Source organism: Oryzias latipes, chromosome 14, assembly GCF_002234675.1.
Source record: "Oryzias latipes chromosome 14, ASM223467v1".
In the NCBI taxonomy this organism is placed as follows: Eukaryota; Metazoa; Chordata; class Actinopteri; order Beloniformes; family Adrianichthyidae; genus Oryzias; species Oryzias latipes.
Genome location: NC_019872.2, coordinates 24,659,405 through 24,780,621, shown reverse-complemented (window position 1 = coordinate 24,780,621; position 121,217 = coordinate 24,659,405). Strand labels below are relative to the sequence as shown.

The 121,217-nt window shown below is 38.5% G+C and overlaps 9 protein-coding genes across 10 annotated transcripts; 4 read left to right on the top strand and 5 right to left on the bottom strand.

Annotated features, from left to right (window-relative positions):
* The first annotated feature begins 11,284 nt into the window (after window positions 1-11,284).
* On the top strand, window positions 11,285-19,291 carry smg8 (SMG8, nonsense mediated mRNA decay factor). Its single transcript, XM_004076823.3, has 5 exons — window positions 11,285-11,959; window positions 13,602-14,502; window positions 14,748-14,893; window positions 16,460-17,338; window positions 18,359-19,291. Exons 1-5 carry the CDS (start codon window positions 11,333-11,335, stop codon window positions 18,569-18,571), a joined length of 2,766 nt encoding a protein of 921 aa, XP_004076871.1. The 5' UTR covers window positions 11,285-11,332; the 3' UTR covers window positions 18,572-19,291.
* Window positions 19,292-22,197: 2,906 nt separating this feature from the next.
* Window positions 22,198-29,056, top strand: kcnj15 (potassium voltage-gated channel subfamily J member 15). The gene is made up of 2 exons (XM_011483904.3): window positions 22,198-22,391; window positions 26,930-29,056. Exon 2 carries the CDS (start codon window positions 26,977-26,979, stop codon window positions 28,024-28,026), a length of 1,050 nt encoding a protein of 349 aa, XP_011482206.1. The 5' UTR covers window positions 22,198-22,391; window positions 26,930-26,976; the 3' UTR covers window positions 28,027-29,056.
* A 1,407-nt stretch (window positions 29,057-30,463) lies between these two features.
* vps26c (VPS26 endosomal protein sorting factor C) lies at window positions 30,464-35,920 on the top strand. Its single transcript, XM_004076775.4, has 8 exons — window positions 30,464-30,660; window positions 31,539-31,682; window positions 32,436-32,585; window positions 33,275-33,355; window positions 33,526-33,600; window positions 33,688-33,838; window positions 33,910-34,062; window positions 35,314-35,920. The coding sequence occupies exons 1-8, from the start codon at window positions 30,604-30,606 to the stop codon at window positions 35,394-35,396; spliced, it is 894 nt and encodes a 297-aa protein (XP_004076823.1). The 5' UTR covers window positions 30,464-30,603; the 3' UTR covers window positions 35,397-35,920.
* On the bottom strand, window positions 35,903-66,100 carry ttc3 (tetratricopeptide repeat domain 3). Its single transcript, XM_011483903.3, has 46 exons — window positions 65,966-66,100; window positions 63,538-63,611; window positions 62,649-62,682; window positions 61,519-61,675; window positions 61,354-61,435; window positions 61,168-61,221; window positions 59,590-59,722; window positions 59,410-59,495; window positions 58,376-58,470; window positions 56,469-56,531; window positions 55,340-55,394; window positions 53,754-53,916; window positions 53,504-53,528; window positions 53,317-53,401; window positions 52,697-52,727; window positions 52,214-52,274; window positions 51,933-51,993; window positions 51,694-51,846; window positions 50,750-50,830; window positions 49,539-49,648; window positions 49,317-49,443; window positions 47,735-47,857; window positions 47,556-47,657; window positions 47,382-47,474; window positions 47,238-47,302; window positions 46,689-46,825; window positions 45,689-46,000; window positions 45,321-45,596; window positions 45,209-45,246; window positions 44,925-44,978; window positions 44,781-44,848; window positions 44,546-44,701; window positions 43,795-44,365; window positions 43,638-43,706; window positions 42,801-42,947; window positions 42,591-42,730; window positions 42,433-42,501; window positions 42,254-42,350; window positions 42,009-42,112; window positions 41,685-41,769; window positions 39,588-39,692; window positions 38,686-38,897; window positions 38,500-38,614; window positions 37,851-37,976; window positions 37,655-37,747; window positions 35,903-36,352 (listed from the first exon to the last, which is right to left on the bottom strand). Exons 2-46 carry the CDS (start codon window positions 63,598-63,600, stop codon window positions 36,242-36,244), a joined length of 5,187 nt encoding a protein of 1,728 aa, XP_011482205.1. The 5' UTR covers window positions 63,601-63,611; window positions 65,966-66,100; the 3' UTR covers window positions 35,903-36,241.
* A 579-nt stretch (window positions 66,101-66,679) lies between these two features.
* On the bottom strand, window positions 66,680-70,061 carry LOC105355684. The gene is made up of 3 exons (XM_011483901.3): window positions 69,174-70,061; window positions 68,787-69,089; window positions 66,680-67,849 (listed from the first exon to the last, which is right to left on the bottom strand). The coding sequence occupies exons 1-3, from the start codon at window positions 69,483-69,485 to the stop codon at window positions 67,244-67,246; spliced, it is 1,221 nt and encodes a 406-aa protein (XP_011482203.1). The 5' UTR covers window positions 69,486-70,061; the 3' UTR covers window positions 66,680-67,243.
* A 1,349-nt stretch (window positions 70,062-71,410) lies between these two features.
* Window positions 71,411-75,138, bottom strand: LOC101160296 (tubulin alpha-1C chain-like). Its single transcript, XM_023962176.1, has 4 exons — window positions 75,017-75,138; window positions 74,140-74,362; window positions 73,903-74,051; window positions 71,411-73,561 (listed from the first exon to the last, which is right to left on the bottom strand). The coding sequence occupies exons 1-4, from the start codon at window positions 75,017-75,019 to the stop codon at window positions 72,587-72,589; spliced, it is 1,350 nt and encodes a 449-aa protein (XP_023817944.1). The 5' UTR covers window positions 75,020-75,138; the 3' UTR covers window positions 71,411-72,586.
* A 2,302-nt stretch (window positions 75,139-77,440) lies between these two features.
* On the bottom strand, window positions 77,441-80,208 carry LOC101168810 (tubulin alpha chain). The gene is made up of 4 exons (XM_020709116.2): window positions 80,052-80,208; window positions 78,918-79,140; window positions 78,684-78,832; window positions 77,441-78,603 (listed from the first exon to the last, which is right to left on the bottom strand). Exons 1-4 carry the CDS (start codon window positions 80,052-80,054, stop codon window positions 77,623-77,625), a joined length of 1,356 nt encoding a protein of 451 aa, XP_020564775.1. The 5' UTR covers window positions 80,055-80,208; the 3' UTR covers window positions 77,441-77,622.
* A 1,902-nt stretch (window positions 80,209-82,110) lies between these two features.
* LOC101168567 (rab5 GDP/GTP exchange factor) lies at window positions 82,111-93,855 on the top strand. 2 transcript variants are annotated; one of them, XM_023962658.1, is made up of 9 exons: window positions 82,111-82,373; window positions 85,786-85,977; window positions 86,179-86,360; window positions 87,992-88,158; window positions 88,287-88,368; window positions 88,484-88,616; window positions 88,996-89,087; window positions 89,617-89,873; window positions 91,376-91,771. In XM_023962658.1, exons 2-9 carry the CDS (start codon window positions 85,799-85,801, stop codon window positions 91,769-91,771), a joined length of 1,488 nt encoding a protein of 495 aa, XP_023818426.1. In that variant the 5' UTR covers window positions 82,111-82,373; window positions 85,786-85,798. The 2 variants fall into 2 exon arrangements, with proteins under 2 accessions (XP_023818426.1, XP_023818427.1); XM_023962659.1 differs by lacking the exon at window positions 82,111-82,373 and having other exon boundaries at window positions 85,799-85,977; window positions 91,376-93,855.
* Window positions 93,856-95,563: 1,708 nt separating this feature from the next.
* kcnj6 (potassium voltage-gated channel subfamily J member 6) lies at window positions 95,564-120,478 on the bottom strand. The gene is made up of 3 exons (XM_004076772.4): window positions 120,297-120,478; window positions 106,238-107,158; window positions 95,564-96,682 (listed from the first exon to the last, which is right to left on the bottom strand). Exons 2-3 carry the CDS (start codon window positions 107,133-107,135, stop codon window positions 96,330-96,332), a joined length of 1,251 nt encoding a protein of 416 aa, XP_004076820.1. The 5' UTR covers window positions 107,136-107,158; window positions 120,297-120,478; the 3' UTR covers window positions 95,564-96,329.
* Window positions 120,479-121,217: the final 739 nt, after the last annotated feature.

The window sequence follows — 121,217 nt, the reverse complement described above, 5'->3', positions numbered from 1 at the left end:
TGGTCATATGTCTTTGCTAAATTCAAAATCTTTTTAGACATTGGACTGCAATAATGGACTGATCAGTTTTTGCTGCCGTCACGTGTTTTTCCGCTGTGATGCTCTTGGTCAAGTAAATAAACCTACCGTACCTCAACTGAAATGGTATTTTGCAATATGGATATAATCGATTTATTTTATTTTGAAACAATTTTGCAATGATATCAGTGTATTCAATTTGATTTGATTAACAGTTTGTCTCTGAAAGATCTACTGTAATAATTAAGTAGTAATTAAAATGTCAAAGGTGGGCTGCATGGTGTAGTGGTCAGTGCTCTTGCCTCACAGCAAAAAGGCTCTGGTTCAAATCTCAGCTGGGGACCTTCCTGTGTTTGCATGTTCTCCCCGTTCATGCGTGGGTTTTCTCCAGGCACTTTGGCTTCCTCCCACAGTCCAAAAACATGATTCATAGGTTAATCAGAGACTCTAAAGTGTGCCTAGGTGTGCATGTGTGAGTGAGTGATTGTACCGTCAAATCCTGAGTGAAAACCTCTTTTCCTCCTTTAGTCAGGACGCTCAAAACGGGTCAAGGATGGGTCTTCAAACAGCATAATGACCCAAAACATACAGCCAAGAAAGTTGCCAAGCAATAGCCATGAAATCTGAATGATTTAGAAAACATTTGCAAAGATGAGTGGACAAAATATTCCTCCTGATATGCAGAAACCTATCATCAACTACAAGAAACGTCTGACCTCTGTGCTTTTGCCACAAAGTACTAAGTCTTCCCGAGAAATACTTATTTTCCTCCATAAAATGCAAACTTCTTTAAAGTCAATTTCTTAAATTCCTTTGGGATTTTCTATCTCTCACTGGTCAAATGAACCAACCGGTAGGATGACACACTGACAATTTCATTTCATGTGAGCAAACCTAATCAACAAGGGATCAAATACTTGTTTCCTCCACTGGAATTCACTGTCTTATAAATTGTTTTGTGTTGGGGTGCAGAACTCAACTTTCAGGAAACATACATGAAGAAGTTTCATTAGTGGGTTGTTTCAGATGCCTTACTTACCCACTTCGTCCTGTTCAGGGTTACCTCATAGGAGAAAGCTTGGGTCTATTTAAGACCTCATACTGCAACATAGGAAGCAGCTCCTCAGGTCATCAAAGGTCAACCGAGACAAACTGCATGCACACTCACCAACTAGATATACACTCATGCATGCTTCCAAGCTGAGTGGACTTCAATTCCCATCAGAACAGCCTCATGCAGGGTTGAATTCACCTTGCCACAAGGCAAAAAAGCTCAGTTTGTAGTAAGGATGAAAAAAAAGAGTCAGTTACACCCAGCTTCAGGAAAAACTGGAGATTTTCATGGGACCTTGCTGGGCAAATTATGTAAAGAGCACTGGAAAATTCAAATCCTCACTGAACTGCCTGTTGTCTGCATGAGAAGCCCTCAACTCCTCCCCCCCCCCACAGGATAACAAGCAAACTGTAGTGGGTTCTCACAGGCACTTCCCCAAAATCAAAGGTTTAACACAACTGTCAAAAACAAAAGGTTCAAATCTATTAACGGCATTAGAGTTGGCTTTTTTTAGCCACAAGTGCGCCCTCATATAGGATGTAAGAGCCTTTGTGTGATTAGAAAAAAGCCAATGTAAAGTGCCTTTTCAGATTTAGAACATAGATAAGGTCAGTAGATATTACACAATTTGGACCATTTGTTATTTTCAAAAGCAAGTAGCACTCAGACAGCTCTCTCAACGGTGACTAGAAATTATCTCTGCACAAACAGGAAATTGTATTTTTAAAAGTGCATTTCCTCGCACTTGCAATGTTGGCTTCAAAACGATCACAAATGATTTTATCAATATGAATCAAATAACCTACGTTGTCTTAGAGAGGCAAATTACATAAGTCATGACAAACAGATTTTAGAGCCACTGCCTTTTGCAGGCAGATAGCTGGAAGATAACAGATGGAATGGTGTGTTATATCAGTCAGCACCCAAAAAAAGTGGGAACTTGCATGCATACATGCTTTAATGAATATATTTACATTTAACGAGGCATGTTGTCTTTAAAAAGCAGCAGTTGTTAATGTAAAACCTAATGTTTGAGTGTTTGGGAAGGAGTGTAATATTGAATTTTAAAAAACTTAAATGGAAACACAGTAAAAAAAAACATTTTTAAACATGTTAGTTGATGCAAAGAATAATTTGTAGCATTAGGTTTGCAAGATGTAAATAAGAGGGAAGTTGTTTTAGAAAATGCTTTCTACCATCGGTTTTATCTGCATGGAATTTGGAAGGATTATCTCCCTTTATTATGAAATGAATTTCAGCAATTAGATGGAACGAAATGCAGGTGTAGTTTGAAAAGTTTTGCAAAAGTCTGTAAGCGTTAGGTCTATCCTTTTGGCTTCTTTCTAATAGCTTAGTAGCACAACACAAGCGGATGTGTCGGACATAATTAATAAAAATGTACTTCAAGCTGCCTCCGTTGCTTCCTGTGCTCACTGTTGCAGTCTGCTTGCCCATTGTAGCGGTTTCCACCGGTGCTACACTATCACAGAAGGCCTTGGTTTCAGGAGAAAATTGACACCTCAAAACAAAGCAAGGGAACTATTTTATTTCATATTTACATGTGATGAACAGGGCTGCACAGTGGAACAGTGGTTAGCACAATCACCTTATGGCGAGACGGCCCTGGTTCAAATTCTGCCGGGTTCTTTCTGTGTGGAGTTTGCATGCTCTCATCGTGCATGTGTGGGGTTTCTCTGGGTTTCCTCCCACGCAGTCCAAACACATGCGTATAGATTGGTGATTCTAAGTTGCCCCTATAGGTGTGCATGTTCTTGTGACAGACTGGAGACCTGCTTATGAAATCATTCAGATTTCATGACTTGGCTCCAGCAGCTCTGTGATTAAGCAGGTTTTAAAAAAAGAAAATAATGGATGGACACATGTTAAACATGCACCAACAATTGCAGGTGGCTCTACAGCTTCCTCCCACAGTCCAAAATCATGCTGCATAGTTAATAGGTAACTTTTTAAGTAAGATGAATGTCAGAGAGTCTGGTTTTCTCTTTTTGTGTAGCCCTGTCATGGAACTCATGAACCATCCACCATTTCACCTGACAACGTAGCCTCCAGCAACCCCAGAACCTGAATGGGAAATAAGCAGGTTTAGAAAATGCATTGATGGGCGTGTAGACAGCTATATATGAAACAAGCGTTCAGGTCGGTTAATGCAATTAAGGGATGATTAATGTGGATTTTTGTAACTTTCTTCCCCCCATGATTTGTTTATTAATTATTGTATTTGCAATCAGGTACAAAATTTGAAAAAATAAATATTAATGGTGATAATAAATCACTATATGACACAGATCATAGACAAAGTAAAAAGGTTATACCAAATAAATGAATAAATACACAATACAGTATAAACCAACAGAACAAAACCCTCCACGAAGGTAAAAGGAGCACAACAATTAAGGATTTATTTTTTATATCAGGGAATAAAAAAGCACAAGCAGCTATTCTTGTTTTGTTTTTCAACCAAGGTACAATTTTCTTTTGGACTTTATTGTTTCTTCTGTAACATTGAGCAATATGTTAAAACATTAAGGATGAAAATATTATTAAAACACAAAAATTGTGCCAATTAGTTGCCATGCAAAAATTTTAAGGTGTTTTACTTCCTACCTGTAAGTGCACCCATTTTAGGAAGATTATTTGAAGCTCACTTGAAGGGAAAACAAACATCATCTAGGATTTGTTTTTTTAAGTTTCACAACAATGGAAACCATTTTCACAGTAATTCCCTTTGAATCAAAAAGCTCTTTTAAATGAGAAATATTGCTGCCACTATAACTGCTTTGGTCATTAAGGTCAATATGGGATATTACTGTCCTTCACACAGATCTGATCACAGTTTTTCTTGTCAGTTTGTAACTAACAGACAATAGTCTCTCGTAAAGGTGTTTTTACTATGTTCGAATTTTTCTGTAATGTCAACATAAAAATGAAGCTTTTTTTTTTAAAGCTAATATATATTAGGAGAACCACAAAGGCTATTGCAACAAAAAACACTGGACTTTTCAAAAAAAGAATACAGGTTTGTGTGTTCAAATATGGGTCATTGTTGTCACATGTTTTTTTTTTAACTATTATTTCAATTCAACGTGCAAAACGTTATTTTTGTTCCTTAAGTTTTGACTCTACAGTAAAGATATTTTCAGGTCAGTCACCAAAGTTTTTTAAAGTTTTGTTTACATCCGTTGATTTTATTTTATTTTTTAATTTTTCTTTTAGAAAAAAAAAAAAACTTCAAGATTGATTATTTTTCAATATTTAACTAGTTTAATTTTGACAGCAGCACATCTAAATTCCTTTTAAGTAAAATATCCCCTGTGTTAAATGAAACACAACATTTCTATCATTATGACTTTAGTGTGCCTTCCTCCTTTTTCTCCTGTTACTGTTGAGTATAAACATTATTGGTGTAGAATCCAATTTTTTTTAATCTATACATGCAAATGTAATTCTGTACATTAAAAACCTTACCTCTGAACAGAAATTAGACACTGTTGTCCAGCAGAAGAGAAAAATATGTGCTCATTGTAATAAGAAATCACTCTGATGGTAGATTGTAAAAGTAGATTTTGATCCATTTTAGCATAATTTTTCATACTTATCTGACATGTTAAAACATAAACATGTTGATTACAAAAAACATAACTAAAACAATTTAACTAAAGCTACAAAGACATTTTTATTTAGAATATTAGCATTTTTCTTCAAAGCTGAAGAGCCACAATGGAGGGGCAATTTTTCAGAAGCATTTTTCAGAGTATTATTTAATCAGTCCTCAATCAGATTAATCTCTACAATTCATTTTAAGGAAAGGCCGCACCCCAGTGCGCGGTGTATTACTGATGGTAATCCCTTATGGTGGGAGGGTTTATCCTGTCCATTAAAAGGTCAGCGAGGAGCTTCCCCACTTATTGCGCTTTCACAGCAGATTGGTCTGTTTTAAATTATATGATGAGGCAGATTTCAAAAGGCACAAATCCGCGAAAAAGCAACTAATATCTCCTTATTAAATGAATCACCAGAGTCCCTGGTTCTCTTTGAGGCTGGCTGCTTGAGCTCCAGCAGCAGATTTGATATCAATTTATTCATGTTATACCGCAGGGGCATGTCATTTTACACTCCCAGGGGAATTTCTCTGTTACAACTCTGAAATGACTAATTGTGTTTGAGACGTTAAGAGTTTGAGGAGTGGAAGCACTTGTGAGGGTGGGTGCTTGTCCCCTTCAGTACTGCTTATCTTCTAATTGCTTCCATCTGGTAGTCAATACTGTGCTTTATGGCATTGCACAAATGACACCCCCCCACCCACCCACCCACCCCCCATGCTGAGAGACAGGGAATACCCCAATGCTGTAAGTTTTCCCTGCGCTGATGTGGTTTCTGGCGGTTTCACTCCAGACAAGTAACAGATAACGAGTAAAAATTCAGAATTACAATCTCTGATTTTTAGCTAGCAGAAAAACATAAAAGTACAGCATCACCACGGTAACAGGAGAGAAGAAAGGCGGCCAGCTAAAAGCTGAACATTGAAGTGTCTGGACATGGAAAAGCAGCTGCAGACTCATCCCTTAATGGTCAAATAAATCAAAGGCATTACAGCAGTCAAAAGATAGAAAGTGTTTGTCAGCAGGTAACTGCAGGGAAGTTGCTCTGGCCCTGCTGCACTTAGTCAAACATGATTAGCTAGTAATGACTCCTTACAGAAAGAGGAAGAGCAGGAGAGACATTCTTCAGGAAGGAAGAAAGCCCTGCAGGGTGGGAGGCTCTGTGGAGGGTTACCATCAAGCCCAACCTGCTGGGAAACAACAGGACTTTGCTTCCAGATGGAAATGACAGAAGTAAATATGTGAACCTATATTATGTGACATTAGAAACAAAAGAAAGAAGAAGCGGCTACAGACACGACCACTAAACGGGCAAGGTCAAAACTCAAAGTCAGAGTTTCACTTCTACCGCATTTTACTTTTAGATCACTTTGTTTAAACTGAAAACCAAAACTCTCTGGAGAAACTTTACTCAATGTCACAACAGAAAAAGTTTCCTCGTTCAAACAAACAAAACATTCCTCACAATTTCTGATTGTTTTTTTATTCTACATTTTTGTGTATGAATGCAGTCGTGTAGGTTCAGAAAAGTGGACTACCCCACAAATGCACCAGTCAGGAAATTCAACGTTTTTAGACTTTTAATGTAGCTAAAGGAGCTTATGAGAAAATCATCAAAATCACACAGGTGGTATGGCAGAGATTTTTATACCCTGTATTTTATCCGGGCTGGGGACCAACAGAATCAGATCTAGACTTTGGGCCACTTGTAGCTACATAGCAAGGCAGTAGCGTGAAGGGTCTTGCCCAAGCACCCACACTAGATGAGGCTCATTGTGCCCCCTAGGAAACCCTGATTTCCCATGTCAAGTCCTGCACTAAACCAACTGAGCCATCCAGCCAATATATAGACTACATTGATACATTAAACCTAATAAAGATATATACTCATAAACTGATTGATATGGATAGATGGATAGACGGACAAACAGACATGACATATTTAAGACCATCAGAACCCTGACTCAGCACCCCAATGGTGGACCTTCCTGTGTGGAGTTTGCATGTTCTCCCCGTGTATGCGTGGGTTTTCTCCGGGGACTCCGGCTTCCTCCCACCATCCAAAAACATGCTTCATAGGTTTATTGGTTACTCCAAATTTAGGACGCTCCCAAATTAAGAACTCGACATTAGACTAGGGGCTAATTTTGGTGAAAAACAATGGATAAACAGAAAAAGTTGTTCTTAATAACTTTAATAATCCAAGTGTCATTTGTACAGTTAACCCCAGATGTTTTCCCTGAGGTTGCTACCCAGGTATTCTACTCGTCTAGTTATTGTATCATTTGACAGACTTATTTCTTCAAACATTTTCTTTTGCTCTGGACAAACAATGTCAGCTACTTTCAGCAAACATTCTTTTCACAAACTCCCCATCACGTAACCGTTGTGTTATCCTAGGCACTTTAACATTGGGAGTTGGGTCATCTAGACCCACTAGACAGTGCTTTGAACGTTTTTTCTTCAATAATTTGTGAACCTCACTGGTGTCCATTACTACATGAAATCTTTCCACCTTTATCCACCTTTGTCATGGTAGGGAGAACACGTCAATGTAAGGGTGGGGTCATCTAAGACAGCACAAGGGTTAAGGGTTTGCTACGGCAGGCCATTTCACAACGCAGCTAGCTTCTGTCACAGCTTGACTTGATTTAGCCATTTTTGTAAACATCTCGTGCGCAGCAAAGACTCGTTGTAGTTGTTGGTGCTTTACTGTTACGACGGTAAATTGAGACAGAATTTATAAATTAGGATTAAATGTTTGTTTTGAATTCCATAAATTCATGAAAATGCTCTTCTTTAAAAGTATTTCACATTTTTTAGAAGATAAGCTGTTTTTCTATATTTGAATGTACTTACAGAAGAAACTAAGTGCTCTTCAGACATGGATTACAACATGAAATGCTGTTCTGAAGGTCTCCTGTCCATGCTTTGGGTCCAGACACACACACCCCTTTAACAGACGGCATTGTGAAGCACTTCACTGATAATAATCCCCTGGGTGAATGGAGTTTATCCAGTCCATTACAGGGTTGAATGAGGAGCTTAGCCTTTTATGGTGTATCATGGAGTTAAACACTCGACCCTGCCTGTAAATAAAAGTATAAACCAGGCGAGTCAAAAAGGAAAAATGCCTGAAAAATATAAAAACCATTCTAACTGAACAATATAGTTTAATTCATAACCACATTCTTTTGTCAAATATGGCACAGTTACGAGCTTGATGACAGATAAAAATGAAAAAAAAAAAGTTTTTTAATAAAACTGAGTAAATTCTACTTAATTGTTACTGGTTCACTTTGGCGAGGTTTTAGAAAATAAAAAGGTTTGTAACACACCAATAGAGACCACTTACATTTATAATGGAACTGGCAACTTTATAAAAACAACAGATAGGAAAATACAGCATTAGCAGCCCGTTTTAGCTCCTCTCCCTCAGGACAATGGAACATGACAAGGAGAGGGAGAGTGGGCGTCAAGCATTTAAAAAGGGAAAAACCTACAAGAAGGAAGAAGAACTAAAAGATGGGCTACTAACCCCTCACTGAGCACAAATGGGAAAGAAAGAATCTCTCTCAAACAACATAAAAAACATTATGTCTTTATCATGCTTTGTGACCGGAACCACATTTACTTTGATTTCGGTCCAATGATATTTTCTCACATCTCTGCAGTTTATCTAGCATGGCTATCTGCTTCATTCTTCTTTCCCCTTTAGGTCCATTTAGCTGCAGAAAGCCACTCCCAAGATATTCTTTTGGAACATCAATGTTCAAAATTATTTACTTATTTGATTATTGGCCAGTGTTAGACTATACATTTATTGGTACAGTTAAGGTCCTGGTAAGACTGAATCTGATCAACAGCTGGAAAACCATAGTGGAAAACATAGAATGTTTAGAAATGTTTATTCATTAATTTCACACCAATTAAAGTAAAAATAAACATAAAATAAAAGGATTTCTTAACTCTACCTCCAGAGATTTTATACAGTTAACCTATTTTGTTTTACAGAAGAAAATGTATCAAATGAATAAAATTAAATTCAGTTTAATAAGTTTTATTTGTAAAGTACCTTTCATGTTAGGAAACAGCTCAAAGTGCTGTACGTAGCATAAAAACAAACAGAAAAACAGAAACACCATTTTCCACACATGCAATAGAATAATAAGACAAACCCCTCATAATATTGTACACTTAAAAAAAGGAGAAATGATCATATATATATTAATAAAAAGTGAAGATATTAGGGAAGTCACTTTATGATCAAATATAAAATAACACAAAAAACTGTCAAGTGTCTGTTAAATGCTAAAACTGTTGTTATTGTAAACGACAGCCACAACAACAAAACTACTACTACTACTATTACTACTGCTACTACTACAACTAATAATAATAATAAGAAGAAGAAGAAGAAGAACAATGATAATCCATCCATCCATCTTCCTCCGCTTATCCGGTACCGGGTCGCAGGGGCAGCAGGTCTAAGCAGAGGTGCCCAAACTTCCCTCCCCCCACCAACACTAAAAACAACTCATTGAATTAAATTACAAAATGTAACCTTAATCTATATTTTGGAATGATATACATATTATAAGCATGTTTGGTAAAAGCATTATATTGCATAAACATAAGATTTTCTTTATTATTACGACAAAACATATATAATAAACCTAATATTAGTTTGGGCAAAACATGATAAAGAGAAAAAGGTCAGGGGGGTATTCCAGAAAGCATGTTTAAACTACCCTGACTTTAGCCCTGAACTCTGGCTGAAATCAACCTGAACTTGCTTACTCTGGGTTTGTCGGTTCCAAAAGAGCGTAATTACGCTCGACATGTTAACCCTGGGTTAATGCGCGTGCACGGCAAGTAAAGACATTCTCAATGGATCGGCGAATTCCAGAGTCACCATGGAAACGCGTGGAGAAAAAAAGAGAGCGCTATACTCTAGGGAGACGGAGTCGGAGATTTTAATGACGGCGTATGAAGATTATACACCCATCAAAATAATTACATGGCTGCATCAGCAAATAAAACAGTTTCTAGCCTGGAGAAAAAGATTGGACAAAGTAAACGCATGAGTTTCCATCTCGTTCAATTGGTAACAAGTAACTGAGTTAAATTTATATAACCTAATTTCTTTCGTCTATCCAATTCAATAATTGTTTTTACAACTCAAATTTACATATTTATCTAACTAAATGTCATATTACTCCAATTCAATTGAATGTTTTTCCATATTAATTTAATTCTTGAACTCTCATATGTCTGAGTTTGAGGTTGCAGATATTCTCATTTTTATAACAATAAAATCAATGAAACAAAATGGATTTGCAACATGAAACATGATTTCAAAAATTATGACACTGACTTTACCTTCAAGTCCTGTGTCGTCAAGTTGAACTGGTGGTTTGAATTAACCTCATCATCCTCTCCCTCCCTCTCACTCATGGTGCAGAAAGAATTAAACATAGTAGGACAAAATAAGTTGGCAAAACAAAGTAAAACAGCTAAACAACAAAACACATTTGGTCAAAAACCCACACTTAAACCGTAATCCTTCCTGACAGGCAAAGGGAATGGTATCCCACAATTCCTTGCGCTGCCAATCTGACAAAAGGCACCAAAGTTACACCTATTTAATTGATTTAATTTGAATGAAATTAAAATAAATGTCTGATAACGACGTGTTATTTTTAAGTTGACTGAACTCAAAAAAATTATTTATCTTAACTGAAGCAACTAATTACGTGGTCGTATCACCGTATATCACCCTTTCACGGCGGAAAAAGTATTATCTGAGCTTCTTCATTCACTAAATCATCTTCAAATGGACACGCCAGGCTGCTTCACCTTTCTGAGAACAAACTAACCTTCAACTAAACCTGCACCAGGTTATGTTAAGAGCATAAGTTGCTATGGAAACTAAGCAGACCCTGAAACATACCTCAGTTTTTGGAACCGAAAGCTGAGGTTATCCGCTTCCTTAGCCTCAAACTTACCCTGGTAACTCACATAACCGGCTTTCTGGAATACTCCCCTGGAAACCAATCTCCTAAATATTTTGAATGAGACTGACCTTTATAGAAAATTTAAGAACACATGTTCAGAAGTGATTAGAAACAATTAGACTATTTAAAGTTTTTGAACTTATCACATCTAATTAAAAGACCCCTACTTTTTTTTTTTTCATTGTATTTCAGTGTTTTATATTGCATTGGTTGTTCTGTTATAAGATGTTGTTAAACTATTTCAAATGTCTTTACATGTATGTACACTATATGAGATTTATTGTGCTTTACTTTGAAAATTGTACTGGAACATGTTAATAATAATAATAATAATAATAATAATAATAATAATAATAATTAACTTTGTTTATGATCTCAATTTACTAACTTTATTTATTACTTTACTATTAACTGACTGTAATACAAAAAATTATTTTGCAAAGTTTTTAAAAAAATTACCAGCAGGAAGTTTTATCTTTGAACAAAGAAAAAAGGAGCGTAGGTGAGAATAATCACAGGCGGAACCGAAGAAAACGTTTGTTTTCAACCGGACGTTTGTTAAGGAAAGAACCGGAAGTGGAGCAGAAAGTTGGTACATTAGTGTTTTCGGTCCCCCGCGGTTGATGATGAAGGAGTCCGGGATGTCTGTGCCGGTCTCAGTGGGGACTCTGCTGCAGGCTGACCTCCAGGAGGACCCCGCTTACCGGGACGACGGCCTGTGTGTGGTCGGTGTTTTTGGGAAGAGCAACATGCAAAGCGGGCCGCTGAAAGAGTCTTTGCTCAACACGCTGGCGGACAAAAACATCTTCCCGATGTTCGGCGAAGCGGAGGATGGCGGCTCGGCGGACAGCCTCATCCAGGCGTTTTACGACCAGGAGAACCGGGTCCTGTACCTGCATCTCTCCTCCGTGTGCGACAGCCGCCAGCTGCTCCGGGCCTGTCGGTCTGTGGGCGCCGACACCAGCCACTCCGACGCCCACGACTTCTGGAAAGGCCTGGAACGACAGCACTGCCTGCATCTGCTGTACTTGTTCTCCGTGTGCCACATCCTTCTAATGGTTCATCCCAACCAGACCTTCGACGTGACCTACGACCGGCTCTTCAGGGCCATGGACGCGCTGCGGCAGAAGGTGCTGCCGCTGATCCGGGCAGCCATCAAAGACTGCCCGGTGTCCAAGGAGTGGAAGCTGAACTGCAGGCCCTGCCCCCCGCGCCTGCTCTTTGTCTTCCAGATGAACGGAACCCTAAAGGTCCTCTTCTAAACGTCCTTTAACAGTAATAATAAAGAGAAATCGATCACTTTTGGGTTTAGACCAGGGTGTAAAATTAAATTTAATATCGGTTGATTATAGGATGCATAGACTTATCTGTTCTTTTTTTAAGAAAATAAAAGCATTTTTTTTTTTTTTTTGCATCAGTCTTTCTCTTTAGGGGTGTACGTTTGGCTTTTAACTGTAGTATTAAACTGTAATATTCTTCAATTTCTTAAAATGATGCCCTTGTTTTTAATAATAAGGGAGATGTGCAGAGTCTTGGCAACCTATATAGAGGAATAAAGTTGATGAGTTGTGTGAAAGAGTAGTTGAAGCTGGACTAAGAGCAGAAGGGAACATTTGTGAGCAGCTGTATGGATTAATGCCAATGCCTAAACTGTTGTATTATATGAGGAAGTCTGGAGTGAGGTGGGGTGGAATTAAATCAGGGATCAGCTCTGATCCTGTTTGCAGTGGTGATGGGCAGGCTTACTGATGAGGTTGGACTACGATGTTTGCAGATGATATTGTGATTTGTAGCCAGAGCAGGGAACAGGTGGAGGGGAAGCTAGAGAGGTGGAGGTTTGCCCTGGAAAGGAGACGAACGAAGGTTCGCTACAGCAAGACGGAGTACATGTGTGTGAATGAGAGGGACCCAAGTGGAAGAGCGATTTTTACAGGGAGAAGAGATAAAGAAGGTGGAGGATTTTAAGTATCTAGGGTCAACAGTCCAGAGTAATGGAGAGTGTGGAATAGAAGTGAACAAGCGAGTGCTGGCGGGTTGGAATGAGAGGAGAAAAGGGTCAGAGTTTCTGCTCAAATGGGGTTCAAAACAAACCGGCTATGCTGTTCAGCCAAGAGACAGTGGCACTGAGGAAAAGGCAGGAAGCAGAGCTGAGATGAAGATGCTGAGAGTGACCAGGATAGATAGGATCAAGAATGAGTACATCAGACGGACGGCTCATGTTAGAGGCTCACAATACAAAACAATTAAATATATTTTTTAGGGGGGTAAAAAGTACTTTTTGGAAACTTTTTATACATCTATTGCAAAAAAAAAGATAAATGTGGAAAAAAAATTGGAGACCCCTAAAGCCTGGGATTTACAGACTTTAAAAACTAAGACATAATTTTATTAAGGTTAATACATTTATTCAGATAGACAAATTATGACTACAAGGAACATTTTACTTATTTCAATTAGTATAAAATTATTTTAAAAAACACACTGATGAAATTATAGTTGATAATGGAGGACATATATGGAAAAGATTAAGCTCAAAATTGCAATTCTCAGCTTTTCTTTATTCAGTTGTTGTGACTCGGGGCCAGGCGGAAAATTTTGCTCTTTGTAAAAGAACATATTTGCGGCGTAGAAAAAAAAAGAGAGAGGGGAAGAGGGAGTGGGGTTGCTGTGCGCCAGCAGTTACGCAAACAAGTAAAAGGTGAATTTCTAACAAACCATTGCTGCTCTGCAGAAACTATGTCCTAGAAAACGGCACAGGTTTTTGATTTGGGCTGAAAATGGCATCATTTTCATTTAGAGACCACTTTGAAAATAGATCAAAAGATGATTGGAGTGACTTTAAAGTGACTAGTATTGTTTTAAAACGTTTTTTTTTATCTAATTCATTTACAGATCTCCAACAGCCCAGAGTCTGGAGGAAACCCTGACAAACCCAAGAAGCACTCTCCTCGGCGGCGCCTGCAGCACGCTCTGGAGGACCAGATCTATCGCATCTTCCGGAAAAGCAGAGTCCTGACCAACCAGAGCAGCAACTGTCTGTTCACTGTTCCCGCCAACCAGGCGTTTGTGTATGTGATTCCCACAGCAGACGAGGATCCGGTGAGCACCTTGCTCACCCAGCTGCGGTCTAACTGCATCTTAACTGACCAGGAACCCAGCGTGACCATATCTGGACCGAGGAAGTACCAACAGATGCGGCGCTCGGCTCGGCAGCTCGGCGGCGGTGGAGACGCTGGCGGTCTGTCGGTTGTCAGTCAGCTGGTGGACTGCAGCCTGAAGGAGTTCCTGTGGCAGCACGTAGAGCTGGTGCAGACCAAGAAAGGATTTGACGACAGCGTGGGTCGAAACCCACAGCCCTCGCACTTTGAGCTGCCAAACTACACCAAATGGGCCAGTGTGGCGTCCAAACTCCATCACGTCTTGATCAGCAACACGGACGAAGAAATGGCCGAACTGGCTGCTAAAGTGCAAAGCCAGTTGAAGGTTCTGGATGGGTTTCTCGACGCTGACTCAAAATTCTCTGAGAACCGGTGTCAGAAAGCTCTGCCGCTGGCTCACAGTGCGTACCAGTCCAACCTCCCCCATAACTACACCACAACAGTGCACAAAAACCAGCTGACGCAGGCCCTGCGGGTGTACAGCCAGCATGCGCGGGGCGTGGCCTTCCAGCGCTACGCTCTGCAGCTTCACGAAGACTGCTACAAGTTCTGGAGCAACGGCCACCAGCTGTGTGAGGAGAGGAGCCTGACGGACCAACACTGCGTTCACAAGTTCCACCTGCTGCCTCAACCAGGTGACGACCTCATGATGACCGCTTTTCCCTTCATCCGTTTTGTTATTGTCCTGGTTTTGCTTTAAACGCCAGAATTCAGTTTCATTCATGACAGTTTCGTTCAAACTGATATTTATGTAAAAGGAAATATATATATTTTTGTGTTTGAAAGTAAGTTTAAAGCTGAATCCTGATCCCAGAGTCTTCAGTCTTGATTTAACTCATAACTAAGACCTTAGTTGAAGATTTCATTCTTCTCTCTGCAGACGAGAAGCCAGACGTGGATCACAACCCTCCCATCCTGAACCACAACAGCAGGGGGCGCTCCACCTCCAGCTGTAACTGCGGCCGGAAGCAGGCTCCTCGAGAAGATCCCTTCGACGTTCAGGCCGCCAATTACGACTTCTACCAGGTTCGCTTTGGGATGCCTGTCAGATGATGACGATACTTTAAAAGGAAAGATAAGACTAAATAAAAATAAAATTAAGAAATACAATAAAAACCCGATAAGGAGTGAATTCTCACCCCCATGCTCTAGACCAAGTTTACTACCACACCCACTCTCAATAATAGTCCCGTTCCCTCTCTAAAAAGTATACATTCATTTTAAGATACACATATACAAACATATAACTACACGTATATAGATAGATACACACAAAGAAACATACAAAATAAAACTTAGTTTTGCGCCGTTTATTTTTGTCACTTTTGATCCCCTCAACTTTAAAATATAATTTTTTTAAGGGAAAATAGTTTTGCTCTTTTAGAACTTGAGTTGGATAGATTTGTACGAGGTCAAATCAGGATCACCTTAAAGTAAATGAAAAAACTGATTGTAAATTTGAAAAGTAGACATTGTAAATTAAGACAAAAGTCTAAATTGGAGGGGGGGGTGGTAAATTCGAAGAAACTGTCCTGAAAATTTGAATAAAAAAACTATAAACTTAACATTGTTACCAAATGAAACATAATTCTTTTGGTAGCAGCTGCTGTTTTCTATTTTTTTTTAGTTTGTTTTTCTTTGTTTTCATCTCTCACTTTACATTTTCAAATCAGACTTTTTGTTTTTGGGGTTGATCCTAATGCGTCTCTCTTCCTCTGCGGTGCCAAACATTGGTAGAGCATTATCACAACATCAGAGGCAGGCGGCGGAAATGATGTCACCATAACGCCTAATGTTCTGGTAGCCAATGGTCTCAACGCCCCGCCCCCGTGTAGAATTAGGACCAACTTCCAACACAAAAAGTCTGAATAGAAACCGTGGATGAAATGGGAGAGATGAAAAAACAAAAATGTGAAAATACAAAACACAAGTTGGCACAATTAAAGTTTTTGTTTGTTTAGTAACAGTTTTATGTTTACAGATTTTTAATCCCAGTTTAAAGTGTCACTTCAAATTTAAAATAATTTTTTCTTCTTCTTCAAATTTTTATTTTTTTCAAGTTTACAATGTACTCTTTCATGGTTAAAGTGTTAAATGTCTCAATTTTTGTAAACTTAAAATCCTTTTTTTCATTCTCTATAAGCTGATTTGGCCCTTGAATGAGACGAGGCGTAACCCTCAGTCCGTTCCAGCTCTAAAAACCAGCAAATGCAGCTGTTTTCTGAGCGACAGTGGCTCAGGTGGTTGAGCGGGTCGTCCAATGATCGAAGGGTTGGCGGTTCGATCCCCGCTCCCACCAGCCAAAATGTCGTTGTGTCCTTGGGCTAGACACTTCACCCTCCTTGCCTCCAGTGTGGCTCCACTGGTGTGTGCATGTGTATGAATGATCCCGGTGATGGTCAGAGGGGCTGTAGGCGCGAACTGGCAGCCACGCCTCTGTCAGTCTGCCGCAGGGCAGCTGTGGCTACATCAGTAGCTACCATCACCAAGTATGAATGAGGAGTGAATGAATAATGGACATGATGTAAGCGCTTTAAGTGTCTTGAAAAGCGCAGATAAATCCAATCCATTATTATTATTATTTTTGTCCAGATGCTGGAGGAGAAATGCTGCGGGAAGCTGGAGAGGATTGACTTTCCGGTCTTCCAGCCCAGCACTCCCGATCCGGCGCCCGCCAGCAACCAGGCCCAGCAGGCCTCCTGTGAGGGGTCTGGTGATGCGGATCGGCCAAAGGAGCCCAGCTCAGCGCAGAGCCACACCCCCGGAGACGCCAGCCTCAGCCTGGCTTTAAGTCTGGGTCGGTCCACGGACAGCCTGGAGCCCTACGGGGACGGAGATGGCCCCGAAAAGCAGGGCCAGCCGAAGAGGCCGAGCCTCATTGATCGCCAGCCTTCAACTGTGGAGTACCTCCCTGGCATGATGCACTCTGGCTGCCCGAAGGGTCTCCTCCCCAAGTTCTCCAGCTGGTCGCTAGTCAAGCTGGGCCCGGCCAAGTCGTACAACTGCCACACGGGTCTGGAGCAGCCCGGCTTCCTCCCCGGCTCCTCCTTCCTCCTGCCGTGGGATTTGGTGATCCGATCTCGATCAGACGAGGATGCGGGACTCTCTGAGCCTTTGGACGGGGGCGCCTCCTCGTGGCCAGCTCCTAACAAAAGCCTCATTGGGAAACGGGGGAGCACTGGAGGCCTTGGCAGGAGCCGCAGGAGGGACGACATGGCCCGGGTCTTTGTGGGATTCGAGTACGAGGACAGCAGGGGGCGCCGCTTCATCAGCTGCGGACCTGATAAAATAGTGAAGGTGATGGGGCCGGGGGGCGCCAAAGATCCCGCCACACGGGTTTTGAACACAGACATGCCGTTGTACATCCCCTCCCCCTCCCAGGGGCGAGGCCTGAAGCCGCACTTTGCTCAGCTGACTCGCCTTTTTGTCGTCGTGCCGGACGCGCCGCTGGAGGTCACTCTGAACCCCCAGGTAAGAGGTCCCGCCCCCAAAGAGCATCAGATCGCATGTTCAACAAAATGTAAAACTGTATTTACTGTTAGTTCACTGTTTCATTAAAAAACACATTAAAAAATGTATAAATAGATAAATGGACCTAATTTCAATCATGTCAATAAAAACTAGAAATAACAACTAATTTAACCTTTAAAACCTATGGTGACAATCAGAACTAGGCCTGCACAATAAATTGAAAATTATTCGTTATCACGATATCAAGCTGCGCAATACGCATATCGCAAAAGTCGGCGAAGATTGTGATAAATGGAAACCTTAAATGCGCTAAAACTATCTTAAGGCAGCTTGAACTATTTAACGAACCAAATAAATCTCTTTGTGCATTTGACCAATCGGGTGGAGCCATTTACATGATTGACCAATCAGATGGAGCCTTTTTATGTTCGCTAGATGAGGGTCATTGGTAGTGTCATTTAAGTTATCTGGACTCTAAATTAAATCTAACTGTTGCAGGGAAATGAAAATAGTGTATTTAGTTGTTTTGCTATTTGTTCATGTATCGCAAGTTATATCGTCATCGCAATATTGATCACTAACATCGAAAAATTGCGAGTTTTCCTCAACGTGCAGCTCTAATCAGAACTGTGTTCCTTCGTCCTTTTGGTCTGCGGAATATTCCACAGCATTTTATTTTAAGAAAAACTGAGTCTTTTAAAATATGGGTTATTTATGGGTTAAAACTATTAAAAGGTGCATTTGTCATTAAAATCAAGAATTAACAATTAAAAGTAAAGTTTTAGAATTGATTTTTAAAAGGCAACATTATAATAAATATACCCATTACAGAACGATGTGGTGGGTTTCTGGGGAATTTTTCAAACACATCAGAGATTTATTTTCAGATTGTGCTGAACACTGGAAAAAACAAACAAAAAAAAGCAAACTTTTGATCTGTTTTTTAAATGTGAACTGATTCCAGAGTTGGGAACTAAAGTGAGAAACTGAAACCTTCTCCAAATCTTTGCTGCTCTCCAGGTGCAGCCCGGTCCTCCTCCCTGTCCCGTCTTCCATCCAGAGCAAACGGACATCGTGTTGCCGCCCGACGGCCTCTGGGTGCTGCGCTTCCCGTTTTCCTATGTGACGGACTGCGGCCCCTGCTTCCCCCCCAAAGAAAACCAGCCGCTCAGCAACTACAAGGTGCTGCGGGGCATCCTGAGGGCCGCCACATCTAATCCTGCCCCACAGTGAACTCTCCGGGATGTGAACTGCAGCAAATGGGCTTAACGGTTACAGATCCTCAGGAGGAAGAAGATCTGCAGTTCAGCCGAGCAGCAAAGCTGCCGTCAGCAGACTTTTAACCTCAGATGATCTTCTCTAAGGTTGTGAAAGTCCATTTTTTCCCCGAACAGAGCAGACTTGAATTGTTGAAAACTGCTGTTGGTCATCTGGAGGTGACAGGAATGTTCCACATTTTCTGTTTGAAAAAACACGTCAAAGCTTCTCTTTTTCTTGTCAGGTGGCTCATCCAAAGCTGCTGAGATATTAAAAGTATTGTTTCATTGTTTTTTTTTTTACTGTTTATAGATTAGTAACATATTTTTTAATTTCAGCTTTCACTCATATTTAAGGTGGATTTTGACCCACATTTACATTGTTGACCAACAAGATTTGGTCTGATTGCTCATGTTAGTCAAGTGAACCGTCAGCCTGACGTTTTTGGAGCTGTTGGCTCAGAGTAAGTTCACTCCTGTGCATCTCAGATGGATAAATGCTTCATCCTAGGTTTCTGATAGGACTTTAATGCGGGTTAAACACATTTTGTACTCTCAAAAACCCATGCAACATCAAACACATGCTTGTTTGATTAGGATAACTCCTTTTTAAGTTCTGTCTGAACCCAATCTGAGTCTGTGTGTACAAATAAGTCATCTACTTTGGGTTTGCTAAATAAAAAATATTAAATCCACATCTACTAGTCTTTATAATGCTCATCATCTATTTTATTTAGGCTAATGGCAGCTCGGGAAAGGGTTTTTTGAATCATTCTCCACAAGAGGGCGCATTTACATCAACGTCAGTGTTTTGTTTTAGACAAATTTAATAAAGAGCTAAGTTTATGTAAATAAAATGTGAAGTATTACAATTCTGCTCTTTTTTTAAAAGCTCATTAAATTTAAAAAAATTCTTAAAACTTTCCTTAATCCAAATTAAAAACACTCCATAAAACAGCTTTTTATTAAAAAAAAAATTCTTTAACCTCTCCTATTGTATGGATTTATTTGCAATAAATGAGGTATACCACCACACTGTATAATTTTTAAATTAAATATGGGCAAAGTTAAGCCTAGACATGTTAGACATCATTGTAATTGCATGTTCAAGCACCAGAGGCTGTTGGGGTGTTTTTTTATTTATTTCTCACTGAAGTGGATTCAGCACAGATTCCTCATCAGTATGCTGTGACTGTAACCCTTGTGCTATCCTAGGCACTTTACCATTGGGAGTTGGGTCATCTAGACCCACTAGACAGTGTTTTGAACCTTTTTTCTTCAATGATTTGTGATCTTCACTGGTGTCCATGGATTACATGAAATCTTTCCACCTTTATCCACCTTTGTCATGGTAGGGAGAACACGTCAATGTGAGATAGCACAGGGGCTTAAATCAGAATATGGATTCATTCTATTTATATTTTTAATTTGTAACACATTAAACTTTTAAATGTTTTAATGGTTGTTTTTGAAGAACAAAAATGATCTGAGATGAACTGTGTTGCAGGAGCCTCAGCTTGCATGAAAATGAAGAGGCCACATGCAAGGTACAATAAGAAAAATTAATACAATTATAAATTACAAAACTAATATTTTATGTATCTTAGCTCTTTTTCTCTGTTGCCAAATATGTGGAGACGTCAAAAACTCAGTCTTGATGCCTCAAGTGCATTTGTTGTCTTAGCTCAGTGCTTTTCAATTATTTTTTGCCAGGCACCCCCTAGGAAAAAGAAAATGTTTCGCGTCCCCCCCCCCCCCCACACACACACACACACTCACTGCGGAGACAATGTATCAGGTTAGTATCTATAAAAATTGTGTAAGTATCCCTAAAATTGTATCTTTTAACAATAAAAAAAGCAATATAAATCCACTTTCAACAAATATTACATTTATTTTGCCACACAGAAACCGTTCTAGTCTAAAACAGAAGAACAGCTTAACATAAAAAAATATGTTAGTCCTGATTTAAACTAAAACATTTTGACCAACTGAAACATTTGATGCTGAGAAAAATAATACAATCAATAAATAATCTTAAATGTGAATTGGTCTGAAACATTAACACAGCAGCACCAATAGATTTAACGTTTTTAGTTTGATGAAATAGATCAAAACTTGCTGATTTTTTTTTTCTAAATGATGGATTGTTTATTTATGATCTCATAAAGTGCAGCTGTTTTCCTGCATTACCTGCTGTCTTTCTGTCAAATACTGACACCAAGTAAACCACAGGCAGACAAAGAATACATTTTGCAGCTCTCATCTGCATTGTGTTTACATGGAGAAACATTTGGTGTTTCTGTGAATTTAGCAGAACTTCAAGTAATGAGGTAATAAACTTGTGATTTCACAGCTTCTTTAAGCCCACGGACGCACGGACCTCCTCTTAAGGAATGCGGACGCAAAGAGTTTGGTTAATGACAAAGCTAATGAGAATGACTCAAGGTCAATAGAACCTTAAAGAGACATTTCACACATGTTTAACAGCTACTGCTTCCTCGCTGCTTCACTTAAAGTTGTAGATTTCAATTCCAATGAAAGGAAAACATTTCCTTCAGAGTTTTAATTATACTTTTTAAAAACTCGGACACGTCCTCCGGGTGAGTTCCGTTTTTTTTGGCACGTTTACAGACTAAAGTTTGCTGTGATGCTTCAATCTGTCCTTGACCTGCAGAAGCCCTTATAAATAAAACCTTGTTTGGACCTTATTTTGTGAAAAACTTGCTTTACTGACACATTTTTGTATTCAACTAAACAAAATGTTTATTTTTAGTTGTGTACTGTATTAATATTTAAAAAAAAACATTTAGAAATTAAATGTTTATTAACGCAAATGATGATTTTTTTTTTGGGCTGCTCTAATTTCATAAATGTATTTTTGCAACCCATGTGGCTTTAAATCAGTGCAAATGTTTGTCAGGTTTTTCAGCTTTTATTCCTCGTCTAACCCAAGAAGAACCGTGAACATGATGCACTGAAAGAACAAAGACATTCTGAGGTCAAAGGTGGAAGAAATGGAAAAAATGTCAAACTCTAAAACGTTTATTTTAATCCTTCAAATTAAAGAGAATGCACTTTAATTCAGAAATTAGGTGGTAGTAGCATGGTTGGGGTCCATTTTCATGTCTGATTATCCCAAGTTTGATACGTCATTATATGAATGTATAACATTATGATTGTAATGTTTTTGTGTATTATTCCTCTTTGATTGCTTGAAATAAACCCTTTCAAATTCAAATCAAAAGAATCAAAAACTTTGCTGCCAACAGACTGCTGCCTTTTCAACACAAACCCACATAATTTGACCAAATATCAATGTTTGTAATTTATTGAATACAAACACGAAAAAGTGTAAAAATATAGCAAGTCTCTCACAGTTGCACAAATTCCAAAAGCCCATGGTTTGTCCTTATTTCGTGAGACAACTTCTTATTTGTAGTGACAGCAGTTCCGCTTCATAATTCCACTTCAGCGTGTCTCTCAGGCAGTACATCTGGGTTTATGTGTAAAGCAACAACAACCGTGAAGGGGAGAAACAAAATAGTCCTGGTTAAGGTGGGTGGGATAAAAAAAAACAGAGAGTTTTACAGCTCAGCCTTGCTTCTCCGCTCTGTTCATCGAGCGCTGCAGAGGAGTGCCAAAGTTCAGAGCTCACAGCTGAGCTTGAACAAAAGGAGAAAGAAGACACTGAACTATTTTTCTTCTAGTGTAGTTTCACTTCACGTCATTTTTGATACTTAAAGCAAGTCAAATCGAACATTTAAGACCTTTTAAGGAAGGAACTGCAATTATATGTGAGTATAAAAAAATAATTATCTTGAACGGTTAAAGCAAGAATTCACGACCTCCTTCAATGGGTGACAACAAAGTTAACGTTCAACATTCTCAATATTCTGCAACAACAGGATATTTATTTATCATTCTTCTTATAGTGTAGGAATGTTTATTTAAATATCTACAAACCTTTTTCACTTTATTTTTTTAGCTTCAGAGTGACTTTTTTTTAACAAAATGGTTACGTTTTTATCCGATTCCCTACAAAAACATTAGTTTAGCAAAATGTATGATGTCATAGACATGAAAACGGATTAAAATGCTGCACAAATCCACATCTGTCTTTAAGATGTTACTTTTTTTTACATTGAAAAGTCTCATAATGAACTTTCCTCAGAGGCAGCACAACTGAAAGTATTTCTGTGGATAAATTAAACTATCTAGATCTAAAAGTAAATGAAGCTTTACATATTTTTACTGCTTATAAAACCCAGTTTCCATTGTGACAAGAAGATTATGGTGTATGTTTCCTCCACCACCGTAACCAAAGTTTTTTTTTTATTTTAGTCAGAAATTTATTCCCTTCTTTGTAAAGAACAAATTTGGAGAAAAAAGGTCTACATCTGTTTATTAAACATTAGTTAATATATGTCGTAGTGTCATTTTATTGATGTGATTATTCTTTGTTTTTTTATGAAAGCTTCTAGAAATATTTAGAGTAGAGACTCTTCATGATTTAGCATATTAAACTGAATGAGATTCATATCTGTATAGCCATAAGAAAATGAAGTTTAAACTGAAATGAGTACAAATTATTTTATGTTTTATTTCTTTAAAACAATTATGCTTTTTAATTTTATAGTTGGCTTTTTTTAAATCAAAATTGGTGGATTATAGCTTTTTTGACATGCTGAACAATACCTGCACAAAGGAAGTTAAAGACGTTTGTAGCAACAAAATAGGCTATTTAAGTGTACTACAAGAATACGTAGTCTATACTTAAAATAAGGCAGTTTAGTTTAGTTCATCAAATATACAAGAAAGTATAGCAAGTGTACCGTACGTGTAGTGTAAGAAGTAAACTTACTAAGTACTTCTTCACACTAAATTATAACATTTTAAGTTTACAATTTGTAAAGACTGTATAAAAAGTAAACTTCAAGTATACCACCTTACTTTTAGTATTGACTAAGTATACTTGTAGTACACTTAAATAGACTTCTTTTTGCTAAGCCCTTTACATGAAGTTGATTTAATCACGTATATATGAGTATAAGTATAGCAAGTACACAGTAGATATATACATAGAGAAAGTATACTAATTAATAGTTTAGACTAAATTGTAACATTTTATGTTTACAATATAAAGATCAATTATACTTCCACGCTTTAAGTATAGAGTAAGTATACTTGGAGTACACCTAAACCAGGGGTCTGCAACCTGAGGCTCCGGAGCCACATGTGGCTCTTCTAACTCTCTATTGTGGCTCTCCAATGAAAGAAAAGTAAAAAGGTTCTAATTTTAAAAAGTAAATGTGAACTAAAAAGTATTAGTAACATTATTAAAAAGTAAAGAAAACTGACTCAAATTCTATTGAAATCATTCACAAACGGTTGAAGAGCAGTAGCGGTGCGTATCACTCCACCAGCTTCCCAACTATGGGAGCTATAATTTTCCAACAATCAGTTCTTCACAGTTTTACCAAAGTAATACCAAAATACTTTGACAGATTTTTGTGCTCTGTGTACCACAGAAAATGAATTTAAGGTTAATAAACAATCAGAATTGATTCGCATGGTTAGAGACAGCAGTGGAATTTCTAACGAGGTTGTTCAATAGGATTTTAGAGAGTGAGAAGATGCCTGAGGAATGGAGGAGAAGCGTTTTGGTCCCGATCTTTAAGAACAAGGGTGACACGCAGAACTGCAGCAACTATAGAGGAATAAAGTTGATGAGCCACACAATGAAGCTGTGGGAAAGAGTAGTGGAAGCCAGGCTTAGGAAGAAGGTGGAGATCTGTGAGCAGCAGTATGGTTTCATGCCCCGTAAGAGCACCACTGATGCCATTTTTGCTTTGAGAATGTTGATGGAAAAGTACAGAGAAGGTCAGAAGGAGCTGCATTGTGTGTTCGTAGATTTAGAGAAGGCGTATGACAGGGTGCCGAGGGAGGAGCTGTGGTACTGTATGAGGTCGTCTGGAGTGGCAGAGAAGTATGTCAGAGTAGTTCAGGACATGTATGAGAGAAGTATGACGGTGGTGAGATGTGCTGTAGGTCAGACAGAGGAGTTCAAGGTGGAGGTGGGACTACACCAAGGATCAGCTTTGAGTCCTTTTTTGTTTGCTATGCTGATGGACAGGCTGACAGACGAGGTAAGACAGGAATCTCCCTGGACAATGATGTTTGCGGATGACATTGTAATTTGCAGTGAGAGTAGAGAGCAGGTGGAGGAACAGCTAGAGAGGTGGAGGTTTGCTCTGGAAAGAAGAGGCATGAAGGTCAGTCGTAGTAAGACAGAATACATGTGTCTGAACGAGAGGGATCAAGGTAGAAGCGTTAGGTTACAGGGGGCTGAGGTGAAGAAGGTGCAGGAGTTTAAGTACTTGGGGTCAACAGTTCAGTGTGATGGGGAGTGTGGAAAAGAGGTGAAGAGGCGAGTGCAGGCAGGTTGGAGCGGTTGGAGGAAAGTGTCAGGAGTGTTGTGTGACAGAAGAGTGCCAGCAAGACTCAAAGGAAAGGTGTACAAGACAGTGGTGAGACCAGCTCTGCTCTATGGGTTAGAGACGGTAGCAGTGAGACAGAGACAAGAGGCTGAGATGGAGGTAGCGGAGATGAAGATGTTGAGGTTCTCCTTAGGAGTGACCAGGTTAGACAGGATAAGGAACGAGTACATCAGAGGGACGGCTCATGTTGCCTGTGTTAGCGACAAAGTCAGAGAAGCCAGACTGAGATGGTTTGGACATGTTCAGAGGAGGGATAGTGGATATATTGGTAGAAGGATGTTGGAGATGGAGCTGCCTGGCAGGAGGGCGAGAGGACGGCCAAAGAGGAGATACATGGATGTCTTAACAGAGGACATGAAGTTGGCTAATGTTAGGGTAGAAGATGTCCATGATAGAGTGAGGTGGAAAAGGATGATTCGCTGTGGCGACCCCTGATGGGAAAAGCCGAAAGAGAAAGAAGAAACAATCAGAATTGATACTTAAGACGCACTACTAATTTTCTATTTTTCAACAAATTTAAATATTTTTAGTGAGACATATGATTTAAAAAAATGTTTATCTCGGATTTAACTTAAGTTTAGTCAGATTTAGCAATTTCTGGCTGAGATGCACCACAAATAAACTGGTTTGTTATTTTTAATATTGCTGCTGACAGCTGCATTGAGAGGATCCTATGTGGCACAAGGTGTCTTTTATTTTGAAAGGGAGTCATGTGAACCTATGTTAAAAGTTATAAACTATTTTAATAATTTGAAAAAAGTTTATTTTCTTAGTTTTATTTATGCCCAAAACAATAATTAATGTATATGTATGTTAACAATAACATAGTGTGTTATTTTGTTTATGGGTGAAGTCAGATTTTCTGGCTCTTACTGAGTTGTGAACAGTGAGAAATTGACCAGAATGGCTCTTTGAGGGTTGAAGGTTGCAGACTCCTGACCTAAACAGTACACTTAGTACACTTGAAGTTTATTTTGTCAAGTATACTTGAGTATAAGTATAGCAAGTATGCTGTAGACCATGTTCTGCATGTTTAGTGTAGGAACTAAATTTTCTGAACACTTCTTCAGACTAAATTAGAACATTTTAAGTTTACAGTATATATAGAGTATATAATAGGTAAACTTCAAGTATACTTCCTCACTTTTGGTATAGAGTATAGAGTATATTTGAAGTACACTTAAGGCGAATACTTGTTGCCAAGGGTTAGCTTTGGTTACTTAATCTTAGACTTTAATAGAAAGAAATTTGACTGCACATATTTTTAAGTTAGAAACTTGAATTTAAAGGTTTTGTCATATTTTACTTGGTTTTCATGCAATAAAAATCTCGCCACAATTAACTGTTGGTTTTAGTAGCTCATATGAGCTTTAACCCTGCAGAACACAGAGCTGACCTCTATTCTGAGACCCTGACTGAGGATGATTTCTTGCAAGTTCTCATTTGTGCGATCAGGTTTTTTCCAATCTTTAAGAGATCCAGTAATGTTTGGATACATTATAGTTTCACGCTAAACTTCAAAAGTGTTTTTAATCATTGCATCTACAGTAATTTGATTTGATATGACAGTACATCGTCACAGTGTGAGCACAACACGTACCCCACCACAATGCAGTTAATGATTGACCCTGCAGTTGTTAATTAAAAACCTTTTGTTCCTTTAGCTTCACATGTTTGCCAAAAATAGGGACAATAAAAAGTGCAAAGTTGTCTTCAAGGTCAGCATTAACGACTTTGTTGATTACTTTTTCCTTGGTAGAACTCCAAGAGTGTTATGTCAGGAGTGTTAATCTGTCTCCGGTGTTAATCTCACCCTCTCTGTGTTTTTCTGGCAGCTCTTCAGTCTTCACTGAGAACATTAATTAGCATTGCTTGAATCAGGATGGCCGCTAAAAGATCAAAAGTCCACAGAAGAATTGTGTCTAAGGATGGCCACAACAATGTCAAGATTGACAACGTGGAGAGCATGGTCCAGATGTACCTCCATGACATCTGGACTACAGTGGTGGACATGAAGTGGCGCTACAAGCTGACTCTGTTTGCCTCCACCTTCGTCATGACCTGGTTTATCTTTGGGGTCTTCTATTTCTTCATTGGCATGGGGAACGGAGACCTCGACGTTGTGCCGAACTCCAACCACACACCATGTGTGATGAATGTGGAGACTCTCACTGGAGCCTTCCTGTTCTCCCTGGAGACGCAGACCACCATTGGCTACGGCTTTCGTCACATTTCCGAGGAGTGTCCTCTGGCTATCTTCACTCTCGTGGCCCAGCTGGTCATCACCGGCTTAGCTGAGATCTTTGTCACGGGAGCCTTTCTGGCCAAACTTGCTCGACCCAAAAAGCGAGCGGAAACCATCAAGTTCAGCTACAATGCTGTGATCTGCAGACGTCAAGACAAGCTGTGTCTGATGGTTAGAGTGGCTAACATGAGGAGGAGTCTGCTGATCCAGTGCCAGCTCACGGGAAAGCTATTCCAGTCCAACACCACGGAGGAAGGCGAGAAGACTCAGATCCACCAGAGATCTGTTGATTTCTACATGGACTCCAGTGGGGAGTGTCCCTTCCTAATCCTGCCGCTCAGCTTCTACCACATTCTGGATGAAAACAGCCCACTGGCAGGACTGACGGCCGAAAACCTGCACACACGAGACTTTGAGCTCCTGGTTACCCTCAACGGCACCATGGAGTCAACGGCGGCCACCTGTCAGAGCCGTACCTCCTACGTGCCCCAGGAAATCCTGTGGGGCTACGAGTTCAGGCCGGTGCTGTTCAGCACCACCAGCAGCCGCTATGTGGCAGATTTCAACTTTTTTGATAAAGTTCAAGTGAGCGACGATCCTTCCTTCCTCGGCAACAAGAAGGAGAAGATAAAACTGGAACAGAACTATAAGAGGGAATATGATCACCGTCTTGATTTATTGTATTAGTGGGACAGAGGAACAAACCTGTAGAGCAAACAGAGTTGCTAAAGTTTTGTTTTATTCAAAGTAGAAAATACATTTTCCTTTAAAAATACTTTGTTATAATTCAGATTTTCCAAGAAACTTACAGAAAATCTCACCCTATTTATCCATATTTCAAATTTTTTTATAATTAATAATATTAAGATAGAACTTATTTTAACTGAGATCCTATTAAAAATGCCTAGAGAAGTTTGTATTGATGATTTATTCATCTTTACCAATAATTATACTAATATTGACCAAAAGATTGGAGGGTGGCAAGTGGATGGGGGCTTTTTCTGCAGCTCCACCCATCCTTTTTCTGAACCGTTGAATCCCTTTCAGTAGGATGCTAGAGCCTATCCCAGCTTCTGATGGGCAAATACAGGGTAGATCCTGCAAATGTTCAATCAAATGAATGGATGTTCCTAAAAACTTGTACTAATAATCTGTTTTTCTGTAGAAAGATCTATGTTTATCTTCCATTATAAGTGTAAGAATCAGTGGGGAAGCTCCCAATGTGTCTCCAGTCAGAGAATCTCACTCTTAAGTGTACTTTTTATAATGTATTTGTTTGTTTGTACTGTTTTTGTTTTTTGTTTTAACCCTTTGCAAAAAGTAGTCTATAAAAGTGTACTACAAGTATTCTTAGCCTATGCTTAAAAGTGAGGCAGTGTACTTGAAGTTTACTGTTGATATACTATTGCAAACACAAAAGAAGAATTAAAGAATTATTTAGTTAGTATACATCCTACACTACACACACATGGTCTATACTGTACTTTTTATATTTCAGCCCTAGTATACAAAATAAAAAAACTTTAAGTGCACTACTTTTTGCTAAGGGCTTAAAAATGGTCATTTTCAGCTATAGTTGCTTTGGAAATTTATTTAATGTCTAAAAAAGGCTACTTTGCTTGATCTAGTTGCTCAGGGGAAGTCAAATATGGTCATGATGGGGTATCTTGAAAGGTTTTCTTCTGTCTGTGAAATAAAGAGTATTGTTACCGTCTCATTGTTGCGTGTTTTTGTTGTTGTTTTTTGCCACATTTTTTCTTAAGCACACCTGAGATCACGGAAAGGTAATTTTAAGTCCACAACAAGTTTTTTATTCGGAAAATCAAGAGTCTCTTTCCCCTCAAACCTTTTCTTTTTCTCTGTGCTATGAAGACATTCTGTGTTTTATATTAACAGATGTAAAGTTGCTGCATGGTGGCTACAAAGACTCCAAATTTTGAATGACAAAATACCCAAGAAGCATAAATTGATTGTTTTATCAACTTAAAATGAGTTTAAAATCAGCAATGTCGTTTTGGTCGTCTCTAGGGTCACGTTAGAAGTTTTATTTGCTTGATATTAATACAAAATATTGCTCCACTGAAGACATATAGATAAAGGCTAAGATTTTAACATGAGGGCCTTTGACTGATGACGACAGAATCATCATTGACTCATGAATTCAAATGTTTCATATTTTTCCTGGAAAGGAATGTTTCCTCTGGGATTGTTTGATATAAGTCCAGTTCTTTGATACATTCGGATGTGTCATGAAAGAGTAAATTATAGTAATTAGGATGATTTAGAGTTTCCTCATTTAGTCACAAATGTGCTCTGAGAGTTATTTTATGCTTTAATTTACCTTAAATAGCTTAAAGTGTGGGTGTGTTTTTAAGCTTCAAGCTAAATCAATGTATTCTTCATAAAAGAAATCAAATAAAAGGGGAAACACGAAACTCCTATTCCTAATTTTGCTGGATAAATTCTGAGACTTGATCTGAATGGTGATTATGGGGTTTACACCACTGTAAAGAGGAAGCTGGAGCTTTTTGAAGGACATAACTGGTTTAGCTTGCAGTTCTACTGTCTCAATTGTCATTCACTCTCCACTTTTGTTGTGGCAACATTGTGGAGCAGCCTTTGAGCTCAAACCAGCTGGGGGAACTTGTGTGTGGTTCAAACAATGTGCAAGCACAAAAAAGCCCTCAAAAAATAAACCGTTGATTGGCATTCTTTCAAACCATGATTTAATGTGAGTGAATTTTAATTTGATTTAAGGTCCTACTTTCATACTCTATGCTAAAGGCCAGCTATGAATAGGTCAATGACCAGTCAAGATTGGCAGAAATGTTAGGGCCAAATTTTTTCCAATTCAATCTCCCTCAAATTCCACAGCACGCTTCAAAAAAATGTATGAACTGGGCTTTCTTTTAAATACAGTTTATTACAATATGTTTAAGAATAATTTTTCAAATCACTGAGTCAAAATCCCAGCTAATAAAAAAATATGTTACAATATGATTTTTAAAGTAAATGTAATTAAAATTAATAAAAAATGCAAAAAACATAATTTCAGTTGACTCAAAGTTGAACGCTTTTGTTTTGGAGGATTTAGTTCTTCTTCCCGTCACAGCGGAAGTTAGCGTCTTATTTTGTAGTATGTTACCGGAAGTCAACTCGAATTATCCCAGTGGTAAATGTGTACAATTCTAAGCTGCTAGCGTTTGTTTTGTCAAGTGGAAGAAACGTGGAATCTCGGTAAATGTTTGTCTAATCTGCTGAGACATGAGCGTCTCTTTGGATATTAAACTAAAAAGAGCCAACAAGGTGTATCATGAAGGGGTAAGTCCCTAGTTAACTCTTTTTCGTCTTTTGGACTTTATGGACTACAGCTACTTGTTTTTGGCAATAATGTCACATTTGCGTCGCTTTTGACTTTTAGCTAAACATTGTAGAGTATTTTTTGTTTATTTATTTAAAAGCACGCAAGTTAGCTAGCTTTGTGGCTGTCACGTGACCAACGTCAAACTCGTGAGGTGTTACAAAGATTCTGATCCCCCTCAGATTTGGTTCTGCTAATTTAGAAGATATATATTTATATATATATTTGATTTACTTTCTCTCTATTGAATACTTCCACTCTTACACTAACGTAAACCCCGTTTGTTTGACTTTTGAGGCTCATTTATGGAGCAGCAGATCAGAGTTTGGCTTTATATAAACACAAAACCTCTGAGTTCATTCCCCTAATGCTACATTTGAATTACAAGACTGTTTAATTATGTTATGAGGTCAACCATAAGACTATCCAAAAACAAAACTACATGGGATTAAATAAAGGACAGAAATGGTTTCATAAAGTATTGGTATATTATTGTTACGTAATCTCACCATAAATAAAATATTACATTGTTTTGAATTTTTTCAATGATTTCTTCTTAAATGGGAAACTTAAAAAAATACCCTTTTCCTAATAAGATTTATGTAGTTATTTGTGATTTAGTTACTAACAAACATCCACTAAAATTATATGAAAGAATTTGAATTTATGTTGGACTTAACATTTCCCTTCAGGATGCTAAAGTGCCAAGCAGCAAAAAAAATCTAAAATCCCACCAAAATATAATAATTTTGTAAACTAAATAAAGCAACCATAGTGGTATTTGTTCCCTCTCACGAGTCACCTGAGAAATAAGGTGAAGACGGTGCTTTTGGTGCAGGAAACGGTGGCTGGAGTCGTCATGCTGTCGTGTAAGGAGGCCATGCAGCACCACGGCATCTCTCTGACCATGGAGGGCATCGTCAACCTGCAGCTGAGCTCCAAGAGCGTGGGCGTCTTTGAGGCCTTCTACAACTCTGTCAAGGTGAGCACTGATGGGTGGTGGATGATGCTGGAGCCCTATTTTAGTTCTCACATTTATTGGAAGAGTTGCTATGGTTACATCTGGTGGAGAGCTTTGGGTGGATCTGTTTGATTTTCAGTCCCAAATGTGCACAATGAACTTTACAAAAGCAACACTCAAAGACAGAATCTGATTTTTTTTTCATTTATTATATTGAAAACTAAAAAGATGATAAACTATGGGATGATGTTTTTGTTGAGTTTTAACGTGTTTGGTTTTGCAGCACACCTCCTTTGTGTTAAACTACACAAACCTTATTTTTCTAGTTCAACCTGAAATGGACTCTTTTGTTGTTTAAATATATTAATGTGAATTACTGAGTTATACATGCATAATGCTCAACGTTTGACTTTGGCAAACTTTTTTAAACACAGTGGGTTAAAAATAATAAAAATTAGATTTCTCTGTAACCCTTGTGCTGGATCAAATATGGGCTCACCCAGCATTGGAGTGTTTTAACCCAACAGGGTTGGGATATCAGTTTGACTCAACTGAGTAAGTCAAATATTTAACTAAAACTTAACTTACTCTGCCTTTGGGTTACCAGCATTTAGTTTTGTTTTTTGTTTTCTGACTATTTGGGACATTAAGTGATAGTTTCACACACATTTCCTGCTCTGCCGCTTAATCAGACTTGTATTTTTTTTTTCTTAAAGACCACATTATAAATATTGGCTCCAGTGCTCGTAGTAACTATGCTGTAATGTTCTGCAGCCCATCCAGCTGATCAGCAGCAACATCGAGGTTGCCAAGGCTGGAAAAGTCCCCGGAGGTAAAACTGAGATCCCCTTTGAGTTCCCTTTGCTCACAAAAGGCAACAAAGTTCTGTATGAGACCTACCATGGCGTCTTTGTCAACATCCAGGTCAGTGTGAATCTATTTTTTTTAACCTTTTTGTCAGAAACACAGTGAATTGAGAGCATGGAGACCCATCATTGTCAGAAAACCTGACTTAGAGTAGAGATATGGAGCTGAAGCTGCAGTGAAGAAGCAGCTGTGATGGTTTGAAACTGAATTTGGTTATCAGGTTAAAAGAAAGAGTTTGGTGCTAAAACCTATTTTTGTGTTTCATATGAGGCTTTGAAAATATTAAAAATTGAGTTTTTTTTATTAAAGACCCACTCCGATGAAAATTGTGTTTTTGGTGTTTCATGTTGGAGGACATATAGAAAGAAAAATGTGCATTTCTGAGTATTTCTTTTTTCAAATTGTTGTGAATCAGAAGCAGATAAAAAAGAAAAAACGCATTTATAAAGTAGAAAATTCGCAGAGTTTGCATCTATTTGCATCTGACTACATCCAGGATGTCATCGTTTTCCTCGTCTGGCATCTGGATCTAAGCTGTACAGCTGGATTGCTCTGATTACTGCCGCTCCCTAGAAACTATGTTCTAACAAACGATACGTTTTTTTTGCTTTTGGCTAAAAACGACAGAATCATAATTTAAAGAGCGCTTTTACAATAGTTGAAATGATCTGAGTGGGTTTTAAAAAACAAAAACAAATCAGACATAACGTTGCCTTCATGTTTTCCGTGCTGCGTTTCTCCTGCAGTATTCTCTGCGCTGTGATCTGAAGCGCTCCCTGTTGGCCAAAGATCTGAGCAGGACCTGCGAGTTCATCGTTCACTCTCAGGTGAGGAAGCAGTCACTTTCAATGATGTTTCAGTCTGTCTGGCATTTTAGATTTGGGGTAAAACTGTGTTTTTTTTAACTTAAAATTGAACTTTTTGCTTTGCTTTCCACAAATGTTGCTGCTCATCTTTAAGCTGAAGCTCTAACAAACTGTTGATCTTTGATTTTTAGCCTCAAAAATCTAAAGTTGTTCCCACTCCGGTCAACTTCACCATCACTCCTGACACCCTGCAGAACACGCGTGAAGTCCGAAAAGCCTCAGCATTCATTTTAACACCGTCTTTTATCTTGAAACACGTCTTTAGAGGATGAATGTGTGCTTTTTCTCTTCAGAAAAGCTCTCTACCAAAGTTTCTCATCAGAGGCCATTTGGACGCCACCAACTGTGTGATCAGCCAACCGCTGACTGGAGAGGTGGTGGTGGAGAACTCTGAGGTCCCCATCAAGAGTATCGAGCTGCAGCTCGTCCGGGTGGAGACCTGCGGTGAGCTGGAGTTCAGCCGAGGATGAAGCTGGCGCCTGTGGAAAAGTGGCCTCATGATCTGCTGTCTTCAGGCTGTGCTGAAGGTTACGCCAGAGACGCCACAGAGATCCAGAACATCCAGATAGCGGAAGGTGACGTCTGTCACGGCCTCTCCATCCCCATCTACATGGTTTTTCCCAGACTGTTCACCTGCCCCACCCTGGAGACCACCAACTTTAAAGTGGGTCAGTAAAAAACACTTGACTTCAGGATGAATACATTACAACACAACGTTCTTATATTTAAACATGAATTTTTGCAGTTTCCTCCTCGCCATCTCCTTCGTCTAACGTGTGGTTTTAAGTGACGCTGCAGCCAAAAGCGTTGGGATTTCTAACAACTTTATTTAAACTGACGATTTCTGCACAAAGACTCAAATGGACGATGAGAAATGTGAAAACGGAGCCGACGACCGTTCTTTAGCTTTATGTCAAAACGTTTTACCACGACATGCATCATTTAGGAGATACTTGTGGGTATACTTTCAACAGTAAACATCAAATAAAAACAGAATGAACAAAGTAAAATTATTTGATTTGTTCTGTTTTATTTAGAGGGACTCACCGCTTTGACAGCTAAACAGTTAAAATATCTGTGAAGTAAGCAGCAGCTTTGTAGGTTTCTATTCATAGATATTTTTCAAGTTTTATATTTTCCTTTTTTAAGTTAAGACACTGCTGTCTGCTATAGAAACCTAATTGAATGAAAAAAAAAAAACTTCACACAGAAGTTCTGCTGCTGTACTGCCCCCCTGTGGCCTGATTGAGTTATTGCAGTCTGGGTTTCAATGTGTTTTGAATGAAATGCTGATTTGTAATAGTCAGAACAGAAGCCTGGGCTGTGGTCTGCCCATATGGTTATTTTTAGATTAATCTTTTTTTTATTTTTATTATTCCCCTGTGATACATGGTGTTCTACAAATTCGGTGACGTGTTTAGGTGCAGAAAGTTATTCTGCATTAATGCAGTGTTGGAAGATTTTGTTGTTCTAACGTTGAAGTGTGTTTTCCAAGTCAGACAGACGTTCATCTGATCATTCTAACGCCACATGAACGCCATTTCTCTAAGTTTGGGTTTTTCATTGAGGGACATTGATCCATCTGTGCAATTGACACTAAAATGAAGTAAAGTTGGTTTAAAAATAAAATTCCAAAATTTTCTTTTTTTCAATTAAAATTAAAGCGCGTTTTCATCAGGATTCCATGTTATTTCTTTTTCTTATCTAAACACTCCACATCTGTCCGGCCCTTCTGAAAATGTTAGAACCCTTTGTAGCTGAGTGAGAAACGTTTGTCCATCCCTGGTCTAGAGGAAAGGAAGGTTGCTGCAAAGAGAATATGACTAGAATTTGTATAATAAATCAAATTAAAAAAAAGCAAATTTTCCTTGAATCCAAGTTCATCATTCTCAATCTGGATTCTTCTGTTTGTCTTCCAGAGTTTGAAATCAACATCGTCATCGTGCTTCATGACGATCATCTGATCACAGAGAACTTCCCCCTGAAGCTTTGTCGAGTCTGAACAGCTCCGCTCCCGTTTCCATGGAGACCTGGATTCAGCAGGAAGCTCCTCTTTGCCTTTTTTTTGTCATTCCACTTTGCGACCTCACAAGAGCAACACTGTGACATGTCTGCACTTCCAATGTTTGAAATACTTCCCTCTTTTTTTTGTAAACAGTTGAAGAAACTGAAGTTTAAACTCATTTTCTTAACCTGCTGGTTTCTGATATAAAGCTAATTTTAAGGCATAAAATCAGCTGCAGTTTTGTAATCTTTGACTCAACTCCCTGATAAGAGATCCAAACTTTAAAATATTTTATCCAGTGTAAATTATTCCACAAAATGGTTTAAATTAGGATTTACTCTTTTCTGCTGCAAGAAGTCATCTAAAGGAAAACAAATCTCTTTCTTAAAATGTGATTCATTTATGAAAAATATAAATATGCCCAAATATCAACAATTTATAACAACAGTCTTTCCTCTGTGTGAAGCTGTCATTTTTGTATAAAGAAAAACAATAAAAGGACATTTAGTCAGAAATCTGAATCTTTAATGACCGTTCTTCCAGCAAAGTCACAACATTTACACGATTCATACTCCATTCACCTAACTTGTTTCTGTTTTAGCAAAATAAAAAAGCAGAAAGTAAAACAAATAAAACAAAATCTAATGTTATCCAATAAAATTTTTTTTCCAGCAGAAGCTGCACTAAAATCACAATGTTTTACAAATTTGGGTTAAGATTTTTAACAGTCATAACATAAATGAAGCTCAACTCTTAATTTGTGCCCTTTGGGGCATCTGCAAACAAACCAACATGTCCATGATTTAAAAAAGAAGAGAAGGAAATGAAGAAAGTGAAGACTTTTATGAGGCGAGGTGTCTTCTGCCGGGCAGCTTGGGGAAGTCATCGGTCAGCAGAGCGTGGGTCCTGCAGGTGGGACACGTCCTCTGCTCCTTCAGCCAAGACTTGATGCACTGAAGCAACAGAACGCAGCATTAAACCGCAAACATACGGGGTTAGACGACGGAGAAGATGAAGCTCATGGAAAGACAACAATGTGTGTGAGCTCCGGCTCCCAGCAGAGACAGAACAACCAGGCACTGATGGACAGTTTCCATGCTTTACATACAGGGGTGTGCAGCTGAAGCTTAACCCTTTGATGCTTTGTGATGCTTTCAACCACTTTGGTTCCAAAATTACTATAATATAGCATCTACATGAAAGCAAAACCATTTTTTTTTCATAGCTGGAAATAAATTCAGGCATCAAGGGGTAAAAAAAACAAAACAACTATTGCTATGAGCCAGTAAAAAAAAACAAAGACAGTTGGGTATTTTAATCATTTTTTTGTTGTTACTTTATCTTTAACTTATATTTTTGTTTCATTAATCTCCAACTATTAACCCTTTTAAAAAAAAATCTTTTTTCTTTACACCTAATCAGTGGAGTGGCGCGCCTGCTGCTCTTTTTTGGACCATCTTTCTCTATTGACACAGTCTACAGGGGGGGGTCCTTTACACAACAAATGGCTGCCAGAACGGAGATGCCCGTTATGTTTTTTTCTCTGAGCTGGGATCCCTGAAGTTCTATTCAGATCTATTTGAGTTTAATTACTGAGCTTGAGCACTTTGAATCGATGTCTCTTGACCCGACATGTGCCTGTAGCGTATTTTTGACTCAATTTATCAGGAGAAATTTAGTGTTCAAGACAAAGAAAAGCCGTTTTCACAACCGACACGTTAAATGTGAAACAAAACGTATTCATATTTTATTTATGTGCACAAACTATTGTAAATGCAGACGTTTCATTTTGACAGTTATCTTATGCTACGGACACACCAGGGCATGTGACGCACGTTTTTGAACGCGCTTTTAGCGTACGGTGTTCACACTGGAGGAAGAGGTTTGGTCCGAAATGTCAAAGCCGTACAAATCTCGAGTATTTTTCCTTCACAGCTCCACGCCGATATATGAAAGACTTCGTGTCAAACCTCATTTATTCATTTCTCCTCCAGGACAAATTCTCAAACAGTTGAGACTTGCGTGAATGAAAACCGAATCTGAGTTCCTGACTGGTAAAAAGTTGAACTGGTTTAACATTTAACGTGTGTTCAATGGCCGTGCAGTTTGAGCGCAGAGCCCTAAAACGGACCCAAAGGCCAAAACGCTGGTCTACACAGACTTTTCATTGGAGGTGGTTGCTTGAACGCAGGGTTCCAAGGCCGGTGTGAACGTAGCTCAACACCACATAGACGCTGCTGAGAACCTCAGCTCACCTCTGTGTGGAAGCTGTGTCTGCACTCCAGCACCGCCGTTTCATCCGGGTTCATGTCCTCGTGGCAGATGATGCACGGATCCTCGACGTTCAGCTGGAGGCAAAAAGGGAGAACTTCTAGATCTGTGTCTGAATTTCCACAACAGACTTCAAGGCAGTGTTTAAAGTTTGTCGAACAGTTGAGCTGCAGGACTTACTGCTTTAGAACCGGGAGGTCTCTGCGAGCTGACCGGCTGCCAGACCGTGGAGTTGGCCAGCAAAGGGGGCGTGTGAGCCGGACTTCCACGACCAACAGCATTCGCCTTGGCAGCGCTGAGCTTTTCCTGAAGGAGGAAACAACCACGGTGTGACGGACGCAACCACTCAGGAGGACCACAGCCTCCAAAAAATACACTGATGAAAATCGTGGTTTTCACGTGTTCTTGTAGCATTCATCTGATGATGGAGGACATCTAGTAAAAGAATGAAGCTTAAAATTGCATTTCTGAGTATTATTTATTCAAATTGTGAACCAGGTGCAAAAAATTGCATATTTTCTTTTAATGTAGACGAAACACTGGGCTCCCTTCTTTGAGCCCTCAGTGATGGGAAGGGGGGGCGGGATTGCACCACGTCTGAACTCAGGAGCAAATTTTTCAAAAGATGACAGGAATGGGTCTTCAAGGACCAAAGACAAAAGATGAATATTTATTTGGATAAGATCCAAAAAAACGTCTTTGCTGTGTAACAGAAAAATCCTTCTGATCTTTATTTCTATTTAAAAGAAGATAAAAACTGAAACAGAAGGATTGGTAGAGATAAAGTGGTGAGGGATAAGGATTGTTTTTTCTGCTCAAACGTGCTTACCTGGTGGTCCAGGATCAGCTGGGTCACCCCACTAACCATGTCCTGCAGAGACATATTGCTCAACATCCCACCTCTGGTTGTTCGCAGCTCCTGGATGAACCTCACCAAGTCCAGCCTGAAGCAAGACGAGAAACGTGAGCCCCTTCACCACGACGCGGCCCCCGTCCCCCTCCCCGCGTCACCCACCTGGAGTAGTCTGGGAACATGGAGGTCAGGCTGTCCATGGCTTTCTCAAACACGGTGGTGTGTGGAGGATCACACTTCCTGTTGGGGAGTTTTTTCTTCGACAGGGGGGCTGCGGCCTCAGACGCAGCAGTGGAGTTCTGGGTGGAGGTGGGCGTGCCGCGGGAGGGTGGAGCCGACGCCTGAGGGACAAATTCTCTGGCTGCTGCAGAGAGCTGCCGCCATCACACAAACGGGTCAGATTAGAGAATATGTAGGATAATCGCTTAACGTCATCTGCTGGCTCTTTACGTCCCACATCCACCCCCAAACAAACCCGTCTCCTTACAGACTCCCATAGTTCCACTCCGATCACCTTTTGATGCATTATAAAAGCGTTCCCAGCGGTCTTTTAATTATGATGACGCCTTTTTTTTTAGCCCAAAATTGAAAACGTAGTTTCTGCAGAGCGGCAGTAGTTCATTAAAAATTCCCTTCTGCTTTGGTGGCAGAACTGTTGGTGCGAAAAAACCCCAGGCCCCCTTCCCATCATCCATCTGTTTACATGCTATCCCACATAAAGACATAAAGCTGTGATTTTTTGTGAAGAATCAACAAGTGGGACACAATCATGAAGTGGAACGAAAATTGTTTTAATATTTCAAACTTGTTTAACTAATAAAAAACTGAAATATTTGTCTGCAAGTGGATGCATTGGACTGGAGCGACAAATAAGCTCCTTTTTAAACTGCATTTTTTTTTTACCTGCTTCTGATTAACAACGATTTGAATGAAGAGAAAGGATATTGGAATTTTCAGAAAAATGCCACAAGAATGTGTTAAAAACACCCAAAACAGGATTTTCATTGCAGTTGGTCTTTATTGAAAACTAGTGTGGAACATAGTCTAGATCACATGACACTCACTAGATTTGCTGATGGACCTGTAGCTTCGCTCTGGTTGCTGATGTTGTTCTGCAGCTTCTCGGCTCTTCTGCTCTTCTGCTGATCCATCAGCTCCCGGAACAGTTTCTGAGGAAGTAAACGAGAGCAAAACAATAACCGTCATCATTCTGTGGGTCTGAACAAATAATTTACTATTTGGGTTCAAACGTTGACCCTAGAAGAAATTTGGTTTGTTTTGAAAATGATTCAATTTGAAATAACAGATGTTCTTTAGGATCAACAGGAATGTTGCAGATCTTTGATCAAGTTTCTGACATGAAAAACGCATTCACATGGATCTCTTGCAGATCCTGACGGTGTTGAAGGCACTTCGACAATCTTACAACATAATAGTTCCAGAGCGTTGTGAAAGTATTCGGCCCCCTTGAACATTTTAACCTTTGGCCACATTTCAGGCTGCACACATGAAGATATATAACAAATTTTTGGTGAAGAATTTACAAGTGAGACACCGTCCTGAAGCGGAACGAAATTTATTGGATATTTCAAACTTGTTAAACAAAAAAAAAGGGAAACTTTGACGTGCAAAATTATTAATTTTTAAACTTTGTAGCTCCACCTTATGCTGTGGTTACAGCTGTAAGTCTCTTGGGGTTTGCTCATTTAGAGACTGACATTTTTGCCCATTCCTCCTTCAAAAGAGCTGGAGCTCAGTGAGGTTGGATGGAGAGCGTTTGTGAACAGCAGTTTTCAGTTCTTTCCACAGATTCTTGATTGGATTCTGGTCTGGACTTTGATTTGGCCGTTTGTTTTTGAACCATTCCATTGTAGTTTTTGCTTCATGCTTTGGATCATTGTCTTGCTGGAAGACAAATCTCCGTCCCAGTCTCAGTTCATTTGCAGACTCCATCAGGTTGTCTTCCAGAATGGTTCTGTATTTGGCTCCATCCATCTTCCCATCAATTCTAACCATCCTCCCGGTCCCTGCTGAAGAAAAGCAGGCCCAAAACATGATGCTGCCACCACCATGGTTGACAGTGGGGATGCTGTGTTCAGGGTGATGAGCTGTGTTGCTTTTACACCAAACATAACGTTTTGAATTGTTGCCAAAAAGTTTGATTTTGGTTTCATCGGACCACAGCACCTTCTTCCACATGTTTAGTGTGTCCCAGGTGGGTTGTGGCAAACTTTAAACAACACCTTTTATGGATATCTTTAAGAATTGGTTTCTTCTTGCCTCTCTTCCATAAAGGCCAGATTTGTGCAGTATAGGACTGATTGTTGTCCTATGGACCGACTCTCCCACCTCAGCTGTAGATCTCTGCAGTTCATTCAGAGTCATCATGGACCTCTTGGCTGCATCTCTCTCACGGCCTTGTTTGAGCTGAAAGTTTAGATGGACGGCCGGGTCTTTGTAGATTTGCAGTGGTCTGATACTCCTTCCATTTCAATATTATCGCTTGCACAGTGCTGCTTGGAAATCCAGCTTTAAACTTCTCCACAACAGTACCTCCTGGTGTTTTCCTTGTTCTTCATGATGCTCTCTGCGCTTTAACAGAGCAGGGGCATTTATACGGAGACTTGGTTCCATCCAGGTGGATTCTATTCATCATTAGTCATTTAGGTCAACGTTGGGTCATTCAGAGTTTGCTGCACTGAAAGTAAAGGGGCTGAATAACTTTGCACGTTGAATATTTCAGTTTTTATTTGGTAAACAAGTTTGAAATATCCAATCAAGTTTGTTCCGCTTCGTGATTGTGTCCCACTTGTTGTTGATTTTTCACAAAAAAAATTACAGTTTTATATCTTTATGTCTGAAGCCTAAAATGTGGCAAAAGGTTTGAAAGTTCAAGAGGGCCGAATACTTTTGCAAGGCACTGTATTTTACAAAACCACAGAGAACCGCAGCACAGGCATGAAACTCTGGAGCCGCACGTTGCCGTAGAGGATGTGCAATGTGTAGCTGGGTATTCATCGTGTAGCTGGGATTCATTGTGTAACTGGGAGTCAACGCTCTTGAAAACTCTCAATGTTTTTGGAATCTTAGCTTCAAACCACCTCACTTCACAAAGACGTGAAACCAGCGACGCTGTAAACAAAAAGAAGCGGTTTCTGTACCTCGGCAGCAGAAATCTTCTTCTCCACCTCTATGATGTTCACTTTGCAGTCCTCCCTGATGACCTCCAGACCTTTGTTTGGGAATCTGTAAGGAGGAACGCATTTATTCAAGACTGGATAACCTCATTTTAGCACCTATGCTAAATAGAGAAGTCTTTAAAATGTTTTTTTGTTTTTTTTAGCAGGATTTGGTTCCAAAACTTAACCTTCAGCATAAACTGACACGCTGCTGTTGCTGCCTTTTTGTTTCGATTCATTTTTACTTTATGTCTGTCATAGTTGGAGTTTTCTTCAAACCAGAGCTTAGATCCTCGCTCCTCTCACCTGTGAATGACCTCGTCTAGCTTAGACAGCAGAGTCTTGTTGTCCGCCAGCTCTCTGTGGAGTCCGTTCAGCTTCTGGTCTCTGCTGCTTTCAAGCAAAAACAGCTGGAGGAGCACAACAAGGACATTAAAAACAAAAACATGTTCTTGTCCTGTAAACCATTTCCAACGCTTTTTAAACGTCTTTTTAATCGTGAGGATCGGGTCAGAACACCAACATGAAGACGAGGAAGATGATGAAGTCACCTGAGCTGTGTGAGACCTCCGAGTGGCTGAGGTGAGCAGGGTTTGGTACCGCTTGATCTCATCTTCCAGACTCGTCTTCTTTGCTGCGGACTGATTGCTGAAGAAACAAGTTAAGACGTTATTAAAAAAAAAAAAAATCTGTAAAGATTTAAGGAAAAGACCTTTTGATCACACCTCACCTCAAATCCAGGAATTCCCTCAGTTTGGTGTCATAAGTTTTTTTGTTCTCCTCAACCCGCTTGGTAAATCTGAAGGTACAGTTAGAAACAGTCGTCCATCAGTCTCCATTCAAAGTGAGCCCATAAACAGACGCTTTTCCTGAACGTCTCCATCTTACCTGACTTGTTCCTCCAGCAGCTGCTCTTTCTCGACCTTCAGAGCCTTCAGAGTCTCCTGGTTGGCCTTCTTCTCGTTCTGATCTTTCTTCAAATCCTCCTCCAGCTTCTGCTGGAACATTGCCAGCTCTTTGTGGGTCACCTGAACAGCAGCAGACGACTTTTAATGAATGCTTTCAGAGTCTCAGGTGGACATAAACCGGAGGACTCACCTGAATATTGGTCGTAATTTTCTTAATTTCCTGCTCACATGAAATAATGTCTTCCTGGTTTATTGGTTTGACTTTAAGAGTATTCGTTAAATCCAAGATCTGCTGCTGTAGTTGAGCGTTGTGTTTCTCCGTTTTATTGATGTCGCCCTGAAATTAGGTCAAAAGACAAACGATTTAGGACAATAAAATGCATTAAACTTAAAAATAAATCTTAATCAATTATTGAAGATGGTGAAAATGATTGATTTCTAATTAAATTAATTCACTTGCTCCAAAAAGTCATGATTTGTTATGTTTATTTTTTTGATAGTGTTGTTTTTACTCATAAACATGATTTATCTCATGAAAATAATCTGAATATATTTTAGATAACTGATCTGTTTGTGGTATGTTATTATACAAAATAGTCATATCTACTTTACATAATTATGAAGTAATTCATCATTGTCATGTGATTTATTGATCCTTAAGCATACGTAATGACCTGAAACTGTGTTGGTACGGCACTGATATCAGATGAAAAGTTATGAACCAGATAATGATAAATCATAATAAAATGGTTAAGGAAGAACAGGGGTGGGATTAAACAAGTTTGCTTCCTTCCACTCCCTTCCAAGCAATCTTTGATTTAATATCTAATTATCCTAAGTTTGATATGTCTCTGAATGAATGTATGAGTGCTTATTGTATTGTTTTTGTGCTTAAAATAACCCATTTAAAATAAAAAATCAAATCAAGGTTTAAACTGAATTTTGGGGCAAGTGAATCATGGCGTCCTGTTATGTGGAGGGGGAGGTGTGTGTGTGTGTGTGGGCGGGCGGGGGGGGGTCCACTCACCGGGCTGGTCTCGAAGCGCTCATGAAGCTCCGTGTTCACAGCGACACTGCTCGTGGGCTCCTGCAGCGTCTGGGGGGGGGGGAGCAGGCAAACAGATCACGTGTTAAAAGAGCAGAATTTCAATGAAACTTGCAGAGAAATGAAATCGCCGCTTCACCTGCACTGCCGCATGTTTCTGAGGAACTTTTTCTAAGGAACTTTCACTCTCCACAGGAGGAACTCCGGCCGGCGCCGACTTCGTTTCAAAAGCAGAATAATCGAAGGTGTCGAGGTCGAGCTCCTCATAACCGTTAGGCTGAAAGTGAGGAAGCATCTCAAAGTCTCCCTCCCTCCAGTGGGGGAGAAAGTCCGATCCCGAGGACTGGGGGGGAAACGCGTACGGGTTCTGAAGGTAGGGGTTCTGTAAGGTATAATTATCCAGGTGGAAACCATTTCCCGTGATGTCGTCCAAATCAAAGTTTGAAAAGTTCAGGTCAGAATCGGCGATGTCGTCCAGGTCGTCCAGGCTGGCCGCCTGTCCGGCCTCCTGCAGCGAGACCGAGTGCTTGGCCAGGCCCACGCACCGGCCCACCTTCACGAAGCGAAGGGACTCCAAGAGGAACGCCTCAAAGCCGCCCGCCTCTTCGATCCTCTGCCTCGCCACGGCAGGGAAGTGCTCCAGCTCTCCCACCAGCAGAGGGTCGTCTGCCATGAGGGGGCCGTGCTCCTCCAAGATCTGAGCAAAATAACTGAAACAGGAGACATATTTTAGTCGCTAACGGGAAATCCCACAGGAGTGCCAATCAATGAACAGATATTTTAGAAAGGAAAAAAAAAAAAAAAAAAGAGTTCTGAAAATCCAGAATTCCGGACCAAAACACTCAAATAAATCACTGCGCTGAATCCACACGTCTGCCGTCGTCACTCACTCAAACATGCTTTCCTGTGCCGGGTCCGGATTGTTGTCCAAAGCCCATTTACAGCGACCCGCGCGGTTGGTGCTGTTGTACTGCTCCTCAAACTCAGCCACCTGCTCCCTGAGGTGGCTGGGGACGCTGAAGGAGTCAGCAGGGTGGAGGAATGATCTGTTTCCAGAGAAATCCACCGTTTCATCTGAGGTTACAGTCATGATCTGTGAGGTGGTTGAAGGATGAAGAAACTTACAAAGAGTCGTCATCAAAAAAGACTTGGTCCGGCTCTACCCCATTCATTGCAGAAAAAACTTTTAGGCCCTGGAAAGGAAGCAAAGTGGAAGTGACTCAAAGCAATGAGGGGTCATGTCCTCACGACACCAATCCAGCTTCTAACCTTTGGCTCTTTCTTCTTTTTTCGACCTCGATTTTTAGCCCTGACAGGAGAATTCTGAAATAAAAACACCTGACGTGAATAAAAATCTAAATATTGTCGTTTCATTGGGTTCTAAAAAGCAAAACATGCAACTTTTTAAGCGTTACATTATAAATATGGGCGTCTTTCGGAAAGATCCAGATCACGAAGAAAACATTTTTCCATCCTATTGATACAAAACCTAAAATAATTTATGTAAAAAAAAAGAAGCTTAATTTAAAAGGCCAAAATAAAAAAATACTTACATTTTCATCTGACTTTTTAAAGACCGAGCAATGTCCATCTGAAAAGCAGTCATTTCACAAAGTCAGCATGGGCCTTGGAGTTCATCAGTAGCAGTTCTTTTTAAATACGTACCCATCATATCAAAATATTCATCCAGGATAGCGTGGAAGGGGTCATAGTCCTCTCTAAACTCCTCCAGAGTCCAGATAAAGAGCCTGGCGACATCCGGCGGGGCCTGCTTTAAGTAATCAGTCACACTTAAGTCGATGCTCGAGAAAAGCTCCAGCTGAGCGCCAAGTTTTTCTATAATTATATTCTGCAAAGGTTCAAATTTGAGAAGAGGAGACAAGTCCAGCTGCTCCAGCTGCCCTGAATAACGTTCAATGAAAGTCCTGGAAGCGTTCAGACCTAAAAACAGAACCTATGGTCAGACTTCAAGAGGATTTTTTTAGGGGAAAAACGCACACAAAACAACATTGTCAGTGCTGACGACGGCTCACCTGCTTCATTTAGCCGACATGCCCAACCGCTGAGTTTTGGATTTATATCCACGCAATTACTAAGTTGTTGAATAAAGATTCGGGCCCAAACCCGGTGTTTCCTCTCCAGCAGGAGCTCAACAGCTTGACCTAAAGTCCCCTCTTCACAGTTTAAAAGACTCAAAGCGATTTGGTTTCCCCTGAGAAAGTCCCGCTCCAGCCAGGGTTTCAGGCAGTAGATCAGAGCAGAAATCCGGACGTTTTTCTCGTTCTCCAGAAGAACCTTGTTCTGACTGATCTGTAGGAGAATCCGATCTCTGTACAAAACCCAAGCTAGAACCCAGACAGAAACATGGCAAACGGTGGTCAGATCAGCAACAGTTTGAGAAACAGAAGAGAAGAGTTAATTTTATTTTTTAAAGCTTTAAAGACCCACTCCGATGAAAATCCTGTTTTTGGTGTTTTTAACAAGTTCATGTGGCAATTTTCTGATGATGGAGGACATTAAGGGAGAAAATTAAGGTCAAAATTGCATTTCTGAGTATTTTTCTATTCATATTGTTATGAGTTAAAGGGCAGACAAAAAAAGGAGTTTGATGAAGAGCTTATTTGTGATGTAGCCACTGGAAGGGCCACAAGCTAAAGGGTCACAAGGGTCCCGGGAAGGTCGGGGTTGCTTTGCACAACGGTTTCTAATGAACTCATGCCGCTCTGCAGAAAATACGTCCAAGAAAATGACACAGGCTTTTGGATTTTCCATTAAAATGGCATTATCATGATTAAAAGACCCCTCGAAACGCTTCAAAAATAGATCAAAAGATGATCGGAGTGGGACTTTAAAAAGCAAAATGGATACCTTATAAATCAAAATAAACTTGCAAATGGTGAACAATTGACTCCAGAGAGATTTCACTGAGATTCACTAAATAATTTACTAAATAATTCCTCACACTCAGGTACAAGAAAAAAAATAAAGACAGAAAATGTTGCAAACTTTACAAGTCAGACATGTAAGTGGTACCTTTCTGCAAACTCTGGGTCTCAGAAACTTCTTCTTGTTGCAAAATCTCGTTGCCAATGGGCTGATTATCCTGAAACGATCTTCTAAGCTGCTTCCTCTTTAGTTTACGATCTTCTTTTGATTTTAATTTCTTTGGGCTTAAAACAGGGAAAGAGAGAGAGAAAAAAAAGATTCAATTTTTTTACTCAGGGAAATAAAATCATGTTGAAAAGCAGACGTAATAAAATAATGTTTTAGGGAAGAAGTGGAAAACTAAAACCATTCAGGTCACACTGGGGTTGCATCATTTCCTCTTTTGTGTGTTGTATTTTTATAAATAAAGTTTGGTTGAAAAGGTCCCGCCTACAAAAACAAACACTTCTGATGTCAAAAATAACCCCAAACCAACATATTGGCAGAAAGAAGGTTTAGATAATAGGATTACATTATATAAAATCAAGCTAAACTGAATGTAAATTTAAGAGGAAAAATCCTGAAACGTATCTATTTTATAAGTATTTTCCCAAAAGTCTGGGGAAAAAAACTGCATATGTGTAGTTAGGGCCGCACCTTGTACATTTCTGATTCACTTTAGGCTTCTTCGACTTCTGCGGTTTGACAATTGTAGCTTCAAACTGAAAGGGATATTAAAAATCACTTTAAATCCAGCAATTTAATCTAATGGTCACTTGAGATGAAGAGATTCTTCCTCACCTTACATTTCACCAGGCCCGTCGGACCAAAGATTTTGATACAAACGATTTGACCCATGCAATCCGGTGTCAAACAGGCATCATGCAAAATATCCTGATGTGTGAAAAAAACATTTTTTTTTAAAAGTTGGCTGGAAAAACACACAAACAACTGAAGGTGTGAAACTAAACCCACCTTTTCGTTCTTGTCAGAAAAAACGGATGTCTTCACAGTCTTCCAACAAGTGATGTGGAATTCAACGCTGCACTTTTGACAGCAGCATAACCGAATAAAGCCCTGCACGAAACGAGTCCCCGTGTTATCGAATGTAACTGCACTTAAGAAGCAAAAGGTCGCTGCTCGCTGACATTCACCTTAAAATCTGGATCTGTGAAGTAGATTTCTGCTTTCAGAGGGAACAAGCACTTGTCGAGGCGGCAAATGGCGTCAGGCGCAGGAGGATATTTACACAAATCTATAGCGCTCTCCAGAATTTCCTGGGGGGGAAAAAACAACAACAGAACCAGTCAGTCAGTTGAGGAAAATGTATGTATTCATTTTTACATTTTTGGAGAACAATTTTATTTTATTAGAATCAAACAATTTTGTTATTTACTCAAAAATGATTGAAAGAGATTTTGAAGACCTTAAGAAATGTGTCAAATGTAATAGTGTTAAAATAAATAGACAAAATGATGAACTATAGAGCAAAACTGTTTAAAATAAGAATTTCATGGGAAATAAGAAAGTGAACATGTATACACTCAATGGCAATATATCATACTATAGTCCAATAAGCCAATTAGATAACAATAAGTTTCTGATAGTGCTTTCCTACTCTACTATCAAACAAAAACGGGAAATTATGAGGTTGGTTGGTTCATTTGGTTCATTAAAGACAATTGAAGTTTAAGGGTTTACATCCTGAACAGCTGAATGAAGGAGTGCTGTCATGCATCTGCCCAAAAAAATAAATTTGATTTTTTCCCCCCAAACACCCATATAATCATTTCATACAATTTTCCACAGCTCTATTTTTTTTAAATTAAATTATCATTAGAAATGTGTTGCTTCAAAATGTGCTTTAAAAGGATAGCGCTTTTTTTTTTAGTATCGCCAAAATAAAAGCACAAAATCACACATCAAGTTAGACATTTTAATATATAAAATAAATAAACTAATTTGGGTCATTTTTGATCATTTGTTTAACAGTCAACTGGCATAGTGCATACATTAAAATAAAGATAACAAAAAAGCAAGTACTCAGTATATTAATAAAATATCTTTAAGGAAATAATTTACAGGAAATTCTTTGACAAATATTTTCTTGAGGACAAACGATGCTCGAGCGCAAACACGTGTAGGAAGAATCTTTGTGCTGCTCTTTAAGTTACAGCGTCGGTTATGTCTTTCCCCCGCAAGGTTAAGCTGGCGGAAAGGATGAAGCCAAATAAAGCATCAACAACTTGGCACTGAAGCAGTTTTGATTCAGGTTTTACTCAAAGTCTCAGCCGATCATGAAGTTTCTGGCATCTGCGCACACACGTCACAGTGCGTAGGATGTGTGTTTACAAGACGACTGAACAAATCGCACGCATTTCCTCGCCTATCCGACAACATACTAGCAGGTCTTCCAGAGGATTCTGGTTTAAAATCCAAAATAATTCCATAATTCAATAATTTCCATAGTTGAGTTGGTTCCAGTGTTTTGGAATTTAGTCGGGTGATATTGCCGAAACGTTAGCCCTTTGGCAGCATCTAATTGCTGCATCAGAGTTTTGACCGATGTACTAAAGTATCCAGAAAGTACAGAGAACAAGAGGATACGGCATACCATTAATTTGTAATATTACTACTTAATTATTGTCTGATCTTACAGAACATTTTCTGAACTCCAAAAAACTACCTAAAGAAGAGGAAACTTTTAGAAAACTTTGCCGTTAGATCTGCTCTTACCTTGAACTGTTCTGGCTCGGTTTCTCTGACGACTTCTTTTGTTAAAGGCCAGGTGAGTTTACCTGGAGTTATTTGATTCTTCACCATCTGCAAAGAATCTAGAAACTGCTGCAGTGCCACAGCAAACCTGTTCCAGAAAGAGAAACACGTTATATCAAAGCAAAAACAAAAATAAACTCACTCAAGAACTTAATAAAAATAAAAAAAGAGAAGTATTTGTACCTGTTTTCCCTCAGATATACCCTGCCGGTGGCGTAGAAAACCAAACTCTGAAACACCCAAACTTCATACTCTTTGATTTTCTCCAGGAGTTTCTCTGCTTGTCCCAGTTCCTGCATTCGACAGGATCAACGGTGAATTAAACAGCTTTCAAATTTACCTTCATTTTTTTAAAAACAGAAGAAGTCGTCGTCTTCGGCAAAACATTTTACGTGTTTTTTTGTTTGTTTTTTTACCCTTTCTACTTTTTAAAAACTACACCCCTCCAAAAAATAGAGCTAAAAACACAAATGAATAAATGCGTAAAAAAGGCAGTTTGCTTTTCTTAACCTAACAAGGGAGGAAAATCTAAAGTATTCCAAAGCCAACCTAAGAAGGTTTATAGCTGTTTGATTTACATAAGAATTTAGTTTAAAAAAAACACAGACTGAATAGAAAAGAAAAAACCTCAAACAATTTGACTAATTACATTATTTAGACCAATAAAAAAAAATTCAAATTTATTTTAAAATGCCTTAATATCAAAAAGTCCAAAGAAGATGACAAAATTTAAAAAGTGAATTTATAAAAATGATATGCTTCTATGTATAGAAATACGTCGCTCGTCTTCTTTTGTTTTGTTTTTTGAACCAATTCTAAAAACATTTTAAATTTTTTGCTGGTCTCAAATTGGTCTTCAATTTCTGAAACTAAATATCTGAAAACTTTAGTTTTTATCTCTGCAGGAATCATTTTGTTTGCATCTGTGGTTTCATAAATTTAGATCATTTTATCAAAGTTCAACAGCAGTGAATCTCAGAAGAACCAAGTTCTTCAGAACTGCCAGAACTTTAGTGAACCGACCGGTTCATTTAATCACAGTCTGTTCCCTTTATGCTCATTTCTTCTGTGTTAGATTGAGAAACTCGTCTGAAAAATGAAGCAGCACTATGAAAACCTGGAGTTTCTCATATAAAGCGTTACAAATAAAAATTTTAGAATCACACCAAGCCTTATTATTTTTTATTTATGACTATTTTTGTTGAAGTTGGCATAAAAAGCTGCATTTAGCTGATGAGCACAGGAGAAGAAAGCTTAAAGAAAACTAACGCTTCAGGCAACAAAAACTTAAAACTCCAGAGGTTTTCATCTGGAAGGTTTGTGTGCCGTAAATATTCTTCACAAGAGCTGTGAAGAATTTCTCCACCTCGTCGTCTGACATGAACACCAGTTACCTCAATCTGTCCAATTTCTGTCAGAGCCAAAGCATGACCGAAAAGTAACAGCAAGACATCCAGAGTAGAAAGTCCCAGCTCCTGGAAGAAAAAAAATGAAGGAACCTTAACAATTTCATTCAAAAACTCTCCTTTTAACCTTTAATGTGTTTCAAATATTATTCTTGTCAAAATCCCACAATTCTCAGCTTTTAGCAGATCAAAGGACTGAGAAAGAGTTTCTTGTAAACCCAAATATTGACTGAAAGGTAAAATATAAAAAACGTTTAGCTTTGTTTTTACCTAAAATCCCACTTCAACTATATTTGTATCTATTGTAAAATCTTCCCCAGTGGCCTTTTAATTATAAGGATGCAATTTCTAGCCAAAATCAAAAAGCATTTTCAAACGGCGGGTTTTTCTCTGCTCTTGAACCATCACAATTTAAACAAAAACAGAGAAGCGCAGTTTAATCTTAATTCTCTTTATATATGTCGTCCATTGTGAGGAAAATGCTACAAGAACATGTTAAAAAGTGGATCTTTAACCATTTAAATGTACAAACAAGAAGCTTCTTGTAGACATAAGGGTTCTTGTCCAGTTTGTCCTCTTTGTTCTACGCTCACACAAACGTGTCACCACAAAGCATTCCTCAGATGGTGTGACTGGGCGTGACAAGAACATTTTTACTTTTCACAGACGTGCAGAGCTGCTGTGTCTATTGTAAAGCTTTGTTTATGGAAAGCTGCGATCTCGTGAGCAACGGTTCTCCCTAACAAAAGGCAGAATGGAACAGAGGAGAGACTGGAAACAGCTGGAGGTTAAAAAGGCCTGATGCCACAAAAAAATGTTTTTATGTGGCCAAACATGGACCTCTCTTCTGCAAGAAGTGAGGACAAACTACTCTCAGAATCTGCCTGTAAAAGGCTGAGAATATTGGAGTTTGACGGCCAGAGCTGGGTTACCTCAGGTGTTATCGTCTCCACCAGCGTCAGAGCTTTGCTGAAGGCCTGCTCTGCATTGCGACTGCGGAGGTCGTACAGCGCCGTGTGCCCGTCTTCCACCAACGATTTCAACTCTTTACACGCGTCTTTGCCTCTGCTGGACATATCTGGGTTCTGGGCAGAGCGCACAATCAGAGGATATGTTGGTAAACGTTTTTCAAGACGAAACATTTAGGGTGTTCAGGTAATCCAGTCCTCACCTTATCCTTTGAAGATCTGCTAGGCTCCTTTTTTGCAGAAACATTTGATTCTGTCGCCGCACTGGAAGAAGAAAGTTAGTCAAATTTCCTTTTTTTCCCCCAAATAGAAATCCAGTCCAGCATTTTGTGAATTTATAGTAAAAATAACTCAAACATAGAGATAAAGATAAAAACAACAAATATTTAGGTCAACAAGTAATTGGTGTCTGAAGAATATTTCTCAAAACAACTTAAAAATAAGCCATGATTTATTTTGAAAGAGTTGGAATAAAATCTATTACCTTTGTGAAACCTTAGAGTCTTTAATGTTGCTCTCTGATTCTGCAGATTTTTCATTTTTTACTGAAAAAAAACATTTTTTTTAAACATCTTAGAACATTTTTCATAGAAAAGAAAACAGAATAAACTTCTACAACAACACAAATAAGTAACTTTAAATTCCACCTTAATGAACAATTAAAAATTCACCAAGACTGACTTAAAAACAATGAACAACTTTAAGCTCTTGGAAATAAATAAATACATTTGAAAAACTAGGAACCCAAGACTCTGCCTTGAAAAAAAAACTAAAATAATACAAATAAAAACATTTATCAAAACCTTTACATGTAAGATAATGAAACTCTCCACAAAAATAATGACTGTTTTAAAGTTTAAAGTTTCTTTAAGTTTTAAGTTTTATTTAATGATGAAACATCTTTAGGTATGAACTTCAGAGGCTCTACAAGCTGACTAAAAAACAACCAAAGTTCAGTCACACCCACCTGTTTTCCTGTCCATTTTTACCTCTGTGACCTGAAAACACACAAAGTTACTTTTAACATTTTAAAATTCCACTTAAAACATCATGCAGGATTAAACAATACTTTAAATAAAAAGGTTTTTTATAAATAAAACAGTAAGTTTCCTTTCAAATGACACAAATTTGATCACAACATACATTTTACAAAGCTGTAATAAGTAAAAAGGTTAGATTATGTTAAGAAAAATTCTTCTTGTGGGGAAAAAAAACTAACTCAGTGAAATTACTGTCAAACACTTGTTTTCTGTGATTAAGAATAAAACATTTTTACTTCTTATGTTCAAACAAAAAAAGCCATGAAGATAATGAAAAGTAATTTCCAGGTTAAAAACACAAATAATCTTGTTTAGACCACCTTTTAAGTCCACTAAACACAAATTGAGAAAAAAAGCAGCTGTTTTTTTAATTGAAATGATCATTTATTCAGCAGATTTTCAAGCATATTTCCTTTTTTCCTCCATTCTAAATTAAATGTGTAGTAATTGTAGATATTCACAGTTTACAAACATATAAATCAAGTAGATTCTGAATAAAAACTTGAACAGACGTGAGTGGTGAATGGAGAGGCAGGTCCTCACTCACCTTTGCAGCCTTGTTTGTTGCTAAACCAGCTTTACTGGCGGTTTTGGGAGTTTGCGACTGTTTGGCCATGACGCCTCCTTTAAAACTAAACAAGGATAAACGTAAAACAAATGTTAAAGAAGATTTCGGTCAGAAAGAGCGGATTCTCTTTCTATAAACCACCGGAGACAAACACACACACACTTACCCTGGAGTTTTCTTTGGTTGAGAACCTGAAAGCAAAATAGAAGCTGAGTTTCGCTTTTATTATACAGGAAATGAAAGGCAATTCTATGCGTTTCCTGCATGACGTATCCTGTACTTTCAATCATTGGCCACATCATAACAATAAACTGATAAGATTGAGTAATCAGTAAAAAAAACGAATCTCTCTGAACTTGAATATTTTGGATTATCTTTGTCACTTCAAACTGAACAAAATAAAAAGTTTAAAATACCTTTGCGCTGCTGAAATTCAGCTGTGAATTTACAGCACTGCTGGTTCAGATCTTTGAGTCCATCTGGGTCGCCCTTACAAAGTAGTTTGGCTGAAGAGTTTGCTTGAAGAGCTAACTGGTACTCCCCGAGGTAAAATAAAGCCTCGCAAAATCGATAATGACCCTACAAGAAAAAAAAAAAAATGATGAATCTTTCTTTACTCCCCAATATTTACAGTCAGTGCAGTACTTTTACTCCTGCTCATATAGAAATACTATAGTGAGCTAAACCTCTACAATTTTTAAAGTAAAAAGGCAACATGTTTATTTCAAGCCTTCAACCTGGAACCGATGAGGTTTGAGTTTATTGTTTTCTTTAAAAGAAAAGAAAAAAACTTAAGAAAACAACCATTTTTTAAAAACTTTTTCCTACAAATCACAGGAACAGAACTTCCTCTAAACTCACAAAGTTACTATTAACCCTAGAACCCTTTGGCTATATCGGGTAATTTTTACCTGATATAATATACCCAACAAAAATAGATCAAAACATGACAACTCATAATAAATTAGATTGATTTTTTTCTTTCCAACGGTGGTATGTGTAACAAAATGAAAAAGAAACATAGGAAGAACCTAAAAACATGCTCAAAAATTACTGAAAAATTAGGAATTTAAGGAACAAAAAAATTCCTAAAAAGATGATAAAATGATACTTTAAACTTTGGTCCACCCATTCCTGGGACAAGTGAAACTTCCCTGGTGACGGCACAGACTCCTTGACACATTCAAATTCGTGTAAATGGTTTTGCTGGGGTGAAAAATCGCCCGGCGATAGAGCTCAAGGCGATAGAGTTTAACATGTTAGCAGGTGCTTAAACTATCACAGTATATGTGGATTTGATTACGAGGAGTGATCAGAACGTAACCTGTGTGTCGAGTTTAAAGCATGTTAAGATTTGGCTCCTAAAGCCCGCTGAGCTTCAGCAGAGCCTCAGCAAACTATGACCTCCCCCTCATTGTCACAGTCAATTTGGCTATGATGCGGTTTGTAAACAAGTAAGATAGAAAGTAATCATCGTCTTCCAAATGGAGAAATCCCTCTTGGGAATCAGAAATCTGTAAAACACTTTCCCTATTCTTTCACTTCACGTGGTTAGCACGCCTTTGTCGTCCAGTTGATTTAGAAAGGAAACAGATACGAGTAGAAATGAGTGAATCAGTCAACTCAGTGCGTGCCTGAGGGCATTTCATAATGGTGAGACAGTATATCTATCATTTCTTTTTCGTAAACCCTTTTTTACTACGTCTTCATACATTTCCTATACTCAGAAAGTAGAGTACCCATAATCCATCACTGCTGTTTATTTTTAACTGAGGAAGAAGACATTATGATTTTAAAGAACCAAACACTATTTAAAAAAATCTGTCACTTTTTATGAAGCACATAAATCAGAATGGCAACAGTTTAGAAAATAATGGACTTCTACAGTAGCATGCTGGATTTTCTAGATCGGTATAACCCACAAAGCCGTGTAGCTTTTCATGCTGCCAGTCGACACAGAACCCTTAGTTTCAAACTTGCAAACGCGGACTTTTCGTTTTACCTTTGCCCAGCGAGGTTCAATAAGAATGGCTCGTTTTCCATCACAAACTGCTTTTCTGCAACAAAACAAAACAAAACAAAAAAATTCCAATATGTTGGAGATAAATCAATTTAATGTACCAGCAACACTTTAGGAAACCCGTCAGTAAAAATACTCAACTGCCTGTCATTCCAGTCATTTGTGAAAACTTTACCGCATGTTTATGAAACTTTAAAATAGAAGAACATCTTCTACAAAGGAATCACATTGGTTAAGATGAAGTGTAAGACACAATCTGATAAAAATGGTGTTTTCAACACGTTCTTGTAGCATTTTTCTGACTATGGAGGACATATATGAAGACATTTAAGCTTAAAACAGCATTTCTAAGTATTTCTTTGTTCAAATCATTGTGAATCAGGAGCAGATAAAAAAATGCAGTTTAAAAAAAATCATGACGTAGAAAATATGCTGGACAAGGCACAAGCTCCCTGCTCCATTCTAAAGCATCCACTTGGAGACAAATAGATCATGTTTGTTTTTTCCTTGCCTAAGCTGGAATCTGGACTAAAACTATACGACTGGAGCTACCCAGTCGCTCCAATATTTCTCGCCATTTTTGTTGCACTGGTAATGTTGGGTTAGGGATGTAAGCTAATTGGGAAAGCACATGAACTGGTAGCTCTTATTTATGGGTGACGGGAAGCAGGGGCAGGGTTGTTCCGACCCAATCAACCACAACTCAGAGCCACACTTCTATGGAACTCCTTCCGCTCTGCAGAAACTATGTCCAAGAAAACAACAAAACAACACCACTGAGATCAAAAGAGGATGGGATTGGGTCTTTAAATTTCTGCTTCTTTTAATTTTCCCATATTTATGTGGATCAACACACTTCCTCTAAGAGGTTAAAAGTGTTTCACAATACTACCTAATGGCAGTTAAGCTCAACCATGATGCATTTATTTCCAACATGCAGGAAAATCCAAACGTGAAGAAGAACAAACTTCCTGAGTCGCTTCACTGCCTTGAAGTCATCAATTTATTTGATTGAAATGACCACAAAACACAGAAAAACCCTTAGAGACCCCCACAGTCAAAAATCCTGCGACAAAACCATCTTTGGTTTTCTTTCCGAGAAAATACTCACAGGTACTTCTGACAGCGAATGTAGCACAGGGCTCTGTTTCCATAAAGGATGTGGTTGTCAGGGCTGGAGAGAAAATGAAACTGTTAAGTACACATTCAGTGCTACATCCAAACAAAAGAAACTTACATTTTAAATCAATATTTCACAGTAAAAAACGGTTCTGTAAAGACTTTTGACTAGAGTGTCTGACGCGAACAGCTTTTATTTCAAGGAGCGAAAAATAAGGACGTTCTTTAAATGTCTTTATTCTTTGCTGTTATATTTTGTTTACAGCTAAAAAGGAAAGTCTACAACTACAACTCCCTCCTTAAACTTCAAGTTTATCCACGTGCAAAAGGACTTTGAAATGTTTAAAAGCTCAATTTACCAACTGAAAGTAGTTTGGGCAGATTCAGAGACAGCCTGAATAATTAAACTCTTTATGATCCGTTTTATATTTTGATGTAAACATTGAATGAAAAACATGACTGGTTCTTCTGAACGTGGCCTCTCTTGCCTCCTCCTTCACAGATTTTTGGCGGTGCTTCTCCTCACTCATATGAGCCACATTTGGCTTAAGAAAGGATTCAGTTGAGGAAAGCTCGTCTTCTTCTCCACTGACCTCGCTAAACTTAGCTTTGAGGTCAGAGCTGCAACACACATCACTGAGCTCTTTTTGAAGGAGAAGGTAAAGGGGTCTGGGATGGCGAGGAATCCTATAAAAAAATAAAATACAATAAAAGGCGAAATCTGTTGGGCTGCTTGCTACAAGCGTGGAATGAATGTAGCTTTCAATTCAGAGAATTCTTTAACTTTGAACGTTTATTTTGACAGTTGGCTTCTTGTGTTGCTCTGGCTGTGGCTTGCCGGATTGGCAAGTTGCTAATACTGGAGATGTTCTCGCTGTGTAATCTGTTACATTATCAAATGCCACTACTGCCTTGGTGGTAAATAGGGGGTCAGCCTTCATCCACCAGATCAGTCAGGGAACAGCCGGCAGGAGCTGAGCGGGAACACGTGACACCGAGTTTAAAATCACCGCGTTGGCTGTCTGTGCAATTCAGAATTTCTTTTTAAAGTTCTTTTATTTATTTATAAATGTTTTTATGGTCTTAGGCCTCCATATTTATCTGATATGATTTTAAAGTATGAGTACTCGCGGACCCCGATGTCCTCCAATATCCCTTTGACTGTTCCAAAAGTGGGAACTAAAATATACGGCAAGGCCTCATTCAGTTATTATGGACATCGCCTGTGGAACAGCCTCCCAGAGAGCCTCAGGGCCGCACAGACTGTTCATGTCGTTAAAGGAAGGCTCAAGACCCACCTTTTTAATCTAGCTTTAAGCAGAAATTTAGGAATTTACGTGATATTCTATTTATATATGTTCTCTTTTTACTAATTTGATATTTATATACTTTTTTTAATTCACATTTACCACTTTAAATGTGTCTTTAAAAGGTTTATTTATGTAATTACTGGATTATTTTTCCATTGTAATTTTTATTTGTGACTCCAGTGTTTTACTCAGAGGGATCCTCCACATCATTGCTGACCCTTCTCAATAAACGGGGTCGCTGCAGTGGGATCTCCCGGGTCGGGCTCCTTGTTTAGATTGGGGGGGGGGGGGTGTCCCGTGGTAGTGTATTCTGTGAACTTGAATGGGGAGGGAGGGGGGGTCACTTGATGTCCCCAAAATATTGTTTCCCCACATCACTACAAAGCCAGATTTCTACATTGCATCACTTCATCATTTTTCTTCCCATGATGTGTGTGTGTGGGGGGGGGGGGGGGGGGGCATTATGCAGGTTTTAAACAATACATTTGTTTGTCCTGTCCTTTTGCTATTTTTTTATGTAAAGCACTATGAGTAGCATGAATTGTAGAAGTGCTATAGAAAATAAAGCTTGAATTGAAACATTACTTACTAAAGTGTGATGGCTTTGGAGTAGAACTCAAGTGCATCTTCATAGTTATGTTTCTGAAAGTTCTCGTTTCCTTTCTTCTTCATTTCCTCACATCTCTGAAACAAAAACACAAGAAAAATTTGTTACAATTTCTTTTTTTCTCCTAGAAGAACAGAGCTGGATAACCAATAACCATTTTTTAATTTCAAGTATAATCATCTAAACTCACTTTGATGAAAATCGTGTTTTTAACATTTTTTGTAGCATTTTTCTGACGGAGGACATAAAATTAGGAAATTTAAGCTTAAAAAGCATTTCTAAGCATTTCTTCATTCAAATAGTAGAGAATCAGGAACAGAATAAAAATGCTGCTTAACAAAGATCTTATTAGTGGCATAGAAAATACGCTGGGCAGTCATGGGTGAGAGGAAGGGGAGCCAGTTGCTCTGCGCCAGCGGTCCCACCACCAATTCAGAGGCAAATTGTAATGATTTACTGACGCTCTGCAGAAACTATGTCCCAGAAAACGACACGATTTTGACTAAAACAGTAGAATCAGAATTACAAGACCACTGAGAACACTTTGAAAATAGATCAAAAGAGGATCTGAGTGGAACTTTAACACGTGGACATTATGTCAGTGAAGGTTCTCATTCATCCAGGTGATGTTGTCCTGAGTTCTGGCATCTAGACTTCTTCTTTCTTGATCCAGAATGAAGATTTCAAGTTCAGATGCCATAACGTAACCTCAGCACATGTGGAAAATAGATTTTACATTTTAAATTTCAAATCATAAAGTGTTCTTGTCCTAAAAAGGGTGCAAATAAATCCTTAACTGGTTCCTCTGCCATATCTGAAACTTATAATTAATGAATGAGCTAAAGTTTATGTCTGGTTGACGTGCGATACCACACAAGGAGGAGGCTCTTTTTGGGCAGATTGAAACCAATATTTTTGATCAGAGCAGAAATCTGAATAGAGAAATGAAGAATGAGCACTTTGAGCAATGACTACTTTTTGGGGCAGACTGATCAGTCACCTTCCGGTTATATTACCTCGACAATAAGGCCATTGGGACGAGCCAGCAGCGTCTTCAGCGTCTGCTCAAAGTTTCCACACAGTTCTTGAATAAACTTAGCAACTGAAAAAGAAAAAAAAATACTCTGTTTTTGCTATCCAGTTGTTTTTTTAAATATTCTCTTGTTTTGTCAAACTAAATGAGTTTAGCGTGTTACACTGTGTGAAGATAAAGTGGAGGGCTGTGAAGCAGGTGTGCGGGCTGCCGAGTTCCTTCAGCCGCATCCGTACGTTGCAATCTCCTGCCATTTCTAACCAGCGTAACGCGTTTTCATACACCTCTGTAGAACGCTGTTGGGACAAAAATCAGAAATGTTCGTTCAATTTTAAATGTAATGGCTGACAATACAATCGAGTTGAGAAAGCATCGACTCAAATCCTCCTGGATCATTTCACTGCAGCTGCAGAAAGACATGAAAGACTGAGACTGTGAGGTTGTGGATTCAAATCAACCAAAGCCTCCCTGGTTGACAATCAGCAATAAGGGCTGGATTGTGGGAGTTGAACCACCAACCTATTCATGAATGCAGTAACCACAGTCCAAGGCTGCTCCAGCGGATCAAAAAGAACTATTCTGTTTTGTTTCTGTTTCACTTTCCTACATTTTGCATTTTCAATAACAGTAAAATAAATATAATAAATGGTTCAACACTAATAGTAGTTTTATTTTGTTTTTCCAAACAATCTGTTTAACCTTAATATGACAAAAGAAAAACAGTTTAGAGACTCAGAGGCACAACACGGAATTACAATAAAATTCAAAATTCTACTGATTAGATCTAGTTTTACTTAAACAAAAATCATATTGATGCATTAAATAATGAACCAGCTTGTTAAAAAGAATTATTTTAATGTTTTCAGGTAAAAAAAAAATGGGTTTCTGTTATTTTTTTAATGTAAAAATGAACCATTCAACAAATCTAGTTCCACCTTTGATCCATTTAAACCAGTGATGTGGAAACGGTTTTTATGGCCAAAAAAAACTGGTTTCAAAATGAAAATGTAATAAGTACATACATTAAACTTGAGAACAATCACTAAATAAGTCAAATTAAAATGGAGTCAGGTAAGCAGTCTAACAGCAATGCCCCATTAGGGGTTGAAAAATTCAACTAACTGATAAAAATCAAAACGTCAATGGTATAGAAGACAAAATCACCTGATTTGATACAACAATTAAAGAGGCAATGGATCCAATTAAAAACATCCTACTTTGATTCTAAAAACATAGTTATATAGAGGTTTTTAGACAAATAGATTCTTGTGTCGCACAAATATGTCAAATTATAATATTGTTTTCTTTTGGCATTAAAAGTAAAAGATCTTAAAAATATTTATGCAGTTTGTCAGAGAAAAAAAGATCTGGGTCTTTGAAAGTTTATTTGCGACATCCAATAATGTAGTGAAATCTTAAAAAAAATGAAAGAAAACGGATGTAATAAAATTCATTTCTAAGATCAAGACAATATTTCAATTAAAAAAAAAGATTCCAGGATTGTTGGAGCGTGGATGACTTATTAGCGTTTTGACTGTTAAACATGAAAGTACCGGTACTCCGTCATGCAGAACGCTTTTTTTGCGGCTTATGTAAGAAGAATTTAGCAAAAAAAAAAATGGTTTCTAGACTGTCAAGCTGGTGAACTTAAGGGAAACAAGGTAACTGGGAGTGGTGCTGATTTCCTAACACTAGTAAACTATTAATGACCCCAAAAAAAAAGTCTATGGCTTTGTCTTACCAGATTAAACATGTTGCTTAATGACAGAACATGCCGAGTAGATTCCTTTTTCATCTAGAACAGAGAACAAGCAGTTTCATGGAAGAACATTCACACTTATAAACGCCAAACACTGTTAAAGGTTGACAGCTGAACTTTATGACATAAACTGAAGCACCAGATGGAAGTTCCTGATCATTAACTTACAGTTCCTTTCTCCAAGAAAAGAAGAATTGTTTCCACTACTTCTATCTTGCGCAGATGCTTCAACTTTAGGTCCTCAGTGCTCCTATAAAGACACAAACACTCCTTATCAGTTCTAGAACAAAGTATTTACTGTTTTTTTATGCTGCAAACAACGAGTAGGCTTACTTTGAGCTGATTAACCCGATTTCTATCGCCCATGAAGCAGTGATGGAGTCATCTCCCTGTAGCAGTATGGGAAGCCAGAAGGAACAAACTTTCATTCGCTGCGTAGCTTCTCTTTTGGTGGTGGTAGGAATTTTGAGCCAATTTTTAAAAACCTCCTCTGAAGAAAAAAAAACAAAAGAAACAAACAAGTTAAAGATGAAAGATTTGCACTTGACCCGTTTAGCGAACATCTGTTTTAAAATCTTACAATAGCATTGAAACCAACATGACAACGTAAGTTGATTTTATTTATATGGCACTTTTCAGAGAACAGAAGTCACAAGGGGCTTCACAAGTTAAAATGTATATATATTAAAAACACAACAGACAAAACGCATGTACCGCATTAAACAGTCATCCGAATAAAAACAGATTCGGTTGAAATGCTTTGCAAAATAAAACGTTTTCAGTTGATGTGAAAGGTTGTTTTGTCAAACTCAGCTAGAGTGGAGAAAGTGTCTATGTGTGTGTGTGTGTGGGGGGGGGGGGGGGGGGGGGCTTAGAGCCCAGACTTTCAGAGGAATACTCAGCTTTGGGGTTATTTATAGCGAGGAATGAACGTTATAACACGCTAATTTTGCATGATATGGGCCCTTTAAAGTAATATTATGTATGTATTATGAGACTAAAACAGCTTTCAGCCATGTTTTAATTGCAATATATCAAATACTTTATTATAATTTGATCAATAAATACGTAGTGTAATTTATTAGTCATGTGAAGTTGTTTTCAAAACCAAATTAACTGTTTTATTATGAAAATCAATGTTAAAGTAAATGGCTTTGAATTTCATCAATTTCATCTTATTTTTGGCAGCAATACTCAGTAAAACAAAAATCTTACCAGTTTTTAGGCTGAAAAACTAAATTGCTTAGGGCATCAACCCTAAGTGACTCCAATTTAGCCTGATTCATTTGACACAACCTCTGTATCTCCAGCTGTTCAAACAATATCAACTGTTGACATAGCAAACAGTCTCAACATATCTGCTACCTTTAGATTAAGCATCAACCCAGTTTTATGTCCCTCCTTATCTAAAAAGATCCTGTTTTGTGAAGTGATGCTGCAGAGAAAGTTACAAACCTTCTTACCTGATATACGAAAGGTGGCAACAGAATCTCTGGCCTAAGAATCAAAAAGAGAGAACATTTAGAAAATTCAAAAGCAAAAGTGAGTGATCAAATATTTTTTATTTTTAAACTCCTGCATGAGGTTTTTATTTGACATTGCATTAAAAAGATATTTTAAAGGCAATAACATTTAAACAAGAACTAATAAATAAACAGAAAAAAAGCAAAAAAAAACAAAACTTGGGCCACTTAAAAGGTAACAGATTTTTGAGATTTACCAACTTCTAACAGCAGATAAAAATAGTTGTTGACAAAGTTGTTGCAACTTAACATATTGGTATTGTTAATAGTTTAGACTTTTGCTCTAAAATATGGCTGCACTGCAGTTTTGACAAATGAACAAGATGTGTCAAAATAAAAGAGGCTTCAACTGCAAAGGGTAGTTACCGGAAAACTAAATAAAGCTGTAACTAAAGCTGTGTACAAACCTCGTTTGCTTTTATCATTTTTTTTAAAGGAGTGGCATTTATCTTATATACCAAGTTTGTTTAAAAGGTCACTAATTACACCAATAATAAAAATATGACTTGGATTTAGTCCTTTTGCTGTGTGTTTGCATGTCTGCATAGAATCTGTTGAGCTTGTTTCTGAGCGTAAATGTCAAAAATAACTTAGAATATATATCTCTAAAAAGTTATAAATACGTTTTAAGGTCAATTCAGGTTAGGCTTTGTATGTGATATTTATAAGGATATTGAAATATTGTCAAATATGCTAATTGTGGTCTTTACAAAACATTGCAGAAACTTGCAATGTTTGCTAAAATATTTATTTGTGGCAATCAGAAGCTGCCAAGACAGACTTTCATCAATACCTTAAATCTTGATGTTGTTTATGTTGACAAACTTACCAAATACTTTTGACATTTTTCTTTCTCCCATTCGCCCCCAGAGTCAGAATCTGAGTCCGTCATTTTGTTCAGTTCTGTTAAAACATAGGTGGAAACCATTTTAGTTCACAGGTGCCCCTTAAACATATATAGAAAAGCTTTTTATCTACCAAAAAAAATATAGAGAAATATAATTGGGCAATCCACAAATCTAATCTGCTGTGGGGGGTGGCTGGCAAGGTCACAAGTCACTGCAGGGGGGAAACCGGTGATGAAAACGGTGTAATATAAACGATACACTCAGAATTGCCATACTGAGAATATCATTATTCAAATTGTTGTGAATCAGAAGCAGATGAATAAATTCTGCTTGAAAAAGAGCTTGTTTGTGATGTGGGAAACACGCCGGGCGGGCAACTTAAGAGGAGAGACCTCCCTGGGGAGGGGAAGAGGGGTGGGGTTGCTCAATGCCAACAGTCCTGCACACAACTCAAGAGGTCAATTTCTGATGAACGACTGGCGCTCTGCAGAAACGATGACCTAGTAAAGGAACTCTATATTATTCTATTTTTAATCTAACTTTTGCATTTGAAGACTTGCAGATAACCTATTCAAACAAATAATAGGACCGCAATAAGGCGATTTTTGTCTCCCAAAGGACTTAGCCCAACTTGCTAAAATTTTCAATAAAAATCGAATGTATGCATTATTGGTCCTTTATCGAGAACATTTTATGTTTTCCTTTGTTGCTGGTTTAGTGGTCTGTCTGTAAAAGAAAAAAAACAGGCTCAGTAACATTATTAAAGTTTGTTCTAAAATAACTAGCAGCCAAGGTAAGAATTTAAACTGGGGGGGGTTGAAAAAACAATGTAAACAGAAACACGCCCTATCCTCCACTCGACAGTACGGACACTCTGATGATGAATTAAGTTATTAATTTTTATTTGTTGTGTTGGACTGTTAGTTGTTACTTTACCTTTTTTTCTTGTTCTATGCTGACATCTGTGTAACAAAAATATCAGAAATGGATTCTGTCTTCCACTCGTTTTGTGGAAAAATACAAAATTTCATCTTAAAAAAAAATGGGTCTGGGTTCTTATGGGTTAACCAACGCAAACACACACAACAGCTCTCATCTTTACCCCTCATCCAAATACAATTTTACAAGACACAATCAAAACACTTATAAATATATTTAAATTATATTTAAATATCCTAACAAGGAAAAGAAAAGGGAAATAAAGTCATTCCAATTATTTAGGGTAATGGAAAGAACAAAAACAAGTAGTTTTGAATAAACTCTTCAAAATAAATTCAGTCAGAGAAAGTAAAAGAATGTAAAATAACATACAGAGGCATAATGAAGATTATTCCATTCTTTGGGAGCGCGAACACTAAAAGCGTATTTTCCTGAACTTCTATAAAATCTGGGGATGTGAAAATAAATTGGTATGAGAGACGTTGTGCTGTGAACTCAATGTAACTAAGTTTTGCTTTAGTTATGGAAAAAATCTGATATGAATGCAAATAAAAATTGAATTGTAAATAATTATATTGTCTTTTAGATGACGTGAGAACCAACCCAGCTGCTGGTACATTCTGCAGTGGTGTGTCATAAATAGGTTTAATTATTACTGAGAAACTAAATGGAAATTGTAATTTTATATATTTATCTGCCAATTGAATTGTGGTGCAACTAAGAATACAAACAAGGATTTTTTTTAAATCTACATAACAGCTAATGCACTTGTCTTTCATCAAAACTCAAAGTAAACAAAGTAGTTTGGCTTTGTAAAACAATACTAGGAATGCCGTTTTTTGACTTTATTTAGTTTATAATTTAAATCTCAAGGATTATAAGAAGATTTAAGCTTGTTCAAAGAAACTGCTTTGGCTGCATCAATCATAACTCAAGAGAAAAAAGAAAAAAAAGAATAAACGACACGTGAACTGACTGTGTGTGTGTGGGGGAGTACTGCTGCTTTAAGTGAAGAGAACATTAACAAAAAAAAAAAGACATTTCAAGGATTCAAACACACTTTTATTCCGGTGGCAGAAGAAATGAAACCTAACCGTAAAACGAGAGTAGCCATCCGGAATTCCTAACAAAGCCCCCTTTATGTGCTATGCTGTTAGCATCAGTAGCTAGCATCAGTAGCTACCATCAGCCTGAACTTGGAGCGTTTTTTTAAGTACTCACACACAAAACTGGCTTATTTGAATAACGACTATGGCGACTTTAATCCCTGTCGTTATTTGTGTTTCTTACAAAAATTGTCAGCAGTTGAGAATCTCGACGACACACACATCATGATGATAATTCTGTTACTCTAAAAATGCATGCATCGTGCCTAAATTTTACTAGCTTGAGGTTAGCGAACATTTTTCACCACAGATTAGGAAGAACCTAAAATGTTTAAATAACTATAGATAAATTCACAACACTTACCGTGAGGGAAATATCGCGTGAAAACTTAGCAGTTAGCTTTTCTTGTGAAACTCATGTTACTTTACGGAAATGAAGGCGAGGTGAACGTACGCAGAGAAATACCATGCGTGATGATGAGAGAGTTCTTCTTCTGCTGCTTTGAGTTTATCAAGCATGATGTCGCCCCCTGTAGTCTAGAGGGGATCATTACATGCAATGTCATGATCACAAGCCAATAATTTTCAATCCAACATAGATAGATAGATAGATAGATAGATAGATAGATAGATAGATAGATAGATAGATAGATAGATAGATAGATAGATAGATAGATAGATAGATAGATAGATAGATAGATAGATAGATAGATAGATAGATAGATAGATAGATAGATAGATAGATAGATAGATAGATCAAATTAACACATTTTTACATTATTTTCAAACAAAAAACATAGTTTTTAGAAAATATATCAGGAGAAAACAAAGACATCCCTATTTGAATATTCTGAGGAAAATATAAATTCATAATCCATTAAGAAATAGCTGATGTAAATGTTTAGCGTTGAGTAAAACAGAGTTGAAGGAAGAAAAAAAACATACCCCAACACTAATATCAGTTGCTATACAGTGATTCAACTGAAACCACAGCATATTATGCTCCACATAACTATTAATATTTAATTGATGGAATTTTTGGCCATGACTCAAATGCTTAATATTTATGTTGCACATATACAGACTCTTTTTTTTTAATATATGTTCTTTTTACAGCGAAACCAAATACAGGTATAGCCAAAATATGTCAAGTCAAACATATTTTACTTGCAAAGTGTTACACATCAAGATGCTGATTAGACGGCATGATTATTGTATAGGTGTGCCTTGGACTGGCCACAATAAAACATACACCTGCCCATAACATAACTCCACCGCCACCATGAGCCACTTGACAACCTGATCTTCTGCATGCGAAGTAGATGTGTTGCACAGCATAACGAAAATGGTGGACACACCAGATACTAGATATAGCCTACTGGGTAGGGTCTACTATAACTCAGCAAAGGAGAAGTGCTCAGTAATTCACATTTAGAATTTTGGACAATTGTGAACAATGTTTTAGATAAATTGTCATCATGTTTTAGATCTTTTAGTACATCTCGTGACAAATCGGAGCAAAAACGAAAATGTTGCGTTTATGTTTTTGTTCAGTGTGTAAAAGACACAAATGACCTTTCTTTTTTCTTTTAGGAAATAACAGACATTAGTTATGTGAATGAAGACCATTATTGACCTCAAACTATTCATTTCTGAGTTTAAAGTCATCCCTCTGCCTGACCAGACTGTGGAAGACATTGTTGGAATAAAGGAAAAAGTTTTTGTTTCGCTCCAGGTCCTGAGCGTTCATGATACGAACCACCAAAGCCTCCTGGATGGCTTGAGACTCGCATGGGTGATGCTGCACGCTGTGACTAATGTTCCTTTGAGGCTCAATGATCAACAGACCAAGGTTGTTCTTGTTTTCTTCACTTTTGTAAACTGCAGACGTTTCCCGGCTGTTTCCTGGTCCTTCAGCGGTATTTCTGCTCATTGTTGGGACAGTGTTTCCTAAAGTTTCAACAAAGCTGTCTGTGTCATACCTTCTGTTTTCTGTCACATTGATTCTTCCAGAATCATTGACTGCTCTAGCTGGAGTTACCAGACTGCAACCGAGGCTGTTGGTTGCGTTTGTAGGTTTGGTTCCGGTGCCTGCTTTGGTTGAGGGTTTTTCTATTGGCGAAGCTGCAACTTCTTGGATGTTTGTGCGCAGATAGGACGTGTACTTCTTTATCAGATGATTTAAGCCTGTTTCGTAGGACAAACGCAATGACTCTGCTGATCCTAAAGCCACAGACTGAAGACGTATCTGTTGGAGGAGGAATAAATGTGGTTTTTAGATCACTATTGTTCAGATATTTTCAAAGGTTTCCCAAATTTTCACAAACATCTTTCAAGATTCTGCAAAGAAACACATTTGTGGTTGAAAAACAGCAGTCTTATGGAAGTTTTAAAACAATTCAGACATAAAACTACAGTATAAAAAAATGTCTTTTTAGCATTTTTTATTTATCTTTTGACATTTTACCCAGATTTTTTCTATGTTAAAGGAAAAACACAAAAAATGGGTTGATGGGTTAAATCTTGTCCTTCTTTTGAAAGCTCACTTTTTTTTATTCTATTACTCTGCTATCCTCACGTTTTTTTAAATTAATCTGACAGGTCTGTTATGGCTGAGACTGTCGTATTGTTGTTTTTTTTGGTTCTTTTGGAGTGTTTTGGGGTTTTCCTTTGTTTTTCTGCTAAAGTGGTATGTTTTCTGTCAGTCTTTGTTTACTGTATAATCTGTGTTTGCAGATTATTGCCAAATTATCCGGAGCTCCTGATTGGAGGACGACCTCCACCTACAGTACATACAGTATCAACAAAGTACAGAGCTGTACTTTGTTTGACTGATAGAGGCTTTGATTCTTGTATTTTTGTATACTTTTGAGTTTTTCTGTTAATAAATGGAATAAATCACTAGCATTTTTTTAGCGTGGGTTTGTTTGTGAGGATTTTTGAGTCGTTGGAGTATTTAATTTGTTCCTTTTACCTTTATGTTGCATCTTTTTACAAGCCCTGATTCAGAGGTGTAACAAGTCTGAGTATATTTTTAAGAAATATACTCTCTGGAGTCTGAGTCTCTGGAGCTCAAATATTCACTTTTCTGGTCCTCATTTAATTTTTTAGGACAGACATTGGGCAGATAGACAAGATTCAGAGCCTTCTGTGAACTTGAACCCTTTTGTGCATGTGGGGCTGACCTGGTGGATCCTTATGTGCAGATGAAACGCAGCTCCAGTCAGCCACTGCTGCATGGATTTGGTGCTCATCCTCTTCTTGGTAGTCATCCTCTCATAGTGATCCAGCAGCTCTCGTTCCAGCCAGTTATCATAGAGCTCTGTGGTCTCTGCCATCTCATCCTGATTGTTAGCAACACCAGGGATGATGCTGAGGTATCTGTGGATTATCCAGCCGATCCTAGAAGATGTGCTGATGCCCAAACTTTTCTTAGCTACGGATCTCTGAGTTGGTAGATCAGCCGCTGCTGGTGACTGTGCTCTGACCTGACAGGCACAAGAGAAGCTGTGATGAATGAAATGACTTTTATAACTTTTGCAGAGAACTCTGCTGGAAATTATTTCACCTACTTGCTGTGCAACCACGTCAAAAAGCATGGAGAGCGCCAAAGCAACAACCCCTACTCCTCCATAAGTGACCCTGCTGCCCCCTACCTCTGCAGTCAGATTGAGCCTGAATGCCGTCTGCTGCTCTGGGCTCATGCCCCGCTGTAGGAAATCAAAGTGATGCTGCAGCGCAGCATTGGAATCCAGTGACAGGAAGGAGGTGAGGACAGGATCCAGGGAGATTTCAGGGAGGATGTTTGCGTCACGAGCTGCAAAGAACAGCTCCTGCACGATGGCTGGAGAGGGCAGGCAGAGCATGCGACCCAGCAGGATCATGGTTAGTTCTGACTGTGAAATCAGAGCATGCACTGAGGGTTATCTGTGTTGATTTGCCCCTGCAGGAAGATGTTATCAGAGGCAGAAGTTATTATGGGAACACAGAGGACACTTGCAGCCCTGTTTTCATGTAAGTCAGGAGGTAGAGTTTGTGTTCAATTACAAAAATATAACTAAAGTTGAGATCAGCACAGCAACACAAAAGTATTTTATTGTGAAGTAAGTTGCCGGTGTTTTAATCATATCATTGAGGTTTAAGAGAAGAAACTGTCATGAAAAACGTTGTCTTTGTTCCAAACATTATTTTAAACAAGAAAGTTAGGACTAAAGTAAATAGTTTGAACAACAAAAAACAATCAGGTTAGTTCTAGTGTGTAAGAAATCTGGGTTTGTTGCTTTATAGATTAATCAGCAAGATTTAATTGTACGATCAAAACAAGCATTGGCTTGTACTGCTGCGTGAGAAGGCGCATTGCACTTCAAGCATGAAAATGTGTTTGCCTTTCCGCAAACACACGCTGATCTTTGTACATGCAAACAGGTCCTATCAGTTCTTTGTGTGATTACCTGTCCACTTCAGCAGCCACAATTTCATCAAGCAAGCCTGTGAAGAGAACAATGACTTCAGCTAAATTCCCTTTGACCTTGTGTATATTCTGTATATCAACATCTTCTTTCCAGTTGTAATTTAGTGTGAAATTTGTTGCATACAAGTAAATTTATTCTGTCTTCTAGCCTCATGCACAATAACGAAGCTACAAGGGGTGTAACAATTAAGTAACTTAATCGAATCCATTTATATTAATCCATTTATCCATTTATGTATCACAGTGGACAACATACATATGATGGCAGCAAAAAAGGATCAAGCCGTCATTACAATCCAATAAGGATTTGAATTTATCAAACACAGTGTTCTAGAATGTTCTAAAAATGTTCCCTTTGTGTTATTTTAATGTTTAAGAAACAACAGTGGGCTGAACTTTAGGAAACTAAAATGCGAATGGATTTGACATTGATTCTTGTTTACTTGTTTGTTTGTGCACATATTTAATTTACACTTATCTTGCACGAAATACAAGGAATCTGGGAAACTTCACGTTCACTGTTCAGTACCAGGTATTTCACTCTGGGTCACACTGATTGAAGTTTTGGCTGAAGATGTCCTGGATCGATTTTAGGTCAGTGAATCAGATCGTTTAAAACATACTAATAAAATTAATTGTATAATTACAATTTGATCAAATCGTTGAGATGAATAGTTGCACCCCTGGAAGTGAAGGGGAAGCTGCACATGAAATGATGAAAAAAAATGAGGATGTAATTACTTGGTTTGGTCACTAGGTGAAGTATGGTGCTGAGTGATTGTAGGTTGGAAATCTGGAATTCACAGCTGTTCCAGCTGTGTTTGTAAGTTCTGTTGTTCCTTTTACTTTAACAGAACTGCACTAAAACTCAAATACGGCTACACTGCTGCAGCCCATAAACAAAAAGTGCACAGGAATCTCATATTTGAGTCAAGACATGTCAATTTGGTGTTTTGATTTTAAGAAATATGATCCAGAAGGTTCTTTACAGTCACCACATCTGATTAGTGGCCAAAGAAAACAGACGGCGGGCTCCAGATATGAGGGAATGAGTCTGTCAGATATTTCAGAACTACAGGGAAAAGATGTTAATATCAACATGATATAGGCATCATGAGTCCGGAGTTATCACCTCTGTAAATGGGCAGAGCAGAATGTCAGAATGTATGATTGACATTTGAGTTGTCCATCTTTATATTCATTCTACCCAGTTAAAGGATGTTCTAAGGCAGGGAAAGATTATCTGCTCAACATCATTTAACAAACGGTTTTATTCAGTCTGTTGTGGTCCCACAGCTGTAGTAACAATGCATCTGTAGGATGATAATCAAGCCTGTGTCACAACTTTTAGGGTTTTATTTTGTAAAAGAATACAACACAGAAACAGATAGGACATAATTAGGCATCAGAAAAACATGTGAACAAAACAGCGGCCTCAAACCTCAAAACGGACCAAATAAAAGATTCTGTCCCTAAAAAACAGGATAGTCTCTCTACAGATCATGTCATTTGGTTTCCATAGTAACATAGATGACACAAATACTTAATTCTATAGTCACTCTAACCTTTTTGCATATTTTACTGCATCTGAAAAACTGTTGTGGGTTTTCATTAAAGGGATAAAGTCTCAATTTAAAAAAAAAGAAGTATTTTTTGCTAAATTAGTTTTGAAGCAAATACATCTCCTCTTTCAAAGAAAATGCACTTCTATGTAATGAGAAAACCTATTATTTACCTTTAGAATGGGTTAAAAAGACAATAGAGAAAAGAATAAAAGTGTTCTCCCATCTGAATTTCAAGTTCTTACTGAAGACTTCTAATCCAGCAGGAATGGTAGATAAGGGTGTGAGAAACAGACACGTTGGCATCTTTCCTTATTTAGGAAGTGAGGTTTGCAGACATGTTCACCTATAAAACCCACCAGTCCTCTTGCTCATGCATTACGTCAAGGTCCCATAATTTCACTCAATTTTGGTGCATAAGGTCAAACAGATATGTGAAAAATAAAGACGCTAAAGTTATGTTATTGCATTCCTTTTAAAAGTCATGTTAGATGATTAACTTTGCAGAGACAACATTGTGTCCTCATGTTTGAGGTTCAAAACAAATTATTTGTTCTCCAAACCAGCAGTTTGGCCCTACAATTATTTAGTGATCCATGTAGTTCAGTTATTGTGTCTGTGTCAGCTCGGAGTGTAAATTATGGAAAAAGAAAAAAAAAAGATATGTTTTGACTGTAGGTTTCGCAGACAGACAAAAGAAACACTTTTTTCCTTAAGTTAATAACAATTTTAATATATTTTTAATCAGTTTAAACATTATTACAACTTTAGGGTAAAGATCTTATTTTCTTTTGGATTTATTAAAGACATTTATTAAGACATGTTAAATTTGTGCGATTCGAGGGATTGAAACTACACACTTCGCTTTAGGCACGTCTGCAGCTTCCCCTGATCCTTAGCAAGGTTAAAATAAATGATTTACCATGCATTTACATTATTTGGGTAATCATGTTTAGTATTCTTCTCCCTCATCTTCATCCTCCAGACTATCAGCTCCAACCTCCTCGTAATCCTTCTCCAGAGCGGCCATATCCTCCCTGGCCTCAGAGAACTCTCCTTCCTCCATTCCTTCCCCCACGTACCAGTGAACAAAGGCCCGCTTGGCGTACATCAGGTCGAACTTGTGGTCCAGACGAGCCCAGGCCTCTGCAATAGCAGTGGTGTTGCTCAGCATGCACACAGCTCTCTGCACCTTGGCCAGGTCTCCACCAGGAACTACAGTTGGAGGCTGGTAGTTGATGCCCACCTTGAAACCAGTGGGACACCAGTCTACAAACTGGATGGAGCGCTTGGTTTTGATGGTGGCGATGGCAGCGTTTACATCTTTGGGCACCACATCCCCACGATACAGAAGGCAGCAGGCCATGTACTTGCCATGGCGGGGATCACACTTCACCATCTGATTGGCTGGCTCAAAGCAGGCGTTGGTGATCTCAGAGACTGATAGCTGCTCGTGGTAAGCTTTCTCTGCAGAGATGACGGGGGCGTAGGTGGCCAGGGGAAAGTGGATACGAGGATATGGCACCAAGTTGGTCTGGAACTCTGTCAGATCGACATTGAGGGCGCCATCAAAACGGAGAGAAGCTGTGATGGAGGACACGATCTGGCTGATCAGCCTGTTCAGGTTGGTGTAGGAGGGACGCTCGATGTCCAGGTTTCTGCGGCAGATGTCATAGATGGCCTCATTGTCCACCATGAAGGCACAGTCAGAGTGCTCCAGGGTGGTGTGGGTGGTCAAGATGGAGTTGTACGGCTCCACCACAGCAGTGGACACCTGGGGAGCCGGGTAGATGGAGAACTCCAGCTTGGACTTCTTGCCGTAGTCCACAGACAGACGCTCCATCAGAAGAGAGGTGAAACCAGAGCCGGTGCCTCCACCGAAGCTGTGGAACACCAGGAAGCCCTGGAGACCAGTGCACTGGTCCGCCTGAAGACACACGTGGAAACAAATATTATCTGCTGGTGTCTCAACACAATGCGTTTCTTTTTCTTTGTTTTTTTAAAGAAAGAGACTATTGAAACATTATTTTCTAAGTGTAACCAGTGCTGAACCTTTTCATTGGCTGCACGGACCCAGAGGTCTGGTTACATTAATATGTGCAAATAACAACATTTGGCCTTGGACACACTTAAAATACATGCAGGTAATGCATCAATGTGCATCTTTGCTGCACGTAACATGAATTTTCATCAGTCTTTGTGCTTGGTCTTACGTAAATACGAGTGACTAACAACCTTTTTATATTCTCTTCAAAAGGGTTTACCCACCAGTTTGCGGATCCTGTCCAGAACCACGTCAATAAGCTCCTTGCCGATGGTGTAGTGTCCACGGGCGTAGTTGTTGGCGGCATCCTCCTTCCCAGTAATCAGCTGCTCTGGATGGAACAGCTGCCGGTAGGTCCCAGTGCGCACCTCATCTGAGACAAACCGGATCACATTGAAACACTGGTTTACACAAACTCCATAATCTGTCCAATTTTGTTTCATCAGTTAAGTGATGCTAACCGATAACTGTGGGCTCCAGGTCAATAAAGATGGCCCTGGGACTGTGCTTTCCTGCTCCTGTCTCACTGAAGAAGGTATTGAAAGAATCGTCTCCTCTTCCAATGGTCTTGTCACTGGGCATCTGCCCATCAGGCTGGATCCCATGTTCCAGACAGTAAAGTTCCCAGCAGGCATTGCCAATCTGGACACCAGCCTGACCGACGTGCACAGAGATACACTCACGCTGGAGGAAAAGCAAATATATTGTTAGTGACACTTGTATTGCTTGGTGACGAAAAATAAAGGTTAGCCTTGAAGGAGAAATGTCTATTTTTATCCATCATGAGGGCTGAGCCACATGATAAGATAAAAAGCTCTTTTGTGGAGGATCACTCAGCCAGAGCTAAAACTTCAGAAGCTATTATGCATTTCTGATCACAATATAATGGGTTTAACAAATATTAGAGAACATTGTGCTACAGAAGATGAGAAACAAATCCCCGGGCTGAAAGACTCCCACATGAAAGGCAGGAGGCTTCAAACACCTGACAAGCTTCATGTCAAGCAGTCAGCTTGGAGTAAAAAAAAACAACAACAAAAGAATGGGCTGCGGTTTCATGAAAACAGCGGTGGTCTGACACAAAAAAAGTCCCAAAACAGAAGCACCTGAAGTCCACTGTGCACAAAGGGACAAAAACCAACAAACAAAGGCTGGTCTGTGGCTTCATAGAACTTCTGCAAAACTTTTTTTTTTTTTTACTGCAGTATTAGACTGGCAAACTTCCTTTAAATTAAGCCACATAATTTTAAAACACTTTGTTTTACACTTACTGTTTTAAATAAAACTTTTCATCTATGGTTTATTATCAACAAAGCCAAAAAGGGTTTGACAACTTACCATATTTTCGGAATTGTAGTTTTCTTCTTTATCAAATGGGAATTATAATTTTTTTAAAAAAGACACCTTGCTGGTTTTCACTTGTCGATCGTAATGAATCTTGTGCAAAAGTGAAACGTGGGCGTTCCTCTCCTTGGCGGAGATTTTATAGTATTCCTTAGGTGTTCTTCCTTCCCATTGGTCGAATCTCACACGAGCTTAACGCTCATTGGTTAATTTCAGGTTGTTGACCCCCGCTAACGTCACACGGAAGTGAAGCTGTCAGACTGACAGTTCTGCCACAGAGAAGTTAAAAACTCAAAAAGAAACTTTTTAGAGATTAAATAAAGGCTGTTTTGGCAGCTGTTTTGAACTGAAAGAGAGAACAAGTTGACAAATTTCTAAGGGAACATTTTTATAGAGTAAAAGTCATTCACATTCGTTTTTAATTAGCATAAATAGCTAAATACTTCAAATATCATAAAAGTGACCAACATTAAAAGGAAAATGACCTTTTCCCCAAGGAGGTATTTTCTTTTTTTTACAAGTACAGGTAAAATCCCCAAAGTCATGTTTGAAATATAGTGTTATTCAGAAATAATTCTAATTTCTGAGAAATCTACTTAGTAATCACAAACTTTAACTTAATTAGTTTTAAAAAATAGGTCAGTAAACAGGAACGTGTTTAAATGTGAAATAAAGAAAAGGGATCACTTGGAAAATGAGAAAACGGAAGAGTTTAAAAATAAAAACTTATCAGTTGTAGATTATGGCTTCCTCATCAGTAAAGAAAAATATAAAGCAGTGGATTTATTGGCATGTTGCATTTTGTAGCTGAGAAAATGTAGTCTGCAAAGAATGAGATGATTTTATTCTTCTTTATTAAAGCAGTTCTATGTTTTGAAGAGACGTTTTTACTGCAGGACCATCTGCCTCCTTTCATGCTGACTGGCTTTCATGTGGGATAGCATTGTTTTAGTAGAGATGTTGGCCTGTTTTTGATCTGCTTTGGCTTTATAGAATTTTGCAACAATACCTTGTTGAAAGAACTCATTGTGTGGTGCAATATGCTTTTAAATTGGAATAAAGAGTTTTATGTGAAAGCATCTTGCAAAAGGTTTGCAGTACTCCTGATCTACCTCCCTGCTTGATGTTCTGCTATGTTTTCCATACTTGCTGCTTATCACTTGGGTCAGTGTGTTCAGTCAATCAGAACCTGGAATCAGAGGGATGGCAGGAAAACAAGAAGGCAGGAGAGGTCCAGGCCAGGGGCTGGAGCCACTACAATCTGTTTTCATCATTTAGGAACTACAAACAGGTTCAAACATGCTCTTACAATAGTAGGATCTGATTTACAGAAGCACAGCAAAACCTGTTATCAGTTCCTTTTTATGAATAACACAAGGGAAAAGTCAAACTCCAATGGTTGGATTATCCTTGATCCCAAAACCTGATCTCTAAACTCTTTCGTTTTCCAAAAAACGTAAAATAGTACATTTTAGAAATTCTACTGTTGATAAACTGTTTGTGGTCCCCAATAATTTCACAAACATAAATATCAGATTAGTTAGTGAGTTTGAAAAATATTAGTTTATAGTGTTAATTTTTCAACAGTGTGACCTGCAAAACAGATTATAATCACAGGCGTCTGCAGCTTTAACTCCTCTTGAAAGGTTATGATCTATTTAGATTAAAAATGTTCAGCTTGCTTGTACAAAACTAAAGTTACGAAAGAAGAAAGTTTCTAACAGTCTTTTCCACATACTTTGTCAGAAAACCTCATAAACCCATCATTATGACACGCAGTTCAGAGCTGACCATCTCCAGATAATCTCAGTGAATGTCAGAAATTACCGGTACTTCTCATGAATTACAAATGAAGTTACCAAGTTCCGGCTTCTCTCTATGAAAACATTTGGTTATTCTCAGGGTTGTAGACAGAACTAGTTTGTTTACCGTCAAAGTTTAAATGGATGAATCACCAGTATTGAGTAGAAAATAACGCAACACATAAGACTTCTCCAGATAGGACATTGGAAGACTTTATTTTATTTACGAGACTAACCAATGTCCTTATTAACTTAAGCAGCCAGTTATCAAATGTCAGAACTCCTACAACTTCTGGTTTCTGACCTCCTTTCTCTGTTAGTGATCAGACGTTTTGTAAGTCTTGGTACCAAATCGTGTTTTTTTTTTTTTAATTGTAAGACTTTTACAAAAAATTAAATAAATGTCTTAATTCATTAAAGGTGTTGAGCACACATAACTTGTCAAAATCGTAACTAAACACCTTTTTGTTTTTTTGTTACAATATTTTGTGTTGCAATTCAGCAGAGGATATAATTGGAATTTTAACTAATTTTGGAACAAGTTTGGTAAAAAAATAAAAACAGCACTCTTGAAAAATGAAGAATTAATCTCAATTAAATAACCAAACAGACAGTATTTGACAGACAACACTTTTTATTCTACTTGTGTTTGACTCAGATTAATTGACACCAATATAAGCCTACCGTGAGAATTCCTGAAAGCTTCATGCCAAAAGTGGATGCTTTTATTTTTAAGCTTAACATGTGCTTGAAAAACATTAAACATAATTTAATCAGACCAATTTCTCCTCTTTCCCTCTAATATTCTTCTCCTTCCTCCTCTCCTTCTCCTTCAATGGAGTCGACTCCAACCTCCTCGTAATCCTTCTCCAGAGCGGCCATATCCTCCCTGGCCTCAGAGAACTCTCCTTCCTCCATTCCTTCCCCCACGTACCAGTGAACAAAGGCCCGCTTGGCATACATCAGGTCGAACTTGTGGTCCAGACGAGCCCAGGCCTCTGCAATAGCAGTGGTGTTGCTCAGCATGCACACAGCTCTCTGCACCTTGGCCAGGTCTCCACCAGGAACGACAGTTGGAGGCTGGTAGTTGATGCCCACCTTGAAACCAGTGGGACACCAGTCTACAAACTGGATGGAGCGCTTGGTTTTGATGGTGGCGATGGCAGCGTTTACATCTTTGGGCACCACATCCCCACGATACAGAAGGCAGCAGGCCATGTACTTGCCATGGCGGGGATCACACTTCACCATCTGATTGGCTGGCTCAAAGCAGGCGTTGGTGATCTCAGAGACTGATAGCTGCTCGTGATAAGCTTTCTCTGCAGAGATGACGGGGGCGTAGGTGGCCAGGGGAAAGTGGATACGAGGATATGGCACCAAGTTGGTCTGGAACTCTGTCAGATCGACATTGAGGGCGCCATCAAAACGGAGAGAAGCTGTGATGGAGGACACGATCTGGCTGATCAGCCTGTTCAGGTTGGTGTAGGAGGGACGCTCGATGTCCAGGTTTCTGCGGCAGATGTCATAGATGGCCTCATTGTCCACCATGAAGGCACAGTCAGAGTGCTCCAGGGTGGTGTGGGTAGTCAAGATGGAGTTGTACGGCTCCACCACAGCAGTGGACACCTGGGGAGCCGGGTAGATGGAGAACTCCAGCTTGGACTTCTTGCCGTAGTCCACAGACAGACGCTCCATCAGAAGAGAGGTGAAACCAGAGCCGGTGCCTCCACCGAAGCTGTGGAACACCAGGAAGCCCTGGAGACCAGTGCACTGGTCCGCCTGAAGACACACGTGGAAACAAATATTATCTGCTGGTGTCTCAACACAATATCTGCAATACATTAAAACAGTTTACCCACCAGTTTGCGGATCCTGTCCAGAACCAGGTCGATGATCTCCTTGCCGATGGTGTAGTGTCCACGGGCGTAGTTGTTGGCGGCATCCTCCTTCCCAGTGATCAGCTGCTCAGGGTGGAACAGCTGCCGGTAGGTCCCAGTGCGCACCTCATCTGAGAAGAACAAGAGAGATTGAAAAACGTGTTTCTCCAATCTGATAAGCTGTCCCATTACATTTCTTTAGGAAGTGATGCTAACCGATAACTGTGGGCTCCAGGTCAACAAAGACGGCCCTGGGAACATGCTTTCCTGCTCCTGTCTCACTGAAGAAGGTATTGAAAGAATCGTCTCCTCCTCCAATGGTCTTGTCACTGGGCATCTGCCCATCAGGCTGGATCCCATGTTCCAGACAGTAAAGTTCCCAGCAGGCATTACCAATCTGGACACCAGCCTGACCGACGTGCACAGAGATACACTCACGCTGGAGAGGGAAAAAAAAATAATGGGGAAAATAATGTGAATTAGGAAACAATGATAAGGCATTATATGATGTTACACATAATTATATAAATATATGTTAAACATGCTATAAGTCTTTGCTCTTTAAAAAAAAACCCAAATAAATTTATATCTTGAGATCTATCAGGATTTCTAAGCAAAAATAAAAAAAGGAAAAGTCTTACTCTGCTTCACCCTTTGAGTGATGACCTTACGGGGACGGAAGTCAGTTGCTAGGCAACAAGTTCCCGACATTGACTCATCTAAATCTTATATTCAATCGATTAAACTTCAATCGTAAAAAAAAAAAATCTAAATGTATTAAGGGAAAGTAAAACTACTAAAATTTAAGGGCACACAACAATTACTCCTACTATTAAAAATAAACCTTTAGTTGTGTTCGGGAACAAACCGGCGGGTTTATTAGTTTATAACCACCCACCTCTTCTCAGCGCCGCCATGCCAACAGTGCATTTTGTCGACGTTCTTTTTCTCAATACATCTTGATATTCGGTGAAGGACATGTTTAGTTTGTAATTCATCCTTCCTTTCTTTATAACCGCAGGCGGGCGGATGAGAGAAGGAAGTAAAATGCCGCAGAGTCTAGGGCAGGGCAGACTGAGACTACTACTTCATTCGCTCTGCCGGACGCGACGTAATGTCGCCTAGAACCGAGCTAGAAGTAGAACGTCTCTGCTTGTGACATTGCAAAAAATAAATAAATAAATTTAAAAAAATTAAACAAATAAATAAATAAAAACCAAGGACCACGATATGGGTGGGTAACGAGCATCTCTAATCTTTCCCTCGGAATCTGTCAAACGTTTAATCTAACGGCTCTTTTCTCGGGATTTAAACATTCCTAAACATCCTACAGTTGTTATCTGTACTTACCATTTTTTCCCCTTAAAGTTATACGAGAGGGAATGTTTCTCGAGAAATAATTCTCACGACTCGACTGTTAAGCGGTCGATGTAAGAGATAATGGCGAGTTGGTCAGACGTCCGTTTCTTTTTATACGCTGAGTAATGGGGTGAGTTGTTCTTTCTCGCTATTGGTGGATTTTCACGTCAGTTGTGCTGCTTTGCAGAAATTGGGCATTTTCTATTGGCTTAAAATCCAAGGGCGGTTGACTCATTACTCCCGCCCCTAAATCTCTGCAAACAAACTGGCGTCTTTTGTCGAGAGGAGAAAACTTGCCTGAATCAAATATTTTGCCTTCGGTCGACAGAAATCTTTACATTGCCATGATTATTTTTTACTTAATTGTAATTGGCTATTGAAAATGTATCTGTATTGTTTTACTAAGTAATTAAACTATTAATTTTGAACAATAGAGGTAATTTATTCTAAGAGCAAATTTACCATTATATCATGATTATACCCATTAATTTCATTTGCATGAGTTATTGCATAATTTAAAAAAAACTTTTATGTAAAGTCATTATTTATATTTATTTTTGAATTATTCACCAATTTATTTGTAAAAACAAAATACCACAGAGCAGTTACGTGTTTTAAAATTTACATTATTCTTTAAACCATTATACCCTTTTCTAGACCATTCTTAACATTGTGTTTAAGATTTTATCCATCAGAAAGAAGGAGAAAAACCCTTAAGATAGTTTCTATTTTCATGATATTTTAAAAGATCTGATCTCAGTCATAACAGTCAGATGAACTTCCAAGATTATTAGTAGTTCAAGTTTTTTTGTAAAGTCTTTCACAATAAATTGGTTGACAAACCTTTCAAAAAAACATATGGCAAATTATTGTTTTTATAGTGCGTCCTACACATTGACGATTTTATTTTAAATTTTTTCCAGATAACAAGGAAAAATCTACTTAAGGAAATCATGAGGTGCTTATTTCCTTTTTTATCTAAAGCAAAAAAGCAAACTGCACATATCTGTCACCCCTTTTTCTAAGGGAAAAGACACATTTATAAAGTAATGTACAAAATTTCCTGTTGCTCAAAAATTAAATGATATAATATTGAAATAATGCTAAATTCCCTTTTCAGTTATTTTTTGCCTTGTTGTTTTGGTCATGAACACTATTTCTGTTTGTGAATGTAAAAATGAAACGGTTGATCTCTGAGTGCTTTTCTATAAAGACTTGATCTGGATTCACCTGAGACTGCAGATCCAGTTCATCTGGATAAACATATATTGGCATAGTTATAGCTGCTTCTTTATTGTTGTACAAATGTTGGAGAAGTTTTTCATTTACAAAAATAAATAAAGGTACTTTTAACTTTCAATATTTATCTTTAAAGATCTACATTTATATGTGAATTTGCTGAAATGTGTGAATTGAAAGGATTTGAAGCTGCATAAATACATAAATACCATTTAAATTTCGGAAGTGTAAACTTAATGCAAAATTATTTTACATGTATATTGGCTAAAATTTGCTTTTGAATGTTTTAGACGCTCTATGTCATAGAAAAATCGTTATTTAATGTTTTGTTAATATAATTTTGTTTTAATCTAGATTTCGAAGTTTGTATACTTACTTCTATTTCATAAATGTACCTTCCTCTTTGGTATTAATTGTGGTGATTGTTTTGAAGTTGTGGCATGAACTTCATTTAAAAAAACAAAACAAAACATTTTGATAGTTTCTTTATTTATATTTATCTTTTATTTTATTTATTTATTTATTTATTTTTAATTGATGCAGAACAAAAGTGACATAAAGCAAAAGAACAAGGAACAATAAACTGTACATCAAATGTTCAAAATAAACGCTAGGGGATTCCTAAATACTTTTATTTGTACCAATGGTAGTTTTTTTTTCTTTTTCTTTTCTTACAAACTTTGTTGAGAAGCAAGTTAAAATACACAGTTGTAACATCAAAAATCCACATTACAGTTTAGAGGTTTAAATAATATTTTTGAGCATCACTGTTCATTTAAAAGACTACATGTTCTTGATATCTTCATATTTTTCATGTGTTCCATAGTATTTTGTGATATGATTTAAAATCTAGATGGACTTTATTAGTGATTTGGCCCAAAAACAAAAGAACTTTTTTTAATGCTTTATTGTAATATTTGTTACCAATGAGTTACATCAATGAGTGATATAACTCATTGTTTGTTACAACAGAACACTGGACTTCCGCATTCAGTGCGTGACGTCATCTTATCGAGCTTCTGCGGCAAAGAGGAGGAGGCGGACTTCTGCTCCTGTTCGGTGAAAACTAAACAGGTATGTGAGTCCAGAAGCTGACAGTCATGCGAAAGAAATAATTTTCACTCAAAAATGTTGCAAGTGTCAGACTCCGTGTGGAAGTTTTCACCCTGTGGGCATTTTCCGTGTTAGCTTGTTTAAGCTACAGTTATTAGCTTTCCTACCTCCAAACTGGTGTTTGAGGAACAAAATCCGAGTATGAGTCCAGATGCTCTCGCTTACAGTTCATTTAACCTTCTAAATGTGCATTTTAAATGGGCGAATAAGTCCTAAAAGAATACCGGTCGTTAAATGCCGCAAAGACGCAATGAAGAAGTAGTACCACCGACCATCATGTGTTAAGCATTCAACACACCCCAGGACATCAGTTGTCCTTGATACACCTATGGGGGAAAAGAAAGTACATATCGGATTCCTATTGATGTACATGCAAGTACAAAGAAATCTGATTTATTATTGACAAGATATTTATCGCTGTGTTATACCATCATGTTTACAAGCTGCCCAAATAGTCTGATAACTCGGAAAATCGGTTAAATGAGTTCAAGTCAGCAGGGTTTTTTCCAAAAAGCAGGTTATGTGAGTTACCACGGTGAGTTTGAGGCTAAGGAAGCGGATAACCTCAGCTTTTGGTTCCAAAAATGGAGGTATGTTTCAGGGTATGTCAAGTTGCCATAGCAACTCATGCTCTGAACATAACCTGGTCTGGAGCAGGTTTAGTTGATGGTTATTTGTTTGACGATTTAGTGGATGAAGAAGCTCAGATAATACTTTTTCCTCCATGAGAGGGTGATAAGACCACTTACGGATGTTGGAAAGATAAACTTTTTTACATTAATCTAACTTAATTATTTGCTTCAGGTAAGATAAATAATGTTTCTGAGTTCACTCAACTTAAAAATAACGCATAGTTATCGGACATTTATTTTACTTTCATTCAAATTATTTCAATTAAGTAGGTGTAACTTTGATGCTGCTGTTAGATTGGCAGCACAAGGAATTGTGGGATACCATTCCTTTTTCCTGTCTGGACGGTTTTGGTACTAGTGTAGGGTTTTGTCTAAATATGTTTAGCTGTAGCTGTTTTACTGTGTAATGCCTAGTTATTTTACCCTGTTATGTTTAATTATTTCTGCACCATGAGTGAGAGGGAGGGAGAGGATGGTGAGCTTATTTAGCACCACTAGTGCAATTTCATGACATAAGAACTGAAGTTACTGTCAGAGTCATGATAATTATATACATTGTTTACATTTTAAATCTACACTGTATCATTTATTTAAATTTTATAAAAATGAGAAAATCTACAGCCTCAAAGTCAGACATGAGAGTTCAAGAAGTACAATAAATTAATATGGAAAAACATTCAATTGAATTGGAGTAATATGACATTTAGTTAGATAAATATGTAAATTTGAGTTGTATAAACAACTATTGAGTTGGATAGACATAAGAAATTAGGTTAAATAAATTAAACTCAATAACTTGTTACCAATTGAATCAATTCATTTAAGTTTTATAATTTTTATATATATATATACGTCACAATTTAATTGGAAATAAGATCAGAAACTCTTTACCAATCATAACCAGATCAGTTTGCGTGTACATTTCTTAGAAAAGTTACTGGTGTAGGACAGCAAAACAATGCAAAACTTCATGCATCATTTAGCTTTAAATTGTTAATAAAAATTAAATTATTTTTAAAGCATTTTTAATTAATTGTCATTGCTTTAAAAAAAAACTATTTCAAACATTTCTGGTATTTTATGATACTATAACATCTGACTTTGGGCACATGAGAAATAAGTATTTTTCCGAACAATTAAGTTTATCTTTGGGGTTGTCTTTCAGCCACACACTGGCTTCTGTTTGAGGGTAATTGTGTTTTCAAAGCATGTTCTGTGAAAAAAAAAACCTCTGCCAGCTGTTGTTGAAAAGGATGCTTTGTGAGACAAAGTATAAAAGCAGAACCTCACTTTAAAGCAGAGATGGGCTGCAGATGTGAGCGATAGATTTGTCTCTACGAGCAACAGTGTGCATGTCATCGCTTTGTTCTCATATTGTTTTTTTTTAATACATTGTTTTGATTCTGGGTGAGGGCCAACTGAGGTGCAATTTCAAAAGCTAGCTTGTTTGTGAAGTGGTCCATTTATACAGGAAAAAAAACAAACATTTTACAGCTAATCTGACTTCCATGTTTGATAGAAACGTGACTTTTATATTTTCATTTCATTTACAAAAAAATCATATAAAATACAAATGTGTGATGGGTCCAAGGGATTGTACAGTCAAAAAACAAAGCAAGAAGGACAATTTTTGTCAAGGAAACAAAGTTAACAGATTGTCCACATTAGTGGTTTGTATTGATACAGTTTTTTGCATTTTCGGTATCTGTAGTTTTCGAAGAAAAAAACTAAAACATGGAAATGTCACCTAAAATAAATGACTAATAAATGATTAATCTAAGAAGTCATTAGTATGTGGCTGCTGGCCAAGGAGGTTCACAAACTTTTAATGGAAAGAACACGATGACCTTTCACCCTAACATTGCAGAGTTTGGGCTTAGTGTCTTCTTGTTTGACAGACAGACAGACAGACAGACAGACAGACAGACAGACAGACAGACAGATTGTGTTTTTATTCTAATATTTTTTCATCTAAAGAAAGAACTCTAATCCAAATGTATTTATTTCAATAGATCAGTCAATCTATCATTCTATAAAGTTCTGTAATTCGCATGTAACGTACATCAGCATGCATTCTACTGTTTCACCACTAGGGGTAATTAATTCCCCACGAATTCACAGTCTAATTAACCAAGAACTATTATCATATATTTTTATAAATTTTGCTCCATCTTTTAAAGAATAATGTAAAAATTGAAGAGCCTTAAAATAGATACTTTTCTTATCCCCTCTTCCTAAAATGTTTTTTTTTGTGAACAGCTAAACCTACACAATGACAACAGACTAAGCAGAGCAGCTTTGGCTTGATTTTCATAAGAAAAGTTGGTTAAAAATGTGGAGTTGTTCACTTTATGAAAACAGTACAAGATGAGTTTTTTCTTGATGGTTTATAGTGACATCCCCAAAGTTAAACCTGTCACCAGTAAAAACCACTTATTAGAAATGTTTATAAAGGAACAATTTCTTCTTGGATGATAATATTTGCAAAATAATGCAGTTTATTTTATTAAGATTTAATTAGAAAAATATAACGGGTATTGTTATAATTTGCACCATGACTTATGTTTATAGAGAAATATGTTTTTGTAATCCAGCTCAAACTAAATGTCAATATGAAGTTTAAATTTTTTTTCCTTTTTGTCTGCTTTTTAGACTGTTTTATTTAAAGTGTTGTATTGAAGCAGCTGTACGCCTGGTGCAATATTTTAGGTTTGCACTAAAATGAATCAATGACCTCTCAGGTCATCCAGCACCATGAGTCAGCGGACAGAGCGGCGAGGCATACACGTGGACCAGTCAGACCTGCTGTGCAAAAAAGGATGCGGTTACTATGGAAACGCACCGTGGCAGGGCCTGTGCTCCAAGTGCTGGAGGGAGGAGTACCAGCGGGTGCGACAGAAGCAGATCCAGGAGGACTGGGCTTTGGCTGAAAAGTGAGAGTTTGCCTCCATTAAAAATGTGTTTGGCGTTTATTCATCAAAACAGACTTTACAAAACTGCCAACTGAGAGAACAAACTGACATGTAGCTGTTTCGTTTTCTGGGGAAAAAAATATTTATGTGTCGAATGTTTACACTTTCAGTTTAAGTCGATTTTTTTTTTTTAGCATTTTTGCCCACTTTTCCTGGCTACAGGTTGCAGAGAGAAGAAGAGGCAGCATACGCCAGCAGCCAAGTCGTGTCCGCCCCTCAACCAGGACATGCGACCCTGGCTCCTTTTTCCAAGTTTGAGGAAAAGAAGACTAACGAGAAGACCCGGAAAGTGACCACTGTAAAGAAGTTCTTCAGCCCGTCATCGCGCACCACCTCTAAGAAAGGTTCTGCTTTGTAGTTTTCATCACAGCACAGTTTCTTAGCCTGCTTACCTTAGAAGAATTAGATAGTCATTGTGGAAATCTTTGATCTTCTTGCAAATGGGATGTTTGCGAGCTTTAGCTGCTCATTTAGATTTTCCAGGCTTAGATTCGGTTAGAACCCTTCACATAGTACCTTCACCTTTCAAAGAATCAGCTAATGGTGGCTGCTGAGCCTTTCAAATATGATCTGCTGCGTCTTGGTCAGAGTCAGTGCAAAGCAACTACCGTGTGACAAACACACCCTTCTTTACAAACAAAGCCCCCCCTGGATCTGCTGATCATAAGTAGATCAGCAGATCTAGAAAAAAACACAAAGAAAAGCAGTTTCACTTATATAACACAATTTAGAATCCAAAAAAATAAGATCAAGACAAAGGAATTAGACATTCACAAATCACAGATGTAGAACTGGAGCCTGACAGTGACCAAGCGAATTTTTTTTTCATAGCTATTTCATAGCTAGGGTTTAGATCTTAGACCGCCCGGTGAACCTGTAAGGCGCGAATGTTCATGCAGGTTTATTTATTATGGGCATGCTGCGTTGTAGTGTACACATGTACAGGATGCAAGGGTAAGTAAGGGTGAAGTAGGTGAGACACAGGCGTGCCAAACCAACAAATGAAGTCAGTCGAGAACCTTTATTTGACCATCTACTTAGTGCAGAGCGCGGCTGAAGGACATTTGGAGAGGTGGAGGTTTGCTCTGATCAAGAGAAATGAAGGGTTTTCACTGCAAAGCAAAGAACATGTGTGGGATGAGAGAGACCTGAGTGGAACAGGGAAATTACAGGGAGGAGGGAAGAAAGGATTTTAGATACTCGGGGTCAACAGGTCAGAGCGAGAGAGCGTGGAAAGGAAAAGGTTTGCAAGACAGGGGATTTAAAGACAGTGGCATTGAGGTGAGGAAAGAGGCAGAGCTGGAGGTTGAAAAGCTGAACATGTTCATGTTTTTTTAGCGAGGAGGAAAGCTCATCTGGAGATAAATCCAGGGGAACCAAATAGAAATTTAGGAGATGAAAAGTGAAAGTAGAGAGGGGAAAGGTTTAAATGAAGGAAACAGCTGAAAGTAAAATAGGAAAATGGTAGGACACTTTCTTTAATTTTTGCAGTCAGCTAAAAGATTTTTGTTATGATCAACGTACATTTATATATATGTGTGTATATATATATATATATATATATATATATATATATATATATATATATATATATATATATATATATATATATATATATATACACACATCCCCTAGGGGGGAGCGGTGAGCTGCAGACTAGCCGCGCTCAGGGGGGGGGGGGGGGGCGATCTGCCAACCACATGACTTGGTGACTTGGCTCGGCTGTGAGGAAACAGTACATTTTGGAATCTATATTTATACCAGACACCAGCTCAGCCACAGGAGCATCACCACGGCGCCCACCCAGGTCGGGACGGCAATTTGTAAAAAGATCATGTGTCTGAAATGAAGACTAGAGGCTTAAACAAAATGGGTGCTGTCCTTTAAGGTTGGGTTTGCGATTTCTGAAAATGTTCCTGGAACTTTGGAAGATGAACAAGTATGTAAATGTTGACAAATCAGTTGTTTTTAACAGAAGTCCCCGAGGCCAAGTCGACCAGTCCGTCCACCAGCCGCCACGCCAGCATTGACGCAGATCAAGTGACCAAGGACTTTGTGGAGTTCTTGAAGAACCTGCAGAGACCCGGCAGAGAAATCCATAAGCAGTGCAGAATCTTCCTGATGAACATGTCCAGCAAAAAGGTGTGCTGTCCTCAAAGATTGGGTTTGGTGTCGTCTAAAAACGTACCTGGAACTTCTAAGGAATCTCCAGTTCTGTGAGATGGTGTCGTACGAATCCCAGTTCAGTGTGTTGTTTGCGGTTTCTGCAGGACCTTGGCCCTGATGAAATGTCGGAGTGCGTTCAGGATTTCTACCAGAACTTGACCGATCGCTTGATGAGCGTTTTCAAAGGTGACCCCCCCCCCCCAAAAAAAGATATTGAATTTCTTCAAATGTAAACTGTTCAATAAATAGCCACCAGAGGGCGGCAGCAGCGCCTCACGTCTCATAAATCTTTGTCCATCAGGCTCTTCTGAGTCCGTGGAGCAGGTGATGGACCAAGTGGAAAAGTACATCATGTCTCGTCTGTATAAGAGCGTCTTTTGTCCAGAAATCACAGATGATGAGAAGAACGACTTGGCCATACAGGAGAGAATAAGGTGCCAGCTCTATTTTGGAACACACCCCGATCCTTTTGTTTTTTTTCGGTGATTGAAATGTGCTGCAGTGACATTTGTGGTTTTCTCCGACTGAAAGCCCATCAGAAAAGCATCTCTTGGAGCACTCATCTTTAACCTTCTGTAAAAAAAAAAAGGAAATCTGCTGTCTGAGCCGGTGCACTTGATTACACAGCATCCATTTTTAGCTGAGGTCTCGGTGTTTTTCTTACATGTGAATGCACAATGGCAGCTGCCGACTGCACGTGCCAGCGTCCCAGGAGGGACGTGACTGTAATAAGCGTCTGTCTGACATCATGTGTGGAGAAAATGGCTGCAGGTTTTACAACAATCAGCACGATGTCAATCACTTGTGTTTCAGGGCTTTGCACTGGGTTACCATTCAGATGCTGTGTGTGTCCATGGATGAGGAGATCCTAGAAGTCTCTGAGAATGTGGTTAAAGCAATAACAGGTTTGTGATCGCATTAAGTCTGGAAACCAGTGGTTCTTTTAATCATGATGATGCAGTTTTCAGCCAAAATTGAAAAAAAACGATCATTTTCTACATTTTTTATCATTGTTGACATAGTTTCTTCAGAGCAACGGTGTTTCATTAGAAATTTGCCTCTGAGTTGTGGGTGGGACTGTTGCCATGGAGCAACCCCACCCCCCTTCCCCTTCCTGTTGCTGAGAGCTGTATATTTACATGCTCTCCCACTAGCTTACAACCCTTCACACCCCCAACCTAACATTAACAAAAAGGACGAGCAATATTGGAGTTTTGAGGCAAAAAAACAACAAATCTCTATTTTAAACATTTTCTAACTCTTGTAAATCACAACCTGCAGCAGTGAAGACATTCAAGACAGAAAACAATCCTTCCAAACCTGAGGGATATGCTGTGAATCATAAGAGGGGTGTGCAATAAAGAAAGGAAAAAAAAAAACCCACAAGAAGCTGGAATGAAAAGATGCTCTTTTCTTTCTCTGCATCTGTTTCAGATATCATTGAAATGGATTCAAAGAAAGTTCCCCAGGAAAAACTGGCGTGCGTCACACGCTGCAGCAAACACATCTTCAGCGCCATCAGAATCACCAAGAACGAGCCGGCCTCCGCGGACGACTTTCTCCCAGCGCTCATTTACATCGTCCTCAAAGCCAACCCTCCCCGACTGCAGTCCAACATCCAATACATCACCCGCTTCTGCATCCCCAGCAGGCTAATGAGCGGAGAGGATGGATACTACTTCACCAACCTGGTCAGGTTTTATTTTGACGTCCAATCAGATTCAGTTTGAAGTTGATTTTTTTTCCAAGGCTTTTCTGTTGGGTTAGACTTTGATTAAAACATGAACTCATTGAACTGGGAAAAAAGTGTAAAACATGCACCGGGTCAAATTGACCCAGGAACATCATCTCTGTTCCTCACAAATGAACATAACAGGAGGGTTAACTAATTTAAATGTTTTTAATATTTATATTTACTGCAGAAACAGACCCCCCCTCAATTGAATAAGCAAAAAAAAAAAATACCAAGAATTCTTACTTTAAGAAACATTCTTGCCATCAAGACATGTTTTCTTAAACTGCAATTCTTTTGCTAGTGAAAAACTTTCTTGATAAGATAATTTTTTTTCAAAGATAGAAAAATAAGAATTTTTCTTGAAACAAGTATGTTTTTACTTTCTCACTTTTCTTAAGATTCAGTTTCTGCGACGTAGAATATTGGTGAATATATTGTCTTGCATTTTGTCGTATTTTGTTAATAAGATATTTTGGGGCCACATTTTTCCAAAAGCCTGTGTTTGTAAAAATGTGTGCCTCTTCACAAACATATCAGAGTTGATTTATTAACAAGACTCAATGAGGATTGTGTCTTTAAAACAGGAAAATAATGCGGTCAATTCTTGTGTTACTGTTTTTGAGTTTCAGTTTGGAGAATTTTTATTTTGCGTTAATCTCCTTTAAATTCCACTGTTCATGTCACCTTCTGTCCCCGAATTTGACAGAAACCAAGAAGTACCAAACAGAGAAGTAGTAAATACAGTGGGCGGGGCCACAAGCGCCCTGCTCCGCTCCATTCTGATGCATCTACTTGCAGACAAATAGATCCACGAACGTCTTTGTTTTCCTCGTCTGAGCTGGAATCTGGATCTAAACCAAGATCGCTCGCCATTTCTGTCGCGCTGCTAATGTTAGGTTGAGGTTGTGAGGGGATGTAAGCTAACTGGAAAATTTGTAAACAGAGAGCTCTCAGCAGAAGAGAACAACACTGTTTTTTGATATAGGCTAAAAATGGCTTAATCATAATTAATATACCAGTGGAAACGCTTTAAAAATAGATCAATAATTGGAGTGTGTCTCTAAAAAATACCAGTTTCAAAGATCGTTTCAAAAGTTATTGTTTTACTATTTAATCATAAAACAGTTAAGGAAAATAAACTTTTTTAATTAGTTATTTTATCAGAGTTTCAATATGATCATGTCTAGAGGTGTGTCTTTTTAAGTGGCAGGTGCGTGGACCTAACAGAACTTTTAACAATACTTTGCCCGCCCACCAAAGTTGACTACTTAATCTTTTGTTCAGTTTTTAAAATCAATTTTAAACACCTGTGCATATTTGTGGTTTTATTAACCAGAAAGGGTCCAATCTCTCCCATGAAGTGACATACCATCTGTCTCTACATGACTCATGTAAACAATCTGTCAGTCTCTGTCCTGATTTCCACCGGCTGTGGGTTTGTTTGTTTTTTTTCTGCAGTGCTGCGCAGTGGCCTTCATCGAAAAGTTAGACGCTCAATCTCTCAACCTCTCCCAGGATGAATTTGAGCGCCACATGTCAGGACAAGCTTCCCCGCGATACAGCAGCTCCGAAGGCGAGCGGCCCCACTCAGGGGTGACCAACCCGGTTCTGGCCCGACTGAACCACAATCTGGAGCTGCTGTCAGGCCTCTGCAGTCGACAGGAAGCCCTAATGAAGTCTGCCCAGAGCCTCCAGGCGGATCTGCTCTCCTGGTCGGAGGATGTGCAGCGGGAGGTACATGACATCCTGCAGAAATATCCACTGGACATCCCCTCCACCATTTCCGCCATTGATGCCAACAACATGGACGACAACCTGCCGTCACCACTCAAACCCCAGGTGTTCGCTGGCTAGACAAGCTGACAGAGGGAGGAAAAACATTTCAATTTTCACCGTCTGGGTGCACCCGCTTTAACAGGTGACTTCATCTGAGCGAGCATTCTGAGCTTCATATGAACATGCAGAATGATGTAAATAATTTTTGGGGGTTTTGTCCTGCTATGTGTTTGCACCTTAAAGGCTCCAAAAGCAACGTTTCACTGTGAAGTGAAGTCACTTTACCACAAACAAAACACTCAAAAATAAAAGATTTCAGTTCAGAGATGGACAAATAAGTGGTACAAATTCTAACTTTTGTTTTGAAAGTAAAAATTAAGCTATGTCGCGTTCTTGGAGCTCTAAAGAATTCAACTCCAAAGTTTCAAACTCTAGTTTCAACAGCATAACTTTTTTTCATTTTTCAGTTGCACATGCTTGTTGATTTTAAAAAAAACAAAACCTGAGAAGCATCCAGGTTTATTTTTTATTTTGATTGGTGCAATGGATTGATGAGGAAGTTACTATTTCAAAAAATAAAAATAAAAACTACCAGAAATGTCTTAACTTTAGCAAAGAAAATATGTTACCAAAAAAGTCTGTGCTTCAAGGTGTTGAAACCCTTTCAGATTGTTGTCATGATGGAACCATCTGTTATGAATTTGTTTTTATTTATGCTAAAATGTCTCATTAACCAGTAGCTCAAACTAGCATAGACACCCAGCCATCGTTCTCTAACAAAATCGATGTTTTAATGACTAAAACATCAGAGGTTGGAGTTAAATTCGAAAGCAGGGTTTATTCAAACTGGATCAAACTAAGTTGAACATTAAATACTTGACATTTGCTGATTCTGATCAGTTAAATTAATTAGCGAACAGAAATCTCAAGGTCTGAGATTTGTTGTAAACCAAGCATTCATAGGAAAGTTTACCAAATGTCTTGATTTTGACCATTGCTGCGTCTCAAATTCATCTGAGAAATAAATAAATAAATACATTTTTTTTCTGATAGGTTAGTGAACATTATTATTTGATGATGAACAGCTAAACATTAACTGTAATATTTAAAATCACTTTAATTTGCTTTTTGTGTTTTCAAGTGCGAACAAATACTAAAGATGAATGCACATTTATCCATTTGCTAAATATTTGCTAATTTTGTTTAGTATTTTGTTTTTATTTGTTAAGCTTATGGCACTTTAACAGTAATAAGAAGTCAATTTAAAACCATGTCTATTTAAAAAGTGAGAGCTTTTGGGTAAAAATTAATCTAAACATTTGCTCCTTAACTTTTTCCAAAATAAAACCCATTTTTAGCTACTGAGATTTGCCAACTGCAGCGACGGGATCCCCTTTATTTTTTTTATTTTGTGAGAAGCCATTTAAGTTCACTCCAGTATGTTTTTAGTCTTTACTGTTTTAGAAAGAATCTGTCCAAATTGTGTGTTCATGTTGTGATGAAAGCATTAACAGGTACTTTTTTTTAGCTTGTTAAACAATCTGCATTAATATTTATGGGCATCTGTTTTTCTTTGTGGGTTTTTTTTGTATTTCGGTACCTTTATTTTTTAAGGAATTGAGAAGAAGTCCAGCGGTAAAATATTACCTTTTTCATTCAATTTCATTCATTCCATCTTAGCAAGATTTTAGCATTTGAAGTTAGACAGAACAAAACAAATACAAACTTCTGCTTTTATTGTCACAACAATTTAAGTTTGACTAAAATTATTTGTATTTATTTTATTGTTTTCTGTGCTTTACTGATTTCTAGGAGATTTCCCTTTTGAATCTATTGAACGTTTCCTGCCAAATTTGTTAGTCTGTTAACATCTGATGTCTTAAAACCAGTTATATGGACTCTTGTCGTTTTTTTTAAACATTTCCGGTTTGCCGATTGTGATTTGCCTTGGGTTATGTTTTATGCTTATTTTAGTCAATCAAATGACCTAAATGTAATGTAAAAAAAACAAAAAACAAAGATCAAATAACAAATCTGTAAAAAAAAAAAAAAAAAATGGCGTTCATGCTGTCAGATCAGTGGATTTTGGAAGATGTTTGGAACAAAAGATACCTCGAATGTTTCAGTGGAAGTGAATTAAAGAAAAGATTGTTGGAAACATGTTTTTTTTTGCAGGTTTTTTTCTTGTCTTTCAGGATTCTCCAGGATTATCTTGGGTTTTTGAAGACCGTTTACTTCTTGTTGTGTTGTCATGGTGATAATGCAAAAAAATGGCAACTGAAAAAACTTCATTTAGTTGGAGCCGGAGCTAATCTGTTCTCCATGGATGACGTCACACTCGCTCCAGTTGTCTTATGCAGTATAACCCTTGAAGTTTCCGCTCTATATTGAGCTTACTGGGCGTGTCCCAACAACCTTCAGGTTGGCGTCTCCAGTTTTAGAACGGTCAAACTGTAAAAACTGGCTTTTAATCAGCACAATACATACCAGAGGGTGAGGTCATACACCCATTGTCCATCTAGGGGCGTCCGTGGTGCAGAGACAGCAGTCGACCTCTGATCGGAAAATCACAGATTTGGTTCCCGCCTTGCCCAGGCGTTGAAGTGTCTTTGGGCGAGACACTTAACCCCACGTTGCACCAGGTGGTTACAGATTGGCACCAGTGTTTGGCGGCAGAGCTGCCATCAGTGTGTGCACATGGGTGAATGCTGTAAAGCATTTTGGACCTTAAAGGAAGGCCCTTGAAGGCCACACACTCTTTGTTAAAGAACCACTTTAATAAAAGTTGTTTTTTTGGTGTTTTTGACATGTTCTTGTGGCCATTTTTTTGACGATGGAGGACGTACCTAAAAATAATCTAGCTTAAATTTGCATTTCCGTGTATTTCTTTGTTCAAGTCGTTGTGAATCAGATGTAAAAATGCCGTTGGAAAAAGCTTGTAGGTGTGACATAGAAGCTACAATGGCGGGCCACAAGCTCCCTGCTCTGCTCCATTCTGATGCATCCACTTCTAGACAAATAGATCCATGTATGTCTTCGTTTTCCTTGTCTGAACTGGCATCTGGCTCAAAACTGTACAGCTGGATAGCTCCAATATTGCTCGCTTTTTTTCCTGCAATGTTAGGTCGGGGGTGTGAGGGGGCTGTAAACTAACACGAAAGAGTCTAAACAGATGGAGGACAGGCAGGGGGTCTTACTCTGCACTAGGCCTGCACAATATACAGCAAATGTATTATTATCCAAATATCCAGCTCTGCAATATGCATATCGCAAAAGACGGCAAAAATCGCGATAAATCGTAAACCTTAAATGTGTTAAAACAATCTTATGAGGCATTTGAGGAATCAAATAAATCCCTTCGTGCATTTGACCAATCGGATGGACGCCTTCAAGTTGTTGACCAATCAGATGGAGGCCTATTGTGTTAGATGTTTGTCACCTATGTCGACGAGGGTCATTTGGAGTATAATTTTTAAACTGTTTCAATGAAATGGGAATGATGCTTTTGGTTATTTTGCTATTAGTTTAGATACCGCAAATTATATCGTTATCCCAAAATGAATCTCTAATATTGTGAGTTTTCCTCATATCGCGCAGCCCTACTCTGCACCAACAGTTACGTCCGCAACTCAGAGGTGAATTTCTAATGAGCAACTGCAGAAACTGTCCTAGAAAACAACACACGTTTTTTAGCTTTGCCTAAAAATGACATAATTATAATTAAAAGACTTTGAAAATAGATCAAAGACGGTTGGAATGGGACTCCAGGTTAAAAGGAAGGAAAGCGCTATAAAAGTAGACGCCATTTAGTCACTGGTTAAAAAAACACCCTTTGATCATGAACCTTAATTAAAAAAGGAAAGGGCCTCCTTGGGTGCATAATAAGCGCTTATTGTTTATTTATTGTCAATGCTGTTCGGTGACATGTCAGGGATTTCTGGAGACTGAAATATCAACCAACAAACTCCTGCAGACCACAATTCTCCAGTGTGCAAAAGTGAGAAAATGCAGTTTTAAAGGGCCGTTGTCTGAAGTCCGTCAGCTGTTAACAGCTGGGCATGGCGTCGTGTAGAACTACTTCAAACAAACATAGGATTCTAGGAAGAATTGGTCATTGGTTTAAACTAGAATTTGCATCCATTGAGATTTTATACTTTTCTCCTAAACATTATCCTCATACAGAATATGTATGATACAAGATCAATTTTACTGCAGGTAATGTCTATACATGCTTAGATATAATCCTGTAAAACAAATAATGAAAGCTGTATACATACAGTAAGGCATTGAATATATACACAACTAACCTAAAGGTATCAGTATCAAACATCAGTCAAATCTTCTCACAGCAACAAAACAAAGAGTTCAAAACTGCTTATAGTATATACAAAAATACTTATGCAAATGCCCCTAGGAATATCTTAATAGAAAAAATAATAGGAATCCTGTCAGGAGGACATCACATTTGAGTTGAAACATGCATCTGCCGCAGTCCAGCGGTGGCCACATGTCTACATCTTTATCTGTTCTGGGGGTCACTCACTGAGAAGAGGCGGGTCTTGGTGATGGGATTCTTGGTCTACTGTGCTCATTGGTCTTCGTTGTGGGGTTCCTTCAGTAGTGTCCTAGAAAACGGCTACACTTTGGATTCACTCTCTAAGTTAGCAATGTCCCCGTTCCTCTCGCTCTGCTGGCTTTTCTCCTCGCTATCCGGGTTGGTTTTGGTCTCCGGACCCTCCTGTTCAGACTCCGGCAGCCCCTGCTGGCTGAGCTTACTGCCTAGAGACCAGGTGAGAGGCAAGCGGGCGCGGCTGGCCATGTCAGCCAGCTCTCTGGCACTGCAGCTGGGAGTGTCCGTCTCATAGATTTCGTGGAAGCTGTTGTAGTCCACCTCGTAGAAGCCGTCCTCCAGCGTCAGGACGGGCGTGAAGCGGTAGCCCCACTTTATCTCACTGCTGACGTAGGAGCTTCGGGCCTGGCAGGTCATTCCTAGAGACACAAATTCAACATACAGCCTTTGAAGATGAGGTAGTCTAATCGAAATCAATACTTTTTAACAAAAAAACAGAGCATGTCTCTCCTTTTTGCTGTTTCCAAATAGTTCAGTGTTTTTCTTGTAATAAAACTCATTTGAATTCAAGGCGGACGTGTCAAACAAGACAACTGTTGGAACAAAATCAGAGTTTTATTCTCCAATCTCTAACTTGAATCAAATATTGTAGTTATTATTAGTCGTCATGAAACCAGTGTATTTGTTTTTCTCTTGTAAAGTCTTACATTAAGGTAGAGCTGCCAGTGGTTAACTGGTAAACTCATGCGGCTCCAGTTCTAGTTTGAAACTTTCCTAAAACTGTAACACATTGCTATTATTAATTTTTTGTTATTAATTTTCTCTTAAAAATCACTTACATAAGGAACAAAATATACCTTGGTTTTTCCTTTTCATTTATACCAAAACCAAAGAGCAGCTTGAAAAGTGAAAGGAAAAAAAAAGGGGGACAAAAGCGAGAGGAAAGAACCACATGGGACAGACCATTTCACCTATCAACATTATATGTCAGTGTAGTTTAAAAGCCCTAGAATCCAAAAGTCGACTTGTGCAAAAATCTATTCAAACAGGTTTAACGTATTCTGTCCATTTTGACCATTTCTATGAAATCTGTCTGAATTCAAATCGAGAATGAACGTTTTTACATAATGTAAATCTTCTGAGTAATAGTGACCCACTCCTCTATTATTGGTGGTTGCTGTTTGTACCATCTTTGAATAAGAGCTTTTTTACTTGCTGCCAGCAGAATATAGTTTTTTTTTAATCCGTATTGTTAAATTCACCCAAAGTCCAATTTCAAAGATGCATTCCTTGAAATTTACATGGAAAATCGATCATAAACACGTTCTGCAAATAGGAGAAGTTGCTCTTTTGTTCAAACTGAACGGAGAGGTTTCTTGTTTTTTAAAGGAAGAAGGTGAAGCTTTGGCACAATTTCAATAAGGAATAACTACCCCATTTACAGGTACGCTGGGTTGTAACGTCACTCTACACACCATCATCACTTTGAACCAATGACTTAACAGCCCGCCTTTCTTCTGAGCCAGGCACAATCATATTTTGTCTTTAGGTTCATGGATGGTTGTTTCTCTCTGCATTCAAGACGGTTCGCCAGCCCTCCTCCCCCTGTTCTCCTCCCTGGAGCGATGCTCTAGCCACCATCAGTATTTGGCTCTGGGGTTTATGGATGTGGCAAAGCTTAGTGAATGTGGGAGTGATTGTGTCGCCCTGCGTAACACTGGTGACCTGTCCAGGGTGTACGCCCAGCAGTAGCCCGGATAGGCCCGCAACTCCATCCCACATGGACGTCTTTGGCTCAGAGCCTAACCAGCAAAGATCTTGGACTTATTTCATGCAAATTTACACAAATAAATGTTTACACTCATTTTCCAATATCTCTTCTTATTGAAACTGTTTTCTAAGACTATTCTTTTAACCCTTTTGCTATCCTAGGCACTTTACCATTGGGAGTTGGGTCATCTAGACCCACTAGACAGTGCTCTGAACCTTTTTTCTTCAATGATTTGTGATCTTCACTGGTGTCCATGGATTACATGAAATCTTTCCACCTTTATCCACCTTTGTCATGGTAGGGAGAACACGTCAATGTAAGGGTGGGGTTGTCTAAGATAGCACAAGGGTTAAGCTAGGATTAGGAAGCCAAACACTTCCCTGCTTTATGTCATCGGGAGGGCCGGTGAGCACGAAGGACCCAAAATGCAGAGACGGGAGGCATACGGTTCCAGGGCATGGGGTTTATGAACTAACAAAAGCGCTGCAGAGCAGGGAAACTAAACTAAACTTACTGTGGGCTAGATAGGAAAAAAAGGGCAGCAGGCAGGCGGTCAGTGAAGAGACGGTATGGACCAGCACAAGAGGAAGTTAGAGACAAGACTTAAATACAAACAGAACTGACAAGACACAGGTGACAGCAATCAGGAGAGATTGGAACCAGGGAAGTAAAACTCAAAACCATGACATGCAGGAAACCTTCAAAATAAAACAGGAAACAGAACTCAAATCATGACAGTGACATCACGGAAGCAAAAACTAAGACAAAGAAACCCAAACCATGACATTTTCTTCTGCTGTACTTGCTCTCTTTTTTAAGCTACTGTACACAGCCAAGAGACTACATTGTTATTTGTATGAGCTGTCTGTTTTGAGCTTCATTCCTTAGTTTTTCTCCTGCGTTGACAGGAGCTCCTCCAGAATGACGTCTCCATCCAGCAATCTCCTCGGTGCCTGTGTGTTTTTTTTCTTCTTTGAGCTCTCCAATGTTCAAGTCTGTTTGCATCAAGTGGTCTCTCTGTGGTCTTTGTTGCTGCACACGGGACACTGGGAGCTCAGACAACTTTTCTTTTAGTGTTTGAGAAATAAAACTCTTTGAAGTTTCTTTTCTTGTGTCTTTCCTGAGTCAGTTCTGTTCTGTTTCATCAGCCTAAGAAGAGCAATATAAATGATACTATTAATTTTTTTAAATAATTTTCTTGTATCGTCGTTCTAAGATTCTTTTATTTCTAATTGTTGTTACAAGCCACAAAGTCTAAAAAAGAAAAAAAACAAGAAGACTTAAATATCAGTTTGGAGCTTATATCTTTTTTATTGATCTGAGAGGCTTTCTCTGCTGTAGGTTTTTTAATTTTAGATTTTGAAACAATTTCCCATAAAAGATTGATACTGTTCTCATACAACTATTAATGTAGGGTCCCTTTTAGGTAACAGGGACATCGCACATTAAAACACTTTTTTAAAAAGAGTAAAATGCAATGTAAATAAAAAATGAGCAATAGAAATATGTAAAATTATTGATGGGTAAAAATTTAATGTAAATATAAAGGAAGAGTAGAAGTTAAACATTGTATGTGGATAAAATAATTGAGCCTAAAACCAATAGTTTTATTTTGTTGAATGTGAGGCACACAGGAGAGGAAGGTCAGTGTTTTATGAGGACTGACCGGTGTCTTTGTTTCTTTTTGCTAATCAAAGTTTAGGTTATACTCCTCAAAAACAGCCAAAAAAAACACATCTGTTGCAACCAGATGACATTTCAAAGTTGCTCCCATCGGATGCAATTTGAAAATAATCTAAACGTAGCTGCAGATCTCTTAAAAAGTCCCTATTTTCCTGTGATTTCTCTATAAATTCATAGCTTTTGGTCTGTTGAGACAGAGATAAGCATCTATTTGCTTTGATTTAAGGCTCTTAAGTCAAATGTTGAATGGTTTTAGGAGGAGTTCAGGATCCGGATGGCTCATCAATCTTCTGTCAAGTGTCTGTAAAGGCTTTCTTGCAGCTTTTTGTTCCCATCCAGTCTTCATTTGCTTCTGTTATTCCCGGCAGAATTCCCTGCGGCTCCCAGGAGTCTCAGAGAAATCACTCGGTTCTAAAAACAGTTTAATCTGCACAGCTTTATTTCCTTTACTGGAACTTTATTGCATCTATATTAAAGTTTGCACCTGTCACCGCTATGAAAACAGAATAATAAGAGCTCACTGTCAACGGCTTATCAAGAATCCAGACAGCCAGGTTTAAGTGAATGACAGCTGAGCGCAGCGCTTTGCACCCTCCAGCAAAGCAGTCAAGCATTTCTGAAAAGTGGTCAATGATGGTGTTCATTTTTGCTTCATCCTGTCCTAATAGCGGTTTCTCTAACGACTGTAATGTCCCCGGACTGCCCGCCTATGCCATGAATTGCCATGGAGGCTTGAAAAAGGATTTAGATCGTAAGTGGGACCGTGCAGGTGAAGGAAATGGGTTTTATGTCCATTACTGGCCTGAACTGTAAAAGGTTTGATCGTCCTCACATTTGAAAATGAGCATCAAATCACCTCTGCGCTGAGGTGATATGAGCAGAGAAATATTCCTGTTCTCACAAAAAAATGTATATTCTACTCGTGGAAAAAAATAATCATGTGACAACTGAAGTGTGAAAATGTTGTGACACGTTTAGAAGGAGGAGGAGGCCCAGCTTTGAACTGAGAAGACTGTCATGAGGATTTATTGTAGTAGGGGGGGAAAACTATAAGTGTGCTGGGAAAGGTTTTAGTAAAAACTGCTCAAGGAAACACATTTTCAAAAGAAAAAGACGCACTGACAACCATCTCACACTATGTTGTGTTGAGGCTAGAGCGAGATGGAGGTCATTTTTCAGATCCCACACTCGCACTGAGCGCGCTGTCACGCTGATGTTAGCATTTAGGTCAAAGCACCTCTGTCTCCAAAAACTGTTTCCCCACAAAGCACAAACACATACCTTTAAATAATCTCGATGAGGTTTTATAAAGCAGGTTCATTATATACAATCCTTTGATCATACATAAAAAAAATAATAATTTTATTCACTCAGCTTTGATTTCAATTTCTAAAATAAAACCAAAGAGAAAAATATGTGTGGGCAAAAAATAGTAAGAACCCCCGTAGTTCAATAGCTTGTAGATCCGCCGACAACAGCTTAACTTGGAACCAGTGTTTTTGGCCAACATGAAAAAAACCCCACAAAGTTTTTCCAGAATTTATGAAAAAGACTGACTTTGATAAAGACAAGTATTATTCTAAAGAACCTCAATATGATGCCTTTTTCATTTAATAAAAAATGCACTTTTATCTGGCAGCAATCTAATTTAAATTTCCTGTTTTCATGATTGAGTGATGCACGGTTTACATATTTTTATGCATTATTTATTAGTTGTTGATTCTTTATGTATGACTGTTGCACAGGCCAGGAAGCACTTTTTGAAATTTCATTGTTCTAGGGAGAAAAATACATATCAATATCAATGAGTGAAATATTTGGATACAGCTTTATGTAGTTAGTCAGTGATGGATGTAAAGGTGCACAGTTCAGTCATTTTCTTAATTTACTTAAAAAAAAAACAAATAACAATATAAATACATATAAATAAAATATTTATGCTTAATCCTAACTCTATGTTTTGCCTTGTGAATGTATAGAATTATGTACAGAGCGATGAGTTTCCATACAACTCATCTGAAGCATGCTTCTTGGTTCTTGTTTTGTTCATTATTCTAGGAAATGACATCATCAAACCCTGGCCCTTCCCAAAAAATGGGTGAGTGGGTGGAGCCTGAAAGTTTCCCAAATACATGAGGGCTGCTCTAAAAATGACAATGTCAAATCAATCACCTCCTCCTGATTTGTGCAGAATCTGGAACTAATGTTTACTGAAAAAAATTAAATTCATAAAAATTAATTTCCAGTTATGTTGTTACGAGTAAAAAAATTAGCAAAAGAGAGAAGACACGGCTGTAAACGTGCATGTTTGTATAGTTGGACTAGTTTACACTTGACTTTGTAATGGGCCTCAGGTACTCAGTGAGTCCACCTACTTTTGTATTTAAAAGGGCTTCATTCTGGAAGTATGAGATGGTGAGAAAGCAACAATTTTCAGCTCCTTCTATATTCTCTCTGTTTTGAAATTCTACCAATTTATTTGCTGTGAATTTAGAAAAGTCATCGCAACCTTTTCCCACTTGATTTTTGGATATATCCAAGATCTGCCAAAAAAAAGTGTCATTTCCTGCATGTCCTTACCTCATTATATGTATTATAATGATTATAATTTTTAAAATTTTTGCTATGTCTGCTTAGTTTTGAACCAAATACTTAAATGGCCAAAAAGTCAACACTGAGCAACTATGTACTGGAATTAAAAACCCGGTTTAAGTATATGCAGAGATCACAGGGAAGCATTTAAAAGCACACTTTTAAAATCTTGTGGAATGGAAGCATTGACACATTTCTGTTTTTTTATATCATAATATATTTACATTTTTGAAATATATAGATATTTCTCCAAAACCACCTTGACCGCTTGTGCTATTAAAGCATTAAAATGACCTTAGTTAGAATATAGTTTAATCTGTTTTTAAAGTGTTCCCACTGGTAGTTATGATTTTGCAGTTTTTAGCTAAAATTGAAAAAAAAAGAAAAAAAAATGTCGTTTTTAAGACAGTTTCTGCAGACCGGCAGGACTTCATCAAAAATTCCCCTTTGAGTTGTGGGCTTGAGTCAGCTTCCACTGATATCCCATCATCCCTTTGTTTACTCTCTCTTCCGCTAGCTTACAGCCCCTCACAATCTCAAGCTAACATTACCAGTAAAGGAAAAGCAATATTGGAGATATCCAGCCGTACAGTTTAGCTCCAGACTCCACCTCAGACGAGGAAAACAAAGACGAACATGGATCAACTTGTCTGCAAGTGGATGCATCAGAATGGAGCGGAGCAGGGAGGTTTTGGCCCGCCCACTACAGTTTCTACGGCATGATTGAAACTTTTTTCAGATGGCAATTAGAATAAAAACTCCTCTCAGAAATGCATTTTTTAAAGCTTAAATTATTCTATACATGTTATTAATTGTGAGAAAAAGGCTGCAAGAAAATCTAAAACAAAACCCACCAAAAACACGATTTTTATTGGAGTGGATCTTTAAAAACCTCGGAGTTAATACATTAAAAGTGACTTTTTAAACACGCACCCTTGTGTTTTATTGCGTCTATTAAAAAAAATCAAGTCACGTTGAAACAATTCTTGAATGCAGCATCTCCTCTCTCATCCTGAAGCCTCGGTCTGCTCCCTGAGATGGAAGTCTAAAAAAGTGCGTTTAAATTTGTCCGTACAGTCTCACACAGTGCAAAAACAACTGCAGCTGTAATGCGTTATGATTTCTGACACAGCCATTGGCTTTCAAACTGTGGCTGCGTTCAAAGGGGATCCTTCCTTGACAAATAAGATTCTGATTAATTTGTTCTGCGAGGTGGAAACTGCAGATCTTGAGAGGATTGTGGCACCAGATCTCGCTGGATAACAGCTCGCTGGTGTACAATCAAGCGGGCATGGCTCTTCAGGGTGGGCGCTGATGGTTTTGTCTGGGAGTAAAACAGTATGTAATTCCTCTGACGGGGGCTGAACGCTGCGCCATTACAGCTGAGGTCTGTCTTCTCACCACAGAGGAGTGCTTCTACATCTGCCGACTGTCATCGAGCACGTTCATGTGAGGAGGGTTTAGTGCAGAACAACACTGAGCGGAGATGACAGCAGCGCCCCGAGCTGAACACCAACAGCTTGATGTTGAATCACCGGGTATGCCGAATATGAGGAGGCTCATTGAGCGGAGGAGGGGGTTCTGCTTCTCCTATGAGGTTTCAGTGGCCTCATGTTCTTTTCTATTTATGCCAACATAAAAAAACTGAACATGAAACTCATTGTTTTCAATGCTGATTTTTTGAAGTGTTTTGAACTGTCCAGTGCCAAACAATTATAAAGTAAAGCAACTTTGAATAAATGTTGTGAGTATAAACTATGTCTGTTTATCAGTAGAATCCCTTCAAGATGAAAATAGTGTTATTAGTGTTTTTAACATGGTGTTATGGCATTTTTCTCATGAGGAAAGAAAATCTCTGTGTATTTCTTCATTGAAATCGTTGTGAATCAGGTGCAGAAGTAAAAACGCCATTTGAAAAAGCTTGTAGATTACAATCTACAGTGGGTGGACCATAAACTCCCTGCTCTGCTCCATTCTGATGCATCAACTGGGAGACAAATAGATCCACAAACGTCTTTGATTTCCTCGTCCGAGCTGGCGTCTTGCTCTAAACTATTTGCCTGGGTGGCTCTAATATTGCTCACCGTTTATGTTGCACTGGTAATGTTAGGCTGGGGTTGTGGGGGCTGTAAGGTATCAGGAGGGCATGTAAAAAGGCAGATTATGGGAAATGGGGGCAGGCTTACTCTGCCCCAACAGAGATGGATTTCTAATATACTCCTGCTGCTCTATAGGAACTATAGACACGTTTTGTTTTTTAATTTGGGTGGAAACAGCATAATCATGATTGAAAAACCACTGAAAACATTTTTAAAATACATCCAAAAATGGTCACAGTGAGACTGTCATGCCACAAAATCATAAATCCTATTCAAACCTTATTTCTATGGAAATAAGGAAGCATTTCTACACAACTAAACTGCTATTACAAATTGCAGAAGATATTTATTGGCTATAAATGTTCACTTTCATATGCCTGCAGTTACTGTGTCTCTGGTTAAGCATTCTTTGTTTTCTTTTTTATGTATTTTTACCCAAGGAATTGGTTGTTTTTTTTTTGGGGGGGGGGGGGGTTGGGGGGTGGTTACTTTTTCAGTCACTGAGATTTTGTTTTCTTCATATCCTTCCCCTCTTGTCAACATTTTCAGTTGTAGTCCTTTATTCCAGGTTATTCATCAAAATATCAAATCCTTTGTCATCGTATTTCTGGGTATCCACATGTATAAATATAGAAACAGTGACTGGTTCACAAAATGTCAGATTTTTTTTACGGCAGCGTTAAAACAAAAAGGTTTCACTTACAATAATAATGTTTTTTGAAATTATTTAATTACATAATCTTAGCACTGGGCAACAGTGACAGAATAATTCATTTTCCTAAAAATTGTAAAATAAAATAAAAATAAATGACTTTCACTTGGTACATTGATAAGAAAAATGATTTTTTTTGTCTGAATAGAGGCCAAAATTACAACAGAGTCATTAACGCTGCATCAATAGTGGGTGGAGCTTATTGAAGACTTGCATTTGGGGTAAAGAAATAGGATGACATGGATCAACAACTTTATTCTGTGTAATCTGATCAAATATGTTTGGACAAAAGGATTTATGTGGTTCTCTTTACCTCAATGGTCTTAGTTAATAAAAAAAAGAAATTCAGCCTCCCACGTTTCATCTTCGTAGAAAATGTGTGAAAATGATGCAGTGTTTGCTTTACGGTAAAAGTAGAAAGTGAAAAGCTGTGTTGCTCTTTGTGGATTTCTATTATCAGCTGCTCCAGAGTCACATTTCCTGTGAAAAAAGTGTGCAAACTGTTTTGCAACAGAACAACAACCCAAAAAACCCCCGCAAATTTTTTTATTTGTCTATTTTGGGGTTGAATTTTTTGGTTTTTTTAGGTCGTCATCATTGATAAAAGGTTGCAAATGTTGGAGATGAAGACACAAGAAAAGTCACAATTAAATGTTGAACTCGAACCATGAAGTAGGCTTATTTGAACACTTACAGGAAATTAAATGATAAATTTACAAGAATAATGGCTCTCTGTTACTAAAAAGCCAACAAAAGAACTCTTGTTTTTATAAGTTTAGTGAGTGATCAGTGATAAGAGTATAAACCTATCAACAATTCAATCCCAAGCACACCTTTTGTCCCTTCAAAAACAGTAGAGGCGGTACACCATTCTAAAGAAATGTTTCATCAAAGCCTAAATTAGAAATTGTGGGTCTGTTAGCAGAGCAGCTGATCTGCCAAATGGTTTGCTTAGTTCAACCCTCAGGCTTGACAGTTACTGTGTCCTTAGGGAAGACAGATAACCACATTGTCCTAATTAAAAGAAACCTGTAGACCCCTTAGCTTGAAAAGTATCTGCTCAATGTGATTGAATGTAGATTTTAACATGCATCGGGTCCCAAATGAGGGTACTCACCTGTGGCCTCCACCATTCCCTCCAGGATCACTACTATCTCCAGGTCCTCCTTGGCGAGATGGGCCTGTGAGATCTCCCAAAAGGGGCTCTGCTGGTTAATCTCATGGCAGATGATGAGAGGCGACACGAGGAAGAGCCTGTCATCGCCCGTGTTGTAACCCACATTGATGTCCGTCTGGTTCAGAGGGATGAACTCCCCCTCCTTGGTCTGCTTAGACTTGATGAGCTTGGCTCTGATTGAAGCCTCGACAATGTGTGAGTTCCTCAGGTCTCCGACTCTAAACATCAGGCACAGGCGTCCATCTCTCATGGAGATGACTGCATGGGTGGAAAACACTAGTGTCTCAGCTCTCTTCTTGGGCTGTGAGATCTTAACAAACATGCAACCCACCATGAAGGCATTCACGATAGATCCCAGCACGGACTGGACTAAAAGCAGAAGTATACCCTCTGGGCATTTGTCCGTGATGACTCTATATCCATAACCGATGGTGGTCTCCGTCTCAATGGAGAACAGAAAAGCAGATACAAAACTGTTCAGGTTATTCACGCATGGAGTCCACTGATTATCTGCAAGATGGTCCAGGTCACCCCGGAGGTAAGCGATTAGCCACCACATGAAGCCAAAGAAGAGCCATGTGACCGTGTACACCAGCACAAAGATGAAGAGGTTGAACCTCCACTTGAGATCCACCAGCGTGGTGAAAATGTCTGTCAGATAGCGGTACGTCTCCCGCACGTTGCCGTGATGGACGTTGCATTTGCCGTCCTTCTGGACGTACCGCTGGATCTTCTTTGTTCGGTCTTTTTCTGCCAGCTTTTTGGGCAGGTCCTCTCGGGCCTGCTTTGGCAACTTTGGCTTCTTCATGACGACGGGGCTCTCCACATCCTGCTCCATGGGCTTTCTGATTGAATTTACGCCTGTAAAAAGGAAACATGGCCGTAAGTATCAGTAAGCAGGAGCTGTAACTTGAGCATGCACTGAAGTGATGCAAGGAGATGAACATTTTTAATGCAGCATAGCCAGGTTATCTTAAGTTTTCCATTCAGATGTCATGGCTTTATAGTTACATAATGGGAGATAATCTGAAAATCAAAATAGCTAAAACGATTAATGGATTGTCAGCGACTTTTAAATGTGTTACTTTCATTTCTTTTCATTTCATTTATTTATTTGTTCCTTTCATGAAAATTATTTATGCCCAAATGTTTACATGTTTGTTTTATCTATTACACATTTTCATGACTTTAATCAAGGTTCAAGATTCCTAAAGCCTTAATCACATGCACCCTTTTTTGGGTTGTTCAGGCCCGCGAGGGGTCTTAGAGAGGAGCGGGTGCATCTTCCACTCCAGAGAAAAACCCCAACACCAGAGAATTCTGGTTGCTACAATTAGATATAAAATTCTTCACAAGACTTAGGAAAAGTCAATGCATCCCTTATCTCTACACACAAATGTTTACAAACAGACACAACCAAACGTCATTTGCTCACATCAGCCAGGTTTCGACTGAGAGCCAAAAGTGACATGTCACCTCACTTTGTTTAGTGATAACATGTGTCTATGGTCACAGCTCACTTTGAATTTATGCCTTTCTTTGTTTGAATAATGACAACAAAATGTGGATATAATACCTTAACACTACGAAACAGTTTTCCTTCTGACAGTGTGTCCACCCTTATTTGGTGAGCTTTATTAAAGCTATCCAGCTGTGCAGTTTTGAGCCAGATGCCAGCTCAGATGAGGAAAACGAAGAGGTACATGGATCTAGTCGCTTACAAGCGGATGCATCAGAATGGGGTGGAGCAGGAAGCTTGTGGCCCACCGATTGTAGCACCTACATCACATCTACAACCTCAGTCCAATGGCATTTTTTTCCTTCTGCTCCTGATTTACAATAATTTAAATGAGACATACTCAAAAATGCAGTTTTGACTTTAATTCCTAAGTATATTTCTTCCATCATTATGAAAATGCCACACCATTTTCAATGGAGCGGGTCTTTAAGCAATCAGTTTCACTGAACCAGCTCTAAACATCCTCTGCTACACCTCCAACAAATTGATTACAAATTGTTTAAACAATATTATTTCATCTGTGTGACTCAGCAGGGCTAAGTGGGCTTCCCATTTAATCTACCTTTATTAACCCTCTCAGAGTGCCAGGGTTTTTAATGACAGATGCAAGCTGGTCCCAGAACAGGGATTTCTGGGATGGAGTAGAATCATTAGATGTCAACAAAAGGTTTCAAACTCTCTCAAGGCCAATTCAAAAAGGTAACGTGTCCTAAGAACCAAATGATATTATTTTGAAAAAAAAATCCTAACTTGATGTGGACTTAGACTGTCAGCTATGAAAACAAGCCATGCAAGCAGATAATATCATAAAACCCTCTGGTCAACCTCAGATGAACGGCCACTATGCATAATTACTACATAGTTTATGCATGAGATTGCATCTCTGCCTTGCCTGCGGGAAACTTGTTAGCACCCACACTTCCTAAAGCAAACAGCACTTTTTCACTGGATGAAGGTTGTAAAGCTTCTCCATAGGGAGCTTGTCATGTGAAGTGGTCCTCTCAGGACTAAAAGAAACAGAGACATGACGGAGTTCAACTGGGCCCCTGTCTCTGTTTCTTTTAGCCCTGAGAGGATCACTTCACATAACAAGTTCCCTACATTAATATTTTTTTCACAACTGTTTTAGGTTGTGTGCTAAAACAAACCATCACTGAAAATAATGTTTTTGAGTAATTCAACTTGGAGCTGGCAGCATGAATGGAACTTAACTGTCTCAAAATAAATTAACTGGGACTTTACAACAAGGGACTTGATAACAATACTTCAGGCTTGAGCTTTAGGACTCGTGCACTATTTGTTTATCCTTATGTTTACCTGTAGAACCATTAAAACTATTTCAACTAAGAGACTGAAAACTTAAAACTTGACTTGTAATCAAAGACTTGAGGACTGACTTTGACTTGAGGACAGACTTGTGATTAAAGTCTTGGGATTCAATTTTGAATAGTGATCACAGAATTTGGGACTACTGGCTGGATGATTGACTTGGCCTAGTAATCAAAGCCTTGTGACTTAAGACTAGGAAATTGACTGACTAGTGATCAAAGGCTTGAGACCATAGAAGAGACTTGACATGGACTGGAAACCAAAAGCTACAGACCAGAGACTTGACTTTGACTAGTGATCAAACGCTTGTGACTGAAGACCAGAGACTTGACTTTGACTAGTGATCAAAAGCTTGTAACTGAAGACCAGAGACTTGACTTTGACTAGTGATCAAAAGCTTGTGACTAAACACTGGAGATTTGATTTGGGCTAGAGATCAAAGATGTGTGACTAAAAACTGAGGACTAGAGACTTAAACTACTAGAGACTTAAACTAGTAGATCAAAGACTTGTAACTACAGACAATAGACTTGACTTTAACTAGAAATCAAATGCCTGTGCCTGAAGACTGGGATTTGACTTGGGCTGGTGATCAGAAACTTGTGACTTAAGATGGGGATTTGATTTAAACTAGTGATCAAAGGTTTGGGATTAAAGACTTGAGACATGACTTTGACCTTTGACCAAATGCTCGTGACAAAAGACTAGTCTTGACTAGTGATCAAAGAATTGTGACTAAAAGCTGAGAACTTGACTTGAGCTTGTGATCAAAGAGATCAATTTGAAATCAGTCTTGTTACAGAAGACACAAGACATTCCTTAGACTCTTGCTCAGAATCTAAACCTAACTTAAACTTGTAACTAACTTGAAACTTGAGTTGTAGATAAAAAAGACAAAAAAACTGAATTTTTAAACATAGGCTTTACAAGGCATTTGTTTAAAGACTTGAAACTTAACTCATACCGGTGAACAAAGACAAACCTTTACTTAGATTTGAGGCTAAAGACTTTTAACCAAAGAAAAATTTTTTATTCTGACTTGAGATCAAAGATACTTAACTTGTGAACCCGCCGAGTCACTGTGCAACGAGTTATTCAGGACCTAAATCCTCCGTGTCTTCTCACCATTTTTTCATTATCTGCTTAAAATTAACTTGAGCTTTAAGAAACACCTCAAACTCGTTGTGTGTCTGATTTTTGTCATCCTCTGGTCTGCACTACACAAAGCTTTGAAAATCTCTTCTTCCAGTTTAAATGCAGCACGTAGTCCGTGATTTCACATCCATTCACCCTTTTAATAATGTCAAATGTGCCGCAGGATACTCTGAGAAGTATGTGTAGTGTGAAAGGGCAGCATAATTACAGCTGTTGATGCTGCATTAACAGGTAAAAATTAATTACAATGTCAGGAAGGTGAGACTGTGCTTTCAGGCGATGTATGGAGGTCTTTGTGTCATTAAAAATTCGGCAGAAGGTTTTCTACAGTCTGCACTTATGCATGCAAGTGTCAAAGAGCTTAAGAGTGCTTCTCTCATAGCCCACTGTCTGAAGCAGTTATGTACTGTATTTATTATTTAAATGACTCTTATGTTGCTTAGTTCAAACCAATGCTGCACAGAAACAGTGAACACGGGGGTGTTTTTGCCGTCTGATATGGTGAGCTTTTGTCAAACAAAAACAAGCCCTTAAAAAAGCAGAGGGCACACTGTAAGTACACTCCATGAGAAATAAAGTTTTTTTGTCTAATACTGCGTGAGTGTCACATTCCAGAAGCAGAAACCCTCGTGTTTTTGCTCAGAGCGCTCGTGACTGTTCGCTGTCAAGAGGCGATTCTCAGCATAGTGCTGCTCTTGGCTTGCTCCGTGTTCACTGCACGCGTGGAAAGAAAAAAACACACACACACAAATAGCAGAATTGTGGTGTGAATCATCCACTGTGGCTGTCAGATTAAGAGCACCACCACTGTTGCTGTGGCCTGACCCCAGATCAGAACAGACTTCCTCTGCTGTGAACATCCAAGCCTGAGCCACCATCAGTGTTTCTACCGCTGGAACAAATGAATGCGTTGAAGCCGTTCTGCTCTCCATCCACGGGGGAATATTAGGAGCTTAAGCAGCGCTGGTTTCCATGGCAACGCACAGCTCATTTCTACCAGCAGCTCACAATTTAGCAGGAATGTGCTGGATGAGGGCACAACGTTGGATAACATTTGTCTGTTTCATCTCGTTTTAGCGGCCCGAGGAAAACACAATGCGCAGCATCTGCTTTGTCCGCGGACCTGCCATTCACGCGGCATCTTTTTGTCTTGTTTTATTGTCCTGATGAATAACTGAATAAAAAGATGGCCTTGTTCAGCGGTTTGTTGGCAGGAACTAGAAATATATGATGAAAACAAAATAGAGTTTATCTAAGGATAACTTCAGATCAATTAGTCTGTTATGACAATCACAGACGGAGAATAAATGATAGACGAGTAACTGGTTCTAAAAGGTTCTTTAAGTCATTTTTTATTACCAAATTCTGTGTCCAGGTCATGTTTTCAGGTGTCGTTTGTAGTCCCAGACACCTGGTTTTAGGTAAAAGTCCTTTATAGCTGTTTCTGTCCTGTTCTTCCATCCATTGGTTTTGCTTTTTCACTGTTTTGCTAAACTCTTAGGGGCACAACGTCATGTTGCAGGTTTTTGGATTGCCCCAGCCTCACTTCTGTTCTTTTTTAACAGTGTCATTATAGAGTTTATTTATCCCACATGTCTCACGAGTTTGGGTCTTCCACATCCACTTTTCCTTACACACAATAATAAAAAGAAAACTCGCAGAACTAATTCATTATTTTAGCTGGGGATCAGAGCTCAATAAAATCTGTATTTTTATTTATCAGGTTTTGATTTACAGATTCTGGATGTAATGTATTTACTTATGTTTATTGGTAAAGAAACTCCCCATAAAAATGACTAAAATATTTTGGTTTAAGGTTATATTATAGGTATATTATATATATTATAGGTATATTATATATTAAGGTTATATTATATAAAATATAAAAGATATTGATTGTGCGTACATTTAAATTTGTACAAAATATAGAAGAATTTTACAGTGTTTAACCACACATATGGCTTAACTTTTATCAAGAAGTTTTCTATTTCAGCGATAAATCTGTAACGTGGTTGAACAAATAAGAATCTCATGAAACATCATTTATTAAGCACAAAATTGAAAAAAAGGAGCACTGAAATGTGGTGATTTTTTAACTAATTGTTTATTTGTGAGCAATTTGACTGACTAGATTGATTATTTTTGGATTAAATATAATCTATCATAACAGTGCCCAAATAAAAGACAAACTTTTATAATTAGATCTGGTTCTTTAACAAATGGTTTATGTTTTCTCATGTTTATAAGAAATTCATGTGAGAATTTTAATGTTTGCCAAGCAACAAGAGACGAGAAACAGCCCAACTGATAGATTTTTGATATATTTTTAGTAAAAAACAAAAAAAGAAAATTTATAAGCATAGAAAAAAATTCAATCAGGTCTTGTTGTGTCTGCTTTTTGTTAAATGTGACAAAAGTGTCAAACGGAAAACCAAAATGATGCTGACTGGCAAATTTACACGATAAAAGAAATAAAAAAAAGACATCTTTCAAAAAACAGACTTTTTAATCCATATGCCAATAATCTAAAATATGAATTGCTTCATTTGTTGTCTTCTCCACTACTGGATCTATATTCACCAGATCTACAAGATGATTTAAATGTACACATTATTGTGGGTCTATAAAGAACATGTTGTGTTATCTTTGGTTGAATTTCTGTTTGTTTTAAAACTACAACTACATGTAGCATCACACAAAAACACTTGGCGACGCATGTTGTGCGACACCAGTGTGAATATCACACAAGTGTTGTTTTGTCGCAGTTTTTATTATTCTGTGTTTTTATTCGCTGTCAGCCACGTTTCTCTCGATTCTAGTTTGAATTTGTTTACGGAAATGAGACAAAAACTTCTTTCATAATAATTCCAATGTCAGATGTCGGCTGTGTGGGTCTCAGAATGTCTAACCTCTCTCCTCCTAAAATGACAGCCCTGTACCTCCCTTTTGTGTTATCTGAATCTAAACAATGTTAAAAGCTGCAGTTTGGCTTCACAGAGTCACAGAAATGTGATCGGTGTCCATTTGTCCCAAACCGGTCCTGATCGAAAATAAGGAAAGTGAGACAAATGCAAGACTCGCCTTTTTGGTTTAGTCAGCCACTACATTAAAATGTAACTTCTTCTTTAACAAAAAGCAAACATTTGTAAGTATAGGTGACCCACTAGTGCGACATAAATGTCTAGTACCAGGCTAATATGTTCACAATTAGCCAATTTTTTCCACAATTTGGTGTTTCTGGTGTTTTGCTGTTGCAGTGCAGAAAAAAAAAACGGGTCTGTTATTTGCCAGTGAAATCAATAAGAAGGACAGAGTCACCACATTTAAACAACAAAAGACAGCCAACATTTGCATTTTTTTATTTAATCAATCTAGGCTTCATTCAAAGGACTCTACATTTGGTGAATTCTGGGTTAAAAAGTCTTTAACTGGAACAACAACAGAAAGAAAACATAAATGTTGTTTTTGAAGTAATCCTTCATAAACTTTAGGAATTGAAAAACAACCTGTAGACCATGTTTTGTTCAGATCATACATTTATATTTTATAGCAACTTTACTGCATTCAAGAACACCTAATGCAATACAACGGAAGAGCTGCTGAACTATGATAATGTCAGTTTAGTTTATGTATCATGCTCACGCTACAGCATACACAGACTACAAAACTTGAATTCTGACAGCAAAAAAAAAACGTTAGTTCACTCTCTTTCCTGTTTTTTTTTGCCTCTGCGTTTCTTTTTAAACAATGACGAGGACGCGTTCAGAGCACTGAGCCTGCTTTTGGCTGACCTTTTCTTTTTGACAGCAACAGCTGAGGCTCATGGTTAATGGAGCGTCTGAATCTATTTGCATGAGCACTAGTCTATTGAAACTCCCCGACATCGAATTTAGGACACGGAGGGGCTAGAACAGAAGGTTGAGGTTCCTGTTGTGGTAATGGCGTGTCACAGAGTGTTGAACTACACCTAAGACACCTGCCGCCGTCCCGTTCTGGGTCGCAGGGTAGACACAAACTTTCAGATCACATTACATTTATCTCACTGTGAGGCTGGTGTGCTAAAATGATGACAAAGCTCAAACAGGCTTTGTGGTGTTAAAGACTACTAAACGTCCATTTAGCAGTGTGCAAATAGGAAACAAGAAAAGTGTTTTGGGTCCCTCTACGATCATCTTTTAAATCTAATTTCAAAGATCTACCAGTGGTCTTTTTAATTATGATTATGCCGTTTTTAATCAAAACACTTGTCTACTAGGGAGACACAAAAACAAAACTCAAAAATGCCATTTTAAGCTTAATTTTCTTCATCATAAGAAAAATGCCACAAGCACATGTTAAAAACACCATTTTCATTGGAGTGGGCCTTAAAAAATGCATCTTTCATCACAAATTTTTGGATTTTTTAGCTTATTTTTTTACATATAAGGGTTTTTTGTTTTACAAAAGCTTATTTTTTTTACTCTTTACATCAGTCATTCGATATAAGCTACCTGATTGCAGAAATGCTTTTACTCCTGTAGCCAATACTCCCAGACTTAAGATTTTAATTTACTTTATAATGTGACTCATATTAATCAAACTAAAATATATTTAAACTATGCAAAAACAGAAGTTATTGCATAGTTTAAACCTGCATAATATTTAAAGACTTTAATTTGAGAGATACCATCATTTGTAGTTAGTTTTTTTTATATATATGTTGGTTTTTATTACAATCTTCTTTTTTTTAACCATATTAACCAAAAACATGAAAGTTCCTTAGGTTACACGACAAATGATCAGCTTTCTGCAGACAGCATTCAGTAACACAACTGTAAGACTTCCAAAAAGCCACCAAAACACATTTAGCCTGCAGCAAGATGCTATGCCTGCAGGCCCAACCGTGAGAGATGAAGCTCATCTCTAAGGACAGTCTGACAAGTGTGAACACGTCTGTGGACGATCATGCCGCCCCGCATGCAGCCCGGTTTTAATCTTCACCGTGTGGGTGAGAGCGGCGACCCACGTGGCTCCATCCAGATGTGGCCAAAACCAAGCGGAGGCCGCATGGGAACGCTTGCTATTTTGAGGCAGCTGAGTTCTGGCGGCGAATACGTCACACAGGAAAAATGTACATCTTTAGAGGGGTTTTTTTTTTTAGATATGACCTCCAGTTTTAGTGGAAGTGCAGCTATATTATGTTAATCTATTTAAAGTCGCTGATATCTGTGTAGAAAAAGATTCCAAACTGCTTTGTTTATTGTCTCTAAGTTGCTGTGAGAAAACTGCAACCAACTGAGAGGCTCCACACTGATTAAAGGAGTGACACATTGGAAAGGTGCAAAAATGAAGACGAAGATAGTTCCTCTGAAAAGGGAGGAAGACATATACCTCCAGTCCCATTGGATTTTACACTTTTGACAGCCTAACACACAATTTTCAAGAAACAAATGCTCAATATCACTCTTTAAAAACAGAAAAAGAACCCCTGCAGTGAAGGACTGTCATGCCCAGCAGCTCATGATCAAAAAAACAAACCAAAGTTGATCTGGTTTGGAGGAAGACGATACCTTATTACAAGAAAATAAAACGTTTTTCCAAAGATGACTGCATAATAAAGATCCTTCTTTAAGATTAAGTCCCATTTGAGATGACTCATTTAGCAGAACTGCTGGCTTCCATAGGGAATAACAATATTTACACGATACAACAGCCCACAGAGTCCCTGATTTGATTAAACAGACTATCTGCAATCCCAACGGGATGCACCGGACATCTGACCCCCTCACAATAATGATCACAGCACAAAACAAACTTTAATTACCACAAGCTCTTCCTCCCTCATCGCCTACGACAGAGTGTTAGAAACACCAAAAAATATATATATATGAATAAATGTACAACTTTAAAATTTAAAGTTGTACATTTAGCCAGCTACACTGACAATTTGATTTTGTCGCCAAAAGGTTCAGAATATCTTTGTTATTAAAACCTGTCTGGATATAAATCTTCAAAAAATGCTCCACATCTTTCATCTTCAAGCAAGGCTCCGATAGAGAGAAAACTTTGGTGTTTTTTCTCATTAATTTATGACTTTTTTCTCAGAAATTTACGAGATTTAAAGACGTTAATTTGCAACTTTATTCTGGTGATTTAACACATTTTTCTTATAAAATGTAGGGCTTTAAGTGGTAATTAAAAAGAAATTATAGTTTGTAAACGGGCCCTAAAACTCTGTTGTAATCCCCCATCTTCAATTGTCAATTTTCAAAAATGTCACAAAATTCTTTTTTTTTGTTTTTACTGGTGACCAACATGATCTTAGAAGTCGAGGTGGGTACAAAATATGGCCCTTTCAACTATTTAATGAGGCCCACAAAACTGGAATAAATTATACTGATAGTCCTTGTTATTGTTTTATTTTCCCTGTAATTCTGGTGAACTACAAATAAATGCACCTTTTAGGAATAGAAAGTTTTGCTGCACTCTTGTTGCTTTTCTGACATTCATGTGTGTTTTCTGAGTCAGACAGTCATGTTTCCGATCTTTCCAACAGCACATGAATGCAGCATTGTTCTAAAATTGTCTTTTTCTCTGAGGAACATCAACCCATTGGTGCAATTGGAACTAAAGTGAGGACAGAAGCCACAAATTTCAAAATAAAAAATCCAAAATGTTCGATTTTAAAAGATATACATACATTTTTAATCAGAATTGTAGTTTGTTTTGGCTCAGATTCCAGTGACATTTTTTAGCTTCTTTGATTAATAGATGTTTATTGGAGGCAGTGTTGCCAGATTGGGCGGGTTTCCGCCCAATTGGGCTTCTTTTGGTTATGTTGGGCGGGTAAAATTGGCATTGGGCGGGTCTATAAAATTTGGGCTGCTTTTCAAAATATTTAGCGGTTTTATTGTCATTATTATTATTTTTCTTATTATTTAAAATATTAAGTAAAAGTATAAAAGTATACTAATTAATATATAGCGTAAAAAAAGCATTGTGAATATATGAAACATTACAGTAATCCCCCTGTTTAGTTCCCCCCCCCCGCGAATAACAAAAATCAGCGAATAATTGACGCTGTTTTAAAACTCCCAGAGCCTCTGCAGAGTCAGAACCCTATTCTGCCGTTTGGGTTCATTTCCAAAAGATGGAGATGATGCAGGGCTTTTATTGGCTTTTATTAACCTTGTCAGAATGGTTACAGCTCGAACAAAAATAGCGCAGCCTGCTTATACACTCAGCCGGAGTAGAATGTTCAGCCAACGCACACCCAGGTAGGCCCCGCCCCCTCTAATCCACCAGTCACCAGCCCACCGCTGATTCACATACGCTGTGGTCCAGCAACTGGCAGTGGCAGAAAGAGGGGGGCGCCATCAAAAGCCATCTAGAGTACACGATACGAGAAACCTATAACTGGATTTTCTGTACTTATTTTATAAAAAAATGTATTATAACAGACTTATTATATAATAATTTATTATTATTGCGTCATTTTTTATTAGGCTATGGCTATACTTTTACGTTCAACATTAGGTTTTTGCTAGGTTGAGATTTGGGCTGGTTTTTATTGAGGTGGGCGGGTTTTACGATGAGTTTGGGCTGGAAACTGTCGCTCAGATCTGGCAACACTGATTGGAGGCCTTCAATAAAATTTCAAATTCACAAAATTGCACTGAAAAATCTGTTTCTTTGGCAAAATGATTTTAATTTTTCTTTTTTTGGTTTTTCAAAAGAAAAAGAAAAAAACTACAACTTTTGAAACAGTTTTTGTCAGGAGCTGGTGGTGTAGGACCTAAATTGCAGGAGAATGGGCTTGATGGCAGAACCTTAAACTTTTGATAAATAACCTTTGACATTACAAACCCAAAGAGCAAGTAAAAAAAACAATATAATAATATAAAAATAATATAAAAAGAAGTGAGAAAGCAGATAACCAGAGACATAAATACACTGTAGACCATTAGCACAGAGACAGCTTTGGATGATTGACAACGAACACCTGGTGTGACTGACAGAGAGAAAACAGCAACAAGAACAAAACTAACACCAGACTAAAACTCTCAATCCTCATTTTTTTCTTTAAAATTAGACCCACTACTAGTTTGAATACCAAAACTTAACAACCAATGTCTAACCATAGCAGAAAACATTGATATGAAAGCTCTGGTTATGAGCAGCTTGAATGCGTTTTTGTTTTTGCTATCATTGATGTGAGTTAAAAAAAAGCATCATTCTCAACAGGAAATGCCACCAACTTGGAACGGGTGACAAAGAAAAGCTACTTCATGAATTATTTACATTTCTTAAATGTACGTTTTTACGTTAGGATGACCACAAGTTTGGAGGGTGTAAAAGAAACTATCAGATTTGATTTTAAGACAAGGGTCAGAGGTCAAATATTTACAGCACATTTTTCTAGTCTTGATGCAAAAACATGCAGCAAGTCAGATTGCAGTGAAAAAAGTGAACAATTGCTATAGAGATGTGACAGAATGGGTGAAGTTTGTGGTTTGCCAAATTAAAATCGATAAAATATTTCAAACTTTATAACATTACCTTCCAGCAAAGTGTTTCCCTCAGAAAATGACCCCTCGTCTGCTTTATCAGTTATTAAATGAGTGAGGACAATATACATTTTAACTATAGATTATCCAATAATTTAGCAATCAGTAAACTTGTTATTCCAACACTGCAAACATCACATTTGTTAGGGTCTTTAAGTCAGAGTAGCTTTGATGTGGTTTTGATCTAATCTTGCAGTTGCTTTGTAATAAGATATTTTTAATTTTTTTTTTTACAACAATCAAGATGATCAAAGGAGGACTCTGTTGTCCTAGAGTTGCTAGCTCACAAAAATTAACCCATTTACACCGGAGCCTTAGCTCCAGTGTTGACATTCTTTTGACTAACGTAGCTCTTCATCCATCTACGCATAATTCCAGTGGATTCTGAAGGAGAGAAAAGCAGCTTTGAGCTGAAACGCAACACTTAACAGAGTGCTTACACAATCAACGTAATTCCGCTAATTCTGCCACCGGATAAAAATGAAAAGTCGCTTTTCTCCACATTAACAGTCAAAGAGTTACAGTAGGTCAAAGAACATGTGCTAATCAGGTGACGCAGGCGACATCTCTGGTGTTAAAAGGTTAAACAAGAAAAGCCAACCAAAGGTTGGCCTCAAGAGGGTGCCACACACAAAGGTCAGAGGTCATGGCAACAACAACGTTTTTTTCTAGTCTTCCTCTAACAAACATGTCTTCCAACTTTTATAACTGGGGGCAAAAGTAAAATGTTACAGTGCCATAAAGGTTGCCATAGCAACATAGCATAAGAACCTAATTTACTTTATATACGTATGCAATATTGTTAAACACCATCAGGCTAAATAGAGTTTTATCTATTTTACAATCTTGGAAATCTAAATATAAATCAGTGATGCCATAATCACACACTAGAATGAACTTTTAGAGCTCCTAAAGTATGTTATGTTGTTTTCTTTCTTCCCAAATAAAAGTCCTATTCTCTCTTACAGAGAGGTTTTCTGTGCAGGATAGGGCTAATCGTTGGGATCAGGTGCAGGTTGGAGATTTCTCGTTGTAATGGATATGAGCTGATCCACATAATAACAGCCTCTTTATGTTGCCTCATTTTCCGCCTTTCTATGCAGCAGCCAGCCTCGTTTATTGGCCTCCTCCGTGTCCTGAGGAGCCGTGAGGCTGCGGGCCTGCAGCTCCAAACATCCTGGTAACACCCCCACCACCACCCCCATCACCACCAACATCTTCCAGTTTCTCCCATCCCGCTTCCCGTCCGCGCGGGGAGCCGGTCAGCAGGACCCCCTGAGGCGAAGCTCTCCTCCTCACCTTCTTTTTCCCTCTCTTTCAGTCTCATTTCTGTCTTAATTAATCAGTGAGTCGTCTCTCACTCTTATGTAACTCTCCACCCCCACCGCGCCTCCTGTAACTGCTGATTACATTGATGGCTCCCGTGACCGGCGGCAGCGGCGCGTCTTACCTGGTGCGGCAGCAGATCGGTGGTCATTCTATGCCCCGCATGAACAGTCCGCAGCTCCCCGCAACCAGGACGCCGCGCGCGAGCCGACTAGAGAGGACAGCCGCTGAATCCCCCCTTTCCTCCATCCATCCACGGAAAAGACGGCCGCCCGCCTCCACCCCTCCGCTGGTAGAGAGACATAGGTGGGCAGCGAGGAGAGAGAGAGGGGGAGGCGGAGAAATGATGGATGAAAACAGTTCAAGAGGAAGATGCAGGCAGAGGAGGGCATCCAAAATTATACTTATGTAAGAGGAGCATTACTTCAAAATAGTACTTTACTAATTCAAACAGTAAGAAAGTACTACCTTTTTATCCAAGAAGTGTTCAGGAAAAAAATAAAAACTGGAAAAATAGAATTCAGGTTTTTTCAGACTCAAATGAATAAAACGTAGCCCCCTCCTGTTTTGGCAACATTACAGATCAATAGAACAAATTAGTGATTAAAATTTAGGATTTTTGCAGATATTGGAATTATCTAGTCCCATAAATGCCTACTTCAATGAAAATTGGGATTTTAAAATGTTTTGTTGCATTTTTCTGAGGACATTTAAGAAAATTAAGCTTGAAATAGGGTTATTGCGCATTTCTTTATTTTAATAATGGTGAATCAGGAACAGAGAAAAAAAAAAAGAAAAAAAAATGCAGTTTGAATAAGCTTGTAGTATTGACAGGGGCTACAACAGCAAGCCAAAAGCTCCCTGCTCTGCTCCATTCCGATGCATCCACGTGTAGACAATTAGAATCATGTATGTCTTCATTATCCTAAAACTGTACGGGTGGATAGCTCCAATTGTGTTCGCCATTTTTGTTGCACCAGTATCATTGGTTGGGGTAGGCAATTTGATGATGACCAGTGGGTGAGTTTGAACTTTCCTGATGAAC

What these genes read in the sequence shown, in the direction of transcription:
- smg8 (XM_004076823.3), top strand. Translation starts at nt 11,333, where the DNA reads ATGATGAAGGAGTCCGGGATGTCTGTGCCGGTCTCAGTGGGGACTCTG. An exon ending in AGATGAACGGAACCCTAAAG is followed by an intron (nt 11,960 to 13,601) that starts GTCCTCTTCTAA and finishes ATTCATTTACAG; the next exon opens with ATCTCCAACAGCCCAGAGTC. An exon ending in CCACCTGCTGCCTCAACCAG is followed by an intron (nt 14,503 to 14,747) that starts GTGACGACCTCA and finishes TTCTCTCTGCAG; the next exon opens with ACGAGAAGCCAGACGTGGAT.
- kcnj15 (XM_011483904.3), top strand. Translation starts at nt 26,977, where the DNA reads ATGGCCGCTAAAAGATCAAAAGTCCACAGAAGAATTGTGTCTAAGGAT.
- vps26c (XM_004076775.4), top strand. Translation starts at nt 30,604, where the DNA reads ATGAGCGTCTCTTTGGATATTAAACTAAAAAGAGCCAACAAGGTGTAT. An exon ending in CCTTCTACAACTCTGTCAAG is followed by an intron (nt 31,683 to 32,435) that starts GTGAGCACTGAT and finishes AATGTTCTGCAG; the next exon opens with CCCATCCAGCTGATCAGCAG. An exon ending in GCGTCTTTGTCAACATCCAG is followed by an intron (nt 32,586 to 33,274) that starts GTCAGTGTGAAT and finishes TTTCTCCTGCAG; the next exon opens with TATTCTCTGCGCTGTGATCT.
- ttc3 (XM_011483903.3), bottom strand. Translation starts at nt 63,600, where the DNA reads ATGACGGACTCAGATTCTGACTCTGGGGGCGAATGGGAGAAAGAAAAA. An exon ending in CAACCAAAGAAAACTCCAGG is followed by an intron (nt 53,402 to 53,503) that starts GTAAGTGTGTGT and finishes ATCCTTGTTTAG; the next exon opens with TTTTAAAGGAGGCGTCATGG. An exon ending in GACCTCCCGGTTCTAAAGCA is followed by an intron (nt 37,748 to 37,850) that starts GTAAGTCCTGCA and finishes TTTTGCCTCCAG; the next exon opens with CTGAACGTCGAGGATCCGTG.
- LOC105355684 (XM_011483901.3), bottom strand. Translation starts at nt 69,485, where the DNA reads ATGATCCTGCTGGGTCGCATGCTCTGCCTGCCCTCTCCAGCCATCGTG. An exon ending in TTGACGTGGTTGCACAGCAA is followed by an intron (nt 69,090 to 69,173) that starts GTAGGTGAAATA and finishes TGTGCCTGTCAG; the next exon opens with GTCAGAGCACAGTCACCAGC. An exon ending in TGCACATAAGGATCCACCAG is followed by an intron (nt 67,850 to 68,786) that starts GTCAGCCCCACA and finishes CTCCTCCAACAG; the next exon opens with ATACGTCTTCAGTCTGTGGC.
- LOC101160296 (XM_023962176.1), bottom strand. An exon ending in CCTGGAGCCCACAGTTATCG is followed by an intron (nt 74,052 to 74,139) that starts GTTAGCATCACT and finishes GGTTTGTCTCAG; the next exon opens with ATGAGGTGCGCACTGGGACC. An exon ending in TGGACAGGATCCGCAAACTG is followed by an intron (nt 73,562 to 73,902) that starts GTGGGTAAACCC and finishes GTGTGTCTTCAG; the next exon opens with GCGGACCAGTGCACTGGTCT.
- LOC101168810 (XM_020709116.2), bottom strand. An exon ending in CCTGGAGCCCACAGTTATCG is followed by an intron (nt 78,833 to 78,917) that starts GTTAGCATCACT and finishes TGTTCTTCTCAG; the next exon opens with ATGAGGTGCGCACTGGGACC. An exon ending in TGGACAGGATCCGCAAACTG is followed by an intron (nt 78,604 to 78,683) that starts GTGGGTAAACTG and finishes GTGTGTCTTCAG; the next exon opens with GCGGACCAGTGCACTGGTCT.
- LOC101168567 (XM_023962659.1), top strand. Translation starts at nt 85,799, where the DNA reads ATGAGTCAGCGGACAGAGCGGCGAGGCATACACGTGGACCAGTCAGAC. An exon ending in GCGCACCACCTCTAAGAAAG is followed by an intron (nt 86,361 to 87,991) that starts GTTCTGCTTTGT and finishes TGTTTTTAACAG; the next exon opens with AAGTCCCCGAGGCCAAGTCG. An exon ending in TGAACATGTCCAGCAAAAAG is followed by an intron (nt 88,159 to 88,286) that starts GTGTGCTGTCCT and finishes CGGTTTCTGCAG; the next exon opens with GACCTTGGCCCTGATGAAAT.
- kcnj6 (XM_004076772.4), bottom strand. Translation starts at nt 107,135, where the DNA reads ATGGAGCAGGATGTGGAGAGCCCCGTCGTCATGAAGAAGCCAAAGTTG. An exon ending in GGGAATGGTGGAGGCCACAG is followed by an intron (nt 96,683 to 106,237) that starts GTGAGTACCCTC and finishes TTGTGTCTCTAG; the next exon opens with GAATGACCTGCCAGGCCCGA.